This window comes from Ambystoma mexicanum, chromosome 6p (assembly GCF_040938575.1).
Source record: "Ambystoma mexicanum isolate Mex_15411 chromosome 6p, UKY_AmexF1_1, whole genome shotgun sequence".
NCBI lineage: Eukaryota > Metazoa > Chordata > Amphibia > Caudata > Ambystomatidae > Ambystoma > Ambystoma mexicanum.
In genome coordinates, this window is record NC_090935.1 from 526,060,741 (window position 1) to 526,204,919 (window position 144,179).

The window sequence follows — 144,179 nt, forward strand, 5'->3', positions numbered from 1 at the left end:
CCCTGCACCCCCACCACCCAGCAGTGCAGGGCACCTGCCAGCAGGCCTCCACTCATGTCCCACACATGTCCCCCAGCATCCCCACCCCACAGCAGTCAGGGCACCTGCCAGCAGGCCCCCGCACATGTCCCACACATGTCCCCCTGCACCCCCACCCCCCAGCAGTCAGGGGCACCTGTCAGCAGGCCCCCACACATGTCCCACACATGTCCCCCTGCACCCCCACCCCCCAGCAGTCAGGGGCACCTGCCAGCAGGCCCCCCACACATGTCCCCCAGCACCCCCACCCCCCAGCAGTCAGGGGCACCTGCCAGCAGGCCCCCACTCATATCCCACTCATGTCCCCCTGCATAACCACCCCCCAGCAGTCAGGGGCACCTGCCAGCAGGCCACCACTCATGTCCCACACATGTCCCCCTGCACCCCCACCCCCCAGCAGTGCAGGGCACCTGCCAGAAGGCCCCCACACATGTCCCCCAGCACCCCCACCCCCCAGCAGTCAGGGGCACCTGCCAGCAGGCCCCCACACATGTCCCACTCATGTACCCCAGCACCCCCAACCCCCAGCAGTCAGGGGCACCTGCCAGCAGGCCCCCACCCATGTCCCACACATGTCCGCCTGCACCCCCACCCCCCAGCAGTCAGGGGCACCAGCCAGCAGGCCCCCACACATGTCCCCCAGCACCCCCACCCCCCAGCAGTCAGGGGCACCTGCAAGCAGGCCCCCACACATGTCCCACTCATGTCCCCCAGCACCCCCACCCCACAGCAGTCAGGGGCACCTGCCAGCAGGCCCCCACTCATATCCCACTCATGTCCCCCTGCATAACCACCCCCCAGCAGTCAGGGGCACCTGCCAGCAGGCCACCACTCATGTCCCACACATGTCCCCCTGCACCCCCACCCCCCAGCAGTGCAGGGCACCTGCCAGCAGGCCCCCACACATGTCCCCCAGCACCCCCACCCCCCAGCAGTCAGGGGCACCTGCCAGCAGGCCCCCACACATGTCCCACTCATGTACCCCAGCACCCCCACCCCCCAGCAGTCAGGGGGACCTGCCAGCAGGCCCCCACCCATGTCCCACACATGTCCGCCTGCACCCCCACCCCCCAGCAGTCAGGGGCACCAGCCAGCAGGCCCCCACACATGTCCCCCAGCACCCCCACCCCCCAGCAGTCAGGGGCACCTGCAAGCAGGCCCCCACACATGTCCCACTCATGTCCCCCAGCACCCCCACCCCACAGCAGTCAGGGGCACCTGCCAGCAGGCCCCCACACATGTCCCCCTGCACCCCCACCCCCCAGCAGTCGGGGGCACCTGCCAGCAGGCCCCCACACATGTCCCACACATGTCCCCCTGCACCCCCTCCCCCCAGCAGTCAGGGGCACCTGCCAGCAGGCCCCCACACATGTCCCCCTGCACCCCCACCCCCCAGCAGTCAGGGGTACCTGCCAGCAGGTCCCCACTCATGTCCCACACATGTCCCCCTGCACCCCCACCACCCAGCAGTCAGGGGCACCTGCCAGCAGGCCCCCACACATGTCCCCCTGCACCCCCACCCCCCAGCAGTCAGGGGCACCTGCCAGCAGGCCCCCACACATGTCCCACACATGTCCCCCTGCACCCCCACCACCCAGCAGTGAAGGGCACCTGCCAGCAGGCCCCCACTCATGTCCCACACATGTCCCCCAGCATCCCCACCCCCCAGCAGTCAGGGGCACCTGCCAGCAGGCCCCCACATATGTCCCACACATGTCCCCCTGCACCCCCACCCCCCAGCAGTCAGGGGCACCTGTCAGCAGGCCCCCACACATGTCCCACACATGTCCCCCTGCACCCCCACCCCCCAGCAGTCAGGGGCACCTGCCAGCAGGCCTCCCACACATGTCCCCCAGCACCCCCACCCCCCAGCAGTCAGGGGCACCTGCCAGCAGGCCCCCACTCATGTCCCACTCATGTCCCCCTGCATAACCACCCCCCAGCAGTCAGGGGCACCTGCCAGCAGGCCACCACTCATGTCTCACACATGTCCCCCTGCACCCCCACCCCCGAGCAGTGCAGGGCACCTGACAGCAGGCCCCCACACATGTCCCCCAGCACCCCCACCCCCCAGCAGTCAGGGACACCTGCCAGCAGGCCACCACTCATGTCCCACACATGTCCCCCTGCACCCCCACCCCCCAGCAGTGCAGGGCACCTGCCAGCAGGCCCCCACACATGTCCCCCAGCACCCCCACCCCCCAGCAGTCAGGGGCACCTGCCAGCAGGCCCCCACACATGTCCCACTCATGTCCCACTCATGTCCCCCCGCACCACCACCCCCCAGCAGTCAGGGGCACCTGCCAGGAGGGCCCCACACATGTCCCACACATGTCCGCCTGCACCCCCACCCCCCAGCAGTCAGGGGCACCTGTCAGCAGGCCCCCACACATGTCCCCCAGCACCCCCACCCCCCAGCAGTCAGGGGCACCTGCAAGCAGGCCCACACACATGTCCCACTCATGTCCCCCAGCACCCCCACCCCACAGCAGTCAGGGGCACCTGCCAGCAGGCCCCCACACATGTCCCCATGCACCCCCACACCCCAGCAGTCGGGGGCACCTGCCAGCCGGCCCCCACACATGTCCCACACATGTCCCCCTGCACCCCCACCCCCCAGCAGTCAGGGACACCTGCCAGCAGGCCCCCACACATGTCCCCCTGCACCCCCACCCCCCAGCAGTCAGGGGCACCTGCCAGCAGGCCCCCACTCATGTCCCACACATGTCCCCCTGCACCCCCACCCCTCAGCAGTCAGGGGCACCTGCCAGCAGGCCCCCACTCATGTCCGACACATGTCCCCCTGCACCCCCACCCCCCAGCAGTCAGTGGCACCTGCCAGCAGGCCCCCACTCATGTCCCACACATGTCCCCCTGCACCCCAACCACCCAGCAGTGCAGGGCACCTGCCAGCAGGCCCCCACTCATGTCCCACACATGTCCCCCAGCATCCCCACCCCCAGCAGTCAGGGGCACCTGCCAGCAGGCCCCCACACATGTCCCACACGTGTCCCCCTGCACCCCCACCCTCCAGCAGTCAGAGGCACCTGTCAGCAGGCCCCCACACATGTCCCACACATGTCCCCCTGCACCCCCACCCCCAGCAGTCAGGGGCACCTGCCAGCAGGTCCCCCACACATGTCCCCCTGCACCCCCACCCCCCAGCAGTTAGGGGCACCTGTCAGCAGGCCCCCACACATGTCCCACACATGTCCCCCTGCACCCCCACCCCCCAGCAGTCAGGGGCACCTACCAGCAGGCCCCCCACACATGTCCCACTGCTCCCCACCCCCCAGCAGTCAGGGGCACCTGTCAGCAGGCCCCCACACATGTCCCACACATGTCCCCCAGCACCCCCACCCCCCAGCAGTCAGGGGCACCTGCCAGCAGGCCCCCACACATGTCCCACTCATGTCCCACTCATGTCCCCCAGCACCCACAACCCCCCAGTAGTCAGGGGCACCTGCCAGCAGGCCCCCACACATGTCCCACACATGTCCGCCTGCACCCCCACCCCCCAGCAGTCAGGGGCACCTGCCAGCAGGCCCCCACACATGTCCCCCAGCACCCCCACCCCCCAGCAGTCAGGGGCACCTGCAAGCAGGTCCCCACACATGTCCCACTCATGTCCCCCAGCACCCCCACCCCACAGCAGTCAGGGGCACCTGCCAGCAGGCCCCCACAGATGTCCCCCTGCACCCCCACACCCCAGCAGTCGGGGGCACCTGCCAGCAGGCCCCCACACATGTCCCCCGGCACCCCCACCCCCTAGCAGTCAGGGGCACCTGCCAGCAGGCCCCCACTCATGTCACACACATGTCCCTCTGCACCCCACACCCCAGCAGTGCAGGGCACCTGCCAGTGTTAGGGAGAATTCTCTGTTTAGGCTGAATTTCCTAAACTAGTGAGTCCCTCAGCAGCTTTGCTGGATTTCTGGAGTTTGTTTTGTCCATCCTGCCAAGAGTGAGACTCTTTTTCTCCCACTCTTGGACATGAATGTGATTAATTCCTTTGATTGTCAATGTGTTCTATGGCCTATGGGGTCTTTTACTCCATATGGTCTCATATGTTTTACTATGTGTGTTACACCGCACCCTCTGTGCCGTAACACTGGGGCGTCCTAGAGGATCCCCACCATAGACTCCATACCCTGGGACTGACTACTGTCTCCCAGGGCATGTAAAGTCACCATTGGCTTTACTAGACCTAAATCTACTAACAGAACTAGTACAAACCATCCTATTGTGGATGTACTAGTAGGGGTAATTCGATTGCCACTAGGTCTCTTATTGGAGGGGACACTGTCCCTTCCCCCCTCGTCGAGTTTTGGCTGGTGGCAGTGGAAACTACTTGTTATATTCGACCCCGAATATAACTCTATGGGATTCTTCCCATTGTTGGAGGCTAATACTTTTTCCTGTTAGTCTCTAACATACCGCTGGTTTATTTGTCTTAAATAAATCTATCGGTTGGTATTTTCTGCCAGAACTCGGTTTTTAAAATGGCGTCTGTGCTCGTCTCTGTGACTCGGAACCAAAGGTTGAGCCCTTTGTTCCACTTTTGGCGGGCTTCTACCCAGAAGCCCTCCAAAGTGGTGCCATTCTGTCTGGGTACCACAGGGGGTGTCGGAGGGGGTTTAGGCACCCTGGACTAAGTTGCCTTGCCAACTCATGTCGCACTCTGGTGTGATTGGCCCAAGTGGTGAGCGACCCCGCTCACCACTTAGCGTGTTTTGATTGACAGCTAGGCTGAATGAATGGGGGTTTTGTGCATGAAAGCAGGGCTTTTGGGACTGGATCTTCAGAAGTCGCCACAGGACCTAAGAATCCGACGAGGGTAAAGCTGAGGCGACCTGCAACGACGACACCTCCGGTGGAGCCCTGCTGAACCGACTCACCCCTTCCCAACGACAGAGGAGATCTCCCCGCCGGAGAGTCTTCTTCCCCTGACAGGTGGGCACAACCAGTCCCCTTTGCTTTTTCTTCGCTTCAAGGGCGTAGTGGTCGAATTGCCCGTGCTGAGCACCCCGGCAACCGGATAGCCACTAACCTGTACCGCGACCAAAATGTGGTGCCTTGTGACGGAGCACTCCATGGCTGGTCTCTTCCCTGGTGGTGCAACGATCTTCTCTTGGCAAAGCCCCGACTTGCATCCGCCACCAGGAACAACTGCCCCCGCCGGAGCTGTCTCGCCACATACAAGGTACCGTGTCCGCCTGGCTTCCCTTGTGACGGTTAGCGTGAGGTGTCTTAATCCTTGCCTCTCCATTGGGTCGCCTCCAAGCCTTCTTAACTTTCTGTTCTGAACTGGTCCAATCTTTCTGTGACAATTTGCGACCAAGACTCGAAGTGCATTTCCACTGTGATACTTTTTGGGACATATAGCCTTGCCTCTCTCCGAGTGGGCCTGGCCTCTGAACTTTGCGATCTACAGTAGACCCTGCCTTACTTGCCTTGCATTTGTTCGTAAAAGTGTTGGTACCAAGTTGATTTCATACCCTGCCTTTTCTCTCCCGTCCTAACGAATACTAGAGTGCCATCTAGGTTAAAGCATTCACCTCTGTCTGCAAATAAGTGGTGCCATTGAACCTAGACTTGTCGAACTATTGTTAGAGGAGTGAGATACTTATAGCAATTGTGATTGAAGTTGTTTACCATATTAGTCCCAGTGTGTTTTTCGTAGATATGTTTTTATAAATAAATAACTATATATCTTTACACCGAAGCTCTGTTCCGTGTTTGCTTGTTCTACTGTGTAAATTGCCCTATTTTGTATACTCCACATACGGCCTAACTTTTCTTGAGAGAAGTCTGACTGCTCAGCCACAGCTACCAAGTGAATCTGTGTGGTACAGACTGCTACCAAGTGGGTTTACTGCCAAACACCTGTAGTCCTAAATCTTTTGCAGTGGTCCCAGAGGGAACTGCACAGGTTTCCGCCTAACACTGGTGGCAGCGGTGGGATTTGTATCGAGTATACAGTTTAGAGTGCTTTTCAACACTTTAGGATAACTAACCACAAAGCTTAGCACTAAAAAGCAACTTTCAAAAACATGTCTACTATGGAAGTTTACAGTCAAGAATCCTTGTCAGGTGAAAATACTGAGAGTTTGAGAGCTCTCTGTAGGCAAGAGAATCTTTCTGTAAGAGGCAAGAAAGTAGAACTGATAGCGAGATTGCTGGAAAACCAAAGTCTGGGTACTGGTTCAAAGGAACCAACTTCCCCAGCGAATGTAGAAAACAGTAATGGTATTGATCTAAATCAAAGTTCTGATGATAGCGATGAAGAGGCTGAAGAGGAAAGAGAGGCTAACAAAACTGTCTCCCCTGCTCCTCTGTCTGCCTTACCAGCTGTACCTACAGGACCTATAACAGGTCCCACACAAAGTCCTCAAGTCCTTGAACTAGAAAAAATGAAAATAGACTTGGAATTCAGAAGGATTACTGCTCAAACTGAACAGAAACACCAAGAAATGCAACAAATTCTTAGGCTCAGAGAAATGGAGCTCAAGCATGAGTTAGAAATGAAAAGGTTGTCTGTCGAAACTGCTTCTTCTGTCTCTGGCTCCTCTAGAAGCTCCAGTCCCAAAAGACCCCGGATTCCGAAGGAATTAGTGGGTATGAATGAACCGAGATTGGACGTGTTGGATTGGTTAAAACTGTTTGAATATAATCATGGGGTCCAGGACATCACCTGGAATGAGTTACTTCCCTGGTTGTTCTCTAGGCTTCCCCCTGTTGCGACTGATGTGGTAATGGAGTTGGGGAGGTGGATAAGAAGGATTACGAAAGTGTGAAACTAGCTTTGATAGCTAAATTCGGGAAGACCCCTTCCCAGTATCTTAAGAGGTTTAGAACCCTCAAAAAGCATGATGGTACCCCTTGGGCTACCTGGGTGAGTGAAGGGTTGAAAAACTTAGAGGGATGGATTAAGGGTTACAAGGTGAACACTTATGAGGGTATGAAGAATCTTTTTATGTTGGAGTCTATTTATGATACCTGTTCTCCTGAGCTCCGACAGCACTTGGCTGATTCGAAGGAATTGGATTCCAGGAAGATAGCTAAGGCTGCTGACTTGTGGGTTGCCAACAGGGCTACTCATAAGGATTCTGGGGCAACTCAGAAAAAGGATGAGGGAAAACAGCCTAAAAAAGACTCAAAAGAGAATTCTAATAACTCAAATTCCAAAGAGGGCCCCAAACAAAACCAGAAGGTTAAGCCACAAGGAAAACCGCAGCAGAATAGTATACCGTCTGGTGCCAAACCGGAAGGAGGCCAGAACAAGCCACCATTCCAGAAAGCATTTGGGAAATGCTTTGTTTGTGGCTCGACTGACCACGTGAAAGGAGATCCCAGATGTAAGGGTAAACCTTCAGGGGTCCAGCTTGTCTCCTAAGCCTTCGCTCCAGAGAAGGAAGTCCAAATGGCAAGTGGAAACTTCCTACTGCTGGCTGATGAACCCATTGGAGTCTCAGCCAGTGTTTCTTTAGTGTCTTTGGGTTTGTGGGAACAAGAGAATTTAGATATCTATAACTCCATCCCCGATAATACTAAAGAGTATTATAAGGACAGTGTCCAGGTGAATGGTCAGGAGACTCCTGCCATTAGGGACACTGGGGCCAGCATAACTGTGGTGGATAAATCTTTTTTTCAGGCTGAGGATGTTGCTAAGGCACCCAAACGCCTCACCAAGTTAGCTGGAGGGCCTGTGCAGATGCTTCTCCAATTAACAGTTCTCATCCAGTGTAACGACATGACTGTGAAGATACCTGTCAGCATACAGAGTGAGGTACCAGGACGCGTTCTGTTGGGTAACGATTTGAAAACTCTCAGAGTTGTGTCACATACCCCCAGACCTCCTAGTAAATGGTTACAGGAGCTAACCAGACCTGCAAGGGAGAGAACCATGAGAGGTACTCTCCAGGAGATGATGAAGAAAGATATCACTCCTGCTCCACTGGAATTGTCAGCGGCTGTCTCAAAGAAATCAGAAGCGAAAGGGAAACCTAAGACTTCTATACCGAAACCAGCAGCCAGCATTTCAGTGCAGCCAACCAGGACTTCCCCGCGGTTGACCAAAGTTACACCAGTAACTCCCCCTCCAGCTGAGGCTGAGAGGGAGGTACAACCCTGTGTGGTAGAATTAGACTCTGAAGAAGAGCTAATGGAAGGCCAGGAACTCATTGGAGATCTGGATCCTGTTGACCATCCTGAGCTGCAGTCTTTACTGGCAGAAGGTGGACCCAGCAGGGCAGACTTCAGTAAGGGACAGAGAGAATGTCCAACTCTGGAAGGTCTTCGCCACCAGGCAGAAGCTCAGGCTGAAGGGCAAGAGCCTGGGAAATAAAGGTTGCACTGGGAAGATGGCCTCTTCACAGTGAACCAACCGAGTCTGCACCTGGAGACTACAAATGACTTGTAGTACCCCAAGAGAACAGACCACAGTTCTTGCAGTTGGCCCACGAGATTCCTTTGGCTGGTCACTTGAGTTTCAAGAAGACTAAGGAAAGGCTTTCTCTCTACTTTTATTGGCCAACAATGGGGTCCAAAGTAGAAAAACACTGCAGGAGCTGCCACACCTGCCAGACCTCTGGTAAGGTTGGCACCAAGAATGTGGCACCTTTAGTGCCTCTCCCAGTTGTGGGAGTACCATTTGAGAGAGTAGGGATTGACATTGTTGGTCCCCTTGATCCTCCAACCTCCTCAGGCAACAGGTTTATACTTGTTGTAGTAGACCATGCTACTAGGTATCCTGAGGCAATTCCTATGAGGACTGTTCTAGCTCCGGCTGTGGCTAACGCCCTCCTTGGTATTTTTACCAGGGTCGGGTTTCCTAAGGAAGTAATCTCTGACAGGGGGTCAAACTTTATGTCCCACTACATGAAAGCCATGTGGAAAACCTGTGGAGTTACTTACAAGTTCTCAACAGCTTACCACCCACAAACCAATGGGTTGGTAGAACGGTTCAACCGAACCATGAAGAGCATGATAGGTGCTTTAGAAGAACCCCTTAAACGAAAGTGGGACCTTCTACTGCCATGCCTTCTCTTTGCTTATAGAGAAGTCCCTCAGGAGGGAGTAGGTTATTCTCCCTTTGAGCTTCTCTATGGTCATCCCGTCAGAGGTCCATTGGCCCTGATTAAGGAGGGGTTGGAGAGTGCTCCTTCCCCCAAGCCAGTCAGAGTGACTGACTACGTGATAGGTCTCCGGAGGAGAATGTCGCACATGATGACGGAAGCAAGTGATAACTTGAACGCTGTACAAGCATTGGTCAAGCACTGGCATGATCAAAAGGCTAACATGGTTGAGTTCACTCAAGACCAGCTAGTTCTCGTTATGATCCCAACAAGGCAGAGGGCCTTGCAAGACAAATGGATGGGACCCTTCAGAGTTATGGGTAAACTCGGGGATGTCAACTATCTGGTGGACTTGGGCAATCCCAAGGAGGCTCCGACAGTCTTCCACACCAACCGACTCAAAGCATATGTCTCAAGACCTGATGTAGGAGCGTTGCTTCTAGCATCATAAGAGGACGAAGAAGAGAGTGAAGCTCTTCCGGATCTCCTCAGAGGCTTACATTTAGATGAAAAAATTGAAGGAGTAAATCTCTCCTCCAATCTGACACCTGAGCAACAAGAAGAGTGCAAATCTATGTTAAATCAGTTTGCCTCTCTGTTCTCACTTTCACCAGGCTTGACCCCTTAGGGCCAGCATGACATACTCACTGGTGACTGTCTGCCAGTCAAAAGCAGAGGATACCGAATGTCAGAAAACGTACAAACCCACATCAAAGGTGAGGTCAGCAAGATGCTTGATCTCGGGGTAATAGAGCCCTCGACTAGTCCATGGTCTAGCCCAGTTGTGTTAGTACCAAAGGCCGTATCTAAAGAACTTAGATTCTGCGTGGATTATAGAGCTCTTAATGCCATCACCACGACTGATGCCCACCCTTTGCCAAGGACAGATGAGTTGGTGGATAGACTTGGTTCCGCCAAGTTCCTCAGCACATTCGACTTGACGTCAGGCTATTGGCAAATAGCCCTGACAGACCATGCCAAGGAGAAAACTGCATTTTCTACCTCCGTTGGCTTATACCAGTTTAAGGTAATGCCTTTCGGATTGAAAAATGCACCTGCTACATTTCAACGGATGGTAAACCAGGTTCTGAATGGGATGGAGGACTTCTGCATGGCATACTTGGATGACATAGCAGTGTTCAGCAATTCCTGGGAAGAACATGTAAACCACCTAAGAGATGTTTTGCAGGCTCTTGGACGAGCCAATCTGAACATAAAGGCGAGTAAATGCCAAATTGGACAGAGTAAGGTAGTCTATCTTGGACATGAGGTAGGAGGTGGAGAAATAAGGCCTTTGCTCAGTAAGATTGAAGCTGTGCAAAATTGGACAACACCTACTACTCAGACCCAAGTGAGAGCCTTCCTAGGCCTCACTGGGTATTACAGGAATTTCATTGAGAACTATTGGACCATACCTTCTCCTCTGAATGTCATCTCCTCTACCCAATTTCTTAAAAAGGTTAGATGGACGAGGAGTGCAATCAGGCTTTTGAAAAACTGAAAAAGGCTCTTTGCCAAGCCCCAGTACTCAGAGCTCCTGATTACCACCAAACTTTCATTGTGCAGACAGATGCTTCAAATGTAGGAATAGGTGCCATACTCAGTCAACTGGATGGGAAAGGTAGGGAGCACCCCGTTTGCTTCATCAGCCGCAAGCTGAAGGATCCTGAAACAAGGTGGGCAACAATCGAAAGAGAATGCTTTGCTGTCGTGTGGGCTCTGAAGAAGTTTAGGCCATACTTGTATGGTTCTACTTTTGTCATTCAGACTGACTACCAACCCTTGAGATGGTTAATGCAAATGAAAAGGGAAAACCCAAAACTACTGAGATGGTCGATCTGCCTGCAAGGGTTTGATTTCACCATTGAGCACAGGTCAGGGTGTCACCACCAAAATGCGGATGGTCTCTCTAGGATGTATATCATCGACTAGAGGTATGAGATTCATCCAGGAGTGGATTAAATCCTCCTGTCCCTTAGTCTGGGGGGGGGGGCGAGTGTTAGGGAGAAATCTCTGTTTAGGCCGAATTTCCTAACCTAGTGAGTCCCCCAGCAGCTTTGCTGGATTTCTGGGAGTTTGTTTTGTCCATCCTGCCAAGAGTGAGACTCTTTTTCTCCCACTCTTGGACATGAATGTGCTTAATTCCTTTGAATGTCAATGTGTTCTATGGGCTATGGGGTCTTTTACTCCATAGGGTCTCATATGTTTTACTATATGTGTTACACCGCACCCTCCGTGCCGTAACACTGGGGGGTCCTAGAGGATCCCCACCGTAGACTCCATACCCTGGGACTGACTACTGTCTCCCAGGGCATGTAAAGTCACCATTGCCTTTACTAGACCTAAATTTACTAACAGAACTAGTACAAACCATCCTATTGTGGACATACTAGTAGGGGTAATTCGATTGCCCCTAGGTCTGTTATTCGAGGGGGCACTGTCCCGTCCCCCCTCGTCGAGTTTTGGCTGGTGGCAGTGGAAACTACTTGTTATATTCGACCCTGAATATAACTCTATGGGATTCTTCCCATTGTTGGAGGCTAATACTTTTTCCTGTTAGTCTCTAACATACCGCCGGTTTATTTGTCTTAAATAAATCTACCGGTTGGTATTTTCTGCCAGAACTCGGTTTTTAAAATGGCGTCTGTGTTCGTCTCTGTGACTCTGAACCAAAGGTTGAGCCCTTTGTTCCACTTTTGGCGGGCTTCTATCCAGAAGCCCTCCAAAGTGGTGCCATTCTGTCTGGGTACCACAGGGGGTGTGGGAGGGGGTTTAGGCACCCTGGACTAAATTGCCTTGCCAACTCATGTCGCACTCTGGTGTGATTGGCCCAAGTGGTGAGCCACCCCTCTCACCACTTAGCGTGTTTTGATTGACAGCTAGGCTGAATGAATGGGGGTTTTCTGCATAAAAGCAGGGCTTTTGGGACTGGATCTTCAGAAGTCGCCACAGGACCTAAGAATCCGACGAGGGTAAAGCTGAGCCGACCTGCAACGACGACACCTCCGGTGGAGCCCTGCTGAACCGACTCACCCCTTCCCAACGACAAAGGAGATCTCCCCGCCGGAGAGTCTTCTTCCCCTGACTGGTGGGCACAACCAGTCCCCTTTGCTTTTTCTTCGCTTCTAGGGCGTAGTGGTCGAATTGCCCGTGCTGAGCACCCTGGCAACCGGATAGCCACTAACCCGTACTGCGACCAAAAGGTGGTGCCTTGTGACGGAGCACTCCGCGTCTGGTCTCTTCCCTGGTGCTGCAACGATCTTCAACTTTTCTTCGACGACGAGATTATCTCTTCTCTTGGCAAAGCCCCGACTTGCATCCGCCACCAGGAACAACTGCCCCCGCCGGAGCTGTCTCGCCACATACAAGGTACCGTGTCCGCCTGGCTTCCCTTGTGACGGTTAGCGTGAGGTGTCTTAATCTTGCCTCTCCATTGGGTCGCCTCCAAGCCTCCTTAACTTTCTGTTCTGAACTGGTCCAATCTTTCTGTGACAATTTGCGACCAAGACTCGAAGTGCATTTCCACTGTGATACTTTTTGGGACATATAGCCATGCCTCTCTCCGAGTGGGCCTGGCCTCTGAACTTTGCGATCTACAGTAGACCCTGCCTTACTTGCCTTGCATTTGTTCGTAAAAGTGTTGGTACCGAGTTGATTTCATACCCTGCCTTTTCTCTCCCGTCCTAACGAATACTAGAGTGCCATCTAGGTTAAAGCATTCACCTCTGTCTGCAAATAAGTGGTGCCGTTGAACCTAGACTTGTCGAACTATTGTTAGAGGAGTGAGATACTTATAGTAATTGTGATTGAAGTTGTTTACCGTATTAGTGCCAGTGTGTTTTTCGTATATGTGTTTTTATAAATAAATAACTATATATCTTTACACCGAAGCTCTGTTCCGTGTTTGCTTGTTCTAGTGTGTAAATTGCCCTATTTTGTATACTCCACATACGGCCTAACTTTTCTTGAGAGAAGTCTGACTGCTCAGCCACAGCTACCAAGTGAATCTGTGTGGTACAGACTGCTACCAAGTGGGTTTACTGCCAAACACCTGTAGTCCTAAATCTTTTGCAGTGGTCCCAGAGGGCACTGCACAGGTTTCCGCCTAACAGCCAGCAGGCCACCACTCATGTCCCACACATGTCCCCCAGCACCCTCATCCCCCAGCAGTCAGGGGCACCTGCCAGCAGGCCCCCACACATGTCCCCCTGCACCCACACCCCCCAGAAGTCAGGGGCACCTGCCAGCAGGCCCCCACTCATATCCCACTCATGTCCCCCAGCACCGCCACCCCCCAGCAGTCAGGGGCACCTGCCAGCAGGCCCCCCACACGTCCCACAAATGTCCCCCTGCACCCCCACCCCCCAGCAGTCAGGGGCACCTGCCAGCAGGCCCCCACTCATGTCCCACTCATGTACCCCAGCACCCCCACCCCCCAGTAGTCAGGGGCACCTGCCAGGAGGCCCCCACTCATGTCCCCCAGCACCCCCACCCCCCAGCAGTCAGGGGCACCTGCCAGCAGGCCCCCACACATGTCCCCCAGCACCCCCACCCCCCAACAGTGCAGGGCACCTGCCAGCAGGTCCCCACTCATGTCCCACACATGTCCCCCTGCACCCCCACCCCCCAGCAGTCAGGGGCACCTGCCAGCAGGCCCCCGCCATGTCCCCCCTGACAGGTCATCACACTCCAGACCCATGCCCCTCATGCCCCACGTGTATTTCTGGGGTGCGCGGGAAGTTTTACACACGATTGGGCCTGGGCGAGCGGGCTACCACTCACCGTCTGCCTTGCGTGTAGAAGAACGTGTAGCCAACACCCACCCGCTGTGAAGTAATAGCGTGTGAACCCCAACGCCTGGAAAACACACTCACCGCACCCCACGAAAAGCAAGTACAGAGTAATGGAAATCCACGTGGGATCTTCAAGCCCTGCCAGGGCAACGCCCGTGCGCGATACGTCACAGACGCGCTTATGCGCTAAGGGCCATTTTCCTGCCCCCAAGAGCCCCGAGCACGCTCCCACCTGCCATCTGCTGCTGCCTGCCTGCCTGCTGCCCACGTGCCCTGCTATTTGGTGCCTGCACATCAGCCATCTGCAGGGGTGCAGTTGCTGTGACCACCCCTGCTGGAACAGAAGACTCCCGACTGGGATACCATCGCTCCACAGCCCAGCCCCAGGACCCAGTTGCCCACCCACGCCTGCCTCGGGGGTCGTCATGTCGGGGCAAACACCATCTGAGACCACTGGCGACCCACAGCCAGAGTGGCAGAGGGCCACCAGCTTCAGTCAGAAGGAAGCTGGTGTCCTGGTGGAGCATGTCCTGGGGCATTATGATGCCCTCTTCGGAACATCAGGCGCCAACAAGGAAGGACGGGATAGGATCTGGGACGACTTTGTGGTTGCCATCAACCCATCGATGCAGAGGGGGTGGCAACCCGCAACATCAAGCAAGTCAAGAAGCGCTGGGAGGACTTGAGGTCCAGGACCCTCAACAAGGCCTGGCGCCTCGTGGAGGGGTCCGGGGCAGCATGAGTACCATCCAGATGAGGGTCCTGGAACGCGTAGGCCCAGTGCTCCACGGCCAGATCCTTCGGAGGCAGACCCATCCGGAGTTGAGCGGTAAGTGGCCAAGCATTGCTGTGTTCGACAGGGCATGTTGCAGGGTGCTGGTTGTCTGATACTTGCCTGGATGTGTGACATAGGCCATGTACGTATGTATGTGTGCAGGGACATCATGGTCATGCATGTGAGACCAGTAATGTGTGAACTACATGGTTGGTGCATGTGTTACAATGCAACATGAGGAGCAGCATGGGGAATGCACACATTAATGCATGCCTGTCTCGGTTATTGGACATGGATGGGGTGTGAGAGATGGGTGCTGCTGTCATGGACATGTATGGTGTCCATGTCTGTGTGTCTGACTTGCGTGTCTGTGACTTGAAAATGCCATGGATGCATGACACATGTCTGTGACAATGTTAAGATTCACTGATGCAGCCTACTCATCCTTGTATCCACTGTGTCTGGGGTGTACGAGGCCAGATGGATGAAACTAGGGTGAAGTGTGTGCATGTGATAGGCATGACCCATGATGCATGTGAGTTTCAAACCAGCATTGTATGTTTCAAGAGTCCCTTGGACATGTATGCTAATGTTCATAGCATGCCCCATGCCTGTTACTGCATGTGTTTTGCCTGCACTGACCCATGTGTTGTGGAGGGACATGAGGGAAGTGATGTTTGACAGTGCCACTCATCTGCTATTGCTTCCTGTCTAGGGGACCATTGTACAGTACCCTGATGCTTGTGTTCTATGTCTCCCTCTACACAGCGGCAAGTGATGAAGAGGGCGGAGACGGCGCTGTGGAGTAAAACGGCGGGGATTCCGCCACCGGCCGGCGACGCATGGCCCAGTCACCCTCCCAGAATTTACCATCGTCCGGGAGTGAGGGGACTGGTTCTGCGTCTGCCACTACGGCTGCAGTGGAAGGGGTGGGTGAGCCCCCACAGGGGCTTGCAACGGCAGAAGACGGTGTGGAGCCATCCAGGTTGGTGGTTTCCACAGGGGAGGAGGAGGCCGCTACTGAGCCGCACATGGGGCCTGGTGGGGGTGGTACCACTGGTGCAAGTGGTGCAGTCCAGGGCCAGGGGCAGGAGGCAGCGCAGGTCACCACGGAGGGGCCTGTGCATGTCGCTGTCCCTGACCCTGTGACTGCACCACCATGCACCAGCAGGGATGCCAGATCCCAGGCCCATCTGCAGGTAGGGGGGATGTCCATGTCATCTGACACTCCTCTACCTGCGGACGAGGGGACCCCTGGCCGTATGGAGAAGGTCCTGATGGTGTTGCGTTGCGCACGCGTGACATTCGTGATGACGTGCGTGCTTCCCGGGGGGAGCACGCACGTCATCACGAAGAGCAGCCTGCCAATGTGGCTCAGTTGGGAGTGTCCATGGTCGGGGGTTTTGTACATGTGTCGGCCACTCTGGCGGTCCTCTCCTCCTCTGTGGAGACTATGCGCCAGTCGTTCTCCATGCTGTCTTCTGGCCCAGATGCCACCAGGGCCCCCTGTGCAGATGGAGGATGTGCCGGCATCATCGAGCAGGGCATGTGCACTACGGCGTCGGTGGATTCCATCAGCCTGGATGCCGTCGTGCTGGCAGAGGCAGTTGCGTCGGAGGCAGCGGCAGGCTCAACGTGGGAGGCATCATGGTTCGGGGCAATCTACATCAGAGGGGCAGGCATCGGCCGGAGGGCAGGAGGACCCTGGAATGGGAGTGTCTTCCGTGTGGCAGCGGTTGGGCCAGCAGATAGGTGCAGAGCGGCGGCAGGAAGGGAGGCACGGCTCACGATGGTCAGGGCGGAGAACTCCATGCGCAGGGCGCTGAGGCGGGCCGAGTGCCTCGAGGGAATTCGCAGGGAGTTGGAGGTGGACTTGGCGTTATCCCTGCGAGACCTCAGGGCCAGAGAACAGGCCCGCCTCCAAGACATTGAACAGGAGTTCGATGATGCCCTGGCCCATGACATCAACAAGTGAGCCGTTGGACTTGCCCGCCGCCATTGTATATAGTTAATTTGTGTTAAGTTTCATTTCTTTTTTCTTTCATTTGGGGCGCATGGACTATGCGCCACATGTTTGTATATAGTTAGTAATTAGGTAGGTTTCATTGTAGGTTTCATTTATGTCGTTGGGCTCATGGACCCTGGATTTGCTATTTGTACATAGTTTTACAGTGGATTTTCTCCTTCATCTTTATTTTTCTTCACCATGGAGCAATGGATATTACGCTTTTCTTTCCCTTTGGATTTGCTTGGTTGGACAGTGACTTTGGACACATTTTCATTTGGATTAATTTGGATTCTCATTTTTTTTATTTATCATTTTTTGGGACATGCGCATTTTCATTATTATTGGCATTATTGTGTGTTTTTATTTCATTCCCTTCATTTTGACTTGATTACATTTTTGTTTCTTACTTCAATGTGTGGTCTTCTCTCATTGGTTTCATGCATGTCACAATGTGGGTTTTCTCAGTCATGTGTTGCCATTGTGTGGGTCGGACAGATTTGTACTCATGCGCATACTGCTTATTTGTGATCTATCATGTAATGGGGATTTCAATTTGGAGTGGATGTAAAGCTTGGTTGGGTGTTTGGACTGGGGTGCTGTGGGGTGGGATTTGTGTGGCCATAAGAGCCAGGGATCTGGATTTTGATTACGTGTTGGCTGGGGGACATGTGTGGGGGCCTGCTGGCAGGTGTCCCTGACTGCTTGGGGGGTGGGGGTGCAGGGGGACATGTGTGGGGGCCTGCTGGCAGGTGCCCTGCACTGCTGGAGTGTGGGGTGCAGGGGGATATGTGTGGGGGCCTGCTGGCAGGTGCCCTGAACAGCTGGGGGGTGGGGGTGCAGGGGTACAAGTGTGGGGCATCAGTGGGGGCCTGCTGGCAGGTGCCCCTGACTGCTGGGGGTTGGGGGTACAGGGGGACATGTGTGGGACATGTGTGGGGGCCTGCTGGCAGGTGCCCCTGACTGCTGGGGGGTGGGGGTGCAGGGGGACATGTGTGGGACATGTGTGGGGGCCTGCAGGCAGGTGTGCCTGACTGCTGGGGGGAGGGGTGCAGGGGGACATGGTTGGGACATGTGTGGGGGCCTGCTGGCAGGTCCCCCTGACTGCTGGGGGGTGGGGGTGCAGGGGGACATGTGTGGGGGCCTGCTGGCAGGTGCCCTGCAATGCTGGAGTGTGGGGTGCAGGGGGACATGTGTGGGGGCCTGCTGGCAGGTGCCCTGCACAGCTGGGGGTGGGGCTGCAGGGGGACATTTGTGGGGCATGTGTGGGTGCCTGCCCGCAGGTGCCCCTGACTGCTGGGGGGTGGGGGTACAGGGGTACATGTGTGGGACATGTGTGGGGGCCTGCTGGCAGGTGCCCCTGACTGCTGGGGGGTGGGGGTATAGGGGGACATGTGTGGGACATGTGTGGGGGCCTGCAGGCAGGTGCCCCTGACTGCCGGGGGGTGGGGGTGCAGGGGGACATGTGTGGGACATGTGTGGGGGCCTGCTGGCAGGTCCCCCTGACTGCTGGGGGGTGGGGGTGCAGGGGGACATGTGTGGGGGCCTGCTGGCAGGTGCCCCTGACTGCTGGGGGGTGGGGGTGCTGGGGGACATGTGTGGGGGCCTGCTGGCCGGTACCCTGCACTGCTGGGGGGTGGGGGTGCAGGGGGACATGTGTCGGACATGTGTGGGGGCCTGCTGGCAGGTGCCCCTGACTGCTGGGGGGTGGGAGTGCTTGGGAACATGTGTGCGGGCCTGCTGGCAGGTGCTCCTGACTGCTGGGGGGTGGGGGTGCTGGGGGACATGTGTGGGGGCCTGCTGGCAGGTGCCCCTGACTGCTGGGGCGTGGGGGTGCTGGGGGACATGTGTAGGGGCCTGCTGGCAGGTGCCCCTGACTGCTGAGGGTGGGGGTGCAGGGGGACATGTGTGGGGGCCTGCTGGCAGGTGCCCTGCACTGCTGGGGGGTGGGGGTGCTGGGAGACATGAGTTGGTGATCATATTGCAACGTGACATGTGGCTTGGCTGGGGGGCATGCCCATGGTGGATGGGCTGCCTGCGGGACATGACCAGGGGTGCAGGGTAGTCCCCTGTGGTGTGGGCTGCCTGCAGGGCCGTGGAGGGGGTAGAGGGGACACCTGGGAGGACCCACACTGCTAATTCACGTGTAGGACTCCCCATGCACCCCCGAAATACGCATTCCCCGCTCTGACAGCAAAATCGTGTGTGAAACTTCATGCGCAGCCCGGTAATACACGTACCCTACTCCAATCGCGTGTGAAACTTCCTGCGCACCCCTGAAATACACGTACCAAGCCCAATCGCGTGTGAAACTTCCCGCGCACCCCTGAAATACACGTACCCAGGCCAATCGCGTGTGAAACTTCCCGTGCACCCCTGAAATACACGTACCAAGCCCAATCGCGTGTGAAACTTCCCGCGCACCCCTGAAATACACGTACCCAGCCCAATCGCGTGTGAAACTTCCCGCGCACCCCTGAAATACACGTACCCAGGCCAATCGCGTGTGAAACTTCCCACGCACCCCTGAAATACACGTACCAAGCCCAATCGCGTGTGAAACTTCCCACGCACCCCCGAAATACACGTACCCTGGCCAATCGCGTGTGAAACTTCCCGCGGACCCCTGAAATGCACATACCCAGCCCAATCGCGTGTGAAACTTCCCACGCACCCCTGAAATACACGTACCAAGCCCAACCGCGTGTGAAACTTCCCGCGCACCCCCGAAATACATGTACCCAGGCCAATCGCATGTGAAACTTCCCGCGCACCCCTGAAATTCACGTACCCAGCACAATCACGTGTGAAACTTCCCGCGCACCCCTGAAATACACGTACCAAGCCCAATCGCATGTGAAACTTCCCGCGCACCCCCGAAATACACGTACCCAGGCCAATTGCGTGTGAAACTTCCCGCGCACCCCTGAAATACACAAACTTCCTGCGCACCCCTGAAATACACGTACCCAGGCCAATCGTGTGTGAAACTTCCCGCGCACCCCTGAAATACACGTACCAAGCCCAATCGTGTGTGAAACTTCCCGCGCACCCCCGAAATACACGTACCCAGCCCAATTGCGTGTTAAACTTCCCGCGCACCCATGAAATACACGTACCCAGCCCATTCGCGTGTGAAACTTCCTGTCACCCCTGAAATACACGTACCCAGCCCAATCGCATGTGAAACTTCCCGCGCACCCTTGAAATACACGTACCCAGGCCAATCACATGTGAAACTTCCCACGCACCCCAGAAATACACGTACCCAGGCCAATCACATGTGAAACTTCCCGCGCACCCCTGTAATACATGTACCCCACTCGCAAAGGCCCTTTCGCGTGTGAAAGTTCCCGCGAACCCCGTAATACACGTACCCTGCTGAAATCGCGTGGGAAACTTCCCGCGAACCCCAGTAATACACGTACCCCACTCGCACAGGCCCTTTCGCGTGTAAAACTTCACGTGCACCCCAGTAATACACGTTCCCCGCTTGGCGTTTGCTGTTTGGCAGCCCTGTAAACTGGTCCAGGGTAACGCTGTCCTTTGCGCTGAATTGGGAATTTTGATGGCTTTTCCTTGCGCGAGGGCGCTCTTGGGGGCGTAACTGGCGCTGCTGCAGGGTCGCTGCGCCACTCTGCGCCACAGCTGGTTTTGGAGGCTAAAATCCATGAATACACTGTGCGCGGAAATCGATTTTAGCGCACGCGGCTGGCGCAGACATTCGCACGCGCACACTGTGCGCCAGCCGCGTGCGCCACTTTTGTGCGAAATTCTATGAATTACCCTGAGAATGGTTTGAAAATGAGAAGATATGAGATATATAGAGTTGATGCCTTCTATCGCTCCTGGGGTAGCACAGGTGGTTAATGACTCCTGCTGTACAGGCATCATTCTTGCTGAATTGAAACACACCTTGTTTATCCCTCTGTTAAAAAACCTTCATCTGACCCCACTATCGTATCCAACTTTCATCCTATTTCACTGCTGCCTTAGATTCTTTGATTTCTATTCTATTCAGTTATTTTCTTGAATATACTTATTTCTTTGAGTCCTTTCAGTCAGGTTTTCACTTTGGCTGAGGTACGGAAAGTGTACTAGTCTCCGAGTTGGATTACCTGGTGTGTCTCATGGATCAGGGTTGAGTGGCGGCACTTATATTGCTAGAGCTGTTTGCCGCCTTTGATATAGTCAATCACTCCACCCTGTTAGCCTGTCTGGCCGGTGCAGGTCTTTCCTTCCTAAGGTTTTATCCTTTATTCCTTCTCAATTTCATGCCCCGGTGGTTAATTCTTTAGTCATATGTGGGGTGGATTACTGCAATTCACTCGCTCAATTTGGTTGGCTTATTTGGTGCGCCAGTTACAAGTGCTGCAGAACACAGCAGCAAGACCTGGTGCACATGTTTCTTCGACAATGCATATTTCCCCCACTCTATGTAAACTACATTGGCTATCGGTAGATACGCAAATTCAGTTTTAGTCTCTGTGCCTTGTGCACAGGGCTTTTTATAAGACTGGGGCCGAGTATCTTCAACTCAAGTTCTGCCCTTATATATCATCATGGCCCCTACGCTCTCAAACTTCTCTCTCTATTCCAGTTCCACATGTTCGACGAGAGCTTGGTCGGGGGATTGGCCTTTGTTGTGGCTGCTGCCAAGTTGTGGAACTTTCCACCTATGGTACTTTGTGCTATTGTGAACACTCTTAGTTTCTGATGCACCCTGAAGATTTTCCTTTTCTAATCACTTCTGTTGTACCCTCAACCTCCACTCCAGAGTCACGCCAAAATGCCATTTGTTTGGCGAATGTCATGCTTAATAAATTCTACTATCATAAGATACTCACTCTCTCTCTTGAGGGACTATCAGTCTGGTGTAGCACATAGATAGCTATGGTTTAAGTGGCGCATGATGCACTGTGCTATCTGGTTTTAGGGGGTATCTGTCTTCTGATCCTTCTTGATCTCTCTTCTGCGTTTAACACAGTGAGCCACTGGGTTTTGATTAACCTCTTATCTACTTACATGGGCCTGAAAAGCTCTGTGCTGGCGTGGTTCTCCTCCCTTCTCTTTTTCTGTTCTCTTCTCTGTCTGTCTCCTACTTCTATCCTGCAGAGTTTCCCAGGGTTTTATCCTGCCACCAATGCTATAAATCATCTACTTAAAACCATGGACATTTTGTGGTCATAATGTGTATCAAGGGACATCATTCTGCTGATGACATTGAATTACATCTAAAAGTGTCTTATCTGTGTAGTATGCTCCAGTTTAGGGATTGGCTCTGTGCCATGGAGGATTGTATCTATTTGCTTGTTCTGAAATTAAACACATCTAAGCCAGAGTTGTGTTGGTCTCGTGTTCTTCTAGTTATCGAAACTTTTTCAAGAGTGCCAGAGTCCACTATCTTCTTTAGTATCACTCCTACCTTGGTGCCCTCTGTTAAATCTCTTGCTTCTATTTATTTATTTATTTTATTAACATTTGATTTATTTCATCTCTTGACTTTCTGATTGATTCTATAAACTTCAAAGCACATGCATCTCGTCTCACTCAACCTTGCCTTTTTTTTATTTTAACCCTTTTTCCCTTCACACTTTCACATGGATATTCATGCTTTGGTTAAAGGGGCCATCCGGCCTCTGAAGGCAGTACTACATTCAGCCACCCGATGACTGGGATGCACAAGTTCAAAGATATTACATCTTTTTTGATTTCTCTTAATTGGCTCCCTGTTCCCTGTGGTGTGCTCTTCAAGATCTGCTGCATCCCTTTCAAGGCACTAGTGATGAGTCAACCTTTTTACCTAGAAGAAATGCTTTGCATTTCTGGCTGTTTTAGGAAAAACTGGAGTTCTGACGTGCACTTAAAACATACATTTGTTCATAGATGCCTGTTGTTGGGCTTATGCTTTTATTATCTGCTTCTCCATGCACCTGGAATTCTCGTTTGTTAACAAAAGCACTTAAAACACATGCTTATTTTTAGTCTACTTAATCTGTTTATGCAGATTTTATTTCATTAAATTTCATTTGCATGATTAAGATGTATTATTGTATGTAAATTAATGCATTTATTTTTACACACACTACCATTTCATGGTTTTACTGCACAGCTTCTTGCTGCCACTGTGCTTGGGTCATTGTATGATGCATACATTTTTCTATACATTACATGTATAGTGGTAAATGGATATCTTTGGAAATGTGTGTAACTGGAACCTTTAGGTATGTGTTGTAGAATACGAGCTTATTCTATATTTCTGTATAGACACATTAAAGGATTATAGCTCTTGAACAAGGTGATGTCCCACTCCCTTGGTAAAAAAATGAGAGGAAATGTTGTTCCTCAACTTGTTTTCTGAAGTGTACTGAACACTTCCTACCAGGCCGGAACAACCATCTTCCTGATTGACTCATTGGCCCAGTGGGCTCTCTGGACTGCTAGAGTGGCCAGCCTTTAGAGTGTGATTGCGGTCTTCTTATTAGGCAATTAATTGATTTACACAGGCGCACATGTATCGTTATGAGGCTAGGGAACTGAGAGTGCCCTAAAATGTATAATATTTTTTAAAAAATAGAAAAACCTATTCAAGAAGGTTTCACTTCACAGATTGCTCTGAGCACAATTACCATATGTTCAATAGATTACTTTAAATAAGTATAAAAACATGCTAGGACAGATTATTAAAAAGTAGCGCAAATGAATGGAGAGCAGAGAATGTGCTTCATTTGCACTAATTTTAGATATGCACAGGTCACCTTGTTATCAAAGGTTACCTGCACACTTCAGGGAGGGGCTGGACAACAGCAAAGATGAACCCTCCAGCCCATAATGTACATTGGATAGTGTACTAGTGTTTTACCACTGGGAATACATTTCACAGACAAGGGTCGTTAAAGGGTGTGTCTGTGGAATAGTGAAATCCTAGTTAAAAAAAAAAAAAGCATTTCCATCCCTCTTTGGGGGATTGGAACAGCAAGTGTGACAGCTGTGGTTTAAACAGAAAAAATCCTCACAGGGCCATAGATGATGAACCTGTCATGATTTGCGCCTCCCCCTGTTACTGTTTTAATAGTCACAGCGGGATGATCCTCATTTTTGCATATGCTGATAGTGCATCCTGTTTGAAAATTCGAGAAGTACTTTTAAATATGTGCAGACATCCCCCCTGATTTGTACAGATATACAAAGTGGTGAACAGTCGCATCTAAATGGGTGCATCCAAGATGCGCTCATTCAGATCTCCTTTGCAGACTGAGCTGCTCCAGCGGCAAGAAAGGTTTTAAGATGCTGGCAAGTTATGTCGAAATGAGACAGGAATATGTCTTTGTCTGATCCTAGCATTTTATGGGAAATCTACACTTTGGCAAACATGTTTAAGCAACTACATATCCATGTTCCCTATTCCTGAAAATACAGAAACAGATGATTTCTTAACCGGGTGCAATTTACCTATACTGGGCAAAATTGAAAATGCCGCTCCTGAAAAACAATGTACAGATAATGAGGTTTCAACAGCCATCAGTTCAAAAAAGGAAAGACAAAATTGGGGATGGATGACTTCCTGTCTTTTTCTTATGTTCATTTTCTCCAGTAGTTGCTCGGGCTTTATTGGTATAGATATTATTTGATGCATTATTAACAAAGCATTGACTATGATTATTCTGAATCTTTATAAAGATATATCAGTATATAGTACTTGTAGACCAATAGCCCTAAAACATGTTGGATTGTATCATAGGGATGCTGTGCCTGGACAGATTCATCAAATTCAATATATTATATGAAATATATGTATTGTAATTCTAACACAGGGTCCTTCTCTGATATCCACAGAGCTGAAAAAGACAACGCCTATTGATTTCCAGAGTCTGGATGGAGAACATTTACTTTATAGTGTTAGTTACAACAAAACTACATCTAAAAGAATTTAGTGAAAGGACAGGTCGAATATTTATCTAGGACGTATGGATTTAGTTTAAGGAGAGGAAGAAAAAATACATGTGATAGGCCATCTTTGTGTGACTAGTCAATGATCTCTGTCACCACCTTGCACGACACAAACCCCAGTGGCTTTTCTTATATTAGTCGCAGGGAATGAACAGACATCCTGAGAGTTGTTCAAAGGAAAATAAGCTTTTACATTCGGTTAATGCAAGTGACTGTGCCAACTTTGTGTGATGAGTCAAAATAATAGAGACAACGAGCAAATATTTCCTCAGTAGAGAAAATCATAGCATTCTTTGCAAGGATGAGATTATATTCTCTTCTTGGAGCTAAGGGGGAGAAATTGTGACTGTGTGAAAAGACGTCCAGAGCACCTAACTGTGCCCGCGGAGATGATGTCACATAGCTCAAGGGCATTTTAAAGCAGCCACAGCAGTTGCTTTGTGCTTCGGTTATTTTATTTATTTATTTGTATGTGTAGAGCGCGCTACAGCCCGCAGGCATCTAGTCGCTAAATCAGAGCTTAAGGATGCTTACTTGAGGCTTACAAAGAAGCCACCCAATAAAAGAACGTGTTCACATTAGGTAGTTGCATGGTACAACATATCACGGGTTGAGACAAATCAAACAAAGAGGTTATGCCAGAAGCGTCCATGGTAATTTCAGCAGCAGCACTTTCTGCACACGTCTCACTTGTGCATAAAAAAGAAATTATAAGAGAAATACACAGAACATATAAGGCCTGGGTGGACAAAGACAGAGGACAATGGGATTACAAATACAAACACTTTTTGGGGGAAGAGTGTAGAGGGATAGGACCTTCTTTTGTGGTTCAGTAGTTTTTTGGGTTAACTAAGAGAAAAGGGAACAGGTGAAAAGACAAGGGACACTTTTCAAAAACGTTTTATAAATGAAAGGAACGGCAAAAAATGATAGAAAAGGAAAGGCAGCAGTAAGGCTGCATACAAACAAACAACCGATGAAGAAAAAGTGCAAGTAAAGACCAACCGGCACTTAAAACTTATAAAGTAACAAGAGCAGAACAACAAACTCATGCACATTCCACCAAAGTCCCCCAAAACCTGTCATAAATTGTGAGTCTGCCCGATATTTCAGACAAAAGATACCCACGAAAGTAAAGTGAAAATACAAATGTCCTTTTTAGGCCCACCTCCCATAGAATGTCGAATTCTGATTGGCAAGTAGAATCACCCTCAGAAATCAGACGGTTTTGATTGGCCCAGTGGAGTTGACCTTGCTCCACAGAACTGGCACATTACTTTCAACGCTATTACTGTCTGCTGGTGAATATCCACATGTTCTCCTTAGTCGATGTTGGTTGTTCGATTTGTTTTGAGTCATGAAATTGACCAGGCTGCCCTTCTCCGAGGCTTATTATTCTTCCCAAATGTAGCTTTATTTTCAATGCCACCACCGTGAATCTCTTTTCCAAACCAAAAAGGAAATAGCTGCAACTGTTTGGATCGTATCCAGGCACTGTATAGAGCAAGATTTGTAATGAGGATTTAGATGAAAACATTGCAATAGGAGGTGCAGGCCTTGCCAGACTTTTCTTAGTAATACGACTTGCAACTAGAGTTCTTGCCCTTTCTTATTAAGGTACAGAGCAATTGTGTGTTCCCTCTACTCACCGGTGTTAACTACACAGTTTCAAATTCATACTGAAGGAAGTACAATGTTGGAACCATACATGGAATAGAGTATAGGTAGGTTTTAAATGTTCACATTTCTCAGGATATTTTCCCATTATGACACCAAATTCCTTTTATTATTGATTGAAGATTTGCTCATAACATAAATAATAGAAGGAGCTTAATCATTCTATATCCAAATAAAAGGCTGTTCAAGTTCGATGAACCTATTAGTAAATGTGAAGACTTAATGCGTGTACATTTCCACAGGTCAAGAGCATAGGTAAGCAAATATGTTTATTTAATTATTTAGCACCCACTGCATTACGTCAATCTGGCACATTTGGTCTATTTCAGCATTGATTCCAACCAAAGGACTTATTAGAAAAGATGGATCTTGAGTTTGGTCTTGAAAGAAATTAGACTGAGAGTGAGTCTTATGTCTTCTTGGAGGTCATTCCAAAGCTGGGAGTAACTGCCGGAAATCGTCTTTCGCCTTGGTTTTGTGTTGCCAAGGTTAGAAGCCCAACAAAGCAACGGTTAGAGGGAAATGGGCTTTGGCAGGCATTGTTATTTTGGTGGCACCTCGGAGGATGCTACACACGTTGATGCACAAAACTCTGAGAGCTACAAAAACATTCCTTTTTTAAATTAAACACTGTACATTATACAGAACAAATAGCTAAGAGCTTAGGTGAAAAAAGTGTTTGTATTTAAGTCTGGAGGAGTGGTCTCCGGACGATACTCAAGTAGTGCTCTGTCAGCTACAGAATACAGGAGTTCTGGCTTTTAGGTTTGCTTCCTATTGCTTTCTCGTAAAATGTAGCTCACCATTTATAATATATACAGGAATACAAAATGTTATGCAATACAAATGCTGGAAAAGATAGGACATGATTTGTAAGGTCTCATCTAGCATATTTTTTAAGAAACCGAAGAGCCTATGAAGGAATGATGTTTGGTGAAAAAGTGAATCATGGTTTTTCTGCATTTCTACTTTACAGGTTTATGAATTTGCATATGCAGTAGTTACTTTGCATGTATTTTACTGTGGTGACCAAAGGAAAGAACAGGATTATTCTTGTACTCTCTCAGGGACAACTCTTTCTTTACCCAATCGATAAAATGAATAACAATGATTTGGGAAATATGTAAATCTATAATTTAAAACATTTTGAAGCTACTGTTACTCACTATGATGCAGTGACTTTGCGTCTTTTGCGTGCAACAATTCATTATTATAATGGTGAATGCTTGAGTCATTTACTCTGCAAAAGGTGCCTCTGGTCTCAAATCCCTCACATTCCTTCTCTAGCAATCTGAGCTTCCAAAACATTTAATTAAGTAACAATGTAAACCCCCTTTTTTTTAACTATATATTTTTCATGAAATCACACACAACACCTAGAAGCCCGCCCTTGTCAAACAATAACTCCAGCAAAAACAAAGAGGTGATGACTGGAAGGTTTAAAAAAGAATCTTAACCTCTGGCATTGCTCAAGGCAAGTCTCTAGGCCATCATTCTTCACCTGTCAAGTGATTCAGAAGGGAAAACACCATATGCAAATCAGGCTTGATCCCACCCCAAAAGGGGCAGTCCAGCCCGACCTGCTAGGTCACATGCCTTCTGCACAAGACCACAAGCATCCCAAAACATATTTATGCCTTGTTGGATCTCATCAGTGATGAGTATCTTGGGTCTCGTACATGGAGAAGGAAGGAAGTTGATAAGATGCGGGAAACACCTATCGAAAAGGAGGAGATTGGGCTGAGGGCCCTGGACCAAAATGGTGCCATTCAGATAGATGTTAATGATGGTCTTGGACGATTAAAAGGAGGCTAAGAGGCTTCCCACCAAGTGCCACCTTTAATGGGAGAGAAGGAGAAAGGAGAGAGAACAGAGGCCATATGAGGGGTCCATAGGTCAGGAGAGGGAATGGCAAAAGAGGATGTTGGTGAGGATCTGTCTGGAGGAATCACTGATGTAGATCAAAAAGAGCAGAATTTGGACTCCAGTCTCTTCACAGGGTAGTGAGATGGTAATACCTATCTATTTTAAGGAAGATTTTAATAGACAACCCAACAGATGGCTACAAAATCCTAGCCTCAAAAGAACAAGACAAAAGCACAGCGCTATTTACCAACTGGAAAGAATGTTGGATGCAGCAGCTAAACGAGATAGACTCCTCACTTCAGGAATTAATTGCAAATCCCAATAGAGTAAAAGGAAAACTAAAGAGAAACGATTGGATAAAAACGAGAGAAATTAGATAGTTATTAAAAATGCAAAAAAAGCATCTGTAGAACATCGGCAAAGAGACACGTTACCGACATATCTGATGAAGCTACCAGATAAACATCTGAGGGAAAGCGTGATGAAAATAAGAGTCGAGGTCTATCCAACTAATGAATTTCTGCATTTCATGGGAAAGCAAGGAGTAACGGATGGCTCATGTAGACTTTGTAAAAACCAGGACATTATGGAATTAACTAAACACCTTTACTTGAATGCCCAGACTTGACGCAAGAAAGGTCTAGATGCCTATCCAACTACATGACAGCATTTATGGTCCGACTTTATCCAAGAGAGAAACCCATATTTCACTTGTGCAGAAATAAACTTTCTACAGTTTATATTGAATGAGCAACGACTGAGGCAAGAACAGGTTGTGCTAAAGGAACCTGATACATTCAGTATATGAATGATAGAGACTATGATAAAGAAATAACCAAATCCAGATGAATGCTCTCAGCACGACTCAAAAGGAACTATGAATAAAACATTGAAATATAAACATTAATTTAAGGATAACAAATTGATGGAAGGTTTTATGTGTAAAACGTTTCTCCTGTAAAACTAATTCACAATAAAAACTACAAATTAAAAAAAGGTGCAGGCATCAGCGATATGGAGGCCTGAGTTGAAAACCAGGATATCCCTCTTGAAATTCGTCTTTCCAGACTTAGTGAGAGGGATAGGATAGAAGATAGAGTAGCAGTTTAAGAAGATGGGAGAAATTGAGAACACCATAGAGTGTGCGAAGAGGAGGGAGGGGAGAGTGAGGGTGGAGGACGCACAGCCGAGCACCATAGGAAGCACCAGAGGGGGGAGTCACACAGATAGAGGAACACGGGGGGCAGTAAGGCAATGCATTACCGGGCAAAGTAGGTGCATTGGGGGGGGGTCGACATGGGGAGGAGGACTGCAAGACCCAGATTCGACTTTCTTGAAAAGAGGGAAAAGGCCTACTTTCTACACAGACAGCAATGCAAAAACACACAGATTTGAATTTCCTAAAAGAGCGAACAAGGCCTAGTTTCAATGCAGAAAGCAATGCAGAACACACACAGATTCGACTTTCCTAAAAAGAGGGGAAAAGGCATAGTTACGACACAGACAGCACTGCCACACAATTCGACTGTACTAGAGAGAAGGGAGTGATGGCCAAGCAAAACAGCTCACTGATGCTTATGAGTAATGCAATAAGGTCAGTAGAGTAATTAGATGGGTGGGTCAGTTTTTTGGGATGCTGTGATTGCTGCCCCCCTGACCGCACTGCATCAACCTTGTTGGTCGAAGCAGGTCGACTGCTCGTAGTATACTGCTTCCCTGGCTGACAATGACAGACACCATCTGGAGATGCTTCTAATGGAGCTGTCCATAGCCTTGGGGTCCTTCGCTGCGGGGCATGCCATGGCAGGGGCTGTCTAGGGTAGCTGACTATAAGGGCCAAGTGGCCAAGGGGATCACTGTGGGTGGGAGGGAGGAGGCAAAGGAGAGAACAAGAAAGCAGGGACAAGGGGAGGATGAGCAGGAACACATGTGCTGTGCCGCAAAGCAAATTACAATTTAAAAGCAATTTCAGTGCCTCAAGTCACCACAAACTCACCCCAGCACAGGAGAGTGAAGAATGGTGCAGGGGCTGATAAGTCAGGAGACCCTCGTAGATGGATGGGCCAGTGGCCAATGGGAGCATAGTAGGCGGGAGGGAGGAGGGGAAGGTAAGAAAAAAGGAAGCAGGGACAAGGGGAGGGGGAGCAGGAGAAACTTTGCTGTGGTGCAAAATAAATTACAATTTAAAAGCACTTTCAATGTCTCAAGTCGCCACAAACTCACCCCAGCACTGGAAAGAGTAAAGAATGGTGCTGGAGGCTGAGAAGTCAGGAGACACTCGCAGATGGATGGGCTGGTGGCCAATGGGAGCGCAGTGGACGAGACGGAAGAGGGGAAGGAGAGAACAAGGCAGCAGGGACAAGGGGAGGGCGAGCGGGAACACACTCACTGCAGCACAAAAGAAATTGCAATTTAAAAGCACTTTCAGTGCCCCAAGTCACCACAGACTCACCCCAGCACCGGAGATTGAAGAATCAAGTATGCCAAGGGTTGGGATCTCTGTGAGTTGAAAGGATTCCATGATGTCAGAATTCAGTGCTGCCTCATTTAAAGTTGTTTTTCCTGTGCTTGAGCGGTTTATTATTCGCACACAACATACGTCAATTTTTCCAAAGAATCCAGTGTTTTCCACGTACGCATTCCTGACATAATCTGAATCAGTTGGTGTTGAATGGCAGTGAGGATGGCTTGATGTACCGACATCAACTCTGCCACCTGACCACTTCAGGACCTTTTTTTTACCCAGCAGAGGGTTTCAGGCCATCATTTACTCAGGCATTCCCAATGCCAGCCACTAGTTCTTTTTCCCCGTGATTGTCAACATGGTAAGAACACCCATCCACATTAACTGTGGCTATCCCCTGATATGTGCCTTCCTCATAGACTTTGTGTGGGGAAATAAGGTACACCTCCATATTGTCCTTGGTCGTTAGACTTTCGTCCTCGTGACAGTTTTCTTGAGCACGTTCATGCAAGTCAGCCAATCTTTTTGCTAGATGGGTCTTCTTGCTTTGGCCATAGTTGACCTCCACAGAAAAGCCTTGCCTGGGCAGAATCCAGGAAGTAATTCTGGAATTACTCATGTTCCCTGTTTGAATTCGGTCACGTTGGAGATAGTGCAAGGGTTGGTGAGGAGTCTCCACGATGATGTGCTCCCCCTGGATAAACGGGCAGTCATTTTTTAATGCCCACACCGTTGCCGGGAGTGCCTTTTCACAATCATTGGATTTTTCCTCCACAGAGGAAGAAGTCTTGCTCATGTACGAGATTACTTTGTTGACCTTGTGCTTTTGGTATAATACCGCTGTTAAGCAAGTATCTGAGAACCCAGTCTCCAAGAAGAATTCCTTGTTCTTTATGGGGAAAGCCAAACAAGGGGCTTGAGAAAGGCTTCTCTTAAGTTGTTTTACTGCCTCGGATAGTTCCGGCCCCACTCCCACTTCACCACGTCATTTAATAAATGGACTAGAGGTCATGTGACCTCTGCGTAGTCTTCAATTAACTTTCTACTATAATTAGTGAGTCCAAGAAGGCTTCTTAGTTCTCGCAGAGTAGTAGGGTTTTTCAATTTCAATAATGTTTCCACCTTTTTTGCCTGGGGACTGAGGGGCGATTTCATGTCCTAAGAAGTTCAAGAGGGTCGTACACCACTGTGCCTTCTGAAAGAACAGTTTTGCTCTGGCTTTCTGCAACTGGGTTAGAACATAACATATTTCGGCTATGTGTTCCTCCACAGTTGAGCTCTTGATTAAGACATCATCTACAGTGGCTAGGTTTCCCCTTTCGCGCAAGTCGGGCATGGCCTTATGTAGGAAGATATTAAGGGGCCGATTCATGGAACAAATGTGTGCCGAAAATCCCAGCGCAAACTGGTGCAAGCGTGAGAAAGCAAGCGCACGCGCATGCGTGCGATTCAAAGGAAGGCGCTGCGTGTGTTTTCCACTGGTTGTGCGCCAAATGCGGGCATGGCGCATACGTCATCAAACGGTGTGCGCTACATGCACAGGGAAAACGCACATAGCGCGGCGCACACAACAAAAGTGGGCGGAACAGTGGCCGTAACACGCGGAATGAGGAATAACGCGTGAAAAAGAAGGCGTAACTGGGGAAGTACTGCAGGGAACTACACGGTACGCCCACGAGCACGCGAACAACCCGTATTCATGGATTTGAATACGGGAAACCCGCGCACGTCAAAAGACACGCACAGGCGTCAACGCGTCCGCCACACGAAGGGAGGCGGAAGCGTCCCGCGCACAGTATAAAAGAGCGCGCAAACAACAAACACGTTTATAGAGCTACGATGAATGCCCCATTTGTCACAGCACTGATCGTGGGACAACGCAGGAGGAGAATAGCTAGGGTCTGCATTTTTTCTCCCCGGACAAGCCTTTTTGGGATGCCTGACGACCAGGTCTATGGCAGGTATAGGTATCCACCTCGTATCATCCTAGACCTGGACAGGAAGTGGGAAGATGACCTTACATCCCCCACCCTTTACTCCCAAGCATTGAGCCCCTTGGAGAAGGTGCTCAATGTCCTGCATTTTTTGGCCACTGGGTCATTTCAGCGGACTACTGCCATAGTGGGGGGGGTCTCACAGGCCACGCAGTCACGCTGCCTACACCAGGTGTTGGCTATCATCACTGCACGCCCCTCAGTCCGCAGGCACATATACATGCCCAGAACACCCGCAGAAAGGAAGGGTGGCACACTTCCCCAAAGTGCTCGGTGCCATAGATTGCACCCATATGGCCCTATGTCCACCTCGGGCCACTGAGCACATCTACCGAAACAGCAAGCACTGGCATTCCATCAACGTGCAGGTGGTATGCGATGCAAAGGGAATCATCACCTCTGTCTATGCAAACTACCCTGGCTCCAACCATGACAGTTTCATATAAAGAATGTCCGCCCTGAGCCGGGCCCTGGAAGCTGGGCAGCATGGAGACACATGGCTCCTAGGTGAGTACAAATGCCTGTACACAAATACACACACCCCAATATTCAAAACCATCATCACCTCTCCAGGGGACAGTGCCTACCCCTTGAGCAACCACATGATGACGCCAATCCGGAACCCCACCACACCACCCCAGGTAAGATACAACGCGGCCCATATTGCACCCAGGGCCATAGTGGAGCGCACATTCGGAGTGCTCAAGTCACGCTTCCGCTCCCTTGACCGCTCTGGCGGGCAGCTACTCTATGCACCCCCAGTAGTGTGCAGGATCATTGTGGCAGCATGTGTACTGCACATTGTTGCAACATGGCAGGGCGTACCGGTGGACATGGTGGTGCCCCCACATCCCCAACCACAGGCACAGGCACTGCCCATGGGAGGGGATTGGGCACGTGGCGAGGATGCCCGGACCCAGCTTGTGGCCACATTTTTCACCTAAACTCCCACCCCTGCGGAGTGCACACATGCCTGGCACATACCAGGTGACAATTGATGATGACAAAGAGACAGTCAACTGTCACAACCTTACCACTGTGAGAATGTTGCCATGGAAGTGCCACATTGTGTGCATCCCTAGCTACTTAAACATAAGCAATCCTGTGTGACCACAAGGCACACATGCAAGTTGTGAATCACACAGACCTGCAAAACGGGCCATGACTATCACTGTTATGTCACTCAAACCCTCCCAAACCACAACAGGACATGGCAGGTAATAGCTACACACCAACACAGTACCAATAAGGTACACATTGACATGTGAAAAATGTAAAGTGGCATCAGACAATGATGCCTGACAAGGAATCAGATGAAATGACGGACCAACAACCTCCCACACAAAAGAACTCATACCCAAATGCATTCCAACAGTTGTATTGTAACATAACAATGAATGCCTGCCTACATGCACATTGTGCTTAGCAAAATCAACACTGCACCTTCTGTGTGCCGTGTCCACCTCATGCAACACACTGCTCAGCGCACAGCATAGTGAACAGCCATTGTGTGTGACGCACACCCTAAGCATCACATCAAAGTGACAAACTACATCAAAAAGCAAAATATGCAAGTACAGGATCCACAATTGGTCATAGATCATGTGCTGCAGGGACACAGTGGGCACCAGAAGGCAAACAGAGTGTACATGTGGACATGGAAGGATGGTTGTACATGTAGTGGATCATAGTGCGAGTGTGTGGGCCAGTAGGGACATGCACTCAATATATGCATGTGCAATCAAGTGACCATCAGTGTCCTCTACACATCACATGTGAACATTCACCATGTGTACACCCCAGCATGTCAAGCTACAACTATTCCCTCACACCTGAAAGCTAAACACAACACATGAACAGGCATTGATCAGCAGAATACATCATGTACATAGGATACTGCAATTACAATATCAGGGTATGCATCACACTGTAGGGCAAGGCAACTGTCAACAACAAAACACCCCCCTCCCTCACAAACACCATGACCCACTGAACAACTGCACCTGGGTTATGTAGCCTTCATCCTTGAAGTTCACCTGGCCACAGGATCACCCTTCCCCTTTGTCAACATCTCCCACCTTGTGTGCAAAAAGCGTCCAGCACCCTCAGAGGCCTCCTTGACTTGCAAAAACACCAAATCAAAGAGAACTGAAAGCAGGCCAACAGAAAAGCCAAGCAAAAAAGCCTGCAGGCAGCAAAACAAACCAGAAGCGCCTCCAGTAGATGACTTGAAGTAGCAGTACGTCACAAAGCCCAAGTACTACCACAATGACGTAACAACCAAGGTAGCACAGTAAAACAATGTCACAACAGGATGTGTACCATGTGTGGTACATAACACAGAATACTGCACCACAAACTGATGTGTACTGTCACAGCTCCCGTGTACAGTAGCAGGAGTTGCACGAACCAACCACCCCCACCGTGGTCGGCGTGCCTTCAAGGTCAAACTCACACAGGCCTCTGAGACCCTGGTGGGGAAGGAGGGTCAGGGATATGCAGTCGGGACAGGCATTGCTATACTGGATACCCGGAATAAGGGGCAGGAGAGGGGAGTAGGATTCACACGGGAAAGTAGGAAATGCACAAAACTGTACTCCTCACATTTACACATACACAAGTACACCAAACCTGATCATCATGCACATAGTAACAAATTACTCAAATGGAAGACAAAGAGAAACTTATCTCTGGGGTGAGTGCTGGCCTCCTGCCTGCGCACTCTCAGGTCCGGTAACAGGAGCAGTTTAATGCTGCAAAGAAAGCCACAGTTACTAATCTGTGCATGCCATTAACACACAAACACAACACCATATATGCCCTAAAGTAACAAAATACTCTACAAACAAACAATCTGGTGTGGATGCTTCGTACCCATACGTAACATCACGCCTGTGATGGTTCATACACAGTCAATGCAGTAAGTCATGTGCCGCTGGGTGCGTTGCAAATGGAAGACCAATGTGTCACGAATCACACAACATGAAATGTTCCCTGGGTAAGCAGCCAGACGCAAATAGCAAGGTATGACTTCAGAACAAGTCGTGTTCCACCATGACCCAAATAAAGTAGGTAGTGCATGTGTCAAATTCTACATGTTAATGAAATGCACTGCACACGAGTCTGTCCCTTGCTCTCCCTGAGAGCTGCTTCTTTCCAGGTCTTGCAATGCTACATGGCTAATACAAGTGCCTCAATGGACCATGGTGGACCGGAGGGTATGTGCCACTGGCTCTGCAGTTGCCCCAGACAATTTACCCATCAACTAGCCATTAGTCCACCAACGCATCTCAGCTGTATTGTGCGCTTCAGCACCAATATTTGTCCAAGCCCACCGTCAATGCTGCTACTAAGCATGCATGTGCAACTGGCCAGGTGGAAGGTTTGCTGCGTTGTGGCCCCCCTGTGCTGCTCACCTTGCCTGGAGTACCTTGAAACACGTCAGCTGTTTTCGGATTCATGAGCGCAATCCCTGTGCCTCTGCTTCCGCACACATGCTCATGTCGGCACCACCAAACGTGTCCAGCTTCCAAACGTCCAATGACCCATGTCTGCTGGCAAAGGTGGTCTGGAGGCTCATCCGCCTGCAGAAAGTGCATGAAACACATGGTTAATGCTTTAAAATCATCTGTGTGTGTCTCTTCAGGCATTACATGACTGGACCATGTCAGAGACGTACATTACAAATCACACCATCAGTCCGTCTTTCACAGGCAAACTATTGAACACACCATCTACGCCATGAAATGCAACAAGCACATGTACAGTATAGATAATAAACATACTACACAATGAATAGCAATGAATGTACACATCATTCATGAAACCCCCCATCTAGTGAATGAAGAACAGTGGTCAATAACACCCCTATCATCCCCACTAGGGATGTTAACACAGCAGACATGCCACAGATATGACAGTCCAGAGCCCTTGTGTAATATCCACCGAACCATCCTTGCGAGCCCATGGATAAGGGAAGCAGGAGTAGCATATGTGAGTCAAGGACCCCAAGCTGCAAACACATACACAAGACAAGCTTGAAGGGCCCAGCTGGAACAAGGAGTGGATGCTCTCAAAAACCACAAAGCACCACACCGTCACATGAAAGCACAATAGACAAACAATTTTAAACTATATTAACTAATTACACTAACTATGAAAAACCTACATTACCTATTTAAACTAACTATCAAATTGAAACTAAACTAACTAAACTAAAAGAAAAATAAAAAATAGCCACATACGACCCGGGGGGGGGAGACACCCAGAAGGGGGGAGGTACAGGGTGCTGCTCAACACCCACATGCGATGATGTTGAGGAAAAAAAAAACCTCCATGGGCTCAACGCCTGCACAGCCCGACCTATGTGGGAGATAGACTGTCATCCGAGTCTGGCTCTTCCTGGAAAGGAGGACGTGGCACAGGAGCCTGACCACGCCTAGCCGCAGCTTGCCCCTCATCGGCAGCAAGTCTGCCGGACGGGTGAGCCTGGTTCTGTGCGGCAATCACACGTAGGTCTGCATGCAGAACCTCCCGTGATACACGTGCTTCCTCTTGCAAGGTAGCACGTGTAACACGGAGTTCCTCCTGCAAGCCCTGGCTGGACAACTGCTGCACCTCCCGGCAAGCATGTAGCTCAGCTGAGATGGTACGCTCAAGCTGCGCAAACCTCTCCTCTACCCTCTCCCTCTGGGACATCATAAGGACACCCAGAGTGGATCTGAGGGAAGCATACTCTTGCCTCAGGGCCTCCATGTGTGCCTCTGCGTGAGCAGCAATTGCTTTACGCAGAGACAACATTTCAGCCTGGCGTTCCCTGTCTGAGGCCGCCATGTCCAGCCTGAGCGAGCGGGCCGTGGACCGTGCCGCCTGCTGCTGGAAAAGCACCTGCCTAGCAGGGGGGAGCACGGATTGGGCCACACGCTCCATGCTCTCAGCGATGCTCTCCATTGCTGCCCCCTGCCATTCAGAATTGGCAGTCATGTCTTGCTCCCACTCAGTATACTGCGGTTGCGCGCGGCGACCGCGTTGCTGGGCTTGCCCCCTGCGGGACCCAAGGACTGGGTGTCCTTGTTGTGTTGGCACTGCCCGCGGCTACACCACTACATGCCCCCGTCGACGTGATGGCCCAGGCACATCAGTGACTGGTGTGGAGGGTGACTCTGCGTCCCGATCCACCACAGGCGGAGGTTCCAAGACTGTATGACCCCTCAGTGCTGGTGTCACGGACAGAGGAGTGCCCACATCAGAATCACTCACCCCTGACATATGGACTTGATGCTCGTCCAACTCGACATGGACGTCAGAGTGGTCATCAGGGCTGGACTCATTGCCAGCCAGAGACAAGATGGACTGTAGCACATGTAGGTTTTCGTGGCCTACCACCCCCACGACCCCCACTTGTGCCGTGTTGCTGTAGTGATAACAACCCTGTGCCTAGCATGACAACACCATCCTCTGGCTCCATTGCGTCATCATCTGAAAAGTAGAGAGAAATAAGGTCACTACACATGTTAGAAGCACACAACACACACACACAGACACCAAACACATCAAGCAGACATGTCACACACAAAATAGAACCTGCCATGCATGCTGGGTCAACTTGAAATTGCCTCTGTGATTAGGCATGTCAAAAGGTGTCAGTTTGCACTGAAGTAGGTCAATGCAGTGCAGCAAATATGTACATTACTCACTATCTACATGTACAAGAACTTCATGATGTGTGTCATAAAATTTGAAAGCAGTGCAAGGTCAACTTCAGGCATCAGGTACAATGTGCATTCAATGGGTAGCATGTCTATAAGCAAACCACCCCTCCCCCCAAGTGCAAATGCAGGGATGCCTAGCATGGTATCAAAAGGCCAAACATAGAACTGTGTATTGACAGACAGTGTTGACTAGCATCAACAGCATCATGTGAATCAAGTGACAACACAGCAAATGATGATGGGACAGTAAGCAGAACACATGATGAAACCTCTGGAGTACACCCACGTGTGAAGAAGACACTACACCAGTTGGACAGAGTCATTGGCCATTAAACAGGCTGAGGCCTGTGACCCACACAGACTGTCAGGCCCTAAACATGTGTGCAACACAGTACTGAGCCACAGTGGACATGGGAAGGCTGATGAAATGCCATGCAATGTATGTCACCCATGACTTGTATAACAGTGATCATCCAGTCAAGGCATGCGTGGACGCACATGGAGCATGAATGGGCACTCATGTCCCTGTGGGGCATCTGACCACTGCACAGTACAAGTGAGATACCCTGCATCAAGTACTAAGGATGTACCACAGAGCATATGTCTGGCAGTTTGGCCGCTGGAAGTTAGCATGTGCACAGGACGCATGAACAGGGAAGTACCCAATGGCATTATTGAAGCAGACCAGTGCAAATGTGGATTTGGGGTGCAGAGCGGGGGGTGGAGGGGCAAGGGAGCATGCCTACATGGAGTACCCGCATGCAGGCAGAGGACACATGCACGTCAGTCATGCTATGACATTGTCCCTGGGCTGAGAGGAAGGTTACCCCAGGCTACATGCAGAAGGGCCAGTGAGCTGGAACAGGGACCGGAGGGGCATACTGGTAACCAGCATGTGAGTAGGTTGCAATAGTGGTGATGCGGACAGTCCCCGTCTGCTCCACATGTCCACCATCCAGCAGAGCAGACATGCATCAGGGAAGCATTGCATTACTTGTACATCAGAACCATGTACACGTGACATGTGGTGGCAGTCATGCACAACACATCACACAAGTAAAACACACACGTCCTCAACAAACACGCACCAACACTCACTGGACTGGGCATCAAAGTCCGGCATCTCTCCTGCTCCTTCGATCGATTCAGATGGTATGAACTCCGCAAAGAGTGACTCATGCGGAATGAGGTCTTCCTCCTCTGGTGCAGGCCCACTGCCAGTCACCAGAGTCAAGTTGTAATTTGAGGCACGCTTAGCCTTAGCGCTGTGTTTGAGGTCATTCCAACGCTTTTTGCACTCTTGTGCCATGCGCACCTCATGGCCGAATGCACTCACATGTTCCGCAACTTGCTTCCAGTAGGTATCACGGTGGGCAGCCATAGTCTGACAATTAGCACCCACTAGCATGTCACGGCTGTGGTCTCGGAAGAAGTCCATGAGGAAGTTCAGTTCCTGGTTGCAGAAAGGCTTCTTCCTCGACGTGCAGGAGGTTGTGGCTGTGTGTGGGGTCCCAGCCTGTGCTGCAGGTGCAACCTTCCTCCTCTTGGATTGTGGCTCAGACCCTGGCTGGCTAATGCCGCCCTGATCAGTATGGCCAGTGCGTTCGGTGGATTGAGCCAAGGGAGTGGCAGGTGGAGGGACGACCAAAGGCCTGACTTGTGTCAGTGGCAGCTGGGTGCCCTCTAATGGACCCTGCCCAACAACATCCACTGTGGCAGGGTCATTGACTGCAACTGTCCTGGTTGGCAGACTCACAACGGGGTGTTGTTGGGTGCATCTGCCCCTGCACTTGCCAACACCCGGCTGTTCGGGGCAGCAGATGACATAACTGCCCCAGGGACACGTGTCTTGGTCAGGGCAGCCCTGCGTGCCCCTACGGTTTCCCTCCTGGCCTGTTGGAAATCTTCCAAGGGCTCTTCAAGTGCCAACGCAGCCTGCGCTGGCAGACCCTGAGCCTGGGTGGTGGTGTCCACAGCTGCACCTGCAGCTACCACTACCCTTGGGCCCGTGGTAGTCGATGAAACGGACTGCCGGGTCACACTGGCACCAGTGCCAGATGCAGAAGCTGCATCTCCCAGAACCACAGGGGGTGGTGGCATGACTGCACCGACACATGGCATAACATCGTGCTCAAGTGGCGCACCCCTGCCTCTTCCCCCTCTGCGGCCACCCTGGACACCCTGGAGTCCCCCTACTCCCTGGTCACCCCGGCCACGTCCCTGACCATTCCCGCCACGAGGAGGACGTCCAGCTGAGGCGCCCCTCACCTTTGGTGGCCTCCCAACCATGGCACAGATGTAGTAGTGCCGGCACAGATGGAGTAGTGCCAATGGGAGGTGTACACCACAATTGACCTGGGAAATTGGGGTGAAGGGGGTGGGATGCAAGATGTTAACAGTCCCCCTGCACCTACAAGGCTGTATGTGACCCCGGTGATGTAGTGACCGGTCACGCAACGCTCAGGCACCCCAAAACTGCAGTAAAACCGTGCACACAACCCTGCAGCCTATGTGCATGGAATCAACCTCCCGCAGTACACGGTGGCACCCAGTAACACGAAAAACGCAGACGCGTGGGACACGCAGGCTACTATGACCTCGAAAACGGGTGCGATACACAGGGGCACCCGCAGTGGGAAAAATAGCGTGCGCGACTCACCGTCTGACTAGCGCGATGCAGAAAAACACGCGTAGCCAATACCCCCGCCAAAAGAAGAGATACGCCCTTGACAGCTGTGAAGTTGTTATGACGCGTGAAACAACACGAAGCAGCAACACACGTCGGTCTCCACGAAAGGCACGTACAGCGAACTGCTTGCCCCGCTCACCTTTAAGCCGTGCTGAGGGAAACATCCGCGCGCATCACGTCACTTACGCGCATAGGCCCTTTCCTCGGATTACACGCATTCACATGCGGACGTGCTAAGGGCCTTTGGTCCAATGAAATCGCGTACGTGTGCTGACGCGCTTACGTGCTAAGGGCCTTTCCTCCAATTACACGCTAACGTGCAATTTTTTCACGTGCCAAATCACTCCGTATCAAGCTGGCCACGCAACAACACACGGAAGAACACGCTCCTGCCCAGAAGGCCGAATTACTGCTCCCCAAAGCCCCGAGCATGCTCCCACCTGCCATCTGCTGCTGCCTGACTGCCTGCTGCCCACGTGCCCTGCTATTTACTGCCTGCACATCAGCCAGGGGTGCAGTTGCTGTGACCACCAATGCTGGAACCGAAGACTCCCAACTGAGATACCATCGCTCCACAGCCCAGCCCCACGACCCAGTTGCCCACCCACTCCTGCCTCTGGGGTTGCCATGTCGGGCACAACACCATCTGGCACCACTGGCAACCCCCAGCCAGAGAGGCAGAGGGCCACCAGCTTCACTGCCAGGGAAGTTGGTGTCCTGGTGGAGCAAGTACTGGGGAAGTATGAATGCCCTCTTTGGAAGTTTGCGCGCTGACTATGAAGGACGGACCAGGATCTGGATGGACATTGTGACTGCTATCAACGCGGAGGGGGTGGCAGTCTGCGATTTACAACATGTCAAGAAGCCCTGGCAGTGCTCCACATACAGGTCCTTGAGAGGCAGACCCGTCTGGAGTCGAGCGGTAAGTGTACATGCATACTGATTGGACGCTGTGCGTGTCGTGGTGTGCCAGTAGTGTGCAGGTTGCACATGTGTTTTTGTAGGGCCATGTAGGGATGTGTATGAACCGGGGCGTGTGGCTGCCACATGTGAGTCCTATCAGGTGTGAGACACATCGATGTTGTATGTGTTGGTAAGCATGCTGGGCAAATGCAGGTGTGGGAGCACACATGTTTGAATTTCTGTGTATGTACGTAGGCATGGTTGTGGTGTCACACATGGATGGTGGTTCCTGTGCATGTATCTGCACTGTGTACATGTGCATGTGTGTGTATTTGACAAGTGTGCAACTGTGATGCAACATGGATGCATGTGACACTGACATGTAGAAGGCTGAATGCCAGATGTGACATGGATGGCGATCTCATCACTGAGACAGTTGGTGGAGATGTACACATGCATGTAATTCTGGTGGCGTGTGTGCATGTGTTGTGCACTCCCCGTGTTTCTTGTGATGTCAGGCTCACCTTCGGCTGCTGGTGCTGTTGTTTGTGTATGGATGGTGCTGCCTGGTGCAATATTGCTGTTGAATTGCTCATGTGTGTGAGTTGAAATGACATGTGTGTTGGGGAGTGTGATGCCATGTCTGAAGTCTGACACTGCCACTCATGTACAACTGTCATGTGTGTATCAGTCCATTGTACAGTGCCCTGATGCCTGTGTTCTATCTCTCCCTGTCTGCAGCGTCAACTGATGAAGAGGGCGGAGAGTGTGCTGTGGAGCAAAGCGGCAGGGATCGCACCACCAGCCGGAGACGCAAGGCCCGGCTCCCCTCCCAGGTTGTCATCTCTTCGGGGAGTGAGGAGTCTGGTGCCGTGTCCCAGGCCGCAGCTGCTGAGGGTAGGTCCAAAAGGCGGAGGTTGGAGATGGACTCCTCGGCAGCAGAAGGGGCAGCTGAGACCCCACAGGGTCCGACGGAGGAAGATGGTATGGAGTCATCCAGGTTGGTGGGGGGTTTGGAGGAGGAGGAGGCCGTGGAAGGGACACACACGGGGTCTGGAGGTGGGGATTCCACTGGCGCAGTGCAGGAGCAGGGACAGGAGGCAGCACAGGCTGCCGCAGAGGTGCCTGTGTGTAATCCTGTCCCTAATCCTGTGACTGCATCATCCGGCACCAGCAGGGATGCCTACGTCCAGACCCGTTTTCAGGGAGGGGATGGGCGCACAACAACTGGCCTTCCTCTCGCTGCGGACGTGGCTATCCGGGACCGTGTTGAGCCTGTCCTGGCTGGGATAGCGTTGCGTCAACGGGGCATGCGAGTTGACCTGCAGTGTTTTCATGAAGACACTGCACGTCATCTCCGATGCCTCTTTGACCACGTTGACCTACTGGGATGGGTCACCAGTGCTGGATTCCTCCGTGTGCTGGACCTTCTTGCGACCCCCCTCCTCAACTGAACCCCCTACGCGCCAGTCGTCCTCCATGCCATCTTCCCACCCATGAATCACCTGGGTACCCTGTGGAGCTGCCTCTGACCCAGCGGCCAGGCTGGTGGAGGACACATCCCTGCCACAGTCGGGAGTCAGACGTCCAGCAGGGGTGGCCACCACGACAACTGCACCCCAGCAGGAGGAGGATGTGCAGGCAGCAAGAGCCTGGGCGCAGGCCCAGGCACAGCAGCAGAAGCAACATGGTGGGAGCAATAATGGCTCGGGGCCTTCAACATCGGAGGGGCAGGCATCGGCCAGAGGCCAGGAGGACCCAAGATTGGAAGTGTCTTCCGTGTGGCAGCAGTTGGGCCAAGCCATAGATGCGGAGCAGCAGCGGGCGGAAGAGGCACGGCTCACAATGGTCAGGGCGGAGGGCAATTCGCAGGGAGTTGGAGGCCAACATTTGAACCCTCGGGGCCATGGAAGAGGACCGCCTCCAGGACATTGAACAGGAGTTCGATGATGCCCTGGCCCAGGACATCCAAAAGTGAGCCGTCGGACTAGCCCGCTGCCATTGTAAATAGTTAGTTAGTAAGTTAGTGTTAGGTTTCATTTTGGTTTTCATTTTTTTTTGGGGCGCCTGGACAATACCCCACATTTTTGTATATAGTTCTTCATTAGTTAGTGTATTTTTGTAGGTTTCATTTGGACAGTTGGGCTCATGGACCCAGGATTTCATCCTTGTAAATAGTTGGATTTGTCGGAATTTTCTTTCTTGATTTTTCCATGGAGCAATGGATTTTACTTTTTCATTTCTGTTTGGATTTGCTTTGTTAGAAGGAGACTTTGGAGACATTTTTGATTTAATATATTTTGGATCATGATTTCCTTCTTTTATCATTATGTGACATTCTGCATTGTTTTCCTTATGTCCATTGTTTGGTATTTGATTTTCTTTCACCAAATTTTTTGTTCAATACATTTGTTCCCGTACTTCAATGTGTGGTATTCTCTTATTGGTTTCATGCATGTCACGATGTGGGTTTTCACATTCACTGGCACCCATTGTGTGTGTGTGACGGACATGTGTTGATGTACATACATGCCATTTGGGTTGTTTCATGTAATGGGCATTTCAATGTGGGGTGTATGTTATGCTTGGTTGGTTATTTGGGCAGGGGTGGGGTGCCGTTGGATTTTGGTGGCCATGAGGGCCATGATTGTGGGTCATGTTGACATGTTGGGGGGAGGAATGAGTGGGGGCCTGCTGGCAGGTGCCCCTCACTGCTGGGGGGTGGGGGTGCTGGGGGACATGAGTGGGGGCCTGCTGGCAGGTGCCCCTCCCTGATGGGGGGTGGGGGTGCTGGGGGACATGTGTGGGACATGAGTGGGGGCCTGCTGGCAGGTGCCCCTCACTGATGGGGGTGGGGGTGCTGGGGATATGAGTGGGACATGAGTGGGGGCCTGCTGACAGGTGCCCCTTACTGATGGGGGGTGGGGGTGCTGGGGGACATGAGTGGGACATGAGTGGGGGCCTGCTGGCAGATGCCCCTCACTGATGGGGGTTGGGGGTGCTGGGGGACATGAATGGGGGCCTGCTGGCAGGTGCCCCTCACTGATGGGGGGTGGGGGTGTGGGGGACATGAGTGGGACATGAGTGGGGGCCTGCTGGTAGGTGCCCCTCACTGATGGGTGGTGGGGGTGCTGGGGGACATGAGTGGGACATGAGTGGGGGCCTGCTGGCAGGTGCCCCTCACTGATGGGGTGTGGGGGTGCAGGGGTACATGAGTTGGTGATCACTAGTGCAACGTGACAAGTGGCCTGGCTGGGGAGCATGGCCATGGTTGACGGGCTGCCTGCGGGACATGTCCAGGGGTGCAGGGTAGTCCCCTGTGGTGTGGGCTGCCTGCAGGGGCCGTGGAGGGGGTAGAGGGGACACCGGGGAGGACCCACACTGCCAATTCACGTGTAGGACTCCCCACGCACCACACTGGATACACGTAACCCGCTCGGGCAGCAAAATCGCATGTGAAACCTCCCGCGCACCCCAGTAATACACGTACCCCGCTCGCACAAGGCCAATCGCGTGTAAAACCTCCCGCACACCCCAGTAATACACGTACCCCGCTCGCACAGGGCCAATCGCATGTGAAAGTTCCCGCGCACCCCAGTAACACACGTACCCCGCTCGCACAGGGCCAATCGCGTGTGAAAGCTCCCGCGCACCCCAGTAACACACGTACCCCGTTTGCACAGGGCCAATCGTGTGTGAAACCTCCCGCACACCCCAGTAACACACGTACCCCACTCGCACAGGGCCAATCGCGTGTGAAACCTCCCGCGCACCCCAGTAATACACGTACCCCGCTCACACAGGGCCAATCGCGTGTGATAGTTCACGCGCACCCCAGTAACACACGTACCCCGCTAACACAGGGCCAATCGCGTGTGAAACCTCCCGCGCACCCCAGTAATACACGTACCCCGCTCACACAGGGCCAATCGCGTGTGAAAGTTCCCATGCACCCCAGTAACACACGTACCCTGCTCGCACAGGGCCAATCGCGTGTGAAAGCTCCCACGCACCCCAGTAACACACGTACCCCGCTCGCACAGGGCCAATCGCGTGTGAAAGTTCCCCCGAACACCAGTAATACACGTACCCCGCTTGCACAGGGCCAATCGCATGTGAAAACTCCCACATACCCCAGTTACACACATAACCTGCTCGCACAGGGCCAATCGCGTGTGCAACCTCCCGTTCACCACAGTAACACACATACCCTGCTCGCACAGGACCAATCGCACGTGTACCCTCACGCGCACCCCAGTAATACACGTACCCCGCTCGCACAGGGCCAATCGCGTGTGATAGTTCACGCACAACCCAGTACACACGTACCCCGCTCGCACAGGGCCAATTGCGTGTGATAGTTCACGCGCACCCCAGTAACAAATGTACCCCACTCGCACAGGGAAGTTCCTGTGCACCCCAGTAACACACGTACCCCGCTCGCACAGGGCCAATCGCGTGGGAAACTCCCCGTGCCGGGATGCACATGTATTCGGTGGGGTGTGCGGGGAGATTTACTGGCGTTTTTGTGGTTCAGGGCCTGTGCGCCATGTACGGTATTTGTGCGCTGTGCATGGCACACGGGGAGGGGTTGGGGCATAACTGGCGCTGCTGCAGGGTCGCTGCGCCACTCTGCGGCACGGCTGGTTTTGGATGCTAAAATACATGAATACGCTGTGCGCGGAAATGGATTTTAGCGCACGCGGCTGGTGTAGAAAGTCGCACCCGCACACTGTGCACCAGCCACGTGCGCCACTTGTGCGCTGAATTCTATGAATTACCCTGTCAATTCATTGCCAAAGTTTATGTATCGAAAGGGGTTTCAGATCCACGTGTATTGCTGTCCCCCGTTCTCATGGGTACTGTCCAGTAACTGTTGGTCAGGTCAATGGCGGTATACACCTTTGGCCCTTGGATCTGGGCCAGTCCCTGATCGATGTAGGGGATGGGTCATCTTGACATCAGGACCTGTTTATATAACTTCCTTAGGTCTGCGCAAAGTCTCCATTGGGCATTGGATTTGAGTTTCACCAGTACCATGTTTTTAAAGGTACTGTGGACTGGGCAAATGATCCCACGGTGTTCTAGGTTTTTAATAATTTCTGTGAGTGACTCCATGGACACGAGAGGTAACCAGTATTGCTTCACAAATACCTGAGCCATCTCAGGCTCCGTAGGTATGGAGGTTGAATGTATCTCTGTCATAGCAATATGACCACCTTTTAGTGCCCTGTATCTCTGTGCATCCACAATCATAAGAATCCACTGCAAAAATATCCTGAAAAATCCAAAACACCTGTTTCAGCTTCTGCTCCTCAGTCTCAGAGGCATCAGAAAGATTGATTCATACTTTGACCCTCTGCTTAAAGCCTGGAAACAAATGCCAATGCCAGCCACTAGTTCTTTTTCCCCGTGATTGTCAACATGGTAAGAACACCCATCCACATTAACTGTGGTTATCCCCTGATATGTGCCTTCCTCATAGACTTTGTGTGGGGAAATATGGTACACCTCCATATTGTCCTTGGTCGTAAAACTTTCGTCCTTGTGACAGTTTTCTTGAGCACGTTCATGCAAGTCAGCCAATCTTTTTGCTAGATGGGTCTTCTTGCTTTGGCCATAGTTGACCTCCACAGAAAAGCCTTGCCTGGGCAGAATCCAGGAAGTAATTCTGGAATTACTCATGTTCCCTGTTTGAATTCGGTCACTTTGGAGATAGTGCAAGGGTTGGTGAGGAGTCTCCACGATGATGCGCTCCCCCTGGATAAACGGGCAGTCATTTTTTAATGCCCACGCCGTTGCCAGGAGTGCCTTTTCACAATCATTGGATTTTTCCTCCACAGAGGAAGAAGTCTTGCTCATGTACAAGATTGCTTTGTTGACCTTGTGCTTTTGGTATAATACCGCTGTTAAGCAAGTATCTGAGAACCCAGTCTCCAAGAAGAATTCCTTGTTCTTTATGGGGAAAGCCAAATATGGGGCTTGGGAAAGGCTTCTCTTAAGTTGTTCTACTGCCTCGGATAGTTCCGGCCCCACTCCCACTTCACCACGTCCTTTAATAAATGGACCAGAGGACATGCGACTTCTGCTTAGTCTTCAATTAACTTTCTACTATAATTAGTGCATCCAAGAAGGCTTCTTAGTTCTCGCAGAGTAGTTGGGTCTTTCAGTTTCAATAATGTTTCCACCTTTTTTGCCTGGGGACTGAGGGGCGATTTCATGCCCTAAGAAGTTCAAGAGGGTCTTACACCACTGTGCCTTCTGAAAGAACAGTTTTGCTCTGGCTTTCTGCAACTGGGTTAGATCATAACATATTTCGAGTTTGTGTTCCTCCACAGTTGAGCTCTTGATTAACACATCATCTACATAGGCTAGGTTTCCCCTTTAACCCAAGTCGGCCATGGCCTTATGCAGGAAGATATTAAATTCATTGCCAAAGTTTAGGAATCAAAAGGGGTTTCAGGTCCACGTGTATTGCTGTCCCCCGAAGTTCTCCTGGGTACTGTCCAGTAACTGTTGGTCAGGTCAATGGCGGTATACACCTTTGGCCCTTGGATCTCGGCCAGGCCCTGATCGATGTAGGGAATGGGTCATCTTGACATCAGGACCTGTTTATTTAACTTCCTTAGGTCTGCGCAAAGTCTCCATTGGGCATTGGATTTAAGTTTCATCAGTACCATGTTGTTAAAGGTACTGTGGACTGGGCAAATTATCCCACAGGGTTCTAGGTTTTTAATAATCTCTGTGAGTGACTCCATGGACACGAGAGGTAACCAGTGTTTCTTCACAAATACCTGAGCCATCTCAGGGTCCGTAGGTATGGAGGTTGAATGTATCTCTTTCATAGCAATATAAACACCTTTTAGTACCCTGTATCTCTGTGCATCCACAATCATAAGAATCCACTGCAAAAATATCCTGAAAATCCCAAAACACTTGTTTCAGCTTCTGCTCTTGCTCCTCAGTCTCAGAGGCATCAGAAAGATTGATTCATACTTTGACCATCTGCTTAAAGCCTGGAAACACCTCAGGCTTTGCAATTTTGGCAGCATTCTCCAGTTGAGTGGAGAGTTCTCTTGTTATGGTGTTAGCCTGGACGGGAGGTTTCAAGGATGGGAGGTAGTCACTGTTGACTCAAAGTACCACCTCATCCTTCCTGATGTCACAGGTCACTTCTTCCCCACCGTAAGGACAGGAAGAGTACACCAAGCAATTCCCTAATGATCTCCTTACCTAAATCAATAGAATGATGTTGGGCATTACACCTCATTCCAATAAAGGTGTCTGCGCCCAAAATGATACTTCGAGGGTCGCAGTTATCCGCCAATATACAAATGGTGTCATGTTCTAGGTCAACTAGGGGTCTAGGATGTAAATGCAAGCATTGTTGTTGGAGATGATAATTCAGATTTATTTAGGGGTCCTTGTTTTTGAGGTTTTGTCCTCGCTTCATTTTTAGGAGAATTGTAAATTGTTGCACCTGTCCTGGGATGGTAACCTCTTCTCCCACTTGAACTTCAACTGCATACAACAGCAATTTATCTGACCGAAATGCCTTCTCAGTGTTGTCAAAGCCCATGGGGTTACCCGCAGGTTGGGCTAGGCTTTGTGATTAATTAGGTCCAAATTAATTGTGAATCGATTGACAATGTCAGTGCCTAAGTAAAAAGCGGAATGGACATTTCTCACAACCCAGAGATTATGTTCTATACTTTTGTCAGCAATGGCATTTTTTACCATGTACCTGCTAGGTAGGAGATGTGTGGAATTTGGAGTTTCCAGGCCCATTTCTCATTTATCAATCAATCTAAACATCTGATCTTTTGGGAGTTTCCTGAATAATGCTTTGCTGATGCAGCTTCTTCTGTTACTCAAGCATAGTCTGGTGAGAACAGGTTCCTCCCCCTCATTTATTTGAATGTGGAAAAACAGATGTTCACCCTTTATCTTGAAGTCGGTCACAGCTTGAGCTGCTTTTTCATCATCTTTTGTCATGGGATTTGGGTTTTCCTCTGATTGTGGATTGGTATACAACTTCAGAGTATTTCCTTCCAGTGTGGAATGCCACTAAACTTTGGGAGGAAGGTTGATTCTCAAAAATGGAGAATGGATCCTATCACCAGTTTGTTCTCCTACAGAGATTACAGTGATGTTAGGGACTTGATTGTTCCTAAAATGGATTTCTATTTTGTCGGACCGTTGTTTTCAACCATGTGGCATGTGCCATTCAAGTTCACATAGTTGGTGCTTTGTTTTAATTTGATTGGCCGGTTCGTCTGAGTCCAGATGACCTTGATAACGCAGTCAATCAGGGGTGATAACCTGCGAAGGAGGTCATTCCCCAGTAGATAAGGTGTGCCCTCTGGGGTGATGACTATCACCGGGTGTTTCACCCTATGTCGCCCAATTTTGATCTCCAGATCCGCAGTCCCTTCAACGGAAATATTCCCATTAATGTTTTGGAGTTGTGATGTCCCCCTTTTCCTGGAGACAGTCACCCAAACCTGTTTGGGTGGAGGATATCTCAGTACCTTCAGAGTCATCTGGATGAAATTGTGGGATTTTAAGAATGTGTTGCTTTGTGTCATCTGTGACAAATTTTTCCATGGGAGGGATACCTCCATTCCTGAAAGAGAAGATTTATTTTCTTCCCTGAATCCTCCAGGGATTCTTCTCCTTCAAACTGTTTGATGCAGACTTCTTCCACAAAGTCGGTTATCTTTTGTTTTCTATTACTACTACTTACCCTCTGTTCCCAAGGTTCCTGTTTTTCGGGGGTTGAAGATTTATGTTCAGGTTCAGAGGTTTCTAGAGTTTGGGGAAGAGCTGAAGCAAGCCTTTGCATAGACCTCCAGATGGGTTAGAAAAGGAAGATTCCTTTAGGGTTTTACATTTCTCTTCCACCCGGACCCTCTCATCTGGAACTTGATGGTTGTCAGAGGTTTATTCCTGTCATGGCTCCGGGTCACCAGGCCCGGATGTCGAGTTATTCTGGGCAGCAGTTTCCAGTGGAGGGTTCTGCTGAGCCCACAACATGCGACCCATGTCTTGTGTTTAGTTGTAGACTTGTTGCTCAGTAGATACATCCTTTCTGGCTGGTAGGAGGTCTTGATTCATCTCCCAGAGTAGCTTGGGTATTGGGAATTTCCCTGATATCCTTCCATCCCTGGTCTCCCTTCTTCCTGATTTGGGCATCTATTATCCTGAAAGCGGGGGGAAAGAGAGGGATGGTTCTGTAAACTGGGGTTTGAAGTGTATCTGAGAAAGAAACTTAGGTTAGGGGGTGGAGTATTTCTTTCCTCCTGAGGGAAGTTCTGAGGGAAGTTTCTGGGTAGTACTTACTTGATTGGGACCCCTATTGTGCCAGCGGAGTCCATACATGCCCCAGGATGGGTCTGTTACACTTGTATCTAGGGATGATATAGGTGGCAGGGTCAGAGGGCTTTTGGACTTCATACATCCAGGTGGCCTGTTCTAACACCCAATCCAGGGTCCTACACTCACGGAAGACCCTTACTATTTGGGTCAAAATGGATTTCAGAAGTGCAAGTGTTGATGATCTCCCGACTATTGGTGTTCACCCATCTAGAGGTCTATGCAAAGGCTTGCTTCAGCTCTTTCCCAAACTCTCTAGGTACTTGGTCTTCCCCACACTGCAGGTTGTAGGTCACCTTGCAGGCCCTCCTGAGCATTCCTGTGAATGGAGAAGTGCTTTAAGATGTCTGCCTTATAGGTTGACCATTTTTGGTAATCTTGGTCCTCCAGCCCTGCAGAGAAAGTTGAAACAATTAGAAGAAAAGCGCAACAGAGCCAAAATTCAGAGTCAAAATTAGAAAATATTATTCAGCAGGTAAAAGATAAGTTACCAACACAACAGCAAGTGAAAGCAGAGCAAGACGTTCAATTTTCTGTACTGCAAGGGGGCTATAAAGAATGGGTTGAAAGGCTGAGCACAAGTCAACACAAAGTAAGTGAACAGGATGTTCACAATAGAGCCTGCTTAGAGGATATTTTCACATTTCAAGCACAGATTAAACAACTGAAAGCTGAAACTAGCCAGTTAGACATTAGGGATGTCAATTATCAGGGTGAGTTCGATCAGAGGAACCAAGATCTGAACACTTTCAAACAGCAGAGAGAGCAGTTGAGGGAGGAAAATAGCAAATTGTGTCCAGATAATAAAGACTGGTCCATTTTGGGTGTAGAAGATCCAACTCCAGGGCCAAACCCACAACACGTCTTCAATTTCAAAAAGTGTTATAACTCCAACAGCAATTGTATTATAATAGCCACATCAATATTCAATGCAAATTTCAATGGACGTTTTTTAGAGTTACATTAGGTCAACACTTATAACATGTTATTTCTAACTAAACATACAGAAGAAAACTCTGTTATTTCTAACAGAACATTCAAAAGAAAAGAAGCCAACACGTGTTTCAACCTTTCACAGGTTTTCATCAGGGCTAAATTGAATAATTTCTAAGAAAACAAGGAACATAATATCACATTTAGGAGAGTATCCCAGTGGATGGAGAAGGATGGGAGAACATAGCAAGGGAAACAAAAGCAAGAGGAAATGTGTTATGTTGGCCCTAATAATTTGACATCTTTATGTCCCATTCATCTCACTTAGGAATCACATATAAACTCAATTCCTTCATATCTCAATTGTAATGAGATTCCGAACACCATGCTATGTAACACCAGTGCCACCTCTAATGTGAGTATTCCGGATTCATTGATGTCTGACTCTCTCACAACCATCACAATATACCCCTGCATTGACTGTGTACCACAACCACCAAAACGCACGTATTGTACCAAAAATGGGAACCGATATGTGCTTTTAACTGCATATCGCTTTACTAATTTACAACACATACACGCTGATTTGCGTGTGCTGGAAATAATGTATTATTTTGAACAATCCTACGTGGGATAGTCAATGAAAAAAGCAAAAAAGGTGGTGGACATGCTAAAGGTCTCCCTCCTTCAAACAGATGAACATTGCTGTTCTCTGTGACCAATAACACCTTATGCTTACCCTAGTGGGAAATGAATAATACTCTGTTGCCTGTTTTCAGGACAGTCTCTATCTTCTACACCTTGAATGCTGAGTGTAAACAGGCTTCTCTTGACTAGGGTTACTATATTCCAGGTTCATTACCCATAGAACTCACATATGTCCAATATATAAGATGTTCCTAAAAAATATAAGAAAGTGGAGAAAAACTATTAGTAACCCGGCGAGAGACAATCTGAATGCAACAAGCATTCTGATTGGCTCTCGCCAGGTCCCTACCCGGCCGGGAATCTCTCTGTCGGGATTCCACGGCCTTTGTCCCCGGCGGGGGGTGTGGCAACCCCTCAGCCAATGAGGAGGCTTGAAGCGGGGCCATCCCCGCTCCGAGCCTCCCCGCGGCTGAGAGGCTGCCTTTGCCCCTCGCCGGGGACTCGGGTAAGTCTTTTCTTTTTTTTTTTTAATTCCCTTCCCTCCCTCCCACCCACCCCCCCAACTTACCTTCTTGGATCTGCGTCCCCGGCAGGGGACGAGGGAAGCTTCCAGCCGTGTGGAGACTCGGAGCGGGGCTATCCCTGCTATGCGCCTCCACACAGCTGGGGGCTTCCCTCGTCCCCCGCTGGGACGCAGGTAGGTTTTTATTTTTTTTCCTCTTACCCCCCCGTCCCACTCCCGCCCTCCCAACCCCACTTACCTTCTTTTTTATCCTTTTTCAAGAGCGGACGCACTGAGAACACCTGTGTTCCCAGCACGTCTGCTCCCGATGACCTGAGTCGGTAATGCCCCCGACGCTCGGGTTCTATTGCTTAAATAAGAACCTGAATGTGGTATCTTAACCTACATTCCATATTTTTTCAGTAGTTACATTTAGTTATTAAACTAGCACAATTGAAACCCAAAGCTTAACAAAGAGTCAAATTAGAAAGAATATCCAATCAGGCAAGGTTAAGTCCTCACCTAGTGTCTATATGGACGGGACCTCTTTCAGGCTCCCTTGGATGGCTTTCCCCATGAATGCTAAGTGTGGGCATGGTCTGTGCCACTATTTATATCTAACGCTGCACTTTCTAGGCAATGTGTGATGTCACACGTGCTTGAACATGTTGAGGCACGTTTGCTGCAAAAGTTAAAAAAAATCCTGAGGACAACATACTCAGTAGATATACGCCTCTACTGTGAATGAGAAAGTGCACCAACTTTATTGAATTTTGTCATATACAGATGTAGACATATAAAAAGGACCAGTATTCTTTTGTAAAACAAAGAGATTTGTATTGAAAAATGCAGATTCACTTTGTATTCTTTCTTTTTGATTCGTCCTTCAAACTATTCGACTCAATGCAAGGACGGATCTGGTCCAACTGTAAACATGGTCAACTGAATAACTTAACAGATATCCCATAATAGAGTGGGTTTTGAATAAGGCAGTGATAGTACCTGACCCAAGGGATCTCGAAAATGAAATCCCCCCCTACCAAGTTTGATTTCCAACATTCTTGATCAACTTGTATATACTCTTATAGTGACTAAGATGAACCTGAATGCCTGTTTGGTAATATCTTCCACATCGATGCCTCACTGTGCAAAATACAATGACAACACTGGATTATGTTTTCTGCAATTCATTCAGCCTGTATGGAATTCTGATATTACACTATGCTTAGTACATATTGTATTATTGCTTCTATAACAGCATTTTTCAAACTCAATTCAAATTCTGATCATTGAAAGATAGATTCTATGACGCTCCACCTTGCATAAAATCAAAGGAAAATTCCCATTTCATGGTCCGAATGTAGAGCTATTGTAACAGTGCAACATTTGAAGATCATCCTTGCTCCCATTTGCTTCAGTCGATTTTTTCTGTCCCCTCCTCTCGGATCCAGACAAGCAAGCCGTAGTCCCACAAAATTGATTTCGATTTTGGTCAGCCTCACTGACATGTGCAAAACACCAGTGCACAAGACTTAAATCAAGAACACTTTGGAGATGGGAACCCAATCAGGTCAGTCTTCCCAACCTTTTCTCCCCAACACACATAACGATATTGACACCACCCCAAAATCATCATAAAATGGAACCCAGAACAGTAACACCACCTGATTAAAATGGATAACAACACAACTTGAGCTCTACTTATTCAGTCTGTCGCTACATTTGTAATATGACTCCTCAGGAGCCCCAAATCATTTCCCCATGTCCCCAAACTTACAATCAACTAGCACTTTTAAACCCTACATGACTACAACAAACATGTCAGATGTATGTATACATGTTAGCAGCAGTCAAACCACACAAACCCTGTGGAGCAGCTCAGAGCTAATAACACAGCCTGCAAACTCTTTAGATCTATAACACACTGTGCTTGCCAGGGGCTCTCCCAGTAGTGTCCTCTAGTAAATGTTGACTATACACAGAAAGGCATAGGAACATGTATTCCACCCACAGCACTTACATGAAGTAGCAATGTCATTCAACACGGTATTGGATCATGTTGCCGGTTGTCCTTATTGATTGGCTGGCTCTTAGTCCAATATTAAACCTACACTACATACATAACATTTCCCAGACATTGGACGGAGAGTTGTCTGTACTCGCATTGACCATTTATTTCAACCACAGCACTTACATGAAGGAGCAATGTCATTCAACATGGTATTGGATCATGTTCCTGGTTGTCTTTATTGATTGGCTGGCTCATAGTCCAATATTAAACCTAGACTACATACATAACATTTCTCCGACATTGGACGGAGAGTGTGCTTTACACGCATTGACACGAGCAGAGACAAATCACAGTGTAGACATGCCCCCATGATTGCACATATATAGATCAACACTAGAAACAGGACATTTTACATATGCACGAATGGTAAACATCTTCGTGCATAGACACCTCGTAGCGTCAACATGGCAACATTTAAATAGAAAGTGGAACCGCGCATCCTCGCGGCTTCACTCGTAGATGGACAGCTTTCTAAACGAGAGGTAAGTTTCCACAGCGGACCCGACCATTAAGAATAGCAAAATATAGTATACAGGCTCATATACATTTCTTATTAATATAGGTGCCACATCCTTACCAATGCCAGTATTGTGACGGCATTAGAAGACACAAACAATACGTGAGAGCAAAGAGTAGGGAGAGGTAGGATTCTGCTAGAGGCATGCACTAGCTGTCATGATTAAAATTAGATTCACAGCTCATGATTGATTATAATTGACACAAACTCTCCTTTTTTCCAACCCTTCATTGTTGATGACATCAATTTTTGAACGCTATTGGCATGCATTGGTATGTTATCTTTTGGTTCTTATTCTGTATATACATGAATATTCGAAACATATTTTAAATCATATTTGGAATGATGATTTCTTCTTTTTTCTGTTTGTTCACAAATATTGGAATCTTGTTTGGAATGATGACTTCTGACATAAATATAAATGTAGCAAATAGTACAGCCCTGAAGAGGTGTTTAGTTAAACTGAAATGAATTGGCATATCTACATACAATAAGACGTTTTGTATTTTAGTATTGCCTCACTACTCATCACGTGAAAAAGATGTCTTTATACAGGAATGTGCATTAAACAGTTCCTGGATTTTTCATAAGTTTCATTGTATTATGTTCAAAAGGAGATAAATGGATTTCCCTGGTTAAGAATGAATGAAAACATTAGAAAAACCTAAAAGAAAAAACCTAAATAATCACTGCAGCTCCCATTGGAGCCAACTGAGAGCGCCAGAACTAATGAGGTGATTTCACCTCATTTTTTGTTGCTATTAATTTTTGTGGTTCTTGTGTCATAGGATCATTCCATTTCTGACAGCTCCAGGCTAAACCAGCCTGCATCAATACTTATGTTTTCAAGTAATATAAAAATTAAGAACATTTGAAACAGAAAAGTGGTGCCCACCCCTTCCTTTCGTCCTTGTTGAGTCATTGCCACAAACCACACAGAACCAAACCAGCACTCTGGACTGTTTTACTTTTGGACCGCACTCACCGACACCACATGTTTAGGACCTGCCACCAACCTCTTTGTGTTTGCAGAGCACACACCAGAGGACACCCAGAAATTTCAGAGATGCACTATACAAGAGTACTTTACGTTATACTACATTCCCATTAATGTGGATAACGATAACATTATGTTAGAGAGGGATGTCTAGATAAGATTGTACAATTATTATTATTGGTAAACCTGAAAGGATGTTAGGAAAGATTTCTCTTTTAAGCAACTTTTCCTTCATATTCTATGGACACCCAAACCTTTTGCTTTTGTTTTATACCTTGCCCTCACTATTTGCAGAGAAGTGAAGCCTTCAATTTCACTTCACTGGACTTTTGCTGATTTGTTATGGGGAAACTGACTGGTCCTTCAGGCTGTCAGTACTAGGAAATTATGTTTCCATTTTGTCTTTTTACTTGTTATATGTTTGGGTAACTTTTTCACAGTACACAAAGCATTTTTCAATGCAGTGCAATGGGGATAGTTTTGTATCACCCTAGACTTAAAGCAGAGATGTATGGTTACTTTTAAATGTGCCTAAAGACAAGCAGGTGGCAGCAGTTACATTATTACCACTGTTGCTATATGTTTAGTTAGCTCACTAGCCTCTACTGTGTTGTGCTACTAACTGTGACTAGTGCCCTAAAATGGCCGTGCCACAAGAGTTTTCACTTGTTCTTTGCCACAAGAGTTTTCACTTGTTCTTTGGCTATTTTGTTCTTTGCCCTTCTTACTGCCTTCTCAGGTCAGGAATTGCCTTTTTATGGTCATGCATTTGCCTGGGAAAACTTCTGTTTTAGCAGGTTAGTGCATGTCATGTGTGCCTGGGCACAGGAAGCGGGTTGGTACTGTCTGGTCACAATCCACATGCTGGTGTCAGTATGTCTAGAGTGCATGCATGAGTCAGCCCCAATGTGGTCCCTGTTTGGATCACTGCTGGTGTGCATGAGTGGTGCAGATCATTGCTATTGGAGAGCTGAATTTGATCACTCACCTGAATTTAGGATAAGAAGGGGAGTCCTGCAGCCGTTCAATCAGATCAGAAGAGTAGCAAAGTATCCTGTGTAGCTGTGCAGATGACGAAAGACCCGAGGACAAATCCAGAAGAGGCCTGGTGACCATTCTTGCTGATGTCCCAGTGAAGCCCTGCTGGACTACCAGATCTCAGAAGACCCTTGCTGGTGCTTTGACCCTTTGGACTGGTGGGACCAACCAGTCTGGATGCCTTCTCATGATCCTGCATCCTGGAGCCTTCGGAAGTGTCCCTGGACCACCCAGTGGACTGACCCACTCTGTTTTGGACTACAGTCTCAGAAGCATCGCCGTTCTGTGTTTTTGCTCACAACTTCATTGGTCTCCTGCTAGCCCTACAAGTCGCTTTCCTTCAGGTTTCAGCATCTCAGCATTGATGGGCCCTGGTCTAGAAGGCTTCCTTTGTTCGCAACTAGTGTGATTCCTGCTGTGGCCCATGTACAGTGACCGTCGCTGGTACTCGTTATGGGGCACGGTATGGCGAGGCCCCCTCCTGCATACTTGCTGGACATAGAACGCAGGAGTCAGTGAGTTGGTGCTGGTAGCATGGGGAGCTGCGCAGCCCTTTTAATCAATGAATGACATAAGCCTTGTGAGTGACCCAGACATTACATCTCATGCCAAGTGAAAATGAAACAAAACAACATGGTGCAAAGCACTTAATGTATATTCATTTTTTTTATTAACATTTTGGATTGGGCAATAAAACAAAACACATATGTGGCCCACACACACAAACCCTTTATTAGTCCAGGAATATGGTCCCCTGGTGTGGCATTTTACTGAGTCCAAATTAAGTCTACCGGCAGTTCACACTATCACAGCTTTGGACTGGCACTGCACTGTGTCCACTTTAAGTGCGGCACCGGTATGCATGAACACAGCTTCACAAGAGTACATTACAGTTGCTGCCTGTGCAACAGCTCTTCCTTATTTTGATAGCCAGAGACTAGTTTGATTGATTATAATAAATAATAATAATAATAATTTGCATTTATATAGCGCTACGAACTCTCAGGTATCATAGCAATGCTTATTATTACCCACAGTGTGGGGTGCTTATTTATCAACTTCGGAAGGATGGGCGGCTGAGTTTGGCCCTGCAGTAATTCGGACCTGCATCAGCAAGCTCAGCACGGATGCCAAAGCGAGCACTCTACCCGCTGTGTGTTAGGCAGAATCACCTGCAGTACCCTTCGGGAACACTACAGGCAATTAGGACTACAAGTGTAAGCAAAATTTCACCTTTGGTACAAGCCTGTACTACACAGTAAAGTGGTAGCAATGGCTGAGCAGCCAGACTTACCTCAAGAGTTTAAGTGAGCAGTAGAACAAGTTACACAAAGGACCAACCAATATAGTGATTCAAGTAAACACTTACTCAAGGTTTCTTGGTAAAAGAATATACATTTATTTACTCAGTCAGTTCTAAACCATTACACTAGCACAAGCAGCTCAATATCACACACTAATACACCACAAAAATCCAACCGGTAAGTAACTGAACAAGTTAAGCGCAAAAATGAAGTGTGAGCAAAATGGCACTGCAGATACTTAATAAAGGAGGGAAAAGACAAGGTTATTAGAATAGACAGCCCAAATACATTCATAAGCAGGTGCGAGGTAGAAGCAGTGGCAGTCGAACTGGATACAGCCGCCCTGGATACTGGGAGAAAGGAGGGAGTTGGGGAAGAGTCCGGTCAAGTGCTGGCCATCAATGAAAAGAGACAAACTACAGATCCCAAAATGCCCCACGAAATACTGCATCAAGGGGGAGGCACACCGATGGGTAAAGAAAGGAAAAAGAGGAAAGGGAGAACCGGGTTTCCTTATGTTAAAACCGCCCGAACACAAACAAAGTACAGGGTTAGCCCACAGTGGACGGAGCGGGGAGGAGGTGGGGAATCTGCATCAGGTGTGTTAAAATCGTTGCTGAGAACACATGGGGCTGATTATGGGGGAGGGGCCGGACAAAGGTTAAATGCAACTTATTTTTCAGGAGCAGCGTGTGGCGAGAGACGCCACACCCGAGTGGAGTGAGACCAACCAGGAATACGAGTGGGCTTACTAGTAGTAAGCGGAAAGCTCACAGATTGACACTGTACCCGGTCCAAGGCTCAAGTCCTTCCAGTGGAGAGAAACGTCCGCCTAAGAAGAAGGATTCGGAGTGGTGAAGTGTGTACTATTGACATTTTGTTAATTTCGTTTTCATGGCCGGCGGACAGGTTGTAGTGTGGAAGCCTGTAATCGCCTGGCTGTTATCTTGGAACTAATTAAGGCCAGCAGCGGAAGTTGCAAGTAAAGTAAGGCACAACGCCTGTGCCTATGAGGTGAAAAGAACCATCATCAGTTGGCTGAATTTATTGATCTGTGACCAGTATTTGTTGTGCAATAAACAACTGTGAAAGAAAACCTTGTTTGTCTCCAGCTGACTACTTAACAGCAGGGCAAAGGGTTTCAGTTAAATACAACCAGCAAATCTTCTCAATAGGCCTGGGCCAAAGTCAGTGGTTCAGAGTCTTTTGTATGGGATAGCACAGTTCTGGTAACTAACGGTTACGTCTTTGCCACAGATGTTTAAATGATTTGGCTAGGCGAACAGTTTGACGAATGTTAAGGGAAGGACAAGTCTTCGTAGTTGAGGAAAGTTTCAGGCACTTTCTCGATGGCCGAAAAGATTTCCGGACCGCGTTTCTACAGTACCTTGTCAATGAAGAAAGCTGTAGCTGAGGCAGTTGTTCCTGGCAGTTCGAGCAGATCTCGCTGTTCCTGAGCTTCAGTCATGGGGACAAGAAGGAGTACGTCGGGAGGTTCCTGCACTGCCCAGGGAAGAGGTCAAAAGCTGTAGCTAGATGTCGATTTACGGTATTAGTGCCTTAAAGTACACAAGCTGGTTTCCTTCCCTCTGGCTATCCGATTTTCAACAGCACTCTTATGAAAATTCGACCAAAATAGGACGGTGTCCAGGTGGCTTGCGAGTTGGTTGTTCCCACCAAACTCAAGGGAAGAAGTTAACCTTGAAGGGCTTCTCTTTCGTCAGAGTTTCAGGCAATGCGGACCTGCATCAGGGCTTCACCGGTCGTCCAGGAGTTGCAGCAATCCTCTTCCTTCTTCTCCCCTTCTGTTCTTTCATTCCAGTGGTCGATTCTGCTTTCCAAGTCCCAGAGACCTTTTTTTAAACAGTTTTCCCCCATTCATTCCAGCCTGGCTGTCACTCACACAGCAGGGTGGCTGTCCTTGCCGGACAGCCAGACGGCCAATTACGCCAGAGTGCATTTAGGTCTCCTAGGAGACTAAGCACAGGGAGTTTCGGGCACCTCCCTCACATCCTGTCCATCCCAGACAATCAGGCGTCAGAGGAGGGGTTCAGCACTGAAGCCTGCCAAAGGCCAGCAAATAAAAGGATAAACACAAGAAGGACTTTTACTAAAAGAAATGCCGAAAAAAGATGACCAGAGTCTGTTTTTACAGATAGGTCTAGGGCGCCATATTGAAAAACATGGCTGACTGGATTTTTAGCTACCGTTGTTAGCGGTAGGGAAAAATCATGGTCGTTTGATCTAAACCACTGCCGACAGCCATTTAAAGTAGGAAAGGGTAACATTTTACTGTTACATTAGTGTTTTGATTCAGGGGAAGCTAGGCAAACTCTCCAGCACTCTATAGGTAGATAGGGTGTGCTGGGTCAGTAAATCTAAAGAGACTAGTAAAGTCAATTTAACTTTACATGCTCTGGGAGACAGTAGTCAGTCCCAGAGAAGGTATTTAAAGCTTGGGGAGTCTGAAAGACACCCCTGTGCCACTGCACTGAAGTCCTGTGTGACACACAGAAAAAGATGATGCCTTGGAGTTTTTTTTAAACTCCATAACCAAAGAACACAAAAGTAAAACACACATCAAAATACATGCAAGAGTGGGTAAAAAGGCTCACACTCTTTCCAGGTAAAAAAATAAAATCCTAGAAATCCAGCAAAGTTGCTGGGGGTCTCAAAAGGTAAGGGAAATTAGCACATATTGAGAATTCTCCCTAACACTGTGCTATCTGACCAGCTGATTGATGGTGGGTGGTAGGGTAGGGCACTAATGGTAGGTTTTGGTCACAGCCGTGTTCACCTCCTTTCTTCAGACGGAAGCAGCCGCTTCCTTTTCTCTCCCCCAGGCAGGATCCTTGCTTGTTGGCCTCCTCCCTTACTCTCCCTGAGTGGGAACCACTTCTTGTATTGCTGTCAAAATAGTCGCAGCAGGAGCCTTACTTGACTTCATGAGGCGGTGGATGGGCTCTTGTGGTGTTCCCCTAGGCAGGAGTCTGGTACAAGCCTGGGGGGCAATAGCGGGAGCCGCCCTGCCCTTCCTCTCTCCGGCTGGAATAATTTACTTCCTGCGGCAGGGCTCCATCTGCACATGCACCCTCTTGAATGAGGGCTGTGGCCAGGGTGTGTTGCCGTGATGCAGCGGTATCACTTGTGCTCTTTTCGGCGGGAGACTTCCTACTTTTCCTGTGCAGTGGAGGTTGCCGCTCATTCTCTCTTGTCCCTATGCACTGTGGTTGTGGAAGTTGTCCTCACTGGCAGCCAGGCGGAGCTGCACCTGACCTCTGTAGGATGACGCAATGAAGCCTGTGCAGGGGACTACAGCAGCAGGGTGCCTGTGCACCACAGGACCTCCGCAGCGGACTGGCAGTCGACAGGTCTGCCCCTGCCATAATTTTGATGGTGCTTGCAAGCCCACGCAGGGGACTCCTGTGGCAGGCGCCGAGTACCTCAGGACACGGTCCAACATGGAGCATGAGAACTCTGCATGGTGGGCACTCTCCAACATGTGCACAGACATGGCATGGCCACACACAGGATCTTCTAGACCGCGTCGCTATTGTTATGGGGCACGGTATGGCTAAGCCCCCTCCTGCATACTTGCTGGACATATAACACAGGAGTCAGTGAGTTGGTGTTCGAACTGTCACACAGGGAGCGATGTGGCCGTTTCATTCAATTAATGACATCATGTGTCACGTGTCTTTGTACATGTGACCCGGCACAAGCCTTGGGTGGGACCCAGATATTTCAGTACTGACCTTCCTCATCTGATAAGAGTGTCCTGAAAAGTCCTGCATTAGTGCCTGCTGCATTTCTTCACAGGAAAGGGTTGCACTCAGCTCTTGGACCGGACTGAAAAATCTGCTTGCACCTGTAGTTACTGACCATCTTGTACTGGCTCTGACGGCAGGAATACCTACCTCCAGTGATCCCCATTCGATCTGCCAAGTCCTTTGTGAACATCGGAGTAAGGGTGGTAAGTAGTCACAATCTTCTTGCAATCTCACTATCTCCTCCATTATAAAGTTTGTGAAGATCTTTGATGTATTATTCCATCCATTGGTTTTTAAATGTCTGTTTAGAAAACCCTTCTAGAAGCAAAGAAAAGTTGTTTACTTACTTGTAAATCTCCATGAAAGATTTCTAGATCAATCTTCCTAAAGTTGTCCTAACTACTAAAGGTACTTTGTGAACTAGGGTGTATATTAACTTGATTCAAAAATTATATTGTCTTAAGCCAACTTTGAACTTGTATAGTATCCTCTTTTTAGTTTGGGCTATTAGGTGTCTCTTGCAACACCTATTAGCATAAACTATTGCATGAGTACAGACAGGGAGACCTGCATATGAGGAGGGACATACAGCTTAAGTGTCATTTGGTTATTTGCCCACTCATTCACAACCTGTGGCCATGCACATCCCTATTGCCATTCCCATCCAGTACCTGCCCCTCCCAGCCCAAAACACCTCCCCATGTGTTCGCTTTAATCATCAAGCCTTACCATCAATCTTCAAGCCTTACCATCAAAATTTGTAGTGGAAGTGCCTGCAGTGTTTTTTTCAAAACGGTCTTTTGGGATTGAATGACTTAATTGAATTTGTAAACCCGCTATTGGTGTAATGAACATGTCTTAACCAGGTTGCCTTCAGTCACTCGATTTATAAACACTCTGCATGTCTTTAACTGAAGTCCTGTTAAAAACAAGCATTGGCAAAGCCAACAGTTTTGGCTTGCGTATAAGTATTAGCATTTGCCAGGGACCAGTGCTTTAAGTGGGGTAAGAAATTGAGGGGGGGCCCTCGTTTGGGGCGTGGCTTCCATTGTGGGAGTGGCCTAAAAGTGCACAAATCATAGTAAGGTGCGCAAACAAATATATAAATGTATTTGAGCATTTATATATTTGTTTGCGTACTACTATGGTTTGTGACTTTTCAAGCCTTCTTTTATATACATAGCAATGTTACATATTTCTATGTTTATAAAAGGTGGCTTGTAAGTGCACAAAGCATAGTAAATTATGCACACTTGTGTGCTTACCTTACTATGGTCTGTGTACTTTTCAAGCTGCCTTTTATAAACATAGACATTTGTAACATATGTCTATGTTTATAAAACACAGCTTGAAAAGTAGGCATCTTTTATAAAGCGTTGAGGACGGATAAAACCCAAGGTGGCTTTGTCCGTCGACAAAGCTTTATAAAAGATGCCTTGAATTGTGTACGATTCAAGCCGTCTGTTATAAACATAGAAATATTTCTACGTTTATAAAAGATGGCTTAAACGTACACAGTTGAAGGCATCTTTTATAAAGCCTTGCCAAAGGAGAAAGGCGCCTCGAGCTCAGTGATCTCTACTCTGAGCAGAGATCACAGACCCTGCGGCGTCTTTCACCCTCTGCGAACCCGCGGGCTCCGTGATCTAATCTGCATATTTGATCATGGAGCCCGCGGGTTCGCTGAGGGTCAGTGACCTGGCGAGGGAAAACTAAAGGACTCTAGCTTCCTCTGATGGCCCCTCAGATGAGGGGTCATCAGAGAAAGTTACAGTGACTGACGGAAGTGCCAGCCAGGCACAGCAACGGTGTGCCTGGCTGGCACTTCTGTCAGCTTGCCTGACGTTAAAGTGGTGGGCGCATCTCCCGTCGCGGCTGCGGCCGCGGCGGGATAATGCGTCCTGCCATGGCGTGATGAGGTCGGGGGGCCCGGTAGGGCCCCGGCTCAGCCCCACTTTTTGGAGACAGCCGGGGCCCAGCCCCGGCAGGCCCCGGCCCACTTAAAGCACTGCCAGGGACTGCTATTTGATGGCCAGGTACTCGCACCATTTTGCACCGGCTTCCATTAATGGCCATTTAATACCACTACGGCTGTGCCTGGCAAGTACCTTTGCCATGCTTACACAAAAGCCCATACTGTTAGCATTGCCAAAGCTTGTTTTAACACGCTTGGTAAAATATATGTTTACATAAACCATTTTTGCCTGTTAACCTTTATTTAATGTGCCAACACCCCTCCAGCTTTCTCCCCACCCCCTCAGCATTGCATTCTTAGAGACGCCACTAATAAAGAAACAGAAGGACTTCTGGAAAAAATCAGATATGGGAATAGAAATAGAAGCGAAAGTCTACCTTTAAAAAAATTATAATATGATGATACAGTTACAGATTTCGTCTACAGAGTAAAATAATGAATTTGGTGCTGTAGTTCTACATTTGTTGCTATAAAAAAAGAAAAGAAAAGAACGTTTTTAAATGGCGAACACCATTTATACTTTCATTGCAAACGTGGATTGCTTTTGTGTTTTTCAAGCATTTGCAAAACGTGTGCACTTTTGACCTACTGTAAATGCTTCCGCATTCTCCCGCGTGTGCCATCTGCTGAGACTACCCGTCGTTTCGCAGCACGAAGCCTCAGCACAAAATGCACATTGTGTCTGTACAAATGCGGTGCTTAAAGAGATCATGCTTCAGAAGCCATTTCGCTGCCAGCATTAGAGTGAGAGATGTCTCACAGAACATCCGTTAGGGCCGTTGGGGCGGCATTTTCTCCCAGCGATCACGCCTGCTCAGAATGCATCTTCATTACCTGCGGTTTGAAGGGAAACTAATTAAACACGTTGACAGTCTACGTCTGTAAGTCATACGTTGCTTGTACAGCGGCTTTGCCTTCGCAATCGTTCTTGATCTGCTAAAAACAGGCTGTAATTACTTCTTTCAATAATAACATGATTCCCCTGTTTGTGCGACGATGTATATTATCTAGGATCGGCAAAAACCTAAGGATTCAAAATTAGAGCCTAAAAGGGGGGATGGATATGGGATTACTGAATATTTGAGTTAAGCGCTTCCTTTGTTGGAAATGATGATGTTTTTATTTATTTTTTAGTCTTCTTTTTTTTACAGGTATGAATAAACCATATACATTTTTTTTTTAAAACTAAAAAACCTTGCTTCTATTAAGCAAATAAACACACGCATGCACGTTCCATACGCATACGCACATCACGTTCAGACATTAGAAAGCCACAGGAGTCCACTGGTCTTGTTGTCTGAGAGACAATATGAAAACCTTCACTAATTTTCATTTCTCTCGCAGGTTTATTACTGAAGGATGTTGGGAGGGGTCAATTTCCCTAAGGGCTTCCAGCCCCAGTATAGTTTGTTAAGGCAGATGTTGGCACTAATAAAGTTAGGAGCAGCCACTTGAGATGGTTGCAGGTTGCCTCAAATAAAAAGCCTACCAACTAAATAGTTTAATCGTTTTTCGTGCAGCATCCTGCGACTGTACATATGACAGGCAATTGAGCTTTCATAGGTGACCAGCAGAGGTGAAACACTGAATGAAAAATCATGTAATAGTACTTTCGCCAATGTAGCAGGGTCAACCTTCTTCTCAAAGAAGGGACCTCAGCACAGCAGACATGGTTTCGATGAAGGGATGGTCAATCAGTCGCTGGAAAACGCCTCGTTCTTCAGACACGAAACAGGAGCTCACACATTACACTCTCTAGAGATAGCACTCTAGGATCTCTTCTCAAATTGGACCTTTCAGATGTTCACCTCCACAAAAGCATCCATTTGCTATGTCAGTTTGAACTATAATGAAGAACCATGGAGTGATGCGTCCTGGCTAGTAGACAACCCCAAAGTCAGGCCTAGAGGAGCCCACTCTTATTGGGATATGTGAAGTAGAGAGTTCAGGAAATATTGCGTTAAGCGAAAGAACAGATGTCTCACAAGCCATGCTAGGTTAGCTAATGCCATGAAGCACATAGGAGCCATGTAGCACATCGATAAACAATGACAGTTTGTCACATCATTTGGTTATCAGACTCGCAAGGAATCATAAAACCAGCACAGAGCAGTGGCACATCAGAACCTCAGGTAAGTATACCTGCACAATGTGACAACCTTAAATAGTACAAGGCCTGGCCTCTGCACTTATAGACATATGTATATGTCACTCCCCTTAAACCTGAGACGTGCCAGGGGTATCTCAGTGTATCATTATATTTATTTGTGCCCCAGCAGAGTCTTTTTTCTAATAGTTTATCCGGTAGGGCACAGTGAATAGACCGACACATCTGTCATGGTTCTAAACTGTATATACCTGTGTGTGATGCTTAGCTTTATCAAATGTTCCAAACCATCTACAACGGTTGTATGTGAAATCACGTGGGGGTAGTGGCTTAGGTGAAGGATGTGATGGGATGGATGCCACGCGCCATTCAGAATTAGAAGAGAAGCTAACAGCATAATGCGCTCTACTTGAGCTGTATCACAGCTTCCACTGGACTACTCACAAGCAGATGGGAGCCATACCCTATCTTGATTGCAAGACCTGCTCGAGGAGAAAGAAAAAAATTAAGAATGGTAATCAATAAAGGGCAAACGTTCCAGGAAATAGGGGTTTATAAGATAGTTAACTAGAGCTGCCATTAACCATCAGCCATTACACTTTCATTGATGAAAAATAGATCAAGCAAGTGGAAATTATGATCATTACTAAGATTAACATTAGCCTGAGCCACACCTACATAGATTTGTGAATGTGGGCAAGTGCCACACCTAAACAGATTTGTGAACATTAGCCTGCGTAGCATCTAGATAGAATTGTGAATATTAGCAATGAGCCACACTTAGAGAGAATTGTAAACAATAGCCTGTGTCGCACCTGGATAGATTGTGAATGTCGGCAATTGACATACTTGGACGGAACTGTGAACATTAGCCTGCGTCACATCCACTCTGCAGGATTCTCAGTTCCATGTGTAGCCTCCGTCACTGTCTATTACATGTCAAAACCCACTCACTGCGGAACCTAATCCTTTCCCCCGCTACACAGGACACTCATTCCAGCTATAGCGCCCATTGATGTCTTTAGTATGGTATAATGTATTGTGAAACCCAGGCCTCTCCTACACTCTATAGAAACCCGAATCCAGGTGTAGGCCCCACCTCTGTCTATCATATGTGGAAACCCACTTACGGTGGAACGATGCCTTTTGCCTACTGTACAGGAATATCAATTCTAGGTATAGCCTCCAGCCTGTCTGTTGCATGGTGAAACATAGTGTATTGTGAGACCTGGGCCTCTGCCCGCCACACAGGATCCTTAACCCTAGGTATTTAGCCAAACTGTAAAAGCCAGCTGAGAGACCTATAACCCACTAACCAAAAAAGCTCAAAAATTCTGCATATCTAACTCCTACAAAAACCGACACAAACACCTGTCCTACAGCAAGCCGCACACACTTCACCACACTGCAACAACAAACAACAAATAAGCCGCACCAACAGCACACAAGGCCTGACATCGATCCGATACTCGCACCAAAGCTCAGCGCACAGTGTATACAGAACTGAAGCCGCCAACAGGACACCACCTCTCTCACTATCCTACTCCCTCTTCACCTACTAATCCACCCCGCCTTCTCATTTACAGATCCGCCTGAGCGCCTGGGGACCAACTCCATTGGTGATGGTGTGCTATACAGATACCTTTAACATTAACATTAACATTACGGTCCAATGGAAGATTACCCTGGGAGTGCTTTAAACTGTAAGGCAGTAGAAAACAAATAAGAAAAAATGACTTCATCATTAAGAGTTGTGCACTAACTGGCTGGTGTAGAGCACATATTGCAAGTTGTGTTCACACCAAGAGCACAAGCGCAAGGGACATTGGCATGTCTGATCGATAATGAGATAAGGAGCTTGCTTAATGTATTTTTAGCACGGTGAAAAGTGATTTTGCAGTGGTGCAAAGTGACTTTGCACTTCCAACAAACACCCTGATTCAGAGCAGTGCAAAGTGTATTTTTGCATTGCAAAGTGACTTTGCACCACTTTTGCACCAGTGCAAAGACACTTTGCACTGCAAAAATACACTTTGCACCGCTCTGTGAATCAGGGTGTTTGTTGGCAGTACAAAGTGACTTTGCACCGGTGCAAAGTCACTTTGTACCGTGCTAAAAGTTCCATGAATCGGGCTGAAGGTCTATTTAGAGCACAGAACAGAAGATGTTCTTGTGGGCACTGACAATCGTGAACTTGATTCGGAAGCCTTAAAATAAAGTACCATAATAGACACACACAAACAATGTTTTTCACCACATGACACCCATTTGTACTGCAAAAATGCCCATCAATACATACAAGGACTGAACAGAATGGTTCTATGAAGGCTTACAGCTTATGGTTATGCTTGATGTGCATACAAGCAAGAGACAGCAGACCTTTACTGAAAACGCATCACTCACTGTTCACCTATTAGTATGCACCCAGCAGCAAGAGTCTACATGCTTTTAATTGAAACAGACATCACTGTTCAGCTTCAAGTAAAATGTAGTTATAGATGGTGTTAGCAGAAGAAACATCACTCCCAGATCAACTTCAAATAATATGCAGCCAAAATAATTCTGTTTAATCGGAGAGATATCGCTCATAGCGCAATTTAAAATGCTGCTAATTATTTTTTTATTACTTCTCTTCAATGACCTTTATAAATGGTGTAAGAACAAAAACAAGTTCATTTTTTGTTCCGAAATTATAACCCGACTGTTAATCTGCATCTCAGTTTAAATTTCAGTCTCACTGCGCCCACCCTGTCGGATTCTCTCCCTGCCTACATCAGAATGAACCAACACACCTCCCTTTTAGAAAATACCTGAAAACCTGGCTATTTAGCAAATATGATTAACTTGCAACTTGACTTGTTTTGCATGTACCTTTCATCTACTTATTATGTACCAGAACCGTTATACCCCCGGGTTTGGGCGCTACATTAATGCAAAAATAAATAAATATGACAAACTTTTGTGAAAAGAAGAATGCATTGGAAAAATAACATAAACGCTATTTATACTGTAGACACCTGAGTACGAATAATACAGTTTTTAACCTTATCTTTTACAAATGTGTGCTCCCTGGCATGCCTTATCCAAGTATCTCACTGGTATACCATATATTTTAAAGTATAATTCCTGGTTCAATCAATTCTACAAACTACAATTAAATCAGAATCACGAACGGTGGCCTACGTCTCGAAATTCTCAACTCAAATAACTCAAATAACTCAAATCAAAGGATGTATCACCACACACTGGAAAATCTTGACAAGTGACAACAGAACAAAATAACTCTTTTCACCACAACCTGTCTTCGCATATCAAAGAAGCAGCATTTTGAGAGACGTATTAGTGAGCACAAGGGGAGAAAAAGGTACAAAAAAAGCAGACAAAGGGCCTTCCCTTGTCTCAATTGAAGAAATTGTCACAACATAATCAAAGGTGCTATAGTCTCACACAGGAGAGAAAATCAAACTCAAACACTTTGCTACATGTAACACTGAAAATAAGGTGTACAGTATAAAATGCCTGTGCGACATATACTACGTTGGGGAAACAGGAAGAAAGATCCGGATCCGGATGAATGAACATAAGTCATGCGTTATAAACAAAAACGTGACATCATCAGTGGCTAGACACTTTACCGAAAAAAACCACAGCATGGCACAATTGAAATTCTGAGTGTTGGAAGTGATTGAGAAATGCGATCACAGTCAAGACATGAAAAAGAAGAGAGGGCAACGAGAGGCATACTGGATAGACCGTCTGGACACACTAGTACCAAATGGCATAAATAAGGCGTGGGACCTTAACTGCTTCCTATAGATACGTGTCCCCTGCAGAAACAAACTTTCCGTTAATAAATACCATAATGTTGTTCCAGTGTTTTGTCTGTCAGCACAGTAACAAAGACACCTATACACTTTAGAGATGATTTGATCACATGACTGGTATATTAGTAATACGAGAAATGTCAGTTACTATGTATATGACATTAACACTGTGAACACCAAGACATGTCTGACATACGGGGCAGTTAGAACACTCCCGATAGAGATCACACATTTGAGCGACACCAGCACAAATATATGCCAGTATAATCACAGTCGCCGGGTTCCACAACTGGAGCCATCCATATATTACATTCCACCCACTACGATTTGTAGTTGCGAGTACATGTGAGGACCGTACTTAACATAACAATTTTTGGGGTCCCACTGATTTAATTAATCTTGATCAGTCGCCAACATTTATTTATGGACTATTGAATCAGATCATGTAGATTTACCTTAACCACATGGACCCCCGACTAAGGAGGCCTCTGATGTCTCTTTTGGATGGCCATCTTGTCAGGCATTCCTCATCAGGGTCGCCGTGATAGCCCGGCCAAACAAAGTGAGCAGGCACGACAGTCACAGTTGACTATTGGCGCGCTCGTCTCACACTTCGAATAACCCGAGAGGTAAGATTTACCCACAGCATTGATTTAAACACTCAGTCATTTCGAAGTATTATACTTCACTGATACATATGTTATTCTTCAGATCAGAGCACATGATCACAGTAAATATTAGGCATTACTATTGCTTTACAGCAGGTATGTTTTTAAGCTTATGATCACGATTCCCCCAGGCACATGTACATTGTATATCTACGCTGTGACATTTCATACCTCGCATGAAAGCACGGAGAAGAGTTGTCACGCAGTAACATTAAGTGACCCATTTACAGCAACAAGCGCAGTGCACGCCGACTCAAACACAATACAAATCCTGCATGAGAGTATGGTAAGAGGTTATGCTCAGAGTATGATGCTGCTTAAATTTCAAAAAAAGGTAGCAGGCGCTCCTCTCCAGAAAGAACATAGCGTGATAACCTGTTCTGAGATGAGAGTTTGCAGCACACGCTTTTTGGTACAGTGAGCAAAAAGCATATGCTGCAAACTCTCATGCCATGCTCTTTCTGGAGAGGAGCGCCTGCTTCCTTTTTTAAAAAAAAAATATTTGCAAGGAACTTGGGGTTGGTCACCCTAAGTTACCTGGGGGCAACCAGACGTGGACTCCCTGATCACTGTGCTCAGAGAGGTGAAGCTTCACCTCACTGATGAGGCCCAACAAGGCTGAAACACGTGTATGGGGTTGCTGTTGGTACTCTTGTTCAGAGGGGAATTGCCACAGCATTTCGGTGCTGGACTGCCCATGTGGGCGGGACAAAGACTGATATGCAAATGGATATTTCCCATCTGTGAAAGGTACAGTGAGCAAAAAGCGTATGCTGCAAACTCTCATCTCAGAACAGGTTATTATGCCATGTTCTTTCTGGAGAGGAGCGCCTGCTACCTTTTTTAAAAAAAAATATGATGCTGCTTAATACAGTTACTGCAACATATTAACCATGGCAATGAAATATAATTTAAACGCTAAGGCAGACGGCCAAATAAACAAATGAATGCTGATTCAGTACCATGCACACAAGGTGAGGATGGTTTTGACTAATGAGTCAGTTTTGTGACAGCGGGGTGCACGGCCATAACGGATAAACAAAGGCTAAGTCAGTAGAATGCACACAAAATGGGGGCATTTGGTCACCTAACAGTTTCGTAACTACCTAAGTTTAAATTAAGTAACCAACAATTGTTATGTATGTGCACGCAACCCCTGGTAGCCCACGTGTGTGGAATTAACCTCCCGCAGTAAGTACGAGGTGGCACCCAGACACACGAAAAACACATACGCGTGGGACAGACAGGCTACTATCACCTCAAAAACGGGTACGGGATACACAGGGAGACCCGCAGTGGGAAAAATAGCCTGCACGGCTCACTGTCTGACTAGCGTGGTAATGAAAAACACGCGTAGCCAATACCCCCACCAAAAGAAGAGATACGTCCTTGATCCGCTGTGAAGTAGTGATGGCGCGTGAAACAACCAGAAGTAGCAAAACTCACCTTTAACCCGTGCTGAGGGTAACACCCGCGTGCATCATGTCACCTACGCGCTTAGGCCCTTTCCTCAAATTACACGCTTTAACACGCGGTCGTGCTGTTTTTTCACGTGCTGAATCAGTATGCACCCGTGCTGAGGGAAACGCCTGCGCGTGTTACGTCACATACGCGCTAAGGGCCTTTCCTCAAATTACACGCTGGCGTGTTGTTTTTTCATGTGCAAAATCACTCCATATCAAGCTGGCCACACGACAACACATGGAAGACCACGCTCCTGCCCAGAAGGCCATTTTCCTGCCCCCCAGAGCACTGAGCTGACACCCACCAGCCATCTGCTGCTGCCTGCCTGCCTGCTGGCCACATACCCTGCTCTTTGGTGCCTGCACGTCAGCCATGTGCAGGGCCCAGTTGCTGTGACCACCCCTGCTGGAACAGAAGACTCACAAATGCTGTTCCATTGCTCCACAGCCCAGCACCAGGACCCAGTTGCCCACCCACACCTGCCTCGGAGGTTGCCATGTCGGGGGAAACACCATCTGAGAACACTGGCAACCTCCAGCCAGAGAGGCAGAGGGCTTCACAGCAGGAGAGGTTGGCATCCTGGAGGAGCAAGTCCTGGTGCATTATGATGCCCTCTTCTGAAGAACACACCCCAACAAGGATGGATGGAGGAGGATCTGGATGGAGATCGTGGTTGCCATCAATGCGGAGGGGGTGGCAACCCGCGACCTACCACATGTCCATAAGCACTGGGAGGACTTCAGGTCCAGGACCCTCAGGAAGGCCCGGCGCCTCTTGGACGCAGCGGATGCAGTGGGGTGCCGAGTCTGCCTTACCAACAGCCAGATGAGGGTCCTGGAATGCATACGCCCAGCGCTTCACCGCCAGGTCCTCGAGAGGCAGACCCATCCGGGTCGAGCGGTAAGTGTCCATGTGTACTGATTGGACGTAGTGCATGTTGAGGTGTGCCAGGAGTGTGCAGCTTGGACATATGTCTGGAAAGGCCCATGTATGGATGTGAATGTGCAGGGACATGAGCCTGCTGCATGTGAGTCCAGTCATGTGTGATGCACATCAATGGTGTATGTGTTACAAAGCATGATGCACAAATGCATGTGGAGACACACACATGTTAGCATTTCTGTGTATGTACTATGCCATGGTTGGGATGTGACACATGGATGCTGGTTCTACCTTCATGTACGTGCACAGTGTACATGTGCATGTGTGTGTGTTTGACATGTGTATGACTGTGATACGCCATGGATGTATGTGACACGATTGGCAGATGTGACATAGTTGCCGGTGATTGCACTGTGACAGGTGCTGGAGATGTACAGATGCATGTCTGTCTGGTGGCGTGTGTGCATGTGTTTGGCACTCCCCATGTTGCATGTGACGTCAGGATGACCTTCGGAAGTTCATGCTGTTGTGTATGTATGGATGCTGCTGCCTGCTGCACCATTCCTGTTAATCTTTGCATGTGTGTGGGTTGAAATGATATGTGTATTGGGGGTGTGATGCCATCTGTGAAGTTTGACACTGCCACTCATGTGCATCTGTCATGTGTGTATATGATCATTGTACAGTGCCCTGATACCTGTGTTCTGTCTCTCCCTGTCTGCAGCGTCGACTGATGAAGAGGGCGGAGACAGTGCTGTGGAGCACAGCGGCAGGGATCCCACCTCCAGCCAGAGACGCAAGGCCCAGCTCCCATCCCGGGTAGTCATCTCTTCGGGGAGTGAGGAGTCTGGTGCTGCGTCCATGGCTGCAGCTGCCAAGGGAAGGTCCAAGAGGCAGCGTTTGGAGGTGGACTCCTCAGCAGCAGTAGGGGCAGCTGAGCCCCTACAGGGGCCTATGGAGGAAGATGGCACAGAGTCAACCAGGTTGGTGGGGGGTTTGGTTGAGGAAGAGGCCGTGGGAGGCCCACGCATGGGGCCTGGAGGGGGGATTCCACTTGTGCTAGTGGTGCAGTCCAGGGGCAGGGACAGGAGGCAGCACAGGCCACCACAGAGGTGCCTGTGTTTAATCCTGTCCCCGATCCTGTAACTGCATAATCCGGAACCAGCAGGGATGCCTCCGTCCAGACCCATTTTCATGGAGGGGATGCGCATACAACAACTGGCCTTCCTCTCCCTGCGGACGTTGCAATCCGTGACCGTATTGAGCCTGTCCTAGCTGGGATGGCGTTGCACCAACGTGGTATTCGGGATGACGTTTAGGGTTCTCGTCTGGACAATGAACTTCATTTCAAATACCACTTTGGCCGCGTCGACCTACTAGGACAGGTCGTTGGCACTGGGTTCATCCGTGTGCTGGAACTTCTAGCGACCCCCTCCTCAACTGAGCCCCCTATGTGCAAGTCGTCCTCCGTGCCATCTTCCAGCCCAAGTATCACCTGGGTCCCCTGTGGAGCTGCCCCTGAGCCAGCAGTCAGGCTGGTGGAGGACACATCCCTGCCACAGTCGTGAGTCGATGGTCCAGCAGGGGTGGCCACCCCACCAACTGGACCCCAGCAAGAGGAGGACGTGCAGGCATCAACAGGCAAGGAATGTGCACGGCAGCAGCAGGCTCAGGGTGGGAGCGATCATCGCTCGGGGCCATCAACATCACAGGGGCAGGCATCGGCCATCGGGCAGGAGGACCCAGGAGTTATTTATTTATTTATTTATTCTTTTTAATTTTTGTAACGCGCCAACATGCCCGTGGGCCTCAGGGCGCACACAGAACAAGACAAAGACAAGGACAAATAGGCATATGAGGCTGAAGGAGAGAAGAGTCAGAGGGTTATTCCAAGTTGAAGAAGTGAGTTTTTATGGCACGTTTGAACATGGTATAGCTCTGGATCTGCCGTATCCGTCTGGAAGTGTGTTCCAAAGAAGGGGACCCTGGGCATCAAGAGTAGTACCTCCAAATTTGGCTGTCCTGAATTTAGGATGTTTGAGAATGATCGCAGAGGAAGAGCGAAGGTTCCTCACATTAGGTTTGGTGCTAATACGGGATGACAGATAAGTAGGACTACTTAGACTGAGGCATTTGTGGGTCGTGGTAAGCATTTTGTGTGTTAAACGATGTTTGACGGGAAGCCAATGAAGTTTTATCCTGAAGGTAGAGATATGTGTACAACGAGACTGATTAAAGATGTTACGCACAGCATTATTCTGAGCCACTTGTAGAGATTGGATGTTAGAGGCTGTGGTGCCCGCCAAGAGGCTGTTACAATAGTCCTGTCTTGAATTTATCAGTGCAGTGGACAGGAGAGCACAGTTCTCTTCTGATATGAATGGTCGAATGTATCCTATTCTCTTGTTTATAAGACCACAGCTAGATTTGATGCTGGAGACATGGGATTTCATGGAGAGTTCTTCATCAAGAACAACTCCTAAGGTCTTGACTTTCTTCTGGACGATAATGGTATTGTCGGCAATATGGAAACTGGCATAGTTGGAATCAAGTTTTGCCCGAGTGTTTTTAGATGCCACGATAAGAAGCTCGGTCTTTTTGTCGTTCAGGGCAAGAGAATTGCAAGCCATGCAATCTTGTATGGCTTTATATATTTTGTTGATGGATTCCATATCATTGCTATATGAGCCACTCAACTGTATGACTACCTGAGTATCATCAGCGTAGTTTGTATATTCCACTCCTAATTTGTTCAAGAGGTCAAGAAGGGGACGGATGCAAAGATTGAAGAGCAGCGGCGACAGACAGGAGCCCTGAGGAACTCTGCATGTCTGAGAGATTGGAGAAGATTATCACCAACGCAAACCCTTACCATTCTGCGACCCAGAAAGGAAGCAATCCATTTGGATGCAATTACAGAGCAATTAGCGACCTCTCCAAGCCTTGACACCAGTAAGCTGTAATCAACCAGGTCAAAGGCTGCGGAGAGGTCTAATAGCATGAGCAGAGCAGCTTGGTTTTTATCAGCTATGCTAGCTAGGGTAGATTTGAGATCTAGCATAGCTGTCTCAGTCCCGTGACGAGCTCCATAGCCCGACTGATAGGTACCCAAGATGTTATAGGATTGGGAGTGTCTTCCGTGTGGCAGCAGTTGGGCCGGCAGATAGATGCGGAGCGGCGGTGGGCGGAGAGGGCACGGCTCACAATGGTCAGTGCGGAGAACTCCATTCACCGGGCGTTGAGGCGGGCTGCGTGCCTCGAGGCAACTCGTAGGGAGTTGGGGGAGGCCATAGCTGCATCCCTGCGAGACCTTGAGACCAGGGAAGAGGTCCGCCTCCAGGTCATTGAAGTGGAGTTCGATGATGCCCTGGCCCGGGACATCAATGAGTGAGCCGACGGACTATCCCGCCGCCTCTGTAAATAGTTATGTAGGTGTAGGTTTCCTTTTTGTTTTCTTTTTTTCTTTGGGGCGCATTGACTATGCCCCACATTTTTGTATATAGTTATTTATTAAGTAGGATTTTGGCTAGATTTCCTTTGTATTGTTGGCCTCATCAACCTTTGGATGTTCTTTTGTATATAGTTCTGGACCTATATGACTGATTTCTTTTTTTTTACCAATGGTGGAATACTTTGTTTTTTTTACTTTGGATTTTGTTTAATGGATGGACCCACTGGAGCCATTTTACTTTGGATTTTATTGGTTACAGCATTAATTTTTTTTAAAACATTTTGGGAGTTCCGGACTTTGATTTTCTTATTTTCTTATTGTGTGCTTTTGTTTTATTCATTTAGTTTACGATTTAATACATTATTTGTATCTACTTTACTTGTGTGGTCTTCTCTAATTCGTTTTGTGCATGTCACAATTTGGGTTTTCTCAGTCATGTGTCGCCATTGTTTGGGTCTGAGGGACATGTATTCATGGGCATGCTGGTTATTGTTTTCTATCATGACATGGGGAATTCTATGTGGAGTGGATGGAATGCTTGGTTGGGTGTTTGGACTGGGGTGGTGTGGGGTGGGATTTGGTTGGCCATAAGGGCCATGGCTCTGGATTGTATAGACGTGTTGGGTGGGAGGGGCATGAGTCGGGGCCTGCTGGCAGGTGCCCGTCAATGGGGGGACATGAGTCGGTGCCTGCTGGCAGGTGCCCGTCAATGGGGCTAGGGGGGGCATGAGTCGGGGCCTGCTGGCAGGTGCCTGTCAATGGGGGGTTGGTGGGGGGCATGAGTCTGGGCCTGCTGGCAGGTGCCCATCAATGGGTGGTGGGTAGGGGGAATGAGTCGGGGCCTGCTGGCAGGTGCCCGTCAAACGGTCGGGCATGAGTCGGGGCCTGCTGGCAGGTGCCCGTCAATGGGGGATGGGTGGGGGGCAGGAATCCAGGCCTGCTGGCAGGTGCCTGTCAATGGGGGGTGGGGGGCATGATTGGGGGCTCCCAAGTGCATGGTGACATATGGCCTGCCTGCGGGGCACGCCCACGGTTGAAGGGCTGCCTGTGGGGCATGACCAGGGGTGAAGGGCTGCCTGCGGGGCATGCCAAGGGGTGAAGGGCTGCCTGTGGGGCATGCCCAGAGGTGAAGGGCTGCCTGCAGGACATGCGCAGGGGTGAAGGGCTGCCTGCGAGGCATGCCCAGGGGTAAAGGTTTGCCTGCGGGGCATGCTCAGGGGTGAAGGGCTGCCTGCAGGGCATGACCAGGAGTGAGGGGCTGCCTGCGGGGCATGACCAGGGGTGATGGGCTGCCTGCGGGCCATGGGGGCAGGGGGAGGCCCACACCCGGGAGGGCCCACACTGCCAAATCGCGTGTAAAATTCCCCGCGCCACCCCAGAATACACGTACCCCGCTCGTGCTAGCAAAATCATGTGTAAAACTCCCTGTGCACCCCTCGGTATACGCGTTCCCCGCTCGCGCCAGCGAATCACATGTAAAACTCCCTGCACACACCTTGGAATACACGTACCCCGATCGCGCCAGCGAAATCGCATGTAAAAATCCCAGCACACCCCTCAGAACACATGTATCCCGCTCGCGTCAGCAAAATCGCATGTTAAACTCCCCGCGCACCCCCAAACTACACGCAAGCAGACCATCCACCCTCCCCATGACTGCAGGCAGCCCTTCACCCCCTTCACCCCTGGGAATGCCCCGCAGGCAACCCTTCACCCCTGGGCATGCCCCGCAGGTAGCCCATCACCCCTTGTCATGCCCCGCAGTCATCCCATCACCCATGGGCATGCCCTGCAGGCAGCCCATCACCCCTGGTCATGCCCCACAGTAATCCCTTCACCCCTGGCATGCCCCGCAGGCAGCCCATCACCCCTGGCCATGCCCCGCAGTCATCCCATCACCCCTGGGCATGCCCCGCAGGCAGCCCATCACCCCTGGGCATGTCCCGCAGGCAGCCCTTCACCCCTGGGCATGCCCCGCAGGCAGCCCATCACCCCTGGTCATGCCCCACAGGCAGCCCACGACACAGGGGGTACTTTTTCCATGGGATTTCACTGGCGCGAGAGGGGTACGTGTAATCCAAGGGGTGCAAGGGGAGTTTTACACATGATTCCACTGGCACAAGCAGGGTATGCATATTCCGAGGGGTGCGCAGGGAGTTTTACACGTGATTTTTCTGGCGCGAGTGGGGTACGGGTATTCTAAGGGGAGCGGGGTACGCATATTCTGTGGGTGCGCGGGGAGTTTTACACGTGATTTTGCTGGCGCGAGCAGGGTACGCGTAATCCGAGGGGTGCACAGGGAGTGTTCCACGCGATTTCACTGGTACGAGCGGGGTACGCGTAATCCGAGGGGTGCGCGGGGACTTTTACACACGATTTCGCTGCAGCGTGAGAGCTGTGTGATGTTTTTAGCACATTTTCGTGGTTCGGGGGTTGTATGCTGGTCCACTGGCCTTTGCGCCATGTACGGGATTTGTGCAATGTTTTTGGCACTTGGAGCAGGGTTGGGGGCGTAACTGGCGCTGCAGCAGGGTCGCTGCACCACTCTGCGCCACGGCTGATTATGGATGTTCGTATCCATGAATACGCTGTGCGTCAAAATGGGTTTTGGCGCACGCGGCTGGCGCAGACTGGCACACGCTCCCTCTGTGCGCCAGCCGCGTGCACCACCTCTGCGCTAAATTCTATGAATTACTCCATGAGTATATGCATAAATGAATTACAATGAATTGTGTATGCAATTCATTTATTGGACAGTGCATGGTTGAGTAATTCTACCACATGCAGCAAATATTTATATCATCCAGTAATTAAAAGTGAAACCAAGTTAATTGTAGGCTCCTGTACATCTTTAAAATAAATTAAATACATATATAAAACATAAAACATTAATTATCTTTTAAAACATGTCAATACCCAAAGTGTTCATTGTATAATACGTTCATCTGTTTCCATTGTTTGTCAGTGTTGTCCCATCACCTTCCAACTATGCTTGCTAGATGATTCAGACCTTGTATTTTGTTTGCTATTGTAAGGAACACAATATTGGAATATCAGTCATATGCATTTGTGTACATAATTTTTTGTTGAAGCTCTTATCCAGTAATATCATACAAAGACACGTACTAGTGCTACTTGCGAGTGGATATGATTGTAGGCCATCATGCCATGTAGCCCTTTTGCCCACAACTGAGGGTCAAGACTAGGACTCCATGCCGATACCTTACTTTAAAGAGATAGAGAAGACCAGGACTGTGGAGGATAAAAAAGACTAACTAAAGAGAAGGGAATGTTACTGTACAGACATAACAGGGTATCTGGGGCAAAAGGAACATGGGGGAAGCTAAAAATTATCTCTAAGGAAGTCACACCGACCACTGGCTACAGACTGTTCATTGATCCATCCGTCACATGAGAGTAGTTAAATTGTGACCATGGGTTATTAGACACTGCTATTGGGAAGCACAGTGGCTGGGTGCAGGCACTAGAAAAGGATCAGAGATGTGTGTGGCTAACATGTAGGATCTTAGCCTCCACAATCCAAGTTACTTAAATCTGTAATACTATTTTCACAAATATGTTCCTGACAGAATTTAAGCATGACATCTCATGAAAAAAGCCTGGTCATCCCTATGAATCCTGCTCATCCCTGGCAACCTTCTTAAAAATCTACACTTCATGTGACCCAAACCATGTTTCAGCTATTACCCTTGTATTAACTATCTGAGCAAAAGAGACAACACAAACACCCATGACTGGTCAGAACGCTATCAAGTCTTGGCCACTTAAACTGTGAAATACATCTAGTCACTGCATGATATCGTTATGCCAATATTTACAATGAGTGGGCCCACAAAAAACTGCAACAGGTTAGGTAATAGAAGACTATGAAGACAGTGAGAACTTACCTTGTCCCCCCCCCACCAGAGGGTAGAACACTGTTAGGCAAGTCATTAGCCTATTTCCTATGTGCTTGTCTTGAAGCATGTCCATTTTCAATCAAGGAATTTCAAATCAATAAATATTGGCTATATATCAGAGATGGAAAATGTTGCAGGCACTGTTGTGATTTCAGTAAGTACTTCAGGTAACATATGAGGACCACACTGCACACAGAAAGACATGGGGACATGGTATGCATGCATGCATTTGTCTTGTACAGCAGAATATAGCAATATGAACAAGTCGTTTGGTTGTGGAAGCAAAAACCTTTGAAGAGAGCTTTGGGATCCTGGCACCACCCCCCTCCTACTAAATTCATGACAAGAAAGAAAGCCAGGAAACACTGCAATCATGCATTTTACTTCAGACGAATTCCGAACGGACCAATGATTGACAAGTACATTGAGAGGTATCCCCTCAGCCAGCCATACAGACCAGGTGCAGTACATATCTATCCCTGTATGGATGAAGATTCACAGACCATGGTCAGAGAGACCCATCTGGACATCCTAGACTGAGGACCGAGAAGCCATGTTGCTGCTGACGTCGTTAGAGACACTACGACATAGCAGCGTTAGACATGAAGCACATAAGCCATCTGTACTTCGGGACACAAACACACACTCGAATATATGAAAAACACGAGCGTACAATTCTATAGTAGAGGACAGAAAACTATACATACTGTCATTTACTTTTATTATTTTGCCATTAGCCAAATGCAGCAACACAGAAACTGCAAGGCACAAGAGATCCTGAGAACAGTTTGCAGACGTTTATAGGTGAATAACACTATGGAACTGCAGCAGCACCCACTGGACCTAACAGAGCCATGTGTGACTAACCTATGGAAAATATAGTAAAGCGTCGACATTGTAGAAACCTCATTATAATGGTTGTAGGAATAGTACAGAAGGCCTCAGGCCACAGAGCAGGAGACAGGCTAAGCTGTTTCAGACTGCACAGGCAGCAAGTGTGTGAGATGAGGCCCTAAACCAAGGTCAAGAGATAAGGATGACATTCCAGTCCCCAGATGACAAGGGAGCAGATGCAGAAAATGCCAATAAATCCTCATTATGCAGAGATGCAAAGTTCAAATCTGTGGTCTCAGAACACGTGACATGGCCAAAGCAGACAATGGACAGTGATCGGGGGTGAGAATGGAGAGATGATCTCAGAAAGCCAGACACGGACCGCAACAAGTATGCAACAGTATGCAACAAGTGTTGCGCCGGACTGGAGAGCATTCTCATTAGGCAATGGCGGTACACACAAGTTACAGTACATACACATAATCATTCTCATCACCTTGAAAAGGTACGCAGTGGGCTAAGAACCTTCTCGGGTTCCGAGCTTGGGGGCATCAGCTCAAGCCAATCACAGTTTTGTAGAGGTGGAGCCAAGTACCCCCACCCAAAACTCCTCCCCCATGTTGACTATATGTTGGGAGCCAGAATGTGAGACACGTGCAGTACCGGTAAAAATACTAATCCCCAAAAAGGATCTTGTAAGCAATATTACCATTGAGGAAGCCATACAAGCATTCACAATATGATGGCCATTTGAATGAAATTTTGGAAGAAGTGTGAAAACTAAGCAAAAGAGACGCCTGGGACATCATACAGAGCAGAGTTGACACACTCAGAAGAAGATGCAGAAGAATATAGACATTCTATAAAAACAAAGGATGAGGTGTTAAAGGTGAGCAACATTTCGGCTCGAGACGAAGATGCTCACGCTACAGAAATAATGAAGAAGATATCAAGTCATTTTACAAATGTACAGATGCAGTAACGCAAGAAGACAAAGTATTCTAAAAGGCTGGCTATGTAGTGAATAGATTGCAGCGATGTGCCAACTTACATGCTTAGGAATGTATGGACTATGGATGATTCCACAACGCATTTTAGCAGAGGTATATCCACTGAACAGAAAGGCTTTCAGTGTGTCGTAGTTGGAAAAGCAATCGACATTCAGAGGTGAATTGAAGGGAGGCTTGGCTGGCCCAGCACCAGGAAGTCAAGGCCACCATGAAGCTGAATGTTCATGCATTAGTTATGGAACGTGTGAAAAGAACAACTCCTGTCTTGGAGGAGGAGTGAGAACATTGAAGACGTCAGAGGTTCATCATTTAATAGTATTTTAAATACAGAAAGGTGAGAGCGGAGTGAGAAGAGAGTGTTTTGCGTGTTCTCTACTCTGCTGAAGTCTTTCTACAGTGGCTGCCCTGACAAGGGGGAGGAGTGCCTAGTTCTAGTCACCAAAATCTCAAGCGGAGGGAGAGTGGAGTGACAAGAGAGTGTTTTGCGTGTTCTCTACTCTGCTGAAGTCTTTCTACAGTGGCTGCCCTGACAAGGGGGAGGAGTGCCTATTCTACTCACCAAAATCTCAAGCGGAGTGAGAAGAGAGTGTTTTGCGTGTTCTCTACTCTGCTGAAGTCTTTCTACAGTGGTTGCCCTGACAAGGGGGAGGAGTGCCTATTTCTGCTCACCAAATCTCACGTTGAGCGAGAGCGGAGTGAGAAGAGAGCGTTTTGCGTGTTCAGCGTGTTCAGCAGGTTCATGGGGGAAGGCTGAATTCGAAGCTTGGAAGAAAGAAGAATGGAAAAAGCTACGGACCCGGCACGCTGCATACTGCAGTCCAAAGCTTGGAAAACACGATAAACTTGCAAAAAGCTGATGCGTGACTTCCCCCTCCCCTTTCCTCCAGAGCTTGGACCAACGCTGCATTGACCATGGATTAAACAGACTGTAACAGAAGGGGGGAAGTAATAAGAGCCGCGTAGAAAAAGTGAAAGTAAACGGGATACCATGGCAACTGAAGCTACCAAGTCACTGAGATACGGGCAATAACAATGTAAGTGTTGACAAGGAGCAAAAAACTTATCTTCCCCCGCAATACGAGTGTGGCAACGCAGTACCATCAGAGAGCCCACACGGGTGGTCCAATAAAAGAAGTAATAATTCCAGCAGTGTTACTCGAACTGACAAAGAGATTATTAAACCGGAAACTGTGGAGACCATCAAGCATTGAACTACTGATCCCAGTAGCAACGTGAACGCGAGCAATAATATTAGTGCTCTGCAAACGCGGCAGGAGCTACTAGAAAAGATGAAAGGGAGAAGGAAGGAAAGAGGAAAAGACTAAAAAAAGCATTGCTTGAACTATCGGGTAGATCCCCTAAAAATGAAACTAAGGAGTACAGCTCACCTGGACCTGACAAAGGCGCCATAGTGGGGCGGCTCCTATCAGGAACCACTGGCACATTCCACCACAGTGGGGTCACCCTTAGTAAGAGGCTAATTAGAAAATATGCCGACTAACCAGCTGTCAACTGTGGCTCAAATGCACAGTGTAAACCATATGCTGGAAGAAGAGGACAATGGCAAATAAACCCAGATGGACCGAATAAACCATTGGAATAGAGGAGTGGAATACACAATTACTACCAAAAATATCTTTTTAAAAAATCAAAGAATATTTTGAGAGAAGAAGGAGCAGAAGTCTGGATGAATTGGTTGAACAATCAAATACCATTTGGACAAACCCGGTAGAAGAAAATGGAAGGAGGTAGAATACCCGGGATGAAGAACAGCAGCTGCATGAAAGTACAGAGGGCGAGGCAGAAGATCAGGGAGACTTGGGAACACATAATATCGATGCAGAAGGGAGAAAAGCCCCAATGGAAGGTGTCCTCAATGGAAACTGAGTGGAGGGGAAGAATGGAAAACACAAGCTTAGTCCAACTCCAAGTGACGCAACATTGAGTGCTCTTAATTATGTCTTGAACTCCCTGGTGTCGGTCTTTGAGCTACTAAAGGGGGAGGTCCAGTTCCAAGCAGGAATAGTACTGGAACTAACCAATGAAGTGGCGAAATGCAAAGCCTCTATGGTTGGCCTCAGCAACGTGATTAACACCACAGTAATTCTGTCAATAGAAGAAGTTAAAAAGATTCTATAAATCATAGAAAAGAAGCATCTCTTCTTCGGATCCTCCTGACTTTCAATGGAAAAGCAGAGGAGACCTGGAGAGATCTGATCCAGAAGATCTTGCGAAACTGGAGGCAAAAACCACCAACAAGAGATGCTGCGAGCCAGGCTGGAGAACACAAACCTAAACAGCCTGAGGACACGCCTCTATCGGAATAACCATAGAAGAGCTTTTGAAGACAGCTCAAATAGTGGAAGAACAAGAGGCCATTGGAAAAGAAGATACAAGAATAATGGAGGAGGAAACAGGAGACACCATAAATGACTCAAATACAAGCTGGACAGAAGCAAGTAATAAAATTACAGGAGAAGAAGAAAGACAAAGAAAAGACGAAAAGGGATAAATGACAAGCAAGAAGTCATCCCTCATCTGACAGAAAAAAAGAAAAAAAGAAAAAAGTTTAAAAAAACAGAAAATGGGAACAGCAAGTGAAGAAAATAAACAGGAGGCCTCAGAAAAGGAAAAAAAGCAGAATGGGAGAATAGCCTGGGAAATGGAGGCAGAGGATGGGCAAGAAATAGTTGAAAGAAGCCCAGAGAATCGGACCCGAAAACAGAAGGATGCGAAAAGAGTGAGACAAGAAGACTCAATGAGTATACCGAAAATAGTGGGCATGAGTATTGTCCCACAAACTGAGGCCCCAATCAAGCCTGCTGAGGATCTAAAGACTCATAACAACAAACAATTGAAACTTGCCCCGATTTTCATCAAAAAGACCAAAAACGTGCAGGGATCGGGGGGTCTAAAATAAAATAGCCCCAATATTTGAAAAGGCAAAGAAAAGTGAGCTGACGCCGCAAATTATGGGACAGCAAGAGCCCCCAACCCGGGTGGTCATGAGCCTGGGTAATGGAAAATTCTGGACTATTCTAAAGGCAATCAAAGATCTTGAACAAGAAGGACTAATAGTGTGTACCTCCCTCCCCAGCTCCCCCCGAGCCCTGCCAAACCGCCAAACCAACAGGAGCGGCACAAGGAGATGGAGCAGCAGGATAGAAGGGGCCCTAGGGGGCCAAGTGTAGAAGGGAAAGGAACAGTTACTCAAGAAGCATTACTGCAGGAAAACACATTGGCAGCTCTACCCGACATACTGACACAAGTCCTGAGAAACATGGGTCTAGGCACCCAGATCCTTTAGGCAGAAGGGATTGAATATGGTCAGCTGGAACACAAGAGGTTCCAGTACGTTCAGGGCGAAAGAAACAAAAGACTACTTATTTGGGAAGATGTATATTTTGGCATTCCAAGAAACCTGGCTGGTAAAGCCAATAGAGATAGAAGGTCTTCCAACATTCTGCTTACCAGCCAGCCAAAAGGCAAAAGGGAGGCCGGCGGGTGGATTAATCATCTCGATTAGAAACAGTAATAGCAAATACGCCACCCAAATATGGAAAGATGAAATTGGAATATTGACCTGAAAAGTACTTTCTACCACTGACCCAAAAGAGACTGCTTTAATTGTGATCAATGTTTATTGGAATCCTGCATCCTCTAAAATTCAGGTTTTATTGGGAAAACTAGCAGAATTGCTGGGTAAGATCAAGATAGAGTGGCAAGAAGCAGATATTCAGCTGGCAGGAGATTTCAATGAAGAATGTGTGCATTGAAAAAGGGGATCTACAAGGGGGAGAGAATTACATACACTCCAATAAAGGGAGGGCCTGGCTGGAGTTCACAAAGGCATGGGACCTGAAAATGTTAAACAATACTAATCAAGAGGAGGAAGAACCCTGCATGACATGGCACAGAGGCAACTCTGCCTCAGTGCTAGACTATATTTTTGTCAGCGAGGGATTATTCTCCCGCAAATCGGAATTGAAAGTAAAACAAGAAGGAGGAAGTTACCATTTGAGGCTAGAACATTTATTCATAGACAGCCCTGAATTGACTAAGCTAATTCATAATCAAGAACTAGAAGGGATAAAGGGGAAAATAAGGTTGTTGAAATACAGCCAAGAAGGGAAAGATCTAAATAAAAAACTACAAAACATCTCAGAACAGATGACCCAAGAGCTATGTCAACCAGAAAAGTTTGTGAATGTAATATGGTCATTAGCCCCCCAAAACCACCAATACATAATGCAAAGCAAAAAATCTTCATAGCTTTGATGTAGAAATCAGAAAAAGAAAGAGAAATCTGAGAAAAAGTATTAGAGGATTAAAGACTCAAAAATTGGATTAAGAATCCTACACCCTACAAATAAAAGTAACTAGACAAAACTACAAGGCCTGGGTAAAGAACCATAAAGCTCTCCTTCATCAAAGATATGGGGAGCAAATGTTAAAAGTAGTCTCAACTCAACCTCAAGAAGCTTCTGGTCAGTGATACGAGAGCTAGACTCTCAGTCTAACAGCATGCTATGTAATTTGGTGCAGAGAACCAGATTGCTTGCCACTAGATAAGGGGTGGAAATTGCAAATAGAGGAGGACTAGATCATGGAGGTAATATCTAAGGCCTCAACATCAAGAGGCGCAGGTCCCAACAGCCTTACTTATCAGGTACTTAGAAAAAAATCCAACACTTTGGGCAAAACTATTAAAACGACTCTTCACTGAGATCCTACAGCAAAGGAGGTTTCCCCCGTCCTGGAAGACAGCAGTGATTATACCATTCTTCAACAAGGGGATAGATCAAACCCCTCAAATTACCACCTTATCGCCTTCCTGGATATCGAAAGTAACATTTTCAGGAGGCTTCTGCTAAATGAACTCTCGATATGGGTAGAACAGGAGGAGGTACTATCCCGATGTCAAACCGGGTTTAGAAAGGGTCTATCAATGGCCTTGAACAGGATTATGCTAAACCTTCATAGCAAAACATCAATGATCAAGGGAGGGACACTATTATTTAGGGCCTGGATAGATTTGTCCAAAGCTTTTCACCAAATTGAAAGATCAAGGTTGTGGCATAAACTCAGAAGAAAGGGAATCCCAGAGACGCTCCTGTCAATGTCAATGTTAATGGAACTTCACAGGGCAACAAGTGTAAGGGTATGCTTGGATAACAAGAGCCACCTTTCAGACTCAGTCTTAGTAGAAAGACGGGTAAGACAGGGGTGTCTGGGGGCACCCACATATTTCAACCTATTTCTAGCTGACGCAGGGGAACATTTGATCTCATCCACGCTGGTCAGTCCAGAACTTAATGGAAGGGAAATATTCTGGCTGGCTTACGCGGACGACATTGTCCTGCTTGACAGAACTGCTACTGGCTTGCAGCGACTGTTGAATGGACTGAGTAAATATGTGGAGGAAAATGGGTTGATAATAAATCCGAAGAAGTCCAGGATATTGGTGTTTAAGCACCCAAGGAAAAGGGTTAACTTCAAGTAATGGGTTCTAGACAGGCAGAAAATCCCACAAGTAGAAGATCTTACATATCTGGGTTATAAGGTCTATGCAAGCCCAGCTAACAATAAAGCAGAAAGAGATTTTCTCTCTAAAGCCCTCTCTTTAATTCCTCATTTGATTAAAATGAGAGGTAGATATTGCAAGTTATCAGTGGTCCCAATGATAAAATACTATCTGGTCAAGATAGTGCCAATACTACTATATGGCTTAGAAGCCGAAGCGCAACTTTGGGACCTAAATTGGGCCAAAGTGGAGGGTAGAATTTGGAAGAGAGCCCTAAATCTACCGTGGGGTACACCAGGAGGACAGTTGCAATTTGAACTGGGATTAAAGTCCTTGAACTGCTTAGCAGAATGCAAATTGATGTCCTTCTACAGAGAGATCACAAATCCCAAAAGTGGCTCTCTGTATGAGGAGATCAAGGAACACCATAATCAACTGAAATCTGAGATTCTGCAGGGACTGGAACAGAAAATTAAAATGGCACTAGCCATGATGGGTCAGAGTCTGGAAACACTGGATAAAAACCCCCTCAAGGTAAAACGGGAGCTGGAAATATTAGATTGAATAGATAAAATAGGGAAAATAAGATCATCAATCCCAAAGAACACCTTTCTGGTCATTTATTAAGAGAATGGGAACTTTCCCTAAGTACCTAGAAAAATTCTGGGATGAAAAAATCAGGAGTAATTTTCTCAGAGTGAGACTTAACCTTCTACCCATGGGGTAAATACTGGAAATTCGAAATCAGTCTGACCAGGTAGTGCAATACTGTAAGGGATGTGCGGCTCCATGAAACCAGTCCCTGAGACATGTATTCATTGAATGTAAAGGAACCTGGGACTGAAGGGTAAAAATACTAGCAAGATTTCTAGAAAGATCTGACTGATTATCATCAGAGAATACATGGCATAGAATACTAGCAGGACATGAAAGACAGCTTACAGCAGCAGTGGTAAGTTTTCTCCAATTCATACATCTGGTGGATTGCAACATCTCAACCAGAAAGAAGGACTGAGGAAGAAAATATAGATTAACACTTTTGGAATTTCAATAAGCAGCAAGAAAATTGGTCCCTGGGGCAACAAATCAACTACATTCTGATAGACCAAAGAATAGGTGGGCGGTTTAGATAGAATAAAGGGTCATGAAGCTGTCTCATCATGGAGATCTAGATAATCTTCAAACAAAATCTATTTCCCTAATGAACTGTGAAAGAGGCTAGAGGCAGGTTTTTAACTCCATAAGATTTATATCCCCATTTATTTTCTTCTTTTCTTTTTTTTTTCTTTTTATTCTTTTTTTCCCCACCCATCCCTTGTATTTGTAGCTTGGAAAAGAAAATGTTGATTTATAAATTTTATATTTGAATGTTTTATGTCAAATTGTTAAGGTTTCTTGTCTATTGTATGTAGAATGCAAACCAAATACAATAAAAAAGTAAACGAAAATACAGAAAGACTCTGAAACATGAATCTGCAGTCACATGGATGGATGAAAATAGATACTGAGTTATTTTTTTTCGAAACCAAGAGACAGAGTATGCCTATACTCCATCTTATTCACAGGCACAGAGAACATTTTCAAGACCAAGTTCAAATCCTTAATTGACTGGCAGACTGCAAGAGTGATGATTGACAGGCTAATTGGTGGGAAGCTATGGTTATGACCAGCCCACCAGCACCTGGATGTTAGCCTGCATACAGCTTGCATAGGTGGAATATTACAGAAGGGTAAAAGGGTGGCAACCAATAACATAGGGACACATAGTAGAGAGCCCTATAGTTTGTATAACCAATGGGACGTTGTGTATTTGGTGACGTTCATAGTGACCTGCACTAGAGGAGGGCTTTGTTGCCCCACCTGATGATAGAGACCCAATCACCTTCCCAGCAAGTATGGAACATATCCCTAGTGGTTCCCTGTAATCCTATCACATCCCCAAGTAGGTTTTTATAGTTTTCAATGTAGATTGATATCAATGATGATGAATGCTTAGTATACAGTCAGTTAATTTTGCATGAAGGAAAGAAATTCACACCTGAAAGGGCTGAAGCAATTTTGAAAACGGCGAAACCACATGGGATAAAGCATATGCAGCAATTTCTGGGACTGTGCAATTACGTAAGGGCATGGGTATTTGATTACAGGCCATTGTTGCAGGCCTTAAAAAAGGCACAACAGAGCCAGGAAAAGATTGTACGGACTGAGGAAATGGAGGAAGGGTTTGATGGGTTACAAAAGCTAATTTGCTTAGCTCGAGTCTTAGGGATTCCTAATTATTCGGAGGAATTCTTTTTATTTTCACACACAAATAGAACAGTTATGACGGCGGTACTCACGCAGAGAACTATGTTTGGGTATAAGCCCTTAGCATATTACAGTGGGATTCTGGACCCAGTAATCAGAGGTCACTTCCCTTGCAAACAATCTTTGGCAGCCGCCGCATTCGCTATTGAGAAGTCTGCTAGCATAGTAATGGGGTGTTCCATGACGTTGTTTTTTGCACATGTATTATTTGCTGTTTTGGAAAAACCTAAAGGTACACTGACATCTCAAAAAGCTTCTACTCATGTGGTAGTTATATTGAATCCAGCAATTAAAATAGTAAGATGTAAACCATTAAATCCTGCCACATTTGTAGCTGAACCACTGGCAGAAGACGAGCATGTACATGATTGTTCGAAATACAAGGAATTCTATGATGAGATCCCGAGAGTGAAAGAAAATGCTTTGGCAGCTGGGCAGATTCTTGTTATTGATGGTTCTTCAAGGATCGATCAAACTGATGGGAAAAGATATTCAGGTGCTGCTTTGGTAAGGCACAAGACTAATGGGGAATTTGAAGTAATGACGAGTGCACGACTACCGTTCCACTTTTCAGCACAGGCTGCAGAATTACTGGTGCTCATTGTCACGCTCGAGAAACACGCAGACCAGGAAGTAACAATGTACAGTGACTCCACCTATGTTACATCAACAGTGCATGCAGGATTAGCACACTGGAAAAGGAGGGGCTACCTCTGAGCGGACAGCACTCCAGTGCAATATGCTGCTTTATTGGACAGACTTATTAAGGCACTACAACTCCCAGAAGCCATCGCGATAGTCAAGTGCACACCACACACTAAGAGAGCAGACTTTATTTCATGCAGAATCCAAGCCACAGACGAAGAAGCAAAAAGAGTTGTATATTCAATTGACATAATGAGTTTTGATACATCGGATGTGAATGAAAGAATGGTGGTGATGATGATAGTAAATGAAAACTTTATTAATTTATCGAAGACACAATTGATGAAAGTTCAAGGTGGGGCCCCAGAGGATAAGAAAGACCTGTGGACACAGAGGGGGTGTTCTTTATTCCAAGGCACTGTGGTGACAGGAAAGCACTGGCAAACCACTGATGCATGTAGCCTTATTGAGGGTGTTGTTGTAACAGCTACACTACCCTGCACATGTCACTAGGGAAAGCCTTGCAGTAACTATTGCAGAGGAATGTTTTGTACTAAATTTGTTAGAACGTGTTGCTTTTTATGTAGTAAATTGCATTGTATTTTAAATGTTTACTGCTGGGCACATGCTGCGAACAGTCAGAAGAGTTATACCTCGACCAAATGGTCCTTTTCAGCATTTATATATTGATTATGTTGACATGCTGCAAGATTGTAATGGTTATAGATAGTGGTGGTGTGCCACTTTTCTAGGTGGATTGAGGCTGGTCCATGCACACACCTAGACACCACTTGTGCTGCAAATTCTTTAATTCAAGGAGTATTTCTTAGATGGGGAATATGTGAGATGTTGAGATCAGATAATGGCCCACATTTTGTGAATGAAGGGTTCAAGCAAAATAGCTTATTGCTCAGTATAAAGCATATGTTTTCTTCTGCTTATCACCCACAAGCTAACGGAATATGTGAGAGACTCAACCGTCTGCTCAAGGAAAGGATAGCTAAGCTTAAAGTCAACATTGAAAAAAGATAGCTGCATTGCCTGGCTCTTGCATTATCTGCACTGAGGAATCAACCAGGCTCTGACCATCACCTCATGCCCCATGAACTAGTAACAGGGAGGCGAATGAGAACGCCTCTCACTCCTCTATCGGGGACTAGAAGTGATGCCCAGACAATAGCTGAATTGTTAGGAGATGAGTTACGTGCCTACTTAACATGTGTGACTACAAGTATCTCTGTAATTTCAGACCAAGTCAAGCAAACAGGGTGTAAGGCTCACAACACAGATGAAGATTATACAGCAACCGGAACTAAAGAACTATTATTGCAAAAATTGTTTCCCGGAGATCAAGTTTTGATCATTAACTTTACCCGCAAATGGCACCAACCTAGATTGAACGGTCCTTTCGTAGTAGAGAACGTAACTCCATCGGCAGTGAAGGGCCTATGGATGCTTGGTTGCACCTGGGAGACGTGAAAGTCTACGCTGGAGAGACCCCCACAGACCCACCCCATTCGGAAGCAAGCTACGGAGAAGAAGTGCAGCAGGTGCAGACTAGATCGATGACGAGGAATAAGGACGTCAAGACTGTCCAGTAGACAGGACAGATGAAGAGTACATTGGACTGTGGTTCTTTCGAGACACTCTTTGTAGCTGCTAAGCAAGGAGTGAGAAAAAGCTATTGTTCTTGAGCCACAAGAGTTTGCTAAAAATTGGACTGTGAAGCATTAAGTTCCAGAAGAAGAAAAATGCCAAATCTTGAGACCATCTTTGATGACTGGAAGAGGGAGCAGTTCCCTATTTTCTTTCTTACCGAGTTTCTCTTTGGAGGCACCTATGGTAATGCCTAATGGCATCATTCATCAGATAATTTTTGTTGTTTTCCTCTTCATTCTTCGTGCATATCCTGTGCTGGTTGGGAGAACTGTTGACATTTACATGTTCTTGCAAAATCCCAAAAATGGTCCAATCGTGAGAAGGCTGCTCACAGCTATAATTCAGCAAATCCTCCAGTTACCTGAGTATAGTACAGAAAGTGCAAATGGTCATACCTGACGAGGACACACACAGACTGCTTGGAAAGGTCTTTTATTTCTTGATTATAGAGCATCCTTATCTTGTTGGACGACAAACCAATACCTGTGTATTTCTGAAGGATCCCATGAATCGACCTGTGATAAATTGGCTGATAAGTGAAATTTGTGAGCAAATTCGCTTTGTGTCTGAACGTCTTGTTGAAGGTACGGATGGTGCTGTCGAGTGATGACATTCACAATCTGCTGGCTTTGATATTTTACTATTTGCTTAAAGCTCATCCTTATTTTGTTTGGTGCAAGGATAATACTTTTATGTTCATTCAGAATCCTGTCAATCGTCCTGCAATCAGCCTGCTGCTTGTGGAGCTTGTGGAGGAGATTCAACAGTTGCCAGAACATTTTGAGATTGTCTGATTAAACATTGTTGTTTTCCTTCCTTAAAAGTAGTTGCAGGCAATATGGGCAACATTGATAGTAACAACAATGTGGCAAACAAGGAGAGAGCATCATGATGTGCAAGAAGCTATTTCTGTATAAAATGGTCATATTGGTACATAATGCATGCTTGTGTCATTTCATTGTTATTCTTCTCTCCCTCGTGTTACGTACTGTTTACTATATCAATCCAAAGAGAGCAGTAGTTCCTGTATTTCTTCCTATGCAGCAGGAAGGTACAGCTATGACAATTGTAAGACCGCCAAGGCCGTATAAGATTGTCCCTACACCAGTAGCACATGCAATGACACTGATTCCACTGACAAGTGTACCTATGATTCCCCCAGTAAGAAGGAATTATGCTGACATACTTCATGAGATGATTATAAGAGATCATGAGGCAGAACAAGACCTAAGAGAAGTGCAAAGCACAATGACATGGAGCACCACAGGTTCAATCCCCGGGTCCACACTTAGAAAACTCTTTGTATTAAGCGAGTTATAAACAACCTATCATGTCATATCATACTTACCTTAAACAGAGATGGCCTAGTCATTAGCATACTGTTCATTTGTGGGTATCAATAATGAAATAACTGTATGTGTTTCTTGTCCCCCTGGACGACCTACTAACTTCCATTCAGGACAGCAGAAAAATGCAAACTTTCAGTAGTTATGCACTAAAATTCAAAATGGTAATTCAGCGTGGATATGTGTCAATGTTTGCAACATTTTCCTGACAGTTATAAACAACCAAACACAAAGGGCTTGCAAAAGTGATCTAATCACACCCAAAATGCAGAATATTGGCTTGTGTGGTGTGCTCACTTCCAGATCACTGATGCACAGAAACAACAGCAGCCTTTCCATTTGACTGTCAGAACCACAAGGTATGTTGAAAGCATAGGATATAAGAACACCAAAAGAATGTTCTTCCTGGATAGATTTTTAAAACAAATCTTAACAACTTATTTATGATTGGGAATATAAGCCCCATCTCATCCCAGGATTTTGGACACTTCTATTTAATATAATTATTCAGCTAGTCAAAAATTATTTTTAACTAATATTGTGTAATGGTCTGAAGCATATATATATATATATATATATATATATATATATATATATATATATATATATATATATATATATATATATATAATAGCAAGCGAACAAATGAAAGGACTAACATCAAAAACACATTTGATAGCACATACAGACATTAGATTGGAATACCAATGATATAATAGAAATGTATCATGTATATGTATCAATATAAATAAAAGCAGGAAGAATGCATATAAGAAGAACATATTCCGGGCTCAAAATAGCCTATTTACAGATTTCTGGATCCAAATTATTTGCACAATCAGAACTCTCTATCCGATGATCAATTTATTGTAACAAACCTTGTCACTGGATCCACAGTATTTGACAATTTAAAACAGTCCATACATTGGTTGTTGAATCAAAATTGTCTCTATTGATTGATTGCTGGATCAAGATCATTAAAATTGTCTCTTATTGATCGATTGCAGGATCAAATTGATGGTGCAATATGTCATTTCGGTGTATCTCAGTTTAAACATTTTCCTGAGGATTTTTGCAAAGTATATCCCAGTTCATGCAAAATTTGAGATTGTTCTAGTTATTAATTAAAGGAGAGAACATAAAGATAAAATATGAAAGCCAAGATGACAATACTTGTATAATAAGGTGAGCCACACTTTGCCGGCACCATGTTGTTTATCTTCATATAGGGGAAATTACATAATCGCGTGTTATGTCTAAGTAAACAAAAAATTGCGAAATAGAAGGATGTCAAGTAATGGCTGACTTGCTATCTTAAAACTAACATTGCTTTAAAACATATCCAGAGAGAGAAATATTTTGGTGTACTTACATACCTTCTCCAACTCTTCTCTGTTTAGGGACCTTCCCTATTTGTTAAAGAAACCATACGATGTGAGCCTGATCCGCGTTTCTTATTTTCAGGGAGATCATGGTTGCACCCCCAGTTATGCAATTAGAAAAGAAGACTACCAGGTGGAGCTGGTTAACATTTGAACATCATTGCAGCATCCATTCAACTAGAGGCACAGGCAATATATATTTTGGACAATGGCAAAGGCAGTGAAATAAAGACCAGTGCTGACGACTGGAATTCTTGCTGACAAAGTGGAAATACTTTGGATAAAATGCCCATAAAATGTGGCAGAAACCAGGAAGCATTTCACATTCACTTTAGGGCCACTTTCTCTAAGTATGCTGATGACACTCCATGTTCACGTTAACGACAAACCTATCTCTACTTGATTTAAGAACTGTGTGATAGCCATTTCTGACAAATCCCTGAAACTTACCTGTGATGCAAATGAGTGTATGGTGGTTGGTGAACCTTCCTCCCTCTAGCAAACACACTTGTGGCCTGCCTCTTTCCGAATATCCACCCACTATCTTGGTTGTTAAACGCTGGACTTTAAATTTGACTTTTGATTCTCTCTAATGCTTCAAATCAATCAGGAGTCTTCTGCCTGTTTCTATCAATTTTGACCTCTGCAACACATTGTACACTTTCTCCCCATTCTTTCTGTAATTCTGCATCTCTCATTAAATCTCGCCTGGTCTATGGCAATGCTCTGTACCTTGGTCTCCCTGTCTGTCACATTCATAGGCTTCAAATTATTCCAAACAATACAGCCTGCCTGTCATGCCCCCCGGATTCCTACGGCATTCTTATGCCCATGGGCGAAGCCCGTGGCGCTTGTCCTGGCGATTACATCAACGCCGGCATCATCGCCGGTAAATACTACATCTCCCAATAGGACTTGCGCTTGGCAGGAATCCTTGGAACGCTTTTTCCTTTGCATGTGTTCCACGACTCCTTCTTCTTTACTTCCTATATCTAGCCACGCCCCCAGAAAGCCGGTGCTCCTAAACCGTTGTGTTACGCGAGCAGCGCTTCTCGGAAGAAGTTTTCCTATTTTGTTGTGTACCTGGTTGCTGACTTCTGCTTATCTTTTTGACCTTGTTACCTGGTTTCTGATTCTGTTTTGGCGCCCGTCTGATCTGCCCTCCCCTGCTCGACCACGGAACTCGTACCGGACTGTCTTGGGATTCCGCTTCTCATGTCTGGCTCCCGGCTCCTTCTCTGATCTCTAACTCCGTATCCCTTACCCGCTCCTGGTTACCCGCTCTTCGAATGAAGAAGAAAATACCCTGCATTCAGGTGTTTGAGAAAGTAAACACCACGTCTTTTTCTTCCTGAATCCTGTTTTTCTGCACTTGGAAGAACAGTGTGGACTGCTTACACCTGGTGACATTCTAGCTTGGTCTTGTTTTTGGATTTTTGGGACGCTCTGCTGTTTGGCATCATTTTCTTTTGGATTTTGGGACGCTCCGCTGTTTGCATCACTTTCTTTTGGATTTTGGGACGCTCTGCTGTTTGCATCACTTTCTTTTGGATTTTGGGACGCTCTGCTGTTTGCATCACTTTCCTTTGGATTTTGGGACGCTCTGCTGCTTGCATCACTTTCTTTTGGACTTTGGGACATCAGCGACACTAACCTTCGCACTCTCTGTAAGTCGCCGTTTGACCCTCGCCCACATCCGGCCTTGTGTGTTATCACAAGTAGGTATTCCGCAGGAAAAAGCAATACACAGGTAAGCTTGTGGGTCTCGGAGGGTGTAGAGGGGTTGGTTTTTGCCATCAACGAACGGTATGTAATATTTGCCTTGTTTTTTTCTTCCCTCTAGCTCGGCTGTGCGTTCCGCCTTTTTGCCTGACCCCTTGGCCTGACAGGTTTTATTACCCTGCAAGCTGTGCTCTCAGGAAGGAAGTCTGAATTACTTCAGTGGCATCTAGTCCAAGTGGTCTTCCAGACTTACGGTGGAACATACGGAGAACGACACTGCCTCATTACAAATTCCCTAAATGTTCACATGTTATCCACTTCTCGACTCCCTTGTGTGTTCAGAATTCTATGCAAGTCTTGCTTTAGTTGCTCGTCACTGTTTCTACAACCTTGCCTCCATAATTCTAACCATGTGGACATCAAGTACATTTCCTCTTCTTCTCTCTACTCCTACCAACGCCTCCTTTTCCATATTGCTTGTTTCTGTCACTCTCAGGTATGAAGCAACAACATTTCTTGATTTCCTCTGTTACATTGAAATTCTGTTTATCTCTGCCTGTTCTTCCTAAATTCTTTTCTTTACTTTCTATGGATCTGATGCCAGCAGCAAGAAACCTTTAAGGAGACGTCTACTCTATAAAGGTAGCAATTATAACATAGTCAACAGTGCTGGTCAATCCATTAAAGTCTGCACATTACCGGGATCAATGTGCACGCCATCTTGCAATAACTGAAAGACCGGGAAACCTACTGTGTCTGAATGGGAAGTAGTTGTTTTTTACTTTTCTGTAAAGACAGAAATTATGACATCAGTTGAATTTATTTAATGTGGGTGAGGTGTCACTACTGGGAAACTGAAAAGGGGGAAATCTAAATATACATCTAAATATAGGCTCACACACTCTTTTATCCAGAACTATTATTAGTTATTTCATCCAGTGTATTAATATTAGCATCATGGATGATAAAAGGTTAGAACAAAGTTTGAAATTCTGGATAATGCAGCATTGCAGAGCACTAATGGAGGGTAATGGATCCCTTATTGAGAGTAATCGAAAGTCACCTGTCTCATGTTGCATTGATTTTCCCCCTGGTTTATTTCACACTTTGTTCCCAACCTCATACCTAGTTCACTGCTTGCTCCCATCTCTATGCTATTGTGCAGGCACACTTCTGGGGAATTCCTCCACCATCTGGAAATGTGTTATTGTAAGTAATTTCTAATTAAATTTGACAACTCTATTCTCAAATAAATAATTGATATCTCTATTCTTCAAATAAATACAGAGACAACTAGTGTGCCTGTAAATAAAGTAGAAGTCCAGTATCATTTGTTATCCAGACGTTTTTCTCTATTTCATGACTTTTTACAATTGAGAAAAAGAAGACCTTCTGTTGTTCCTTTATTCTCCAAAGGCGCCAGATAACAATCTTTTACTGTGCTTGGCTAAAATGTGTCTAGAAGAACCCTACGGATTCCATTCCTGAAAAAGAGTGGTTAGAGTGTGTGAGAATAGGAATATCAGAACAATGATCATTTAAACAGTCATCAAGATATTGAGCGTGAGCGCAGGCTTTACTCTTGGGAATATGCACACCAGTTTGAAATCATTTGGTCAATCTTGTCCCTGTGGTCAGGGAATTGTTCATATTCTCATTTGTTAAAAATCTTAGAATTCTACATATTCCGAGAAGATTTAAACATCGGATGCAACATGTTTCCTGACAATATTCGGAAGTAGAAGATACAGGCATTTCTTCCCTATGAATTGGATTCAAAAGGCAATACACGCCTTCAGGGACTTTTGTTGGATCATTGGGAAATACAAATTCAGATGCATGAAATTCCCAAAAGGCTATGAATCAATCAAGACTGAAAACGTGAATGAATTATATGTGCATATTGAAATGGGAGACAGAGATACTTCCATGATTTTAACCGGTTAAGGGGACCTCTCCGCTTCTCTCCTCACCTCTACCTCTCAACTTCTCCTCGGAGACCTCAACATCCAAATGGATGCTCTAAATCCTTCCTCTGGGCTCTTCTGCAACCTCTGCGACACTCTCTCTCTCTCCATTCTACCCTCTGGTACGACACACTCTGCTGTACACAACTTGGATGTTCTCATCTCCTCAGACATCCCCCTTGCTAGCCCTCTCACCACTCCTCTCTCTTGGACTGATCACTTTTTGCTTTCCTCTCACCTGAAACTCTCTGACCCGCAGGCAAAGCCCACCCCAGCACTGCAGCCTACCCTCTTGGTCATTCGGCCAATGAAGCGTGTGTCAGTTGATGCCTTTACCTCTACATTCTCTGCTCCTCGAACTCCTTCGGCTGACTCACACCCTGACACAGCCCCCTCTAACCTGCATGTCGCTATTTCCAACACTCTGTACATCATCACCCCTGTCATGAGAATCCGTCTGCAGCCTACCTCCAAGTGCAACTCTTGATATGACCCTGATCTCGCCACCATGAAACGCAATTGCAGGGTGGAAGAGAGGAAGTGGAGGGCTTTGGGTGCATCCTTTGACAAACTGGCCTGCCACCTGCTCCAAAGGCAATAGAGACTCTCTGCCTGTTCGAGAAGAGAGACCACCTCCAAGCTCACGTCTCTGTGGCCTCTAACTACATGGCCACACTCTTTAAAATCTGCAAGGAACTGGCCAATCCTTCTGCAGGCTGCACCTCTTCTGGTCCCTCCCAGGCCCTCTGTACAGCTCTTGCTTCTCACTTCACCACTAAAACTCAGGACATCTTGTCCTCGCTCTTCTCTTCCTCTCCCTCTACCTTGCTTGGCCCCTGTCTGGCAGCCTCTCTCTCTCCTTCTTCTTTCTTTCTTCTCTTTCTCTCGGACAACACCTGAAATGTTTCTAGACATGTCCGATCTATTAAAGTGTTGTCTAAATAGGTGCTCCTGTGCTACTCCAGAACCATCCAGGATCACATTGACACCCTCACTCCAGCCTTCGACAATTTCTGAAATAACTCTTTCACCACTGGAACGTTACCCCTTCCCCTCAAGCACTCCCTTGCGCCCCCTACTCAAAAATCCTTCTTACAATCCTACCTGTCTGTCAAACTATCACCTAATCTATATGACTCCTTTCCTGGCCAAACACCTAGAAAACCTGGCCATCTCACAGCTTACTTTCCACACTGATTTGTTGGTTATGTCCAATACAATCAGTCTGGCTTCAGAGCAGCCTGAGGGATGGAAACCGCACTCCTGAACACCTGTGAAAACCACCTCTCCAACCTCAACTCCAGCATTCCTACTGTCCTCATCCTCCTTGACCTTTCCTCTGCATTTGAGATGCTTGATCACATCATCGTGATCAACTGATTCCATGAGAACCTGGGCATTAAGGATCAGGCTCTGGAGAGGCTGACCTCCTTCCTCCGGGACTGACCCTCACAGGTCCAACTTTGGTGCTTTCTCTCCACCACCTCTCACTCAACATGTGGTGTTCCACAGGGCTCTAATCTCTCACCCTGGCTCTTCAATGTCGATGTGGCCCCTATGTATCACCTGATATATACTTTCTGCTCTAACTTTTATGTGGATGACACTCAGCTCTCTTTCTGGCTCTCCACAGCCTCCTCTCCTCTCTCATTTATTCCTTCTCTTTGGGACCCCTGCACCTACTTACCCTCTCTCACTCTGGCCACCCTCCTTGGGTCCTCTTCCTTCGCCATCCTGTGAGGCAACAACCCTTGGTGCCATCTTCGACTCTACACTCTCCTTCTCTCTCACATCACAACCATGCCAAGAGGTCCCACTACCAACTGCACCTCCTCAAAGGCACTCTTCTTTTTCTCACTTTCCTCCAGAAGCTCACTGTGTCCAGAGCCCTGGTTCTCTCTAGGCTGGAGTACTGCAACAGCCTCTTCCTCAATCTGCATTTTGCTGCTCTCCACCGTCTGTTACTAATCCAAAACAGGACTGGGAGCCTTATACTTGGCCTCAAGATCAGGTTATTGCATCTCTCAAGCCCTGAAATCTCTCCACTGGTTCACGGTGGCTGCAAGGATCAAGTTCAAGACCCTCTGCCTCTCTCAAACTTGAGCCAGACCACCTACATTTCTGGAAGCAGCACAAAACTTTCCTTTGCTCCTCTGCTTTCTCTCTCTCCCTCCCCTGATGACCTACATGTCTGATGAGCTGACTGACTGCTTGGTTACCGTTGAAATCTCACTAGTTACCAGGCTCTTCCATGACCAGTCCCCCCTGCATTGCCTCCTGGCCTGCCACGCACTCAGGGCTGTAACTATAACCTCTACAGTCCCCACCTCCTTGCACTTACTGTAAGAAACCTGATTCTGTCTCCCTGACTAGTCCCCGTGGATCTGTCATCCAGTTGGCCAGGTTACAGCCATCGCTATTGGTTCCAGTTCCTGGGGGTAGACCACTGAGGGAGGATCAACTGGATGAAGGGTCCTGTGGGAGTGGAAGCAAGACACTGATGGGTGAGACGCAGTATCCCTCATTTTATAACACCTTTTCCTCAGCCTACCACATAGGATAATCAGTCACTCTACCGTCCTTTTTTTCCAACACAAACACTTTCTTACACCATGAAAGACAAAGGACTAACACTAGAGACTAACATCAAGGCCTCTAAGGCAAGAGACTTTTTGTAGAAAATAGACTTAACCACTGAACGTTCTGATAGCTTAACATGGAACTGTTGTATCATGCTGGGAAAGCTCGAGAGTGTGCTGTACTCAGGAGTCCCGCCTTGTCCCATGCTCAAAACACTGGGAAAGGTGACCCCCGGGAACCAGATTCATACATATCATTTGTGAACACTTCTTTCTTTCTTGTGAATCTTATCCCACACCCTTTTTGTATTTAGTTGTAAGGATTGGCAATCGTTTTAGTATAAGCCCTTTTATTTGACATGACACCACTAGGACTGCCTTATTATGATTTGATGGTTGTAGCTTGCTCCCATCTTAGATTTAGGTTTATATTAGGCATTTTTCCAACCTGCACATACAGTCTTATAAATACCCTTGAACTATGATCACTTATGTCTGTTTTGACTGTTGCCACCATGATTTCCTTGCATTAAGTCAGAGTCGCAATGCCTGGCTTGCAATGCTGCCCTGATCGCAGTTCCCCTGTCCTCTCCCTTGCATTTCCCATTTCCCTCCCCCTGCACTTTGCACTGTCGCACTTGCATGATCTGAATGACACAATACCTAGTAAGATGGGTGTCTTGTCCTCCCTCTGTTCCCTCACTTGTCTTGTTGTGCCTAGAAAACACTTGTGTACAGGTGCGTTATAAATGACTTATATCATATCATATCAGAACTATAAACTTAAGAGATTGACCATGGTCCACTTTCAAAAGGTTTGTCTTACTAGCTCCAAATCTGATAAGATTTCATTTGTGGAAATTGATTTACCAACAAACCAGATTTATCACAAAAAATGCACACTTAACCAAACCTCTTTTGTTCCTTCTCGTCTTTTGTGAGAGTATACATAATCCCACCAATTTAAATGGGATGTGCATCATTTATAGTACATTAGTGCATTAGTTCTGTCTGAACAAATGGATGTCTTTTCTTATTATGTGTGTTCAGCCATGAGTTGATGTACCTTTAAGTCTAAGACAATTTAACACACACAGAGGTCATTGCAAGCATTACTGATAGGGTGTCTTTCATTTCAACCTGTTGTCCATTATTGAAAACGGAAGTCTTCCTCACCCTGCAAAGGAGGAGGCATTAGTGAAAGATGCAGGCTGTGTTTCATAAAGCTGGACAACTGCCTGGGATCCCTAACAATCATCTAGATGGCACTGGGGCATACTGTCATAGGAGAACAACTTGGATCTCAGGAAATGCTGTGTATACCTGAAGAGCAGCAGCCCCTTCAAACTTTGAATCCTCTTGTTGAGAATTTACCTTAGGCTGCAATTGCTCTTACTGAGTTTTTAGGGGGGCAGAGCTATTTGATTGCAGAAATATGAAAAAACCTGTACTGAGGAAGCTAAAGGGTCACTGACAGTATCCATAATGATCTATCTTGGTAAGTAACACAACTCAATCTTTTGAAACTGTTAAGCCTAATGTAAATGGACATGGGACCTGACCTCGTCAACTCTAACCTCTGAGACAAATCTATTAAGCAAGCACCCGAGTCAAGAATAAAAGGTGAGAAGTGAACACATTCTGATGTTCAGATCTTGAAATGAGCTGTAATACAGAGACAAATAATTATACAGGCTAGGAAAGTATGATCCAGTAGATAAGTTAATATAAGGAATAGGTTGGAAGATTAAATGTAACTTGTCGTAATTCCTGTTGGAAAGAGCACAATGAGAGGGAAGCTCTTGTCAGGGACAGAAGAGAAAGATAACTGCAAAAAAACAGAAAACATTTCAATTGGGGGAAACTGATCACACAAGTGTATAATCACAATTGTTAACCAGGCCAATAAGTCTGCAAGTGCAACCAAGTAAACACTGAATCCACCGGTCCAAAAAGACATTAACAGCACAGGCATGGAAGATAACTTTCCTCAAAGTAATGTAAGATTTATTTTAAATCGCCCAAGGAAATTTCAAAGGACGAGCTGTAATATGATAAATAGCCTGTCATTTTGACGGAACAATCTTCTGAATGTGGAAATAAATTAACCAGTGTCCAAATCTAGAAAATGTATAGCTGGAGAATGAACTGAAAAGGCCGGTACAGGTCAAACAGACCGACTGACTGAACATAGGACAATTACAACAGTAAGAGGATCAAGATCCATCACACAAATGCAGATATCAATCCAAAGTGAATGTAAAAACAAAAGCATGAACAGTCTGAGGTAAAACAAGCTAAGTTCCAGAGCAGACAAATAAATAATTAGTCTACCAAAAAGAAAAGAGACTCGTAGTGGGGCAACCAATAGCATTATATGAGGGTGTTTAATAGATCTGACATTACGTGCATTTGAATCGGCCGCAGAATGTGTGCTAGGGCAATGTCCATCTTAAATCGCCACTGACCCAGGGGGGAGAACTGCTGACTGACATGCCACATTAGATGACATGGGCACAAATCTACTGGGAAACACTGATGCATGGAAACATGTGTGTTCATCAGTGCTTAAAGCAAGTGTGGCACCAACAGTCGGTTCCAAATATGAAATATGAAAATATCACAAACCTGAGAAAGTAAAGTATTACTGGAGGTGGGTATTGGACACTGTGACAGCCACACTCATATATTATTGGGATTGTTATGATCTCTTCTTGATTTGGTGGTTTAAAAACAAAATCAAATTATATATACATTGTTAAACTACTATTGTTTTCCACATTTTTTGTTTCTTTTTTAATTTGCCTAATTTCATACAGGGGGTGAGAAACCAAACAAAGGCTAAGCGAACACAAAAATGTATTGGTTCCTACTCATCATAGCCATATTATGATTAAAACCTCAATTGTAGTATGAAGTATTATGCGTGTATGTGTTTATAAAATGTCAAAGAGGACAGTTGAATGTCCACAGCTACATAAAGGTTTTAAAAGTGGTCAATCGTCTTAATTACAAATATGTACTAGACGAGTAGAAGCAGCAATCAGAGCTTCCACTAACACTGTACTTTGGAGACTATCCCAAATCCCAAATCCAAGCCAATGGTGGCACTTCCTGAGGACCAAAGAGACCAACCATCCAAAGTGTTTCCCCTACACTAGATGTCCCCATTTAGAGCATCATTGATAGGCATACATACTGCATGTGATGCTCTGGCCAACACAAATGGAGGTATGACTGTACAGTGGGGGGGTACAATGCTTACATGCTTGACTACGATTCCCTGCTTCTTCCAACATGTCTCTATTCCAAACATTACCGTTGGGTGGACTGAAACTCAAAGAAAATCATACTCTTTCAACTAAATCATTGTTGATAGCGATAGACATCAGATATCCAAACATTTGAATACCAAATTAGTAGAGGAAAATATTGACAAAGACATTTGGAACAAAAACAGAACTTAGAAGAAATCAATGGGATTTTTAAATATGAAATCATTTTCCTCAATGTACTTTTTGATAGCGTGATTCCTGAATGAGATTGTTTGTCCTTGACCAGGAGATGTTGCTGAGGTGTTTATATGTATGAACATTGTAAGGTATGTATGCATTGGACTATAATAGCATGAAAGAAACAGTGAGGATGAAACACAAGTTCAGGCGTATATGTATGTTGCTTTGTTTAGGTTTGTGTTTGACTATTTCAACAATCCGTTAGAACAAGTGATTCCAGCGACCTCCTGCTGTTAGTTCGCTTCAGGGGTTTCATGGTCTCCTACTTTATTACTGCTCTCAGGAATTCCTAAAGATGACTGTGTCCCCCGATGCATCTACACACAATCAGCTCACTTTCACCAGTAGTTAAATAAGTTCATTATGATTTACTGTTATAAATGAATTCCTCTAATCTATGTGATGGGTATTGCACCAAAGGGACAAAAAGGGATACATTCTGTTTAGAACAAGACTTCTATCAACAAAAGTTACTATTCATAGTTAAATGTCATTTAAAATAGTTTACTACTTATAATGAACAGTCACTTTAAAATGTGGCTTTTCTTCATCTTTAACACACTACATTCCCAAGGCGTGCTGCTTGTTCGGGAGGAAGCTGACTCAGCAGAGTGGGCACTGTGGAGCTCTGTCCCTTTCTTAAGTGGAGTCAGAAGATGGCGACTATTAGTGGAAGTTCTTACAAATGAGGAGTGCACTGCAAGGACATTTTTCCTTTTCAGCAAATGAGAGGGCATAGTGGAATGGTTACTTAATGTGAACTTTTTCACAAAATGCCCACTTATGCGGCCCAAAAGCTGGACATGGAGATGCTAGTACAGTGTTAAGCGGCCTGGTTCTGAGATGGCTGTGTTCTGAGGATGCTCCAATTCTGTTCCATACTGGAGATAACAGTAGAGATTTATTAACACTCCCAATTATTAACACTCCCAATCGTTCAAGGTCTCGGCTAATCCCAGGCCATTTTACATCATTTAATCAATTGCTCCATGCATTACTTCATCACTCAACATAGGAACACTTTGATTGCATCCCTCTGTGTGAGTGAACAGAATAGTATCTCTAACAGTTCAATGATCTCAGCTGGGATGGGCATGGAGGGCTGTTAAGGATAAATAGACAGTTACTTGTTACTAGTATTCGATAGTCTACTCCCAAATTCTGCACTACATTTTACCCACATCACCCCTCAGAGATCACTCAGTCGCATCCTTCACCCAGTGGCCAGTTAGGTATGGCACTTGGAGGATCGAGATAATGCCTTCTTTCCCTTCTATTTTTCCTTCTCTATTTCCTGCTTTCACCTGCACTTCTGTCAGTTGTCTTGGCACATCCAGATGATCTCCCTCATTTATCAGGAGCGACTTTTTAAAAATAAGTCATGCACAGAAGGAATACACCCCCACACCCCCAGGACACACCTGGGCACATCTTGGATCCATAAAACAACATGCACTAACTCATTCTATTAGCATAGTGCCAATGCACTAGGAACTTCTCTCACAAAAAAAGCCTTGCATTGGTAATGGATTGTATTACCTCTTTCCCAACTCTCATAATCATACGCTACGCTGGCTCAATCCCTTTGTACCTTTCGAGTTGTTGATTCATGTCCATCCTTCTCCCTCTTCCCTTATCTGATCACTTTTCTTTTCACCAACAGACCACAGTCTGGTTTACCCAGAGTGGGGCACAAGATGCCAGTATCAGGATAAGGCGATGTGCCGTAAGACACCTACGTGGCAATGGGTGAAGTATACACAATGTACTAACTCTCAATAGTGGAAAAGCATTGTGAACTATACCATCCTTATATTTAATTAGCATAACATGGGTTTGACAAGGAATGGAACTTGAATGGTTAGCCTTCTTCCCACTGAATGGGTTAAAGCCTTTAAATACTGCTGAGTTCACCTCAGGTCAGCAGCTCAAACCATGAAGTGTTTCTCGAGGATCTGCCATTTCCGAATGGATTTTCGCGGCTAACATAAAGCTGTTAACTTCCCTCATTGGGAACTTTGGAATGCCATTCCAACTTAATTCAAATGACTTGCAAATAATTCAGCACCTGGGGAAAGATAGCATTAACTCCATTAACACAACTTGCTTCCTTGAGGAAATGTACGCCTGGAATCATGATAGTTACCTCGTCCTGAATGGTTCAAAAACTTACATTTTAATACGAGGATCCCAAAACATTGTTAACAGGCATTTTATTTTACATTTGTCAATGGGACATTTGCTATTTCCGTGCATTGTGCCAAACATCTCAGCATTCCTTATGATTCCAGTGCTTGCTTCATTCATCAAATGTACAAACTGGCCAAAGTAATTTCTAACTAGACATTCTTGAAAATATAGTAACAATAACTAACGTTCCTCACAAGATGAAAGAAGTCAACACAATAGTGCCCTTGAAACTCGCTTACTGCAAAATCATTTATGCCACTATGGCAAAGATTTCAAATGGCCCACACAAGAACAGGCTAGCTGATCCTTCGATTGTAAAAGTTGACCACAGATCCAACACACTGAAATGCCTCCACGTCATCTACCACAGAGTTACATTCAAAGTTTGGTGTGTTACTCACAAAAAGTTTTTGCGGTTTGGGCCATTTATTTCTTTATGCAACCCAATATTTACGACTCAAAATAAGTACACTGATTGGTCTAGAACTATATTTTCTTGATCATGAGACTGAGCCGGGGCCATCTCAAGCTGTCATAGCTCTAAGGACTGTCAGGTTATAACAAGCGTTCCTGAACAGACTCTTCAAACTTTCAAACATGTGGCAACCCATGTAGGAATCACAGCAAGAGCCAGTACTTACAGAGCGATAATAGGACAGTGGCAATGTTTCTGGGAATGCTATCTCTTTATGGTCTCCCTTTTTAACCTTTTTATTGAATTTATTTTTCTGTCGCAGCATGGGTTTCTGTAGTTCTGAAGTCATCGTCATGAAGTTCCACTTCACTTCTCACCTCTCTTTACAACCAATGTTTGTCATCCAATTCTTCTGTAGCTTAGAAAGGAATATTACTGCCTATAACATTATGCACATTTCCTTGTAATAATGGGTGTGTTTGGTAATTATTTTAGCTTATCGTGATAAGGCAACTTGTATCAAGTCCACAGTAGTTGGGGTTGCACGAGTACCAATCTAATGAGGTGCACCCTAGTCAAGCCATACTATTATGATGCTCACTTGCAGATAGAGAGGAATCACGTTCTTTTGGCCCCCTTTCATTCATCCCCTCTGAGGTCAACTTCTTTATCTATGGGTTAGTATGAACATATGTATTTTCATCTGGTTTGCAAGAGGTGGAAGTGTTGAGACATGCTAGATCAGTAACCATTTTATAATCTGGAAAGGCGAACACTTCCAGTTCAGCAGGTGTTTGCTGATCTAAATCAGGTGCATCCAACCAAAGACGTACAAGGTTACTCTATAAGCAGGTCACATTTCTGGATGCGATTGTGGATCTGTCAATGAATCTCCCAGTATTTACTAGGTATAACATAAATCACGGATCAAAATGTATTACTGTTGACAAGTTGATCTCATCCCTAAGTATTGGCAAAAGCATTGTCATTGTCTCAACTACTCAAACTAATCAACAAGTGTATCTCTTGAACAAGCGTTTTAAAAATAAAAAAACTGCAGTGGAAATGCTTCACCAATTGGGTCAAGGCAATTCTGAAAACTATTTACAAAAGGAAAATAATATATAAATAGAGAGAGAGACAGAGAGAGAGAGAGAGAGAGAGAGAGAGGGTATCAGGTACTATTAACCCCATATATATGGTCGCCGTAAATGATACCGCTGGGAAAAGGTCGCAAAAAAAATATGTAAAAAAAAAAGAAAGTTTGGGGGTTGCGGGGGTGTCCCCCGCATGTTCCATGCAATAATGTTGCCACAAAAAACGGCCATTTTTCAGCGATATTTTTGCATGGCGAGATTTTTGTGGCGACATTATTACATGGAACCAGAGAGAGAGAGAGCGAGAGAGAGAGAGAGAAAGAGAGAGAGAACCTATGTACCATTGCCATTCTATTCCAATCTTACAATGGGAGGGTGGGAAGATACTATGGTTTGGAATTAATTTAATCTTCAGTACACCGATCATATGGTGGCCTGGTGGCTTTTTATCAATGATTTATTCATCATTTGGAAGGGAAATGAACAAAATTGGTTGGAATTAGTTAAGTATTTAAATTCCAATAGCATTCATTTACAATTCACGGAGACGCATAATAATACAAAAGTTGTGTTTCTCGATGCATGTGTTATCTTGATGCTCAGTGGTTCAAGACTAACCTATATAGAAAACGCACCAGTTCCAACATTCCTTTGCATGCCTCGAGTATCCATCCCGCTAGCTGTAAATAAGGTATCCCCTATGGCGAATTTGTTAGATATCATCACAACTGAACTGATATTGCTAATTTCAACAAAGAATGCTCAAGGGCAGCATTGATTTTTCAATCCCCAGGTTATGCGCATGGCGCCATGGAACAGTCATATGTAAAAGCCAGAGGCCTTAATCGGGAAGATTTACATAATGATCCATTGCCAGCTGACTCCATTTCGGCAGATGGGGTTTGTCTTATTTTAACTTTTGGTAATACATCCCATCAGATCAGACGTATCATTAAGAGGCATTGGAATGTCCTCAGAATGGACAAAGAGCGCTCCGCTATTATGCCAAGTCTTCCATGTCTCACTTTCAGGACATCTCCTTACCATAAAGATAAATTGGTGTCTAGTTTTTTATCTCCTGCCAAAATGCAAGTGTCGCCTAGCTCATGGTTATCTATTCCGGTAAATGGATGAAATGCAAAGTTTGTGTGAATGTTGTGTCTTCCAACACTTATATACATCTTGTGTTGGGTATTTCACACACCATTCTACATCACATTACATGTAATACCACTTTTGGTGGTGTATGTTTCAAGTTATCCCTGTACAAAAATGGTACGTAGAAAGTACTACTTGCAAATTAACGTATGGATACAGGAGCACTTGAGGGCTATTAAAGCAGTGGACCATTCTTTTCCGATGGTAGACAAATTCCAAGATTGCCATGCTAGCAACATAGAGGAATTGTCCTTTTTTGGAGCAGCACATGTATCCTCACATCCGTGAGGGGCGACAGGAAACCTAAACTTTGAAAATTGGAGAAAAATATGATTTTGGACCTTGATACTAAAGCCTCAAATGAGCATAACATTAACGAGGAATAGAATACATATTTGGGAGTTCAGCTTTTTCGGAAATTGCGAGCACTGCTTCTATCTGTTTTCTGTTTCTTTTCTTCCTTTTTTATGTTTTATTGTGGAGTTGATTATGTATACAACATAACAATGATGAATTGTTGAGGTAGTCCATATAGCTTGTTGAAATTGTGATGTAGATTGTAATTTGATTTTTGCCTTCATTAACATTGTGTAGGAGGTGTGGGGTTTGCCGAAACATGTGGTATTGTAGGGGATATGAAGGGTACTGTTGTATTTTGCCATACACGTGGTTATAGAGGTACATGCATTATACACTATAAAGCTTTGAACCCTGATGCATTTTTGTGCACCAATATTGATGGACATAATTCCTTTGCATATCATTAGAATCTGCACATTGCAAAAAGAATAGCCTATGCAACCACATTGTGATGCCATCTTTGATGTCCTGGGTGTTAGTCTTAGCAGTGCACGGTGGTGGCACGAGTTATAGTTGCTTATCTTACCATACCTGGTGAATTTATTTTGGTTTTACGTCCCTTTAACAAATGTTTTTCATTGAATTTCATAGGTTTCTATTAGTGCAATTTAACCATGACTTCCCCTTAAGAACGTTTTTTCATTACATTTCATAGGTTTTTATTAGTGCAACTTAACCATAATGTCCCTTTAACAAAGTTTTTTTGTTGAATTTCATAGGTTTTTATTAGTGCAACTTAACCATAACCTCCATTTAACAAAGTTTTTCATTGAATTTCATGGTTTTTTTTATTAGTCCAACTTAACCACACCGTCCCTTTAACGTTTTTTCAGTGAATTTCAAAGGTTTTTATTAGTGCAACTTAACCATAACGTCCCCTTAACAAAGATTTTTCAGTGAATTTCAAAGGTTTTTATTAGTGCAACTTAAACATAACGTCCCCTTAACAACGTTTTTTCATTGAATTTCATAGGTTTTTATGAGTGCAACTTAACCATAACGTCCCTTTAACAAAGTTTTTTCATTGCATTTCATGGGTTTTTACCAGCGCAGCTATTTTCCTACAACTTACTAATATCATACCTACCCAATATAGCTATATTTGTGTACAATTTACAAAGTGTCACCTTAAAACTCTGCCATTTCCCACCTTCTAGAATCATTTTGAACACGTCTATACACTTTTTTCAACTATTTCAACTAGTTTTGCATCTGTGGACATCTACAAACATCTAACTCCATTGCGGACCTTCCGGTCAGTGCCACATGACCATGCGCTGGCGCGCTGCATGATGACGTGTCCGAGAACCCGTCCGCACTTCACGATAAGATCCGTAAATTTGCAGACAGTTCAGAACTGCATTTTCTACTGATCTAGGAACTGTCAACTCAAAATTTCCCTTGCACAGCTCCAACACCTATTCCTACTCATTATCCATTAACAATCTAGTACACAGTACATACTTTTAGCAAAACTGCTATTTATCTTAAAATGGCATCAGCTAATGCCATCCCTCTTCCCCAAGAACCACCACCACTGCTTTAATCAAGGATCATGAGAAACATTGCCCCCTCCCTTAGAAATAATACACGCTCAACATTTTCCCCTGTCCACCTACCCCTCCATATTAGTGTTTGGTGCCTCTTCCCTCATTTCCTCCCCATATTTCGTTCTTAGCTCTCCTGCCAAAAAAAAAAAATACATCCAAAAACAAAAAAATATATAGACTCCATCTACTTTATATTCCTCAGTAAAGTACATAGACTCTATAAGATTTTCCAACATTTTTATTTGCATTTTGTGTTATGCTAATGGGAATATTGTTGCGTTCATCCTCCGTTCCAGGGCTGGAACGGTGGATACCGGCCCGGCAGCCCAAGTTATCAGCCCAAGCGAAGCAAGGGTGGATAATGAGGTCTCTCGACCATTATCCCCCCATTCCAGCCCCTGTAATGGGGGATGAAGGCCATTAGCACCCTAGGTTCCCAAAGCGGGAACCCGGGGTGCTGAAAAAAAAGGATTTTTCTTCCTACACTGGGGCACCTGTGGGCGTCCCGGTGTAGGAAGGAAAATCCTTTTCCAAGATGGCCACCATCGAAAGGGAAGGTGGGGTTCCATACAGGACCCCTCTTCACTTTCCATGGAAGCCTGTTTCCAAGATGGCCACCATGGAAAGGGAAGGCGGGTTCCATACAGGGCCCCTCTTCGCTTTCCATGGTAGCCTGTAGAAGGCAAAAAGAGAACCCTATGACCTTATTAACATGAGCACATTTTTCTTCCCTTTCAAATCTATCCCAATTTAGAATAACTTCACCACAAAGCCAGTCCCAGGTGGACATGGCCACTTTAACCCCATATGTTGTCCCTCGTGGACATGGCCAGTAGCCAGATTGTCCAGATCATGACCTTATTCCATGACCTGGACAATCTTGCCATTGCCCATGGCAACAGGCTAAACCTCTGTCACCAAAGATATATCACTATTTTTTGTACCTACATTATAACACTTGTCAAAAAATAAGACATGAGCACATTTGCAAAACCATGCTTTCAGGTCCTTGCCAATGCTCCTTACAAAAGTTTGCTGGAAATCCACCCATGTTTTATTTTTTCAAAATTGTCGAATGTATGCACATGCAATCGTCATATAACCTAGCCCCCACTTGACAAAATCCATTCAGACTTTACAAAAACATTTATATCTAGATCTATAATCTTTTTGCAAACTTTGGTATAGATTTGAGAAATGGCACCTCATTTATAAGCCTTTACATCATTTTTGAACCCCCCTCTAGTTTTGTCCCCTCTTGACAGAATCCCACCAAACTTTGCAAACTCATTCAGGATTGAGTCAGGAATATAATTCAGCTCGGAGGCGCCACGTTGGTATTGGGGTTTTCCTATGGGTGTGTGCCCATGTTATCAGTATCGCGGCGTGGTCTGAGAGTGTGCGTGCTTTTATGTCAATTCCTGTGAATTCTGTCAGAGATTCAGACCCCGTAAATAGGTAATCCATTCATGTGAATGTGCCGTGGGGTGCGCTATAATGTGTATACCCTCTCCTGGTTCCATGTATCTGCCTCCAAATGTCCACCAGCTGCAGTCGTGCGAGGGTCTTTGGAGCTCCCTAGCAGGGCATGCTGACTTCCTATGTTTGTCGTCCGACCTGTCGAGAAGCGGGTCTAGGGTGCAATTAAAATCTCCCGCCCAGATGAACGTGGCCTCCCTGAATTGTGCCAGCCTGGGTGCCAAGCCCCTGAAGAATTCTGACACATCGTGGTTTGGGGCGTATGTGTTAATCAGACATATTTCCCTGTTCTCCAGCATTCCGTGTACCAACACTAGTCTTCCTTCTGGATCGCTTTCCTGCTTTATTAGTTGGAACGGTACTCCCGGCGCGATCCAAATTAGCACCCCCCTTGTGTAGTTCGAGTATGTGGTGCTGTATACTTGCCCACCTTGACCTGCTTTTCTGCTGTGAGATGAGTCTCTTGCAGCATTGCTATCTTGACTTTCATCTTGTTCAACCAAGCATACACCCTGAGTCTTTTGACGTAGACGTTGAGTCCTCGCACATTCCAGGTTGCTATCGTTATCTCATCAGGGTCCATCTATGTATTGTTTACTCAGGCTCTGTTGTCCCATAGCCTTCCTCTTGTTTCTCACCCAGTTTCCTCTCCTTTTGTCTGGCTCTTGGGGCGTGCCCCTCTTCTCTTGATCTTCTCTGCCTTTTCGTATGGGGTGATTCCCCTCGGTTGATTGCCGTGTGCCTTCCCGGTCCCCTCTTACTCAAGCGCCAAAGTTATAAGCCATCCAAAAACTGGCTCCAAACATCTGATGTGTCCCCGAACTTTTCAGGACTGTCTGCGAACATCCGAGCTGTCTGCGGCCTTTCATGACAAAACCACCTGTTTTTTTTTGCTTCTTGCCGCCATATTCCATCCCATCCTCATCAACCCTCACCTCCCCAGAGATTATTTGATAAATTTGACAAGCGCAATGTTGTGTTTTTTGATCTGTTTTTACCGCGATGTCCGCGGACACCGGCCGATGTCCACGAATCCAAGATGGTGGGCGGTTCCAAAAATCTGACGCACATCACGCTTCACACCAACCAATCAGTGAACACGTTGTGTGTCCGTGGACATGACGCATGAAGTACATTAGCCAACTGGTGTCCTGTCCGCGGAGCGAACAGGTAAGTGTGTCCGCAGAGCGAACATAGATATCACAAATTATTTTGCCTTACATGTTGGTCATTTAAAAAAAAAAACTACTGGACGGATTTACACCAAATTAACAAAAGCACGCTTTCGGGACCAATCCACCGCTCCTGCCGCAAATTTGGTGAACATCTGGCCAGCGGTTTGGGCTGTAGGTGTGAGCAAAGTCTTTTCCCATTATGTCAATCGGAAAAAAATACATTTTGGGACCCTCATATAATTCCCCCCCCCGACCAAACCTCACCAAACTTTGCAAAAAAAATTCAGAGTGGGCCATATACTTTTTTTGCAAAGTTTGGTGAGGATTTGTCCAGGAGAGCGAAGTTATAAGCCGCCCAAAAAGTGCTCTTCATATGGGATTAGCAACGTAACCATAACTACATGGCCGCTATATATGTATAACACGGCCACAGTAGTGGCCGTGTAGTTATGGTTAAGTTGCTGTTTCCATCGGACGAAAACTTTTTGGGCGGCTTATAACTTTGCTCCCCCTGGACGAATCCTCACCAAACTTTGCAAAAAAAAGTATATGGGCCACTCTGAATTTTTTTACAAAGTTTGTCCCAAAACATCTTTTTTTCCCATAGACTGAATGGGGGAAAAACTTTGCGCATGGCTACAGTTCAAACAGCTGGACGGATTTTCACCAAATTAGCAGCAGGGCAGCGGCTTGGTCCTGAAAGCGTGCTTTTGTAAATGTGGTGACCTTCCGTGCAGTACTTTTCTTTGAAATTATCTAAAAGTACGTCTGAAAAAATTAGTGATATCTATGTCCGCTTCGCGGTCACACTTCCCTGTTCGGTCCACGGACAAGATACCGATTGGCTAAGGGGCTGGCGTCATGACCGCGGACACACAACGTCTCTGCCCATTGGCTGCTGCGAGACGTGTTCTGCGTCAGATTGTTTGGATGCGCCCGACATCTTGGATCCGCCGAAAGTGGAGCAACAACCAGCGTACACATGCTCTATTTATAAAACTCTTTTGCTGTGTCACAGAGCGTTGGGAAAGGCTCAGACAGTAAGACATGGGTGACCAATGCATTTGTTCTGGGGGTCGGTCTTCATGATGTACTTTCTATGGACACCTTGTACGCACAGAAAATGTGGGGTGTAATAACGATAGCACTTCAGTCCATGCAGTGGACAGGAAACTTCTAACTGTTGAAAACACACGCGTAGTGGTAGCCAACATTGAAATTGAAAACATGATGGGATTGCATTACTTTTTCCGATGTCTATTATTATATTCATTAGTACACCGCCATGGGTGTCACATGCTACAGTGGTTGTGGCCAGGGCCTAGAGTCTTGGATGAATGGCTGTCGGCCGAAGGCCTTCCTTCCAAGACTGTAGGCCCTGGCCACAACCACTGCAGCTTGTCACACCAATGGATACACCCGTAGTGTTGCGTTTCAATTGGCAAATTGTGGGGAGTGCGTACAGTATTGGGTGCATGACCGAAGGCCATGCACCCAAGACCAAAGTTATAAGTACTAGACGTGGAAGCCACTGCACACACATCCCATGTAAGATCTATGGACATACAGCTAGGAGTGAAGCCTCTGGCCAGAAGCGCTGAAGGATACCACACCTATAGAAAAAACCCCACTACCACACAACACTGAGGTGGTTGTGGAGAGACCCTGCACTCTTGGGTGCATGGCCTAAGGGGGGCCTGCTGGCAGGTGCCCCGCAATGCTGGGGGGTGGGGGTGCAGGGGGACATGAGTGGGACATGAGTGGGGGACTGAAGGCAGGTGCCCCGCAATGCTGGGGGTGGGGGTGCAAGGGGACATGAGTGGGACATGAGTGGGGGCCTGCTGGCAGGTGCCCCGCAATTCTGGGGGTGGGGGTGCAAGGGGACATGAGCTGGTGATCATTAGTGCAAGGAGACATGTGCCTTTGCTGGGGGGCATGCCCATGTTGGGTGGGCTGCCTGCGGGACATGACCAGGGATGCAGGGTAGTCCCCTGTGGTGTGGGCTGCCTGCAGGGGCCGTGGAGGGTGTACAGGGAACACCTGGGAGGACCCACACTGCCAAATCACATGTAGGACTCCCCGGCACCCCTGGAATACACGCACACGCTCCCCCAGGCCAGATCGCGTGTAAAACTTTGCGCGCACCCCTGAAATACCCGCACGCAGCCCAATCGCGTGTGAAACTTCCCGCGCACCCCTGAAATACGCCCACGCAGCCCAATCGCGTGTGAAACTTCCCGCGCACCCCTGAAATACACGCGCCCAAGGCAATCGCGTGTGGAACTTCTCGCGCACCTCTGTAATACACGCGCCCAGGCCAATCGCGTGTGGAACTATTCGCGCACCTCTGAAATACACGCGCCCAGGCCAATCGCGTGTGGAACTTCTTGCGCACCTCTGAAATACACGCGCCCAGGCCAATCGCGTGTGGAACTTCTCGCACACCTCTGGAATACACGCGCCCAGGGCAATCACGTGTGGAACTTCTCGCGCACCTCTGAAATACACGCGCCCAGGCCAATCGCGTGTGGAACTTCTCGCGGACCCCTGAAATACACGCGCCCAGGCCAATCGCGTGTGGAACTTCTTGCGCACCCCTGAAATACACGCGCCCAGGCCAATCGCGTGTGGAACTTCTTGCGCACCCCTGAAATACACGCACCCAGGCCATTCGTGTGTAATACTTCTCGCGCACCCCTGAAATACACGCACACGCTCCCCCAGGCCAGATCGTGTGTGAAACTTCTCGCGCACGCGTGTTCCCGACACCCGTAATACGCATTCCCCGCTTTGCGTTTGCTGTTTGCCAGTCCGGTAAACTGGTACAGGGTTGGCGCAGCCCTTTGCGATGGTTTTGCGATCTTGATGGCTTTGAGGGCGTTCTTGGGGGCGTAACTGGCGCTGCTGCAGGGTTGCTGCGCCACTCTGCGCCACGTCTGCTTTTGGAGGCACGAATCTATGAATACGCTGTGCGCGGAAATTGATTTTATCGCACGCGGCTGGCGCAGACATTCGCACAGGCACGCTGTGCGCCAGCCACGTGCAACACTTTTGTGAGGAATTACATGAATCGGCCTGTAAATACGCATTTGTTATATTAGCTGGCAATCTCTGCTTTAGAGTAATGGTGCTATCATTACATTCGAACCATCCACAATTCTTTTTAATGTATGCAGTGTAGTCACCTGCATTGGTTGTAGCTCCTGCATGGTAGATTATACCTACTGTTGTAAAGGTTTTCTTTTCAAGTGACACTTGACTGTGTGTGAATCCAGTCAGTTTGTAGTTGTTTTTGGTGCCATCTGCATTATAACATAGAAGCACAAGTATTATGTAGGTACTATGTGATTGTATCAGTAAGGTGGAGCGATTGTCTGAATTGCAAATAGTACATAATCTGCCATGGTTTGCATTTTGTACAAGTTGCTGAAATGGAATGCTCTCACAATTTGGTATGGAAACAGACACAAATCGCTCATTTGGGATTTCTTCCTGTATCACTTTGCTACAGAGTGTGCATGTATGTTTCCACATGTACAAAATTTGGAAGATTTCATTTACAGGTATGCTTTTGTTTCCCAATACTAATAGTATGTACATTAGAAATTCTTGTGGATCTTCTTGTGAGTTCCTAGTGAATCTCACCCTTCCTGCACAGTCGTCCAATTGTTGCCTAACGCCATGAACACTGTATGTGTTGTCAGGATTGCTTGTTGCATTTCTATGCAGCACTAACATTTAAACACAATTGGTCTGTACTGTGCAGGTAAATATTATTAACAATTGGTGGTAATTGAAATAGAATATTCATTGCTACATTTGCATAGCAACTTACCCCACTTTCATTTGCAAATTTGAATGGCCCAGCAAGTTCTGTATCTGAGTGAATTTTTGGGTTTTTCTAGTGCTTCTTTGCCGATGTCCCTGGTTTACATTCCCTAATATGTTGTTCTATGTTTGCGGTAATTGATGAACCTTTAGCTTCTTTTCTTTTCTTTGAAGAATTTGCTTTTGAATTCTGTTGAATTTCTGTTTCATTTACTTTTCTTTTACCACGTTTTACTTTATCTGGAACAGGGTATTGTTTCAGATGAGGGGTGTACAGTGAACGCAATCTATTGTATTCTAGAATGCAAGGAATATCAGCTTTGACTTTACTTGAATCAAAGTTTATTAGCAATAGACCGTCAAGTGTAAGTAAGAGTGATAATGCTACATAGCTCATGCCTTCCTTAAACACTGTGTTTCCTATATCTATCAATGCTTTGTCTAGGGTAAGTCCTTGGGATTTATGAATGGTAACTGAATATGCAAGAGTTAGAGAAAATTGCTCTCTACGTACATACATGTCTTTGAAGAGAAGGAATCGAGCAATTGAGCGCCCTAACCTTTTCACTTCTGAAACTTTATTAAAGCGAATATTTACAAACTGAATGTTCCTATCACGTGGGTATGATTGAAAGTCAACAACTGTGCCCAGTGCTCCATTAACTTGCCCTTGCTCTACGTCAAGGTTACGTTTAAGCATTACTCTACAATTTAAGGATAATTTCAATATTTTTTCCAAACCAGCAGCGTTGGGGATTGAATTTTCTAAACTATTTAGTCTTGTTGTGGCTTGCTCACACATGGGTACTGTCATACCATGTAAGTCTAGTTTGTCTGTGGCGCTAATTTCTATTATTGGTTGCATTTCTTTCTTTAACATTGTTTCATTGAATTTGAAACATCTTGCAAGAGTTGGCATTAAGGCCATACAATAGACATTTTTGTGCGCTATTTGTGCCATAACATCAGTTGCACATGCATTATCGCCATAAAGTGCATGTATATGCCGGTTTTTCAATACAACTTGTGCTTCTTGCGATAATACACCAACTCTAATACTTTTTAAGAAGTTGGCGTAAGTGAGATCTGCAGATTGCCGCATGTTCTCAGTTAATTCTCTGTATTGGAAATGTTGCCAAAGGTTAACATTGCCTATGCTACCAACAGTTTTCTGGCAGAATTTGTGGCCTAAGGTTTTAAAAATGGGTTCACCTTTCACTGGTGTCAATTGTAGAAGATCTCCGAAAACGACAATGTGTTTCCCTGTAAAGAGTTCTTCGTTGTTATTTTTAAGTACTTCTTTCAATCTGAGATGAATCAAAGCCAACATTGGGTTGGAGACTATGATCACTTCATCTATTAGTAGCATTTTCATTTGTTTCAATACTCTGCGTAATGTCATTGTAACTTCTGCAGAAAGTTTGTAGTAGTCTAATTTATTTTGATGCTCTACTGGAAGCAGTAGTAATCAGTGTAAAGTGACACCGCCTATGTTGTAGGCAGCTAAACCTGTGGGGGCTGTTACAACAGCTGACAGTTTGTTGTTTGTCAATTGTTGAAGGAACTTGCTGATTATTTTGATTAAGAATGTTTTCCCTGATCCAGCTTCACCACTGACGTACAGCAGTATAGGTTTGTAATTTTGGCAGGTACATTCTTTATTTTCGTGTTGTAGACCATGTACAATTTGTTTTGTTACGTCTTCAAAAATGGTGCGCTGATCGTTGTTAAGTTGTGCTTGTTGTACAGTTAAGTCTTCTGTATCTTCTTGATACTGATGCATGTTGTTTTCTACTTCTGCCATAGCTACTTCAGCCTCATTTGCTATTATTGGTTGTCCTAGTGGTTCTTGACTTCCTGTTACAGAAGGTTGACTACTGTCGGAAGAGTCCTTATCTAGTTGGGCCTGAAGTTCTTCTTCCTGTTGCTGCTCATTGTGTAACATTGTTTTGTACTGCGTAAAGTTCACATCGGTGATAGTGCTTTCATTTGCTTTGAAAGCATCTTCATAGCAGTCATAGTTATCTAGTATGTCTTCCTCTTTTCTCCATGGTTTGAAAAGTTGTAACAGAGACATGTAATATAGTTCTTTCTGTTGAGGAGTTTTTAATGACAATTTTACATGATTAATTAAGTTTCGTGTTGTAAGTTTCACTAAGCTCCCTCCAGGATAGTATGTGTCCAGTAAATTGTTTTTAGAATGTCTTGGCTGTTGGGATCATTTCTGGCAATTGTTTCTATGTCCTCATATGATTTTAGCACTCTTTTTCTAGATTTTGCAGGACCAAGACTGAGCCATACTCTATGAGAGAGCATTTTTATGCCTAGGCTGTACAATTTCTGTGATAATGTTTTGACTGATGCTAGGTTATCCCAGAGGTCTTGAATCTCTGTTTTTTCTCCTTTTGTTAAGTAGTCTGTAACATATTGTGCAACAGTAGTTGACTTGTCTGCAATGTACTGCATTCCATAAGAGGGCAATGATTGCATTGTAATAATTGATATATTTTGATTCTTCTCTTCTTTTTATGTAATACATGTTCTTAGGTGATTTACCTTTAACACTATGTCGAACTGAAGACATGAAGTTGTTTACTTCACCTGTTTCTGTAACTGGTCTAGGGAAACCAAAGCGGCATTTCGTGTAGTATTTACCTTTGTTTTTGTATTTGCGGCAACAATATTTGCCACATTTGTGTCTTTGAAATTGTAAAATCTGCCCATGCAGCTCACTATGTGTCTGTTGTGAAGGGAATTCACATGTGACATATTTTTGGATAAACTGCAAAACAGTGCTATCACTGTCGTGCCCAGATTTCGGTGCACCTTTGATCCATAACTGCATGTGAATATGTGGTGATCCTCTCGATTGATATTCTTTTCTCCAAAAGAAGTGATGCACTTCTCCATGGAGACGAACAATTTTATTGCAAATAAAGTGTAGCATGGCAATGAAATGTGTAGCATGGCAATGAAATGATGGTGGAAATAGCTTGAGACATTAAATGGATCTAGAGAGCAAAGTTCTCTAGGTGTTAATATATCTATGTTGTTTTTGTTGCTGTTTGCTATGCGTAGGAACTAATGTAAATTTTCCCATGCATATTCTGCACAACTTAGCGTAACAAACCAAGTTGGTGGTCCAAGGTTTCTGATCATGCAACGCACGTCTCCGTGCCGTCTGAACCAGTATTCCTTTGTACCACGCATGTTTGCAAACAAATTTGTTATACTTGATTGTAAAACCTCATCTTTTTCCTGTACTTTTTGTATTAACTGCGTAGCTGACATATTTTGAAAGTGGGTTCCAGATTTAAGAATGTGTGCAACTCCATAACATAGTGTTGCTAATTCATTTTCATAGAGTAGGTGGAATATGTATTCCACATTTTGTCTAAATCTGGGTTCTTGCGAATACATTCATAATGGGAGGGATTCTGATGCCCCAATCTGAGTGGGTCTATCATCGTATCTTCCACCTTTGCCAGTAGAAATAGCAGTGGAAAAGCACATGCTTCTATACTTTTTCCCAAATACTCATTGGTGACCCTTTGGGTTGTCGCATTTGGTAAGTTTCTAGCGCATCATCTATGCTTTCATTGGAATGCAATGGATGAATTGTGTAATGGTCCAAAAGAGTGGATACTGTAGCTGGATCCAGAAGTTCGAATTGTCCACTTTCTGATGGCTCTTGAATTATTTCAGTTGTTTCCCTTAAGCTTTCATCAATATTTATTTCCTTGCAGTACTCATTATTGTCTTTTAGATATTGCAATGCTTCTCTAACTTTGTGTAATTCCACTAATAGTTGCCAAAAGTTTTTGTCCTTTCTTGGTACTCCATTTACCAAGACTATTAAAGAATGCTCTATTGAACGTTCCACTCCTAGAGTGTGTACATTTTACGTTAGATCTAATGGCAAATAAACTACTTTGCCACAAATGCCTTTCACCAATTCAGAGGAAGGTAATTTTGCTCTTTTTGGATGAAGGCGTATACTTGCTTGAAATGGGTGAACTGTTTGAATTATTATGCTCTCACACAAATTGAGCTGTTGCAGGATTTTTGGAAATGGAAACAATTCCAAATTATTTGTAATAGCACGTGAAGGAGTGCGGTTGTTGTCCAATTTTGTAGTACAGTAACTGCAACATATTAGGCATTCAGTTAGTTCATATTTGTTTTCAGCTAAAAGGTACAGAGCTAATTCAAACCATTTAGAGTTTCATTGTCTTCTATTTTGTATGCTATGTCCACATTCTTTTTGTTGCTTTTGTAAAACGTTCTGCGGCAGCACACACAGACATGGTTTGGTACTTCAGCCGAAGACCTTTTAAATTTTACTATTTCTTTTCTGTATGTGTGTAATAGAAGGTTGCTATGTGCAGAATTGTTGCTACTATGTTCTAAAACTGTTGGATTTTGTAAGTGGCTCTCACTTCCAAAATACTTTTTCTGAATACGGTCAATTTCTTCTTGTAAGTATTTGGGTGTACCATGCAGAAGAGTGGTATTTAAATTGCCTAATTCTGAAGCTGGACTTTTTGCATAGTATATTTTATACACAAGATTTCTTACATTGTAATGATGTATTGATATTCTTTTGATATCATGGAAGGTACTTTTGCAAATAGGCTCAGAAATGCAGGCTAATGAATGTCCTTTTAGTCCTGTGTATTTCCGCACTGGATAAATATCCATAGTGGCCGTGTAGTTATGGTTAAGTTGCTGTTTCCATCGGACGAAAACTTTTTGGGCGGCTTATAACTTTGCTCCCCCTGGACGAATCCTCACCAAACTTTGCAAAAAAAGTATATGGGCCACTCTGAATTTTTTTGCAAAGTTTGTCCCAAAACATCTTTTTTTCCCATAGACTGAATGGGGGAAAAACTTTGCGCATGGCTACAGTTCAAACAGCTGGACGGATTTTCACCAAATTAGCAGCAGGGCAGAGGCTTGGTCCTGAAAGCGTGCTTTTGTAAATGTGGTGACCTTCCGTGCAGTACTTTTCTTTGAAATTATCAAAAAGTACGTCTGAAAAAATTAGTGATATCTATGTCCGCATCGCGGTCACACTTCCCTGTTCGGTCCACGGACAAGATACCGATTGGCTAAGGGGCTGGCGTCATGACCGCGGACACACAACGTCTCTGCCCATTGGCTGCTGCGAGACGTGTTCTGCGTCAGATTGTTTGGATGCGCCCGACATCTTGGATCCGCCGAAAGTGGAGCAACAACCAGCGTACACATGCTCTATTTATAAAACTCTTTTGCTGTGTCACAGAGCGTTGGGAAAGGCTCAGACAGTAAGACATGGGTGACCAATGCATTTGTTCTGGGGGTCGGTCTTCATGATGTACTTTCTATGGACACCTTGTACGCACAGAAAATGTGGGGTGTAATAACGATAGCACTTCAGTCCATGCAGTGGACAGGAAACTTCTAACTGTTGAAAACACACGCGTAGTGGTAGCCAACATTGAAATTGAAAACATGCAGTGATTGCATTACTTTTTCCGATGTCTATTATTATATTCATTAGTACACCGCCATGGGTGTCACATGCTACAGTTGTTGTGGCCAGGGCCTAGAGTCTTGGATAAATGGCCGTCGGCCGAAGGCCTTCCTTCCAAGACTGTAGGCCCTGGCCACAACCACTGCAGCTTGTCACACCAATGGATACACCCGTAGTGTTGCGTTTCAATTGGCAAATTGTGGGGAGTGCGTACAGTATTGGGTGCATGGCCGAAGGCCATGCACCGAAGACCAAAGTTATAAGTACTAGACGTGGAAGCCACTGCACACACATCCCATGTAAGATCTATGGACATACAGCTAGGAGTGAAGCCTCTGGCCAGAAGCGCTGAAGGATACCACACCTATAGAAAAAACCCCACTACCACACAACACTGAGGTGGTTGTGGAGAGACCCTGCACTCTTGGGTGCATGGCCTAAGGGGGGCCTGCTGGCAGGTGCCCCGCAATGCTGGGGGGTGGGGGTGCAGGGGGACATGAGTGGGACATGAGTGGGGGACTGAAGGCAGGTGCCCCGCAATGCTGGGGGTGGGGGTGCAAGGGGACATGAGTGGGACATGAGTGGGGGCCTGCTGGCAGGTGCCCCGCAATTCTGGGGGTGGGGGTGCAAGGGGACATGAGCTGGTGATCATTAGTGCAAGGAGACATGTGCCTTTGCTGGGGGGCATGCCCATGTTGGGTGGGCTGCCTGCGGGACATGACCAGGGATGCAGGGTAGTCCCCTGTGGTGTGGGCTGCCTGCAGGGGCTGTGGAGGGTGTACAGGGAACACCTGGGAGGACCCACACTGCCAAATCACATGTAGGACTCCCCGGCACCCCTGGAATACACGCACACGCTCCCCCAGGCCAGATCGCGTGTAAAACTTTGCGCGCACCCCTGAAATACCCGCACGCAGCCCAATCGCGTGTGAAACTTCCTGCGCACCCCTGAAATACGCCCACGCAGCCCAATCACGTGTGAAACTTCCCGCGCACCCCTGAAATACACGCGCCCAAGGCAATCGCGTGTGGAACTTCTCGCGTACCTCTGTAATACACGCGCCCAGGCCAATCGCGTGTGGAACTATTCGCGCACCTCTGAAATACACGCGCCCAGGCCAATCGCGTGTGGAACTTCTTGCGCACCTCTGAAATACACGCGCCCAGGCCAATCGCGTGTGGAACTTCTCGCACACCTCTGGAATACACGCGCCCAGGGCAATCACGTGTGGAACTTCTCGCGCACCTCTGAAATACACGCGCCCAGGCCAATCGCGTGTGGAACTTCTCGCGCACCCCTGAAATACACGCGCCCAGGCCAATCGCGTGTGGAACTTCTCGCGCACCTCTGAAATACACGCGCCCAGGCCAATCGCGTGTGGAACTTCTCGCGGACCCCTGAAATACACGCGCCCAGGCCAATCGCGTGTGGAACTTCTTGCGCACCCCTGAAATACACGCGCCCAGGCCAATCGCGTGTGGAACTTCTTGCGCACCCCTGAAATACACGCACCCAGGCCATTCGTGTGTAATACTTCTCGCGCACCCCTGAAATACACGCACACGCTCCCCCAGGCCAGATCGTGTGTGAAACTTCTCGCGCACGCGTGTTCCCGACACCCATAATACGCGTTCCCCGCTTTGCGTTTGCTGTTTGCCAGTCCGGTAAACTGGTACAGGGTTGGCGCAGCCCTTTACGATGGTTTTGCGATCTTGATGGCTTTGAGGGCGTTCTTGGGGGCGTAACTGGCGCTGCTGCAGGGTTGCTGCGCCACTCTGCGCCACGTCTGCTTTTGGAGGCACGAATCTATGAATACGCTGTGCGCGGAAATTGATTTTATCGCACGCGGCTGGCGCAGACATTCGCACGGGCAACCTGTGCGCCAGCCACATGCGACACTTTTGTGAGGAATTACATGAATCGGCCTGTAAATACGCATTTGTTAGATTAGCTGGCAATCTCTGCTTTAGAGTAATGGTGCTATCATTACATTCGAACCATCCACAATTCTTTTTAATGTATGCAGTGTAGTGACCTGCATTGGTTGTAGCTCCTGCATGGTAGATTATACCTACTGTTGTAAAGGTTTTCTTTTCAAGTGACACTTGACTGTGTGTGAATCCAGTCAGTTTGAAGTTGTTTTTGGTGCCATCTGCATTATAACATAGAAGCACAAGTATTATGTAGGTACTATGTGATTGTATCAGTAAGGTGGAGCGATTGTCTGAATTGCAAATAGTACATAATCTGCCATGGTTTGCATTTTGTACAAGTTGCTGAAATGGAATGCTCTCACAATTTGGTATGGAAACAGACACAAATCGCTCATTTGGGATTTCTTCCTGTATCACTTTGCTACAGAGTGTGCATGTATGTTTCCACATGTACAAAATTTGGAAGATTTCATTTACAGGTATGCTTTTGTTTCCCAATACTAATAGTATGTACATTAGAAATTCTTGTGCATCTTCTTGTGAGTTCCTAGTGAATCTCACCCTTCCTGCACAGTCGTCCAATTGTTGCCTAACGCCATGAACACTGTATGTGTTGTCAGGATTGTTTGTTGCATTTCTATGCAGCACTAACATTTAAACACAATTGGTCTGTACTGTGCAGGTAAATATTATTAACAATTGGTGGTAATTGAAATAGAATATTCATTGCTACATTTGCATAGCAACTTACCCCACTTTCATTTGCAAATTTGAATGGCCCAGCAAGTTCTGTATCTGAGTGAATTTTTGGGTTTTTCTAGTGCTTCTTTGCCGATGTCCCTGGTTTACATTCCCTAATATGTTGTTCTATGTTTGCGGTAATTGATGAACCTTTAGCTTCTTTTCTTTTCTTTGAAGAATTTGCTTTTGAATTCTGTTGAATTTCTGTTTCATTTACTTTTCTTTTACCACGTTTTACTTTATCTGGAACAGGGTATTGTTTCAGATGAGGGGTGTACAGTGAACGCAATCTATTGTATTCTAGAATGCAAGGAATATCAGCTTTGACTTTACTTGAATCAAAGATTATTAGCAATAGACCGTCAAGTGTAAGTAAGAGTGATAATGCTACATAGCTCATGCCTTCCTTAAACACTGTGTTTCCTATATCTATCAATGCTTTGTCTAGGGTAAGTCCTTGGGATTTATGAATGGTAACTGAATATGCAAGAGTTAGAGAAAATTGCTCTCTACGTACATACATGTCTTTGAAGAGAAGGAATCGAGCAATTGAGCGCCCTAACCTTTTCACTTCTGAAACTTTATCAAAGCGAATATTTACAAACTGAATGTTCCTATCACGTTGGTATGATTGAAAGCCAACAACTGTGCCCAGTGCTCCATTAACTTGCCCTTGCTCTACGTCAAGGTTACGTTTAAGCATTACTCTACAATTTAAGGATAATTTGAATATTTTTTCCAAACCAGCAGCGTTGGGGATTGAATTTTCTAAACTATTTACTCTTGTTGTGGCTTGCTCACACATGGGTACTGTCATACCATGTAAGTCTAGTTTGTCTGTGGCGCTAATTTCTATTATTGGTTGCATTTCTTTCTTTAACATTGTTTCATTGAATTTGAAACATCTTGCAAGAGTTGGCATTAAGGCCATACAATAGACATTTTTGTGCGCTATTTGTGCCATAACATCAGTTGCACATGCATTATCGCCATAAAGTGCATGTATATGCCGGTTTTTCAATACAACTTGTGCTTCTTGCGATAATACACCAACTCTAATACTTTTTAAGAAGTTGGCGTAAGTGAGATCTGCAGATTGCCGCATGTTCTCAGTTAATTCTCTGTATTGGAAATGTTGCCAAAGGTTAACATTGCCTATGCTACCAACAGTTTTCTGGCAGAGTTTGTGGCCTAAGGTTTTAAAAATGGGTTCACCTTTCAATGGTGTCAATTGTAGAAGATCTCCGAAAACGACAACGTGTTTCCCTGTAAAGAGTTCTTCGTTGTTATTTTTAAGTACTTCTTTCAATCTGAGATGAATCAAAGCCAACATTGGGTTGGAGACTATGATCCCTTCATCTATTAGTAGCATTTTCATTTGTTTCAATACTCTGCGTAATTCCATTGTAACTTCTGCAGAAAGTTTGTAGTAGTCTAATTTATTTTGATGCTCTACTGGAAGCAGTAGTAATCGGTGTAAAGTGACACCGCCTATGTTGTATGCAGCTAAACCTGTGGGGGCTGTTACAACAGCTGACAGTTTGTTGTTTGTCAATTGTTGAAGGAACTTGCTGATGATTTTGATTAAGAATGTTTTCCCTGATCCAGCTTCACCACTGACGTACAGCAGTATAGGTTTGTAATTTTGGCAGATACATTCTTTATTTTCGTGTTGTAGACCATGTACAATTTGTTTTGTTACGTCTTCAAAAATGGTGCGCTGATCGTTGTTAAGTTGTGCTTGTTGTACAGTTAAGTCTTCTGTATCTTCTTGATACTGATGCATGGTGTTTTCTACTTCTGCCATAGCTACTTCAGCCTCATTTGCTATTATTGGTTGTCCTAGTGGTTCTTGACTTCCTGTTACAGAAGGTTGACTACTGTCGGAAGAGTCCTTATCTAGTTGGGCCTGAAGTTCTTCTTCCTGTTGCTGCTCATTGTGTAACATTGTTTTGTACTGCGTAAAGTTCACATCGGTGATAGTGCTTTCATTTGCTTTGAAAGCATCTTCATAGCAGTCATAGTTATCTAGTATGTCTTCCTCTTTTCTCCATGGTTTGAAAAGTTGTAACAGAGACATGTAATATAGTTCTTTCTGTTGAGGAGTTTTTAATGACAATTTTACATGATTAAGTTTCGTGTTGTAAGTTTCACTAAGCTCCCTCCAGGATAGTATGTGTCCAGTAAATTGTTTTTAGAATGTCTTGGCTGTTGGGATCATTTCTGGCAATTGTTTCTATGTCCTCATATGATTTTAGCACTCTTTTTCTAGATTTTGCAGGACCAAGACTGAGCCATACTCTATGAGAGAGCATTTTTATGCCTAGGCTGTACAATTTCTGTGATAATGTTTTGACTGATGCTAGGTCATCCCAGAGGTCTTGAATCTCTGTTTTTTCTCCTTTTGTTAAGTAGTCTGTAACATATTGTGCAACAGTAGTTGAATTGTCTGCAATGTACTGCATTCCATAAGAGGGCAATGATTGCATTGTAATAATTGATATATTTTGATTCTTCTCTTCTTTTTATGTAATACATGTTCTTAGGTGATTTACCTTTAACACTATGTCGAACTGAAGACATGAAGTTGTTTACTTCACCTGTTTCTGTAACTGGTCTAGGGAAACCAAAGCGGCATTTGGTGTAGTATTTACCTTTGTTTTTGTATTTGCGGCAACAATATTTGCCACATTTGTGTCTTTGAAATTGTAAAATCTGCCCATGCAGCTCACTATGTGTCTGTTGTGAAGGGAATTCACATGTGACATATTTTTGGATAAACTGCAAAACAGTGCTATCACTGTCGTGCCCAGATTTCGGTGCACCTTTGATCCATAACTGCATGTGAATATGCGGTGATCCTCTCGATTGATATTCTTTTCTCCAAAAGAAGTGATGCACTTCTCCATGGGGACGAACAATTTTATTGCAAATAAAGTGTAGCATGACAATGAAATGTGTAGCATGGCAATGAAATGATGATGAAAATAGCTTGAGACATTAAATGGATCTAGAGAGCAAAGTTCTCTAGGTGTTAATATATCTATGTTGTTTTTGTTGCTGTTTGCTATGCGTAGGAACTAATGTAAATTTTCCCATGCATATTCTGCACAACTTAGCGTAACAAACCAAGTTGGTGGTCCAAGGTTTCTGATCATGCAACACACGTCTCCGTGCCGTCTGAACCAGTATTCCTTTGTACCACGCATGTTTGCAAACAAATTTGTTATACTTGATTGTAAAACCTCATCTTTTTCCTGTACTTTTTGTATTAACTGCGTAGCTGACATATTTTGAAAGTGGGTTCCAGATTTAAGAATGTGTGCAACTCCATAACATAGTGTTGCTAATTCATTTTCATAGAGTAGGTGGAATATGTATTCCACATTTTGTCTAAATCTGGGTTCTTGCGAATACATTCATAATGAGAGGGATTCTGATGCCCCAATCTGAGTGGGTCTATCATCGTATCTTCCACCTTTGCCAGTAGAAATAGCAGTGGAAAAGCACATGCTTCTATACTTTTTTCCCAAATACTCATTGGTGACCCTTTGGGTTGTCGCATTTGGTAAGTTTCTAGCGCATCATCTATGCTTTCATTGGAATGCAATGGATGAATTGTGTAATGGTCCAAAAGAGTGGATACTGTAGCTGGATCCAGAAGTTCGAATTGTCCACTTTCTGATGGCTCTTGAATTATTTCAGTTGTTTCCCTTAAGCTTTCATCAATATTTATTTCCTTGCAGTACTCATTATTGTCTTTTAGATATTGCAATGCTTCTCTAACTTTGTGTAATTCCAGTAATATTTGCCAAAAGTTTTTGTCCTTTCTTGGTACTCCATTTACCAAGACTATTAAAGAATGCTCTATTGAACGTTCCACTCCTAGAGTGTGTACATTTTACGTTAGATCTAATGGCAAATAAACTACTTTGCCACAAATGCCTTTCACCAATTCAGAGGAAGGTAATTTTGCTCTTTTTGGATGAAGGCGTATACTTGCTTGAAATGGGTGAACTGTTTGAATTATTATGCTCTCACACAAATTGAGCTGTTGCAGGATTTTTGGAAATGGAAACAATTCCAAATTATTTGTAATAGCACGTGAAGGAGTGCGGTTGTTGTCTAATTTTGTAGTACAGTAACTGCAACATATTAGGCATTCAGTTAGTTCATATTTGTTTTCAGCTAAAAGGTACAGAGCTAATTCAAACCATTTAGAGTTTCATTGTCTTCTATTTTGTATGCTATGTCCACATTCTTTTTGTTGCTTTTGTAAAACGTTCTGCGGCAACACACACACACATGGTTTGGTACTTCAGCCGAAGACCTTTTAAATTTTACTATTTCTTTTCTGTATGTGTGTAATAGAAGGTTGCTATGTGCAGAATTGTTGCTACTATGTTCTAAAACTGTTGCATTTTGTAAGTGGCTCTCACTTCCAAAATACTTTTTCTGAATACGGTCAATTTCTTCTTGTAAGTATTTGGGTGTACCATGCAGAAGAGTGGTATTTAAATTGCCTAATTCTGAAGCTGGACTTTTTGCATAGTATATTTTATACACAAGATTTCTTACATTGTAATGATGTATTGATATTCTTTTGATATCATGGAAGGTACTTTTGCAAATAGGCTCAGAAATGCAGGCTAATGAATGTCCTTTTAGTCCTGTGTATTTCCGCACTGGATACATATCCATATTTTGCAGCGCTTTCATTTTACTTTTGTCTTTACCTTTTACATACTGATGGAGGAACTGACGTAAAGATTTGAAAGCTTTGCTTGGAACGGCACACAATGATGTGCACGGCCATTTGTATACTGGACGGTGTGGTTCTGCTGAATCAAGAGGTAATTCTGAGTTTTCAGGGGATAGTTTTGTAAGCAGTGTTTCTTGTTCCATGATGGTAGTATTGATTTTCTCATACCCTCGTCCACTGTTATTGATGGCAATTGTGTTTGTTTGATTTTGTTTGTGTGCTTCTTCATTAAAATATGGTTCTGTGGTTGTTGTGTGACTCCATTCACCACCACAAACATGTAAGAAATTATTTTTGTTCACATTCCGTTTATTGCTGAGTTTCTTTTGTAGTTTGGTACTTAGTTTTGTTAGTGCTTTCATCCTATATAACACTAATATAAACAACTTCCTTTTGTGAAGGATTGCACTGTCCACGAGAGCTTGTAGAATTAACTTTCTACGGTAGGTTTTAAGGGGTGAGGATGATTTCGGTCCTCTTCTTAGAAGAATCTGAAGGACTCTGTGATGAAATATTTTTGATAAAATATTTGTTTTACTATGGGTTCTTGGGACACTATCAGGACTATTAGGAACATTGTTAGCTGTACTGGTAGCCATTGTTTGCCAACATTTTTGTGTTTTGTGACACATTTTGATGGAGGAGGTAAAGTTTCGGTAGTTGAGACTTCCTTTGTTTTGCTAACCAACTGCATTAGCTGGTTTGTTCCAAGATTCTCTACAAACTCTACAACAGGAGGATGCTTACATTGGGCACTTTTATTTTTATGTGCTCTACTTCTGCGTTCCTTTCTATGGAGTTGTTTTTTGGTAGGAATTCTTTGGTGTCTGTTGAAAAAAAAGGTATACTGTGGTCTGTTGTCCAATGTATGTGTGCTGTGTGCATGTGTGCATGAGTCTGATGGGGAAGCTCTTTGTCATGGTGTGTCATTGTGCATTGAACTCTTGCAATGATTTGGTAAGGCTACTTTACTGTTTGTATACTACTACAATATGCTTCAGATCAGAGTACAAAGTGGGCTACTTGTGACGAGAACCATTATTAATAAACGAAATGCCATAAACTTGCAACAGCAACTTCTTTTCTAAATCTAACCTTCTAAGGATTACGTATGTTATTTGAGTTCCAAACACAAAGGGATTTGTCAGCCATTCTGCCTGTTATTCTTTGTTCAATAAATGGATATTTGTAGGTAGAATGGTTTAGAAATCAATGTTTGCTTTGGTGCCCAAAATAACCAAATAACCCACGCAGACTTTTTGAGGAGTAGTTACAATATAAAGGTAGTACTGTGCTTACTTTTTTGTGCAAGATGACCAGGTTTCCTTGGATATGTCATCTGCAGTGTAGATGCTGTTGATTCTCAGGAGAGTAGTCTTCACTGCGATTGAAAAAAACAAAATCAATTACTTTGTGTGTTTACAGCAGTGATGATACTGCACACATAAATTGTGCTTCTTTTGTCAGAGCATTTTACTTTCATATTTCAGCCCAGTGCTTGTGTGCACTTCACTTCACTCTGTGCAGTGTTTGCATGGTATTTGCAATATGGTACTTGCAAGTCCTTCAAAATTGCTAACAATTTTAAGGTTATGGAAATGCCTTGTTTTTTACAAGGTGCACTATGCATAGGAGAGAGGTTTGTAAGCGATAGGGCACAGTAGTAGATGGGGAAAAATGACATTTCTGATGTCATCTTTGATGTCCTGGGTGTTAGTCTTAGCAGTGGACGGTGGTGGCGCGAGTTATGGTTGCTTAGCTTACCATAACTGGCGAATTTCAGGGGGTTTTCGGTTTTACTTTGAACCATAACGTTCCGTTAGCAACGTTTATTTTTAGTGAACTTCATAGGTTTTTAGTAGTGCAACTTAACCATAACGTCCCTTTAACAAAGTTTTTTAGTGAATTTTACGGGTTTTTAGTAGGGCAACTTACCCATAATGTCCCTTTAACAAAGTTTTTTTTACTGAATTTCACAGGTTTTCAGTAGAGCAACTTAACCATACCGTCCCTTTAAAAAATTGTTTTTGCTGAAGATCATCGGTTTATAGTACTGACACGTAACCATAATGTAAAGTAACTTCTGACTTTTTTACACACCTTGCGGAGAATGCGACATGACAATATGCTGGTGTCCGAGAATACATACACACTTAACAGTAAGATGTATGCCTCGTGGACAGTGTCGAAACAGATTTCATAATGATATTGGACCGTCCACCTTTAACATTTCCCTTGCACAGCGCCAACACGTATTGGTAGTCAGCCATTAACAATGTAGTGCATATTACATACTTTTAGCAAAAGTTGTAGTTATTGGAAAATGACATCAACTAAGGCCATCCCTCCTCCCCAAGAAACAGCAGCACTGCTGTAATGAAGGACCATGACAAACACTGCCCCTACCTTACAAATAACAAACGCACACTATTTTTGCGCCGTCCAGCTAACCCCCCATATTACTGTTTGGTGCCTCTTTCCTCATTTCCGTTCGCAAATTGCCTTATTAGCTGTCCTACCAAAAAAGAAAGCCATGCGTTAACAAAGTAAATGTTCCTTTAAGAACCACCTTTCACAGTGTAAGTGTAGTAAAAAAAACAAAAATCACATACCCTCCATGTACTGTATAATTCTCATTAAACGACATAGACGCAATAAGATTTGCCAGTAATGGTATAGATTTGCAAAGCAATAACGTCTGCTAATGAAAATTAGGATTTCTGGTTATAATCCGGCCCGAGGCAAAAGAGAATCCTTTTTCAAGATGGCCACCCTAGAAAGGGAAGGCAGTTGTTCCATTCATGGCCCCCTATGCTTTCCATGGCAGCCTGCAAAAAGCAAAAGTATGTGCCGTGACGTAGAACCTGTAAATAAACATGCAGCGACGTACAACGTAGTACTTTACATTTTGAAATGATACACTGGATTTTAAAAGAAAACGTTAACATTTTAGAATTTGTAAAGTAGGTTTATTTTACAAACAACTGTCAGAGACCATCGGACTAATCCCATTTGCAAGTAAATTGTAACAATGGTTCTAAGGGCGTCATTGAAATTGTTCATGGTGAGGCACACATTGTTATTTTTCCATACACAAAGTATGCGTTAAAGCACCCGCTTTGTTTGCACAGGGATTTCCAAGACGGCGCTATGACCTTTGCCCTACAACACCATAAATGATGTTATGTTACGCCTAATGGCTAGTTCAGCGTAGGGACAAAGGGGGCCTGGACATTCATCCCACAACATTGTAATGGACAGGCAGCGGTCACGAGCAGTTGCATCTGGCATCCAAAAAAACCATCACTCGGCATCTGAAAACCATGGCACGCACAGATGTAGCTAGGCGGAAAATGTAAAGAGAAAATATGTGTCAATACCCAACCTTTAGGAAAACATTTTTAAAAAAACACAAAGATTGTGCAAAGTAGTACACAAATCGAAGTGGTCAAACATGGCATTTTAAGGAAATATTACCGTTGACCATGGGTAAGTATAGTGACAGCCTAAAAACGCTGAGAATCAGCATTCGCCTTAAGGTTTAAAAAAATGCCAACTACACAGAGTGATGGTAATTCACTTATGAAGCCAAAATGAATGGACAAGCAATAGAAAATTACATCTTGTGATTTTAAACAAGACCAAAAGAACGTGCAAAGTGATACACAAAGCCATGTGGGTAAACATAACATTTTAAAGAAGACATATTAAACACAAACAGGGTAATTCATGGAATAAAAGGTGGCGCAAGCGTGAAAAAGCATGCGCGTGCGATTCATGGAAGGGCCTGCGCGTGTTTTCCCTGTGATGTGCACCAAATCCATGCATGGCACACACAGGCGCACACGTCAATGCAACATCCAGAACGCTGTGCGTGACGCGCACAGTGAAAGTGCACAATGTTAGCGCTCACACCAAAAAGGGGGCGGAACACGGGGCGGAATGCGCGGAATGGGGAACAACGCGTGAAAATAAGGGCATAACTGGGGAAGTACACGGAACAACCACACACACGCAAACCACACATATTCATGGAATTGAATAGGGGAAACGCGCAGGCCTAAACACATCCACCACACGAAGGCAGGCGGTAGCATCCCTGCGCATTACAAAAGTGTGCGCAAACAACAAACACGTATATACAGCTACGATGAATGTCCCATTCTGTGGCCCCTAGGAGAAATGATGTGTCACACAACGCACATGCATCCCATAAAAGCAACAAAAAGAGATAAGCGACCCCTGTAGTCCACGTGTATGTTAAAAAACACATGCAGTACGCTGTGGCAGCCAGGAACCCCAAAAATATGTATGTGATCAACACGCAGGCTAGTATGGGTGGAAAAAAATGGGTACGCGACAAACTGGAACACCCGCAGTGGGAAAAATAGCATGTGCGACTCACCGTCTGCCTTGCATGTAGAAGAAGTACACGTAGCCAACACCCACCCGCTGTTAAGTAATCGCGTGTGAACCCCAACGCCTGGAAAAGACACGCACCGCTTTCCCCGATAAGCACGTACAGAGCGATGGAAACCCACGTGGGACCCTCAACCTGTTGCAGGGAAACGCCCGAGCGTGTTCCGTCACATACGCGCTTACGCACTAAGGGCCTTTGCTCATGTGCAGTTGATGTGCAGTTTTTTCATGTGCCAAATCACTCCGTATCAAGCTGGCCACGCGACAACACACGGAAGACAGATTTACTGCCCCCCAGAGCCCCGAGAAGCCTCCGACGAGCCAACTGCTGCTGCCTGCCTGCCACCGTGCCCTAGCATTTGGTGCCTGCACATCTGCCATCTGCAGGGGTCCAGTTGCTGTGACCACCCCTGCTGGAACAGAAGACTCCCGACTGGTGTTCCATCACTCCACAGCCCAGCCCCAGGAACAAGTTGCCCATCCACTCCACCCTCGGGGGTCGCCATGTTGGGGCAAACACCATCAGAGACCACTGGCGACCCCCAGCCAGAGAGGCAGAGGGCTACCAGCTTCAGTGACAAGGAAGTTGGTATCCTAGTGGAGCAAGTTCTGGGGCATTATGATGCCCTCTTCACACCATCGCGCGCCGACAAGGAAGTACCGGAGAGGATCTGGGAAGACATAGCGGGTGCCATCAATGCGGAGTGTGTGGCACCCCGCAACATTAAACACGTCCGGAAGAGTTGGGAGGAGTACAAATCCATGACCCTCAAGAAGGCCCAGTGTCTCTTGGAGGCAGCGGATACAGTGGGGCACCGGGCCCATCTTACCACCCAGAAGATGAGGGTCCGGGAGCGCATTCTCCCAGTGCATCACCACCAGATCCTCAGGATGCAGGCCTGTCTGGAGTCAAGCGGTAAGTGGCCATGTATTCACGTTTGAAACAGTGCATGTTGAAGCGTTGTGGTAGTTAGCTACTCGGCTGCCTGTGTGATGTGGGTCATGTATGGATATGTGTGTGCAGGGAAATGACGGTGCTGCATGTGAGTCTAGTTAGGCGTGACCCACATGGATGGTGTATGTGTTACAATGCATCATGCTGAGCAGCATGCGGAATGCACACATGTATGCATGCCATTGTCTATACCTTGACATGTTTGTGGTGTGATAGATGTGTGCTGCTGTTAATGGAAATGCATAATGTTCATGTCCGTGTGTCAGAGTAGTGTGTGCACCATGGATGCATGACACATTTCCATGACGATGTGTTGAATCACTGATACAGCCTACTCATCCTTGTATCCACTATGTCTGTGGGCATACGGGGCCAGATGCATGACCCTCCGGTGATGCTTGTGCATGTGATCAGTATGTCCCATGATTCATGTGAATTTCAGCCCACCATTGAATGTATGTACGGTGCAGTGGACATGGATGCAAGTTTTTGCTGCATGTGCCATGCCGGTTCCTGCATGTGTGTTGCCTGCACTGACCCATGTGCTGTTGGGAGACATGATGGAAGTGACATTTGACAGTGCCACTCATGTGCTATTGCTTCCTGTCTAGGGGACTATTGTACAGTACCCTGATGCTTGTGTTCTATGTCTCGCTCTAGACAGCAGCGAGTGAAAAATAGGGCGGAGAAGGCACTGTGGAGCAAAGTGGCGGGGATGCCTCCACCGGCCAGCGACACAAGGCCCAGTCACCCTCCCACCAGGAATTACCATCATCTGGCAGCGAGGGGACTGGTGCCGCGTCTGCCACTTCGGCCGCAGCGGAAGGGGTGAGTGAGCCCCCACAAGGGCTTGTGATGGCGGAAGATGGTGTGGAGCCATCCAGGTTGGTGGTGTGCACAGAGGAGGAGGAGGCTGCTACTGTGCCGCATATGGGGCCTGGTGAGGGTGGTACCATTGGTGGAAGTGGTGCAGTCCAGGGGCAGGGGCAGGAGGCAGCACAGGTCGCCGTAGAGGGGCCTGTGCATGTCACTGTCCCTGACACTGTGACTGCACCACCATGCACCAGCAGGGATGCCCCATCTCAGGCCCGTCCGCAGGTAGACATCATCTGGCACTCCTCTACCTGCGGACGAGGGGACCTGTGACCGTATGGAGTCCGTCCTGATCGGTGTCGCGTTGCGCACGCGTGACATTCGTGATGACGTGCGTGCTTCCTGGGGGGACCCCGCATGTCATCACGAAGAGCTGCGTACAACCGTGGCCCAGTTGGGAGGGGCCATGGTCGGGGGTTTCCTACATGTGTTGGGCACTCTGGCGGCCCTCTCCTCCTCTGTGCAGACTATGCGCGAGTCGTTCTCCATGCCGTCTTCCGGCTCAGATGCCACCAGGGCCCCCTGTGGACCTGCCCCGACCAACGCAGCCAGCTCGGTGGAGATCCCATCCCTGCCACAGTCGGGAGTTGGAGGTCCAGCAGGGGTGGACACCCCAGCAACTGGACCTCACCAGATGGAGGATGTACCGGCATCATCGGGCAGGGCACGTGCACGACGTCACCGATGGATTCCATCAGCCCGGATGTCGTCGTGCTGGCAGAGGCAGTTGCGTTGGAGGCAGCGGCAGGCTCAACATGGGAGGCATTATGGCTCAGGGCCATCAACATCAGAGGGGCAGGCATCGGCCGGAGGGCAGGAGGACCCTGGAATGGGAGTGTCTTCCGTGTAGCAGAGGTTGGGCCAGCGGATAGATGCAGAGCGGCGGAGAACTCCATGCGCAGGGCATTGAGGCGGGATGAGTGCCTTGAGGCAACTCGCAGGGAGTTGGAACAGGCCATGACTGCATCCCTGCGAGACCTCGAGGACAGGGAAGCGGCCCGCCTCCGGGACATCGACGTGGAGTTCGATGATGCCCTGGCCCGGAACATCACAGAGTGAACCGTAGGACTTGCCCGCCGCCATTGTATATAGTTAATTAGTCTTAGGTTTCCTTTCTTTTTCTTTTATTTTGGAGTTAATGGACATTGCTCCTCTTCGTGCATATAGTCTTTTCTTAATAGGACTTTTTGGTAGGTTTCCTTTTGTTTCTGGATCATGGACCATTTGGACTTCCTTTGTATATAGTTGCAGACTTGTACATACTTTCTTTTTCTTTATTCTCATGGAACAATATTTTTTTTTATTATGTTTTTATTATGGACATTGACAATGGACCACTTTTTTATAGTACATGATTTTTCTTTTTTTAACTTCATTGGATTTGCATTTTTTTTCTTCTAAATCTGTCATTGCACATTGATTTTCATTTTACTAGTCACACCAAGTCAGTTCATTATGTTTTTAATACAACTTCTAAATTGGTGTTGTGTTCTGTCATTGGTTTTGTGCATGTCTCATTGAACATTTCCTCAGTCATGTGTTGCCACTGTGTGGCTCCGTTGTGCATTCCTGCATGGGCTTGATGGTTCATTTAGACTATCATGGCATGGGTAATTTGGGAATTTTTTCTGTGGATGGTTGCATGGTTGGATTGGGGGCAAGGGGTATTAGGGTTGGCTTTAGGGACATGGGTCTGTTTAGTTAGGGCATGTTGTTTGTTGGGACATGAGTCGGGTCCTGCTGGCAGGTGCCCGTCAATGATGGGTGGGTGGGGGTGCAGGGGGACATGCGTCGGGGCCTGCTGGCAGGTGCCTGTCTATGCTGGGTGGGTGGGTCATGTGTTGGGGCTCACAAGTGCATGGTGCCATGTGGGCTGCCCGCGGGGCATGGCCAGGGTGGATGGGCTGCCTGCAGGGCATGGCCACGGGTGTAGGGTAGTCCCCTGTGGTGTGGGCTGCCTGCAGGGCCTGTGGAGGGGGGAGGGGACACACCCGGGAGGACCCACACTGACAAATCATGTGTAAATACGCGCACCCCTCAGAATACACGTACCCCTCTCGCGCTAGCGAAATCGCGTGTAAAACTCCCTGCGCACCCCTCCGAATACACGTACATCTCTTGCGCTAGCGAAATCGCGTGTGAATCCGCCCGCGTACCCCCCAAATACACATAGCCCGCTCACACAAGGCCTATCGCATGTGAAACTTCCCGCGTACCCCCCAAATACACGTAGCCCGCTCACACAAGGCCTATCGCATGTGAGACTTCCCATGTAACCCCCAAATACACATAGCCCACTCACACAAGGCCTAGCGCATGTGAAACTTCCCGCGTACCCCCAAATACATGTAGCCCACTCACACAAGGCCTATCGCATGTGAAACTTCCCGCGTACCCCCCAAAAACACGTAGCCCACTCACACAAGGCCTATCGCGTGTGAAACTTCCCGCGTACCCCCAAATACACATAGCCCACTCACAAACGGCCTATCGTGTGAAACTTCATGCGTACCCCCCAAATACACGTAGCCCGCTCAAACAATGCCTATCGCATGTGAAACTTCCCGAGTAACCCCCAAATACACATAGCCAGCTCAGCAAAGGCCTATCGCGTGTGAAACTTCCCGCGTACCCCCAAATACACATAGCCCGCTCACATAAGGCCTATCCCTGTTGAAACTTCCCACCCCCCCCAAATACACATAGCCCACTCACACAAGGCCTATCGCGTGTGAAACTTCCTGCGTACCCCCAAAATACACATAGTCCGCTCACACAAGGCCTATCGTGTGTGAAAATTCTCGCGTACCCCCCAAATACACGTAACCCGCTCACACAAGGCCTATTGCGTGTGAAACTTCCCACGTACCCCCCCAAATACACGTAACCCACTTTAGCCTGGAGTATCGCATGTGAAACTTACCGCGCACCCCCAAAATACACACAGCCACCCCATCCACTCTGGGCATGCCCACAGGAAGCCCAATCACCCTCCCCATGCCCCACAGGCAGACCATCCACCCTGGGCATGCCCCACAGGCAGCCCACGTAACAGGGAGGTGCTTTTTCTACACAATTTACCTGGCGCGAGCGGGGTACGTGTATTCCAAGGGGTGTGCCAGTCCATTTTCACACTTTTGGCTGCCGTGAACAGGGTACGCGTAGTATTTTCACCTGATTACAGTGTACCGTGCCTGTAAGCTGGTGCAGGTTTAGCACGGCCTTTTGCGCTGCATTGGGGATTTTAATGCCTTTTCATTGCGCAAGGGGCGTTCTTGGGGGTGTAACTGGCGCTGCGGGATGTTCTTTGCGCCAGCGCTCAAAATGGCTTGGAAATTCTATGAATACGCGGTGCGCCAGAATGCTGTTTAGCCCACACGGCTGGCGCACGCGGGCGCACGCTCCCTCTCTGCACTGCTCGCGTGCGCTGCCTCTGCGCTGAAATCTATGAATTACCCCCAAAGATTGTGGAAAGTAGGACACAAATCGAAGTGGTCAAACATGGTATTTTAAGGAAATATTACCGTTGACCATGGGTAAGTATAGTGACAGCCTATAAACGCCGAGAATCAGCATTCGCCTTAAGGTTTAAAAAAATGGCAACTACACAGTGTGATGGTAATTCACTTATGAAGCCAAAATGAATGGACAAGCAATAAAAAATTACATCTCGTGATTTTGAAGAAGACCAAAAGAATGTGCAAAGTGATACACAAAGCCATGTTGGTAAACATAACATTTCAAAAGAGACATATTAAAGGTCAACAAGGGTGACTCTAGTCATAGCCTGCAAACGCGGAGAATCTGCACTCGTCGTTAATGGAGCAAAATTACAACTGTGCAGAAACATAATACTTCAGTTATATTGTCACAATTACTGTTTCGGCAATATAAAATTAAAACGCGGTTCGGTGTAGAGTTGTCAAAATTAAACTTACATGATGTTTACTGCCTCCATTATTTTTGGGCAAGTCAGACAGCAATGTTTTCGGACCAAAGATTCTTCGTGAACTGATATTTCATGTTCCTTACAAACGATTTTAAAACATAACCTTATCAACTGGTATTTTTTCCAAGCTTTCATTCCTTCATTCCTTCAGAAGTTTCCCTTTCGCTCAAGGTCAAAAAACAATTGCCCCTTTTGGATTCACATGGATGCGTGGGCCTTCTGAACTCGCAACCAAAAAAACAAATCAATTGACCTTCACTCAGAAGGCAAATACATTCTCACTTTGCAACAACATATGAGAATTGAATTATGAGAATCGCTACTCCCATACACGTGCAGAACTGCTGTTTCTATCAACCATTGCAGGTGGCGGCCTCAGATTTCTAAACGTAGGACGCCAGTCTCACTACAATATTAATGTAAATACATTGAAACACAGACCACCAACTTCCACTTTACCGCATGACTTTGGTGACAAGAAAACACCACTTTTTGAGTTTTTGCTGCCACATCCCATCCCAGCCTAATTAAAGCTCACCTTCGGAAACAGTATTTCATAAGTATAACAAGTGCATTGGTGTCTTGTTTTTTGTATGTGTAACCGCCGATGTCAGCGTACACCAAAACATGAACAAAAGATGGCGGGGGCAGCCAAGAAATCTGACGCACTTCACGCTGTTCCACAACCAATCAGTGAAAGTGCCACATGTCCGCGGACATGACGCTACGGATTAGCCAATCAATGGGCCTCATTACGACCCTGGCGATACGGAGTGAATGGCGCCGTAAAAGGTGCCGGCGCCGTTCACTCCGTACCGCCGCATTACGAGGTCCATTCGTGGGACCCAGGAAGCAACACCTGGGAAAACCAGGCGTGCTTACCGGGTCCCGCGAGGGGAAGAGGGAGCAAACAACGGGCCATCTCGTAATGGCCCGTTGTTTGCTCCCTCTCCCATTCCCATTCAGCCCCATGGGGGCTGAAATGGGAATGGGGAAGGACCATGTCCGGGTCCTTGGAGGGAAGAATTACCGGGCCTTCCGAACTCGGAATGGCCCGGTAAGTCCTCATTCCGAGGACCCGGACCCCGACGCGATTTTGGCGGCAGCCATGCCGCCAAAAGTGGCATGCTTAACGCAGAACTTGTAATGAGGGCCAATGTCTTGTCCGCGGACATGACACTACGGATTAGTCAATCGATGTCTTGTCCGCGGAGCGAACAGGGAAGTGTGACTGCGGAGCGGACATAGATATCACTCATTTTTTGAGACCTACTTTTTGGTAATTTTAAAGAAGACTACTGCACAGATTGTCACCAAATGTACAAAATCACACTTCCGGGACCAAGCCCCTGCCCCTGCTGCAAATTTGGTGAAAATCCATCCAGCGGTTTGGCCTGTAGGCGTGCACAAAGTTTTTCCCCCATTCAGTCTATGGGAAAAAGACATTTTGGGACCCCCCTATAACTTTTCCCCCCCTGGACCAAACATCACCAAACTTTGCAAGAAAGTTCCAAATGGTCCATATACTTTGCAAAGTTTGGTGAGGATTCGTCCAGGGGGAGCTAAGTTATAGGCCGCCCAAAAAGTGCTCTTCCTATGGAAACAGCAACCTAACCATAACTACACAGCCACTACCGTATATATATATACGGTACGTACGTGATCAAGCAACAGGAGCGTTGCGAAACGCGTTGTACCGAGGCGTATCTCCCATAATGATGCTGAAATAAAACTGGATATTTGAACTTACTCGTGGTTGTGTGATGGACTAATTTCAAGGAATTCTCAACAACCGTAACTTGGAGAGTGCCGTCCCTCCTTGGGAGAAGTTTATCTACTTCTTCTTTTTCTGAAATATATATATATATATACACATATATATACATATAAACTTCCAGCT